This window comes from Monodelphis domestica, chromosome 4, assembly GCF_027887165.1.
Source record: "Monodelphis domestica isolate mMonDom1 chromosome 4, mMonDom1.pri, whole genome shotgun sequence".
Taxonomy (NCBI): domain Eukaryota; kingdom Metazoa; phylum Chordata; class Mammalia; order Didelphimorphia; family Didelphidae; genus Monodelphis; species Monodelphis domestica.
In genome coordinates, this window is record NC_077230.1 from 112,248,055 (window position 1) to 112,392,233 (window position 144,179).

General features: G+C 38.2%; 1 protein-coding gene and 1 long non-coding RNA gene across 3 annotated transcripts; one reads left to right on the forward strand and one right to left on the reverse strand.

The window, feature by feature from the left end:
- The first annotated feature begins 10,779 nt into the window (after positions 1–10,779).
- Positions 10,780–79,164, forward strand: LOC130453676 (uncharacterized). The gene is made up of 3 exons (XR_008911159.1): positions 10,780–10,920; positions 11,716–11,756; positions 77,196–79,164. It is a non-coding gene; the product is annotated as an uncharacterized LOC130453676 (long non-coding RNA).
- GYPC (glycophorin C (Gerbich blood group)) lies at positions 13,540–106,863 on the reverse strand. Of its 2 annotated transcripts, none has more exons than XM_007494037.2 (3): positions 105,958–106,863; positions 15,110–15,157; positions 13,540–14,294 (listed from the first exon to the last, which is right to left on the reverse strand). In XM_007494037.2, the coding sequence occupies exons 1-3, from the start codon at positions 106,172–106,174 to the stop codon at positions 14,098–14,100; spliced, it is 462 nt and encodes a 153-aa protein (XP_007494099.2). In that variant the 5' UTR covers positions 106,175–106,863; the 3' UTR covers positions 13,540–14,097. The 2 variants fall into 2 exon arrangements, with proteins under 2 accessions (XP_007494099.2, XP_016289060.1); XM_016433574.2 differs by having other exon boundaries at positions 15,110–15,182; positions 105,958–106,291.
- Between the last annotated feature and the right edge of the window lie 37,316 nt (positions 106,864–144,179).

Genomic DNA, 144,179 nt, shown 5'->3' on the forward strand with positions numbered 1-144,179 from the left:
GAGTCTTCCTGACTCCAGGCCTGATGTTCTATCCACTGTGCAAACTGCCCAGACATCATTTATTTTAGCTACATCTTAAGGGTGGGCTGCAAGTACCAAGTGAGACATTAGATAATAAGGTAATGGAAAAACTGCTGGATTTGTAGTCATCAAAACTGGATTCAAATCCAGGATCTGACATTTTCTAACCATGTTTATAAACTAAGGAGTGTGATTTTTACATTATTTACTCCTGCAGGGGTTATTGTTGGCAGGTGTTTGAAGTGCTATTTAAATGTATTTTTCTTAAAACTACTATGTGACCATAAAACACAACCTAAATGTACACTATGACTATTATTCCTTGTACAGATAGGAAGACTGAGGCAGAGACATAAAGTATCTCCCACCTTTATACTCATGATCCTGTGATTTGATGAGACTGACTTGCCTGAAAATTAGATCCAGCTTTCTTTGTTCCTATTCCCAGTCTAAGCACTAAGTGGCAGAAAGCATCCAGGTACCATAGTAAATAAAATTTGAAGTCAATGGACTTGGATTCAAGTCCTTTGGGAGTTGCCATTTACTAATCATGTGATCCTGAGTAAATAATTTAACATCTCTGAACCTTCACTTCCTCATCTGTAAAATAAGAGTTGATTTAGTGACTTTCCCCCACACCAATCCTTAAAAGTTTTTTATTTGACTTCACATTCTACTTTATATTAGCAACATATGGACACTATTTTTTACTAAAAAAAATTTCTTACCTTCTGTCTTAGAAGTGATACTATGAGAAACAGCTGGGTGGCTCAGTACATTGAGAGCTCAGACCTAGAGATGGGAGGTCCTAGGTTCAAATCTGGCCTCACACACTTCCCAGCTGTGTGACCCTGGGCAAGTCACTTAACCCCCATTGCCTAGCCCTTACCACTCTTCTGCCATGGAACCAACACACAGTATTAATTCTAAGATGGAAGGTGAGGGTTTAAAAAAAAGAAAGAAAGAATTGATAGGATGTATGGGTCCTAAGGCAGAAAAGCAATAAGGGCTAGGCAATAGGGATTAAGTCATACAGCTAGGAAATATCTGAGGCCACATTTGAACCCAGAACTTCCCATCTCTAGGCGTGGCTGTCTATCCACTGAGCACCTAGCTGCCTCCCATATGGACACTTATAATCGCTTCTTCAGTTAATTAATAATAATAATAATAATTATTATTATTATTATTTACATTAAAAACACCAGTATCCTTTCTGGTTCTAGTGCGTGACATTTAGAGTCTTTCGCAACTTGGCCCTTTCTAGTCTTTCCAGTTTTTTTTTAACTGTAGTGATTTCCACACACTTCATAAATCAGCTACACTGGTGTACTTGTTAGCCCCAACTCCGTGCCTTTGCATTACTGGTCTTCTATGTAGGGAGAACAGCTTTCCTAGCTTTTTTCGAGTCTCAGCCAAAATCTTATCTTCCGATAGGAGACCTCTACTACTTCCTTAAAATCCCCTTGTTCTGGGCCTTTACCCTTAGGTGATTTTTACTCTGTATATAAAGTGTGTGTATGTTTCTACTTATTTACATGTCGTCTCTCCCAGGAGAAGGGGAGCTCCTCAAGACCAAGAATTGTTTTTGCCTCTCCCTGAATCCCCAGCACTCAGCACAGTGCCTGGCACAGAGTAATCACTTGATTAATAAATATTTGTCGACTGACTAGGAATCTTCCTAAATCTGGCTGGACCCCCTACATTCCTTCAGAGCCTGAGAGTTCTTGCCACCGACCCAAAAGTCTCTTCTCATGCCAAATCTCCACCCCTGTCAGGCAAACCAAGAGGTTAGGGCCCCTCGCCTTGGCACCAGGAACAGAGCTGTCAGGGAAACCCAAATTTTGTGAGTGCCAGAGGACGCTTGCTATCATAACAGACACCCTTTATTTCAGATCAGTCAAAATGAATGAGTTAGTCTATGTCTCTAGCATTCTCCAGGAGAGGAAGGCCTTGTAGAGAGTGTCTCCAGCCTACAAAGGCAGTGCTCTTTCCAGTGAACCGTGGCCATCTCCTGAAGAGTTTGAGCGAATTGTTTAATATCATTGAACAAATTAAGCGGTATACCTGGGTCTAGAACTCGGGTCTCCTCATTCCTAGGCCAGGGTTGTTCTCTAGCCTCCTAATCTATTCTTTCTCCTCCCAGGAAAACCCAACCACTGCATTCTGCCTTCTAAGGTAACACTTCCTTTTAGATAGCATACTCTTTCGGATCAGGGATTAGGATGCTCTTTTTTTCCATCTCTGCCTCCATGGCACTGAGCACTGTACTGTGTACATAGTAGATGCTTAAAATGGCTTTAATTGAATTGCCCATGAAATATGCATTTTGCATGTGAGGAGATCATTGCAACAACAATAGGCATTTTGCAAAAATCTGAGAACATTTTAAAACAAACCAATACTTGTCCTATGTAACTAACTTCTAGACAGCCTATTTCTTTTAGTGAGAAATAGTACAAAAGACCTTCTCAGTTTTATGACCTGGGCCAACCAGCCAAAGTCTCGGGACTTCCTTTCCCTTCCCTGTCAAAGGAGGAGGATAGACCAGACCATCCCGAAGGTCCCCTCCAGCTGAAACACTGATTTGAATTTTAAAATGGGTACCACAGAGACTCAGGATGTGCTTAGACTTCAGTGATCCTGTCAGAGATCTCTTCCTCCTCCTCCTTATTGCCATTGCTGTCCTTCTTCTCTTGAAATTAGACCTTCAGAATATTTTCCTTTGTGGGTAGTTCTTCAATAAATGAGAGAAGGGATTTAGGCCAAAGAAATCCCCTGGGACAATTATGAATTTGGTGATTTGTCTTTGCTTCCCATCCCCTTTGCATATTCCTTCCTTCACTCCGCTTTCCTACCCCCAGGTTCATACAGATTTCCTCCTCTTAAACCCTGCTTCATGCTTCAGCCCTCCATGGCATTCAGTGCTCACCACTCTCTCTTTGACACAGGAAAGCAATGGAATCTGACCAATCCGTTCCATACTGGGACATTGGAGTTTGACTGATTTCCCTTCCCTGGGGCATGGGGCAAACTTAGTCCATACCTTCAAGACATGACTTTCCTGGTAAAATGGTGCTATTTCAGCCATCTGGAGAGCAGAGGGACCTGCCCAATACCTGTGGCATCCTGGAATGAAGCTGTTTCTCTACCCTGCCATCTTTTTCATTTTTTTGGTTTTAATAGGTTTTAATAGGTTTTAATAGGTTTTAATAGGACAATCGTGTATGTGTTAGGGAAGGGGGAGCCTGGGGCTATTGCTGTGTGATGCGGATGAAATCAGTCCATCTCACACTAAACTGAAGTATTAAAAAAGCCTTGTGAATGTGTCCCTTCACTATACTCATGGGCCATACACTCACTGGGTAGGTAGCAGAGATTGTTTACTCTCGGGCAAGTGGCAGGGCAATTCCACATTCCCCTGGTAAACTGGTGGCCCAGGAAGTGAACTGCCTTTTTTTTTTAATTATTGAGAGAAAAGAGGATTCATTCCCACCCCAGTTTGTGTTTTCAGGATGAAAATTCAACGTCGCCCCCCCATGTTGGAGAGCTAGACCCAAGCACCGTATTTGCTCAGAAATCTCTGTTTCTAACATCTCCTCTAGTCAACACAAACAAAATACATTTTTAATGAGAGTCAACAAAACATCTTCCTGAGAGATCCTGGCTTGGGGAGTAGCAGTCTCCATGGGGGCGGTTAAGGAGACATGCTCTTGAGAGATATGAATATGGGTTATTTTTTCTAAGCACTTACTGACTTAAAAAAAAATCATTTTATCTGCTTTGAAAACAAACAACGGACTATAGGTTCAGCCAGAAGTTAAAGACCTCGAGGCCCACTATGGGCTCTGGCTTCCAAGTTCTGTTAAGGCTGCAAGAATGATTGTTGATTAGAAGATGACCTCAGATTTGGAGCTCGTCTAATTCCCTTCTGCACCATTATTGTTGCAAGGAGTTTGCCAGGAAGGGTCCAGGATAAGAAATGCTGGCAGCTGTGGGACTCTTTCTTTCCCCATAACAATAAACCACTAAAAACAGACAACCAAGGCTGCCATGTGGCCCAAGACAGTCTCTTTCTTGCAAACCAACAATGAAAGATGGTGGGAAGCTGTTTTGCTTTATCCCCTTAACCTAGCTCATCAAGCACAAGGCCAGCCTTGATTTCATGATGAGAGAGTGGGCCTGTAGTGAAGGGAAAGTCATTGACCCATCCTGGTGCTTGCCTTTTGGCTCGCAGAGTTCATATCCCACTGGCCTAAAACTGTACATGGTACTAAGATGAGAAGTATCATTAAATAAAGGGATGAAGAACAATCTGCTATCCTCTCCCGTGGAGAAGCATAAACAAGAAAAATCAACAGAAGATCTATCTGCATTAGGAAAAAGTAAAGCCACAACCATTTACATAGTCATTGGCAAGAATTCTGCAACCCTGTGCCAGCCATGCTGCTGAATGGATGAGACCCATTTCTTCCTCTTTAGGGTGGGTTCAACTATTTAAAATCTAGACTCAACAGCAGGGGTCGCTGGAGCAATGGGAGCACAGAACATGGTTTGGAATTTCTTGAAGTTCTCAAGCTGGGGATTCAAACATAGGATCATAAAATATCATACCTGCAAGAGTCTTTTGTCCCATTCTAATCACTCATTTTCCAGTTGAGGAAATTTTGAGACCCAAAGAAATGAATTCCCCTATAATTTAGTGGCATGTTACAGAAAGAGAAGACTGCATTTAGGGTTAGAGAATGGGATTCAAATCTCAGCCTTGCTGCTCATTTGCTCATGTGACCTTTGGTGAATAATTCTGTCTCTGGGCTTCAGTCTCCTTATTTGTAAAATTAAAGGGTTAGACTATATGACTTCTAAAATCTCTTCTAACTCCAATGCTATAATCTTTTAATCTGGTCTCCTGACTTTCAGACTAGTGCTCCTTTTATAGAAGTTCCAATAGTTTAAACCCATTTCTAGTCATTAGGAATAGTTTTATTCTAAAGTATGAACAAATCAGAATAATATTTATTTCATATTATATCATGCTAAATTAGAATCTTCTACAACTATACAAGACTTTTACTTTCTACTTTGACAACTATTGTTATGTTTATTTTGATTTTTTCCCACTTTGTTAACTAGTTAGAGTAGGTATTAATATTCCCCTTTTATAAGTAAACCAAAGCCTACTGAGATTAAGTGACTTCACCAAGATCACACAGCTAGTTGCAAGGCCAGGAACTAGATTGTAACTTTCTGGCTCAGTCCATGACGGCTTTTTGATCATAGACTCAAGGACTTAAAAAGCCCTGGGTATCTGGTTTCCTTTGCTAATCAGTCTTGAGAGACACACGAGGCCAGGATCATGCTGAGCTCCATTGTGCCCTGAAAGATCTTGCCTTGCTAGTAAGAGATGCACATTTGAGAGTGAGGTTAAGGATACTGGCAATGAGTAGGATAGAGTCAGCTTAAAAGACAGGGAGTCATTTTTACTGAGAGAGTACCTGTGGAGAGCTGGGTAAGAATGCTCTCTTCTGCTAGGCCCTTGTTCCCTAGTAAGATGAAGCAGAATCATCTGGGATTTTAGGAAGTTCCTTTTTAGTTCTCTCATTCACTCAAGGATTCTAGCCAAAATATTCCAGCAAAGGATGTCCTTAACATAGGCAGAATAGGTGAGTGCTTACTTTTCGTGATGTGATTGTCTACCTCCTCCATCCATCCATTCATTCAATGAGCATTTATTATGTCCCTACTATGTGCCAGACATTGTGCCAAGTGCTCTGCATACAAAAAGAGGCAAAAATCCCTAGTTAAGAGGTTATAATCTAACAGGAAAGCCTACATGCAAACAAATATCCAAAGTGAGCTACATAAAAGATAAATAATTAGAAATCATTAACAGAGGGAATTAAGAAAGGTTGAGGAAGGTTTTCTGTAGGAGGTGAGACTTTAGTAGGAAACTAGAGAGGTCAGGAGCCAGAGTGAGGAGGGAGAGAGTCCATAGAGGGGGATAGCCAGAGAGACTGATCAGAGCCAAGAGAAGGAAAGTCTTATTGGTAGACTAGGCAGAAGGCCAGTATCACTGGATGGATGACGTTGGGAAGTAAGGTACAAGAAGACTGGAAAGGTACGAAGCACTTTGAATGTCCAACAGAACATTTTCTATTTGTACCATGAGGCAAAGGAAAGCCACTGGGATTTATTGAGTATGGGGATGACATGATCCTCATGACTTTATCTGCCTGTCAGTGTAGGAAATTCCACCATTAGAAATTCTTTCTCTTGGATAAAGCAGAGCCTTTCAAAAATGAAAACAAACCCCAATAAGGGGATGGATGCCATTGTAAATGACTAAGCTGTTTAGGTGAATTAGTTTATCAGTCCTTTCTTTCCTAATGTGAAGGCTTCTCATAGGAAGCACTTCCTACCTGAAAGAGGAGGAAAGGAACTGCAGAATCAGGGAAATGATGCAGAAAGGTGAGGGGGAAGAGCACTAAAAATAAACTTCACCTGCTTCACAGTGTTGTCAAGGAAGTCTAGCTGGGCCCCAGCTGCCTGATAATACTAAATCCTTAAATTAAAATAATGTTGTAAAATTTCAAAGTGTTACTATATACACATTGAGTCCCACTATTCTCTTCAGAGGCAGCTTAGTATATTTGATAAACAACTGGTCTCAGAGTAAGAAATGCATGGGTTCAGGTTTTGCCACCGACATACACTAACAACAGACAAATTATTTAGCCAATCAGCTCCAGAGAGGGTTTGCTTCATCAAGAAAATCCCAGACCTGAACAAAAAACAAAACTAATCCTGTGGACCATTTTGCAGATTAAGAAACTGAGGCATATATAAGCTAAAGTGACTTGTGCAAGCTCCCCCCGAGATGATAAAAGGCAGGATGAAGACCAGAACACGGGTTTCTTGGCTTTTGGTCCCGTGTCCTTTTCACTAGACTGTACTATCCTCTCCTGGGTTGGGCTGCCCAGGCTCATATTATACAGCTATGAACTGTAGTATTCCCTGGGCTCTTTGGTATTTGCTAAACTTCGAGAAGGCAGACGTAGAGGTATGGTTTCCTGAAAAGCTTAGCGAGACATAGGTTTCCATGACCTTTTACCCAGATTCCCTGAGAGTCGAGATGCCAGATTTCTTGGCAGGTAAGGAACCCAGTATTCCAAATGGATTGTCCAACTCTTTTTGAGTGTTTTTTGTCAATCTGTCAATCAGTTGGAAATGCACATTGCTTACATATGAATTAGTAGATTCCATGTGTCCTCCTATCTATGAAGCAGAAAGGGGATTGGCTGTGACTGCCCCTCATGTCCTTAACATGGTTCAGTGACTATTTACAGTAGACACCTGACCTAGCCAAGGCAGAGAGGCATAAAAATAAATGATCTCAGGGCTGTGTTTGAAAGTACAGCACAGATGAAATAAATGCTAAGTGTCAGCAACCTGTGTGTGTGTGTGGGGGGGGGGTGTATACACATGATGTAATTAGACTCTGGTAACCTTTATATAGGACCAAAGGATCATAAATCTTGAATTAAAAAGAACCTCAGAGGCCATCGAATTCAACCCACATTTAGCATAGTGCCTGGCACATTGTAGGCACTTGACAAATGTTTATTGATTTGGGTGATTTTGTAGTTGAGGAAATTGAGGTCTAGGCAGTAACTTGACTAGGGTAAGATGGTATCTTAGTGGGATGAGTCAGTGCTTTTTGGATTGTTGGCATTTTGGGAGATAAGCTGAAAATATATGGGCTACAAGTGGAAAGCCTTCACAGTTCTATAACATGATGGTATTCTCCAGCTGTGCCCTCTCTAGAAATTGAACTCATTCCTACTTGGCACCTCCTCCAAAGTACTGATCACCATTAATCTTTGCTCTGAAACTAACTCATTCTTATCATGCCCACTGCCATATAAACACAAGAAATATATTGCATTGTAGAGTAGTTCATATTTTTTATGAACCCTTTCATTTGTAAGGGCAATTTTCTCATTGGGCAGGGATTTTTATCTCTATAGAGCTTCCAAGAAAAAATCGAGGTACAGAGAGTGGTTGAGTGTATCAACAGAAGGGAACGCTTGGCCCAAATGGAAAGAGTTCATATGACCCACAGAATTCCTAAGTAGTTTTGCAAACAGTTAACTTCTGGTCATTTCCTGAAAAAAAGAATTCCTGTTCAGATATATTTCTTGAGATGGAGCTAAACACTGCTTCTGTTAGAAAAGAGGCTCTTGGGGCAGCTAAGTGGTTCAGACGATAGAAACTTAGGCCAGGAGAGCAGAGGTCCTGGATTCAAAACTGGCCTCAGACACTTCCTAGTGGGCAAGTCACTTAATCCCACTTGTCTAGCCTTTACCACTCTTCTGACTTAGAACCAATACACAGTATTGATTCTAAGACAGAAGGTCAGGGTTTTGGAAAAAGAAAAAAAGAAAAAGAAAAAGAAAAGAGGTTACTTGAGAGGAGAGATTTTTTCATTCTTTGTATTCATAGCCCTAACATATAGCACAGTGGTTGTGACATAGTAAGGACTTTGGACATGCTAGTGAATGTTAGATTCTCTTTAAGTTATCCACCCTGTACTCATATGACTTTCTAGTGAAGTCTTTAAATAAAATTTTCATAAATATCTACATCATCACAAGGAATATTGATGGTGTCCATTTTCCTACAGAGAAAGGGTTGACTTTGAGGTCTTGATTTTGTGATTTTGTGAGGTTTAGTTTGTGATTTCCAAGTCATTACAGAGAAGGACAAGGAAAGATTGGAGGACAAACCACTTCTATACAGTGCCCACATGGTTACAGGACTTTTAATCTTCACTGTAACATTGGCTGCCTCCATTTCCTCCAAACCCTTTTGCTCTATGAACTTCAGCCAAGGATGTGCCACAGAGTAGCTAAGTAGCCTGCTCTATCTTGGTGAGACCATCTACTGCAGCAGTTCTCAACCTCTCAATTTGTAGCAATGAGAATACATGGTGCATATCAGGTATTTACAGTCCGAATCATAACAGTAGCAAAATGACAGTTTTGAAGTAGCCACCAAAATCATTTTTTGGTTTGGGGTCACCGCAACATGAGGAACTGTATTGAGGGGTCACGGCATTAGAAAGGTTGAGAACCACTGCTCTACTGGCTTAGAGTGAGTTGGAATTTGGGGAAGGTTAACTATTACAAACGGTAAAATATGTCAGGACTACAGATTCCAAGGGATGTGGGTGCTGGTAAGGCATTCTGGTACTTCTCAGTAAAATGATCAACATGAAACTCATTAAATTGTATGGATCTGACCACAATTTCTATGCACAGTAGCAAACACCCTGAGGAGTAGCCAGCCGTTTCTTAATTAAGGAAACCTGGTTCATATTCTTATCAACAAACACAAATTTCTTGGTGTTGTGGGCTTCTACAAAGTGTGTATGCAATTAGGGGTGTGTGCATGTATGTATATGTGTGTATTCATTTGTCTGATTGCCAATCTGTAGCTCCATGTATGCCACTAGATGCAAACCTATGTATGTAGGTATGCGTGAGTATGTGTGGTATTAATCTTATTTGTTATAATTTTAAGTCTTTCATGCACCTGCTAACCTTATCTCCCTAAGTAAGGAGGAGCCCCAAGAGTAGGGGAAAAGTGTGTATATATTTAGATAAATAGAAAAAACAGATAGACAGACAGATAGATAGACAGACAGATAGATAGATAGATAGATAGACGGATAGAATTTTTGTTCTGCATCTTGCATTACTGATAAGTATATGTACATATATATATATTTTAATCAATTCAATCTAGTATAATCCAAGTCTTTATTGAGCACTTACTGTATACCCAGCCCTGTATGTGAGTAGTTATCGGCAATGTAAGATGCAAAATAAAAATTGTATCTATTATTTATCTAAATATACACACACATTTTTCCCTACTCTTGGGGTTCCTCCTTACTTAGAGAGGTTAAGATTAGCAGGTGCATGAAAGACTTAAAATTATAACAAAATATTATATATAAAATGTAAAAGTATGCTTTTCTTTTTCTTTCCTTCGTGGTATGGGACAAAAGTCCAGCTGGCCTGTTATTTCCAGTTGAGCCTATAACCAATGGCTTCCTTTGGAAATTGTTAGAAATGTTCCTCCCGACTAGGAAGGCCCCATCTGCAAGACTTCCTGCTGATTTGGATGGCTGCATCTGGTCTCAGTTGGGTGTTCAGAACTCACTAGGAATGTACTGGATTTCCCCACAACACTCCTTGACCACACCAGGAGGAAGCATAGGGAGAAGAGCTCTGGAGGTCAGAGCTTTAGAAGTGCCAGGCTCTCCCATTTCATTAGGATTGGAAGCAGCAAAAGAGCTCGTGTCTACTACATAATAGCGGGAGGCCAGTTTTAGGAATTACACTGGCTCTGGAGTCCGGGGACCAGGGACTCAGATGTCAGCCTGCATGCTTTCTGCCTGTTGTTAATTTGGGTGAGTTATTTACTCTTCCCAGGTCTCCATTAAGGTGGGGGAGTCAAGAAGACCTCAATTCCAATCTGGCCTCAGATTGCTCACTAGCTATATAACCCTGGGCAAATCACTTGATCTCAGTCTGCTTCAGTTTCCTCTCTCAGGGTGATATTTGTAAAGCACTTAGCACAGTGCTTGGCACATAGGAAGTGCTATATAAATGTCAGACGATGAATGATGATGATAATTATGCATTCTCTTATCTATAAATAAGGGGGTTGGATTAGACGGTCTCTGGTTTCTCTTGTGTGTGCCAGGTCAATGAGCCTAGCATTTATATAGCCTAACCTTACGGTTCCAGTTTCCAAGATGTCCACATCACACTCTGTGGTTTAGAAAATGAAAATACTAAGAAGCAACAAACCAGAGATCTAAGCAAAACCGTAAGTTCTGAATGGACTGGGAAGATTCTAGGCTAGATTTTTAAAAAATCATAAATGGGGGATGGGGTGGGGAGAGAAAATTTTCAAGAAACTCACCAGGACTCCTTCTTTCCAATGAGATTTCTTACACCTTCGAGGTGAATACATATTTTTTAAATGGATATAAGGGCATTCCCCTTCATTGTCCTAAAAGGCAATCCCAAGCACCCACTTAGAGAATGGTAGAACTTGTAGAGAGGGGGATTTGAGCTCATTTAGCCTCTAAGCACTTCATCTACAGTTGAGAAAAGGGAAGCTTAAGAGGAAGTGGCTTGCTTAAACTGACAGTGTCTTGGTGTTCTGACCATTATACAATGATGTGGACAACTTGTCCTTATCACTCATTCAATATAGCTTACTTGTTTTTATCCTTGGGTGAGTTTATCCATTACTGACTGGGTATAAGCAAATAAGAAGACCGCACTACTTCCGGTCTCTTACAGGGCAGAAGACTGACAGAATTATGAAACCTCAAGAACTCAGAGCCTTGGTTGGCTTCAGGCCACTAAATGGTACAGTGGATACAACATTAGGTCTAGAGTCAGGAAGACTCGAGTTCAAATCCAGTCACAGACCAGACTTACTAGCTGTGTAACACTGAACAAGTCATTTAACCTTTATTTACCTGTTTCTTCAGCTATAAAATGGAGACAATACTTTGGGTTGTCATGAGGATGATATAATATTGGTAAAGCACTTAGCACAGTGTCTGGCACATAATCATCATTTAATAAATGCTTATTTCCTTCCTTTCAGCACCACTGGCCTTTGAATGACCAATTGAAAGACTGAGCAAGGTTGTGAGTCACTGATAGATTAATTTCTTAACTTTGTTATCTCTAAAACTATAAATAGTTTTCTTACTAAAAAAAGTGTTGCTATTTGTAATTGCTATATTCCTTTCTCATTTTTTCTTTGCTAATGGACAGCTCACTAGATAGGGGGAAATGAAATATATTCAGAAAAGAAGATGATATAAAACCTAAAGATATTACAATTAAAAATATATTGTAACAGATAAAGGTAATTGATTTGCATAAATTTCTGTTGTATACATGTGTATATAGTCAGGCATGGCCATACCTATATACATGTGGAAGGGGAGAGAGAGAGAGAGAGGGAGGGAGACAGAGAGAGAGAGAGGGAGGGAGGGAGGGAGAATTTACTAATATAAATAACTGAAGTTTGGCCTTGAGTGATGAATTGTTTGGGTCAGAACAATTTACAAAACCTAGCTCTTCTGAAGCATGGAGAGCCTATGATTTGACACCAATGAAATCAGACCTTAAAGGTATTAGCATTGTACTTTTGTGACAACATATGAAAGGTTGTGTGGCCTATGATATGACGGTCCAACCTTGGAGACAGGAAGTTCTGCCTGAGATATAGTAGTTGTGTTACCAAAGGCAAATCATTCAACCTCTCCTTGTTCCAGAAAACTCTTTAAGACAAAATTAAAAGGTTGGTGATCTCTATTAGTGAAGAGATTTTGCACACTATAAGGGTTCCACATATTGATGAAATCACAGGTCTGGACAAAAAAAATGTGTTTATCTGTTCTGCTCCTATGGATAGTCTTTGTACATGCCATGGATCTCATGAAAGGTCAAGTTTAACAGTTGCATTAAGGGACTACTTCAGGATCAGAAAGATGAAAGAAGCTGAGTCTATGTGGTATCAACACAACTACCATGGGATTAAAGATCTGTAGCTGGAATGGACTTCAGTGACCATCTCTGGCTTAACCCTTCTTATTTTACAGATTAAGAAACTGAGGCATAGGTCATTTAAGTGACATTGAAGTAAAAGGTACAATCTAGCCATTTACTGTTTCACAGGTACAAGGCTCCAAGAATGGTTGAGTCAACTCAATCAACTTCATTATATTGTGTCATTGATTTCAGTTATTTTTTGTCATGCGTGACTCTGTGACCCCATTTGGGATTTTCTTGGTAAAAATACTGGAGTGGTTTGCCACTTATTTCTCCAGCTCATTTTATAGGTGAGGAAACTGAGGCAACCAGGATTAAATAATTTTCCCCAGGTCACATAGCTAGTGTCTGTAGCTGGATATAAATTTGGGTTTTCCTGACTCCAGACCCAGTGCTCTCTCCACTGTGTCACCTAGTTGCTCTTGTGTGATAGATATCTAAAGCTCATGTTAAAGGAAGAAGTTTAAAGGGTCCTTTCTGGGAACCCTGGTAGTAGTGACCATGGTAAGAAAGACTCAAAGCAGAGAGTTTTCACTTGATTTGCATCCCAGGAGGATGAGAGGCATCAGATCTCAGACCCTGAGAACGTCACCCCTTTTGTGTCCTCACTGAATACTCAGCCAGGATTCACATATATTCACTCTCATGTTTGTAACTCTTGCACGTCTCTGTAACTTCCTTCTCTTTAGAGGTCACATGAGTTTAGACAATCCCCCAACTCTCTTTTTTATGGAGGGATTGGCTTCTCTTATCGTTCTCTTCCATGTTATTGGCAGGGTTTATTAGGCTTTGTAAATATCTAAAATGGAAATAGACCCACCCAATATTAGTTAATGTTGAAAATAAGAAGGAAAGAACACAAGAGAAATGAGAAGTCTCTGGCAGGACACTGAGCCATGTTTTCTGGTTTTCCATATAATCACAATGTTATCTGGTTCAGAATGTTCTATTACCATATAAAATTTATTTCCAATAGCTCTGCTATATATCAGTGGGACATGCGCATCTCTGCTGCTAAGGCATCCTTTTTTGCATTGGCACCTGTTGTTTTCCTTAGATGTCAAGGACTGACATTTGATATCATTATGCCCTGTCAGTATATTAATGATTAAATTTCCTGTTCCACTCCCTCCCCTACCCCATGCCCCTGCTTCCATCTGACATTGAATTTAACGGTGACCATCTGTATTGCAAATGAAATCAATAACCCCCAATCTGGCATTCAGTTCTCCCTGAAAAAAGAAAATGGCCTTGAAATGGGGGTGGTGGTAGCTGCAGCTTCCCCTCAAAAGAGCCATAGCATGGGGCTCTCCTCTCTCGCAGATATAGGGTTGGAAGGTGTATCCTCTGGGATGAGGAGCACTATGAAAAAAATCTCTGTATGGTGACTTTTCTTTAGGTAGGGAGAAATCATTCTTTTTTTTTCTCATATGAAATATTCTTTTTTGCTCTCATCTCCAGGTTCTTGAAGGTTCGGGTCATTTTTCAGGGCTTCTTCAGCACTCTCTGCAAACTCTGTCCCCTTGTCTTCATTTGTGTAGTAGGTGCCCTTGTGCCGGAACATGTAATGCAGAATTACAAGCAGGAGGCAGATGAGGACAAAGGCCACAGCAGCAATCACACCTGCAGGAAACCAAGAACCACAAATGAATGAGCTAATATATATCATGTACTTGGCAAGTCTTAAAGTGCTATGGAAATGTCAGATATTATTTTATTTGTTTGAGTCTTTTTGAATTCTATTTCTAAAAGTTCTATATTTAATAAAGACCAAGTAAAATGAACATTTCCATATACAGAGGTGAGCAGAAAAAAGGATTGTACTTGAAACCACAGAGAGAGACACACACACACACACACACAAAGACATACACACATACACATAGAAACAGGTACGCACAGAGGCAGAGACAGAGAGACACACAGAAGAGACATAGAGAGATATGGAAACAAAACGAAGGTGTCTGGGTGAGAGGGAAAGAGGGTCACAGAAAGACAGATAGATGGAGAGACAAAGAGGGATAGAGGCAAAGGCAGAAACAAAGTCAGAGTCCCAAGACTAGAGCTTTGTGATCTCCAGGGCTATGTGGCCAATGACTGTCAAGACCAGTACAAGAAACCTAAAGGGAGATTTTTTTGTTGGCCAGGAATGGAGGGAGATAAGCATCAAAGATAATGCTACTCTGGAAGGCTGGAGAGTCTAGGGGCTAGAGGGTGACATAAGGGATTGGAGTTCTGGAAGTCTAGAAGCCTTGGAGTTAGATTCATCTCGAGGGTCCTCAGAAAAGGTAACACGAACAATTTCAAAAGTAGGATGGGTGGAAGAGACAGGATGATACCAAAGGCACAGCCAGAATGTTGTCCTGACCAGGAGACAGATATGGGGAAGGGATGCTGAAAGCAGGAAGAAAGGTTCTATTTTCAGAGGTCTTACTCACCGGTAATAATGGCAATTTCAGTCACCGAAGTGAGTCTCACGTCTCCGTCTGAGAAGAGAGCACATGTGTCAAGCTGGATTAGATAAATATGGTCGAATGGAGAGAAATCACCAATTCATTGGTTCTTCCCAACTTCCTTTTGCCACCACCAACCTCACCTTAAACTAAGTTTAAACTAAGTATGGAGCTTCTCTTAAGATTACGGAGCAATCCATCCTCGATTGCTCTGCCTTTCTCTCCCCTGTTCTAGGGTCTGTTGTGTTCCATAAGGAGGTGAGAGCAGTAAAAATAACACTAGGGATAGGTGAAGTATCATCTACAGTGGAAAGGACACTGGACTAGAAGTCATGAAATCTGGGTTCAAGTCTCAGTGTTGCCAATGATTAATTATCCATATTCTGTGTTTCTAAAATGTGATTAATAATAATTTACATTAAAAAACTCTCATTTGAGCTTCCCAACAGCCCTCTGAGATAGGTACTACAATTATCATTATCCTCCTTTTATAGATGAGGGAATGAACGTTTGAGGAATTTAAATGACTTATCTAGGATCACACTGCCAGAGAGTGTTAAAGCAGGATTGAAATGCAGATTTTCCTGAGTCCAAATCTAGTGCTCTTTCTACTAAACTATATTGACTATTAATTATATCATTGCTGATTCTCAAGCTCTTCCCTCTCCTAAAATTAACTATATTTTCAGTTAAGAAACTGATATTGTTGCTATGCTGATATAAGTAACTAATAAAATGTAATCTCCTGTTCCTTCCAAAGATAGCTGTATTTAAAGTAGAAGTCTAAATATTAAGTCAAGTTGTCAGTCAGTAATCAATCAATTTATAAACATACATTTGATTCAGTGTCTCCTATATGCTGGACACTATGCTAAGTGCTTGAAATCAGAGAAGAAAAAGACAGTCCCTGCTCTCAAAAAGGTCACAGTCAATGCAAGAAGACAACATGCAAACAGATATATACTAAGCAAGTTAATTCAGGATAAACAAGAAATAACAAAAGGAAGGCACTAGAATTAAGAGGGTTTGAGAAAGGGATGGGATTTTGAATTGGAATTTAAAATAAACCAGGAAAGTCAATGAAGTGGAGTAGGAAGAGGATTCTAGGCACAAGCCTCAACCAAAGAAAATGCTTGAAGGTCTGAGATGGAGTCTTTTGTAGAATATCTAAGAGGCTTGTGTCCTGGATGAAAATATACATGGTGGGGAGTAAGGAATAAGAAGACTAGAGGTGTCATATGAGACTAAGTTATTTAAGACTCAGAATGCCAAGCAGAGATTTTATATTTGATCTTGGAAGTGATAGGGAGCCACTGAGGTTTATTGAGTGGGAGAGTGACGTGGTCAGTGCTTTAGGAACATCACTTTGGTGGAAGATGGATTGGAATGAGCAGGTTGAAGTACCCATAGTCTGCTGGGATAGTCCAGGCACGAGTTGATGAGAGTCTACACTATAGTGGTGGCAGTGTTGGAGGAAAGAAGGAGGTAAATTGAGAGATGTTTCAAAAATTAGATGAATGGGCGTTGACAACAGATTGGATATGGGGGTGGCATGGGGATGGTGAGGAATCTAGGATGATTCCTAGGTTGATAATAGTAATAACGGTGATATTTCAGTTATAAGCAAACACAGGAAAAAGGGTGTTTGTGGACTAGGGTCTTGTCTGATACTTCTGAAATAAGGGGAAAATAGAAAAGGATGAGCATTTATATAGCACCTAGTATGTGCCAAGTACTTTGCTAAATGCTTTACAAATATAATCTTATTTGATCCTCATAATCACCCTGGGAGGTAAGTAGTATTATAATGCCCCTATCCCAGTTGAGGAGATGGAGGTAGACAGAGGCTGTGACTTGTCCAGGGACACACATCTAGTGTTTGAGGCTGGGTTTGAACTCATATATTCCTAACTCTGGGACCAGTGCAACCAAAATATATCATAAAAGTTGACCCCTATTGTGCTTAGTTCTAGTAGTCTTGCCCAAGGTTAGAGTAATTGCCACAAAATCTCCAAAGAATATTTAGAGATGCTTCTAATTATTATTTCTTCTAACAATTTATCTCTTTGCTTCCTTTGAATGAAACAACAACTTCTCCATCCTCAAAAGCTGATGTTTAAGATTTTTCTTTTTTTGGGGGGGTTTGGGGGGTATGGACCTTAGACTTCATTAAAGTCTATCCCAGGCAGCAGGTCTTCCTTGAAATCCTTTGGGCTTCATCAGTCCTATGGAGTTTTCCTAAAGCTTCTACGAGCTCTTGGAGTTCACCTTCCTAACAAGAGCTCCACAGTCCTAAGAACTAATGGAGTTGTGTACGCTTATTCTCAGTTATTAAGCAGAGTTACAGCCTCTCCTCTGGGAAATTGGAGAGAAGAATGATTTATTAGACTCTAGAAGAAGCGTCAGTGTTAACATGCAATTCCCATGTTTCCATTACAAGGACTACAATATTAAAACAGAGAAGACTGCTTTATAATAGACATTTCCGCTCAAATAATCACTTTAATTATAGTGATATGAGGTCATTCTCCCTTGGGGTAATTGCCAGATGCTTCTTTCTGCTAAGAAGCAAGTTGCCAGCACTGGGACCATGGGTACTTAGCAGCAGAGAAATCTACAGAGAGGCCAGCAAGTCAGGACTAAGAGAAAAGGGCAGTCCACCGAGGGCAGGGGGTGGTAGAGTTGGAGTGCCCATCTGTGTCTAGGTAAGGCTCACAGAAAAGGTCAAGTTCAAACGATGGAGTAGCCATCTACTGGGATACCAAAGACTGGCCAACCTAGGCATCTTGCCATCTGTCGCTGTCTGACTCTATCAGTGATGGCCACCCTTGGATCCAGTCTCCTGAGAACCTCTCAACACTTAATACACTCAGTTTTTGGAGGGCTCTGGGGCAGAGCTGCTCTGGAAAGGATGATGGGCTAGTCTTCATATCAGTTCTCTATAGCTAGCTGGCCCCAGACCAAATCACGCTCCTTTACATCTAGTGATCCACCAGGACGGCAAGCCCTAATCATCAGGGGCATCTTGCCATCCGTCGCCTGGGTGTTCCCTTCTCCTCCACCCTACTCCAGAAGGTTTCTCTTTCTGCACAGGGACAGGTGTGCATATAGCATATGTTGGGTGTGCCCACCATATACTAATATTTCCAAGAATTCGTGTTTTTGTTTCTCATTTTAAGTTTGTATTTTAAAATGTAATTTATAATTTAAAAAGTAAGTTTACTTGATCTTAGTCTCTTTTTTGGATGAATAAAAATAATGTCCTTTATGATTGGATATTCGATACATTTTTGCCTTAAAAGAAATTCCTTGGGTATACCCTCTAAAGAAACATTCATGCCTCTGGGATCAGGAATTAGGGTTAGAAATAGATTTAGAAATCACATCAATAATAGTGATAGTGACTATGGATTCCAGAGGACTGAAAGGACAGGATATTTTTGTTAGGTGTAGAAATTATTATAATGAGAGAACATTTCCATGAAGGTCAAGACACCTGGTTTCTAGTCCTGACCTTGTCACTGACTAGCTGTGTGGCTTTGAAGAAGTTACCTGACCTCTCTAGTATCCAGTTTCCTAATTTATAAAGTGAGCTTGTTGAGTTAGGCAATCTCTAAGGTACATTTCTTGCTTTAACCTTCTCTGGCAAAATGAGAAAGCTGAGGTGAGGCAATAGCACCAAGTTGACCTAATTTTGCAGCAAACTTCTGTACTAAGCATAAGCTAATTTGTGCCCAGTGTAGAATTTTTGCAAAGCAGGTAAGTGGTAGTACTTGACTGGTGTGAGCAGTTTAATAGTGTGTGGTTTAATAAATTGGAGAATGTCCAGAGGAAGGTATCCAGGATGAGGAAGGACCTTGAATTCGTGTCATATTATAATCAGCTAAAGGAACTGGGAATTTTTAGCCTGGAAAATCTCAAGGAAGTCATGACAGTTGCCTTCAAGTATTTGAAAGGCTACAAGTAGAACAGAGATTTTCTTTTTTCTTGCTGGTTCAGGAGCCATGGTGATATTTTGCAGAGGAAAATTTAGGCTTGATATTAGGAAAGACATCCTGATCAATAAGAACTTAAGGACGCTAGGTGGTAAGATGTGTAGAGTAGTGAGCCTGAAATCAGAAAGTACTGAGGACAAATATAGCCTGAGACACTTTGTTCTGTGTCTCATGGGCATGTGGCTTAATCTCTGTTTCATGTTCCTTATCCATAAAGTGGGGTTAATAACAGCATCTATCTCCTAGGTTTTATGAGGATATAATGAGTTAAAATTGTAAAAGGCTTTGCAAACCTCAAAAAGCTATAAACATGGTCATTATTATTATTATTGGATGTCCAAAAGTGAAATGGACTGCCTCAAAAGGATCCTACCATTCCACCTTGGATGTCCTTCAGGCAGCACTTGACCACTTCTCAGTCTTGTTATTGTAGGGATTCCTTTCATTAATGGTTTGAACTAATTGTTGGCTAAGGTCCCTTATAAGTCTCAGATTTGCTGGTTTTGTGCATAAGAGTAGATCAGGAACTAGAACTTTGCTTACAATACATATGTAAACACTTTCTGAATATGGAACTGAAATGACAAATATGTTCTTCCTTCCTTCCTTTCTTTTTGCAAACAGTTTTTAGGGACTAAGTTATTTTACTTCTTGGCTATGACTCAATAACTAGAGCTCTCCAGATCCTTCAAATCTTCCACATGACTCCTTTATTCTGATCTTGAAGCCTTTTCTTATAAATTTCTTCTCCCTGTATCTGTATTGAGATGCATGGATTCCAGGAATCCGAGTCCTATTCTGAAAAAATGAATTCTTCTTTTAAATTTATGGGGGGAGGGTGGGGTTTGAGTGCATATTGGAAAAAAAATGTTACAAATAGGCAAAAAGGAAGGTTCAGTAATGGATAGAGAGCTGGCCCTGGTGCCATGAGGATCTGGGTACAAGACCCATCACTAACATGAGGCTGGTTGACCCTGGGCAAATCTTTTAAACTTTCAGTGCCCTAGGAAACTCTCTAAGAATATAAGTTGCAGAGAAAGTGACAGTCTTTATCAGTAGAGTGAGTTTGTTCACTTGGGAATTCCTGTGGTAATAAAATCATAGCTTTATTTCCCCTATCCTTATTTCTATATAAGCAAGTTTTGTTGTTTTGTACTGAATGACCACTCAGATCACAGGGGTGAACTAATTTTTCAGTTGAATGAAATAATCAATGAGTTCATCAAAATGTACTTATTATTATTTAGCCTGTGTGCTAAATACAAAGTAGATCATCATCAAGCAAGTGATTATTCCAATTAAAAGAATCCAATCAATTTGTGCTGAATTGCTGGTATCAGCCATCTTTCCTCTCTTGTGACACACATCCTCCATGGATGCTTTCTTCTGCATGATATGGAGGTAGCCCTGGTTTTTTATGGACTTTGACAGTCTGGAACCCATTTTGGCCTGTCCTCCCAAACTGGAGAGGTTTTGTGTCCAGGCCCAGAAATGGACTAGCCCAATTAAGTTTGGAAGGACTCATAACTAGAGTGATGATCATTGTGAGTGTGTGTGTGTGTGTGTGTGTGACAACGGTAATTCAAAAAAACTACTTACAAAGTGTAGGATGGATTTTGTTGTATCCATAGGAGGAACCTTCCAGGAAAATTATGAATACTAGAAAAAGTGCTGGAGTATGTACCTTTCACATTTGAATATGCGATGGTGTTGATTAGGGCTACTCTTAAGCAGGGCCCAAAGTTAGAACTCTTGGGGGTCTCCTGGCTCACAGACCAGTTTTCTTTCCAGTAGATCCCATTTTCTCCTAAAATAAAACCATGCTACCTAGAGAGTTTCAGGTCTTTTGAAAATAATATTTTTATTTATGTATTCATATATTTATCCATTTTCTCTCTTTGCCTCTTCTTTCTTCCTTTCATTTATTTTTTCTCTCACTTCATATTTTCATTTACTATTCATTTATTTTTAAATTTATTTTTTAAAACCTTTACCTTCTGTCTTAGAATTGATACTGAGAATCTAAGGGTTAGGCAATTGGAGTTAAGTGACTTGTTCAAGGTTACATAATTAGGAAGCATCAGAGGCCAGATTAAATTATATACTCCCATCTCTAGGCCTGTATTTCTATCCACTGAGCCACCTAGCTGTCCTTCTTTCATTTAGTTTTAAGCATTTTGATGGTAGAGGCAACATCAGTTATATTTAGTCTATCAGGGTCCTTTAAAGAGGTGGGAAATTGTTTGGCTTCCTTGTCATCTGAGGCTTAAAAGGTTCAGCCAAGGGGAATTGGTACTAGGAATTTTACCAAAAATTCCTTGCTGCCCTGTGAAGTAATGACTTCCTGATTTAATCTGGTTGCCATGGTGACTGTGGAGGAGGAAGAAAGTAGAGTTTTATCTAGTCACTATCTTTTTTTAACTTTAGAAATTGTATCTTAAATATCTTATTATCAGCAAAGTTGTTTTTTACTGCATTTTATGTTCCATGAGTGCTTTATTGCATTCTAACCCCAACCCTGAATCACTGGATTGGCCTAGGCTAGGTCTGGCCCAGAATAATCAACTTCCAGTATCTCTTCTTTACTAACCTTTCTGACTGCCTCTGTAAGTCATTGCCTAGCCTACAGATCAACAATTATCAATCAGATATTTTAAGTGGCCACACAACCCCTTTACTGATTTGACTCCTTCTAGCTCATACAGGTGTCCCCAAAATCTGAGTGCAGTATAATGCTTAAAATTACATTAGGAATTTTGGAAAACTCTATATTTCCAACAAGTGTTTAACAAATTGAATTCAAGAAAAATGTATGAAATAGCGACTGTGTTCATGGCTCTGTGCATTGAGCATCGCATGTTCAAGGAGTTTTGACAATTTCAGTATTGATTTGCAATTCTGGATTACCTGGACATTCTGTTAACCATTCAACAAGTTGTTCAACCCTGAATTTAGTATCATGGGAGATAATGGAAATAGAAGACACAATTTTTTCCCTCACTGAACGAACATAAAAATCTAGCCAGGACTCTGGATTTGAAATAAAAAGAACTGGCTTGAAACTTGGCTGCCACTTAGTACTGGTGTGATTTTGGGAAAGTCATTGATCCTCACTGGGATTCAATAACCTCATCTATGAAATAAAAGGGTTGAACTAAATGACTTTTAATGACATTTCAAGTTTTCTAATTCTAAGATCCAGTCACTAACACATGCCATAATTAGGGAATAATTCAAGACAGGATTATGTGTGGTACAGACACAGTGGGGGTATTAAGAGATTTGAGAAAGGGGAAATCATTGTGAGATACAGTATTTGGGGGAGATTGCATGGAACAAGTGGGATTTGGGCTCAAATCTAAACCATAGGTTAATCTTTTTTTTTTCCTTTTAAGAAGCCTGGAAATATTTAGTTTGTGCATATCTACACAAATTAATTAGCTACACCTAGAAAGAGAGAGAAGGGGAAGAGAAAGAAGGGTGTGTGTGTGTGTGTGTGTGTGTGTGTGTGAGAGAGAGAGAGAGAGAGAGAGAGAGAGAGAGAGAGAGAGAGAGAGAGGAGTATCAGTATATTTAATTTCATATGCAGATTAGAGTTTTTGAACCAAAATGGTTTAGGAATATCTTTTCTTTTATGTCATTTATTAATTGGATTTATGATATACTCTGGCTAATATAATATACTCTGGTTATATCTAATGAGCATAGCTAATACTCAGAAAATGTCGATATTCAGACAAATGTGACAAGCAAAGGGGGATGCAGAGGACCTTCATTTAATATTAAAAATTCTTTTTTTCTTTTATACTTGAGCTAAGAGATTCCATGACACTAATGATGTCATAGGTTTTTATTGTGGCTGTGTTATTGATTAGATTGGTAGCAACAATCAATAAATCAATTGACAAGTATTTTATTAAGTAAAATCAAACCAACAAGCATTTATTTAATTCCTAAGATGCACCAAGCACTTTGCTGAGTTCTGGGGACACAATGAAAGGCAAAGAAATTATTCATGTTCTCACAAAGTTCAGAGTCTAATTATTAAGGACCTACAATGTGTCAGGCACCAAGCATACAAATAAAAAGAATGTAGCAATCCCTATTGATAAAGAACTTAAATTCTGAAGAGGAAGTCTCTCCCATACTTCAGAACAAACAAATGTTTTCAAACACCTTCCTATTGGTTTTATGGATTGATTTGATTGGCCGATGAGCTAGAACACTGCAAGTATACTAGGGGAATTTCTCCCACCTCTCAGGCTTCTTACTGTTAGCCTTGAAGCATTAAGGACAACTCTATGAGTCATGGCCAACAGGAATCTGTGTCTGCTCTGAAATTGGAGGGGAAAGAGGAAGGGGCCCTCCATCACATCCCCAAGGGGGACACAATTCATAAAGAGAATAAATGTCATACTTTAGAACTATGTGGGGAGCCAAACAGCACCTCCTCATCAAAAGATAAAGGGCTTTCTGTAGAGGGAATTCCCATCCCCTAATACTTAAAGTAGCTGGTGTTTTAAAAAGTAGAATTTTATCTGACTCTTTATCCAACTCTTCCCCTGCCCATAACATCTAATGACTTTTCCAGATGTTCTAATGATTGCTGAAGAAATTCCCAACATTCTGTTCCCCTGCCTTTTGCTTGTTCCTTTACCCCATTCATTCTGAAATTTCTTTTAGCTCAGCTTTGTCTATGAAAGAGGCATGCAGAGGTAGGATGGCCATGTCTCTGTTAAGATCCTTTGTCATTGTCATAGAAGCTAGGACAAACCTCAGGATCTGGACATTCTGGAAAGATACAAGGTGAGAAAGAATGTGATTAAAAATCTCTCAAATTATGTGTGTGTGTGTGTGTGTGTGTGTGTGTGTGTGTGTATGTGTGTGTTTTGAAGGGGAGGGGATTAGGACTTGATTGCCATATCCTGAGAGAGGGACAAGGAATTTATTTCTCATTTATTCTCAATTTAATAAAATTTTATTAAGCAATACATGCTTATGATCAAGCCACTGTTCTAAAAATTCCCTTGGATTGGATTGTGGGTATTCTGAATTAGAGAGTTTATTTGAGGTCTAATAGCACTTGAAACAAATTAGAAATCTAGAAAGTTCAAGAGATCACCCCAAAGTCATACATGTTATGAGCCACAGAAGTTAGATTTGAGCTGAGACCTGACTCCAGAGACACAGCACTGTCTACTATCCTATAATTAATTCCTGGTTGGGAATGGGCCACAACCAAACGGAGGTACCCTTCTCCCTTGTGATCACTTTGCCCACTCCTGCTGAAACCCAAGTCTGCCCAGAACCCATCCAGTCTCTGGACTCTTTGTACCACTTTGATAAGATAACATTCCTTCCAGTGATATGGAAGACCATTGGACCTTATTATTTGCCTTGTCACTACATCCAAAATCATGCCAGAAGATTTGGGTTTTAGTCTAAAATATCTTTCAATAATTTGCCTCAATATCTTGGGTAAATCACTTCAAGTTTTTGAGTCTTCCTTATTTTCTCTTCCTTCCTCCCTCCCTCTGTTTCCTCCTCCCTCCCTCCCTTCCTTCCTTCCTTCTATCTCCTTCCATCTCCTTCCTTCCTTCCCTCCTTCCTTCCTTCCTTCCTTCCCTCCTTCCCTCCTTCCTTCCTTCCTTCCTTCCTTCCTTCCTTCCTTCCTTCCTTCCTTCCTTCCTTCCTTCCTTCCTTCCTTCCTTCCTTCCTTCCTTCCTTCCTTCCTTCCTTCCTTCCTTCCTTCCTTCCTTCCTCCTATTTCACTCAAGCTGGAAGTACAATAGCCACTCATAAACATAATTTCATTACTGAACATCATGGAAGCCTTGATTTTGTTCCATTTCCCACTTGGACAGATTCACCTCTTCTTAGGCAACCTACTCCCCATTCCCAAGGACTCACCATATTGTTTTCAAATTTCATGTGGACAAATGATTGTTTTTAGCCCTTTTTTTACCCTATTGCAGCTCGGAACTCTTAAGTGATCTATTAGCCTCAGTTTGTCTAATTGCAGGGATTATAGGTATATATTGCCATGCAATATATACTTAGTATACTTATATATACATTTATATACTTAATTTCCTAAAAATGAAGCACTTGGTTTAGATAGCATTTAAATTCCCCCACAATTTCAACATCCAATGATAAATGATCCTTAATTATGCATTTAGTTATTATTAGAATCAAATGCTATTTGAGTAGGAAAGGAGCCATAAATATTATTTACTCCAACCAAAAACACTATTACTCATAAGAGACCTGCTAATTAACCTTAGCTAACCTTAACTAAGACTTTAGTTTGGTCTTAGTCAAATAAAAGGAGAGACAGGACCTATCCTTTGCCTTTTTTTTTTGCTTTTGTGTTATAAGTCCTAGGTCTCAAAGTAAAAGTTTCCATTTGTGAGTCAAGGTTTTGTTTTGTCTGGCCCCAAAATAAATATAGGTCATTAGACATAATTAGGATTCAACTACATTAAACAAATTTAGAGAGTTTTGCCTTCAAGGTAGCAAAAGGTAGTTTTTAGATGAACAAAAGGTAAGAAGGGCCCCACAGAAATTGTGATACTTGACATATGTATGGCTTCAAAAAAGATTTTGGTAGATTCTTAGATGAATTATTAATACCAGCAATGAGTTACTAGAGAGATTGTGTGGCCTAGAACATAGAAAGGTATCTTCAGCGTCAGAAAGGCTTGAATTCACTTTTACCCTATGACACATGCTAGCTGTGTGATCTTGGGTTACTACCCTCTCAGTCATTCCACTCCTTCCTTCAGTAACTCTAAGCCTAGGAGCAGAGCAGTCTAGAATCTAGAGTGGTGGAGAGAGTTTCCTCACCAAGGAGTTCTCTATATTGTATGACTCTCAAGTGAGTTCCCTTAGGCCAATTGTTAAGCACACATTTTTTGGACAACATCTGTGCTTTTAACTGTGTATCAGTTGCTAGAGGAGAATCAAAGAAGATTCAAAACAATCCGTGATCACAAGTAAAGTAAGTTATCATCTTGCTGGGAATTAAGACCAACCCACAGAAAAACGGTAAATAACAATGTAAGGAAGTATATGCTAAACTGTTAGTATTCCCTTGCCACAATTGCCTAATCCAAAACCTGGCAAAGAAGTGCTATAGGAGTTGGGGGGTGGGGGAGGAGAGAGAGAGAGAGAGAGAGAGAGAGAGAGAGAGAGAGAGAGAGAGAGAGAGAGAGAGAGAGAGAGAGAGAGAGAGAGAGAGAGAAACTTTAGGGTCACAGAAAATTCTTTGAAGTCATTTGAAAGCCTGGAGTAGTGAAAAGCACTAACATTCTAGTGTCAAACTTGTAATTATGGAAATTGAGTTAAATTTTTGTTTCTGCCACTTATGACCCATGCAACCTTAGATAAATCATTTAATCTCTTTGGACCTCAATTTCCTTATTTGCAAAATGAGGAGGTTGAATATCTTAGATAATTGCCTCTGAGATTCCTTCTAGCACCAGGTCTATGATTCTCTGATTTAATCTGAATATGTATATATATATATATATTTTTTTTTTCCCTCTCTGTACTTGAGCCTAAGACTTAAAGTTCTTCTATAGACAACTGATATCAGTTAGCAAATGGATTCGATTAACTGAATTGTTTTGGTTAGAACAACTTCATATTAATTTTTTTTTCTTTTCCTGAGCCCTTTAGACATTTCCTGAAATAATGAAGTGCATGTACTTTGTATGGCTGGGTAGAAGTTATCAGAGTTAGTATCATATCATTCATTCATCCATCTACCCTTCAACCCTTCCATTCAATTGGAATTTCCCATTTCATGGGAATTTATATATACAACCCTGAATTAAGTTCTGAGATAAAGGAAAAGAAATATTTTTTACTAATTATTCAATTTGAGGAGAAAGAATCTATACCTCAGACAATCAAATAGGCCAAGAAGTATATATTATGCACATACTATGATGTGCTGGAATTTTCAATGACAAAAGGGAATTAATCCTTGCCTCAAACACTTTATATTTTATAAGATTAGATACCCTGTCTATATATAAGTATATACAATGCTCATATATAGATATATACAAAATACACATGAATTAGCTACATGGTAACTGGAGAGAAGAAGGCACTGGCAGCTGCAGGAGAGGAGAATTCAAGTAGAATCAGGAAAAGCCTCCTGCAGAAACTTTTTAGGTGAAATTTTTAAAGAAACCAGGAATTTAAAGAGGCAGAGGTGAGAAGGGGGAGCATCCCAGGCTAGGGAGACAGTCTACACTTAGCACAGTGTCTGGATATAGTGGCTGGTGTCTAAAGGTCTATAAACTGCTAGTTGGTTAGCTATCCAATATCAAAAGTAGTACCATCTTCCTCCCTTGAAGTGGGATACCACTTCCTCATCTTAAATAACTTCCTCTCCCTAATAGCTACTGTATTAAGTCTAAATGTTCCCAGTTCACTTTCTTTTTAATTTATTAAATTCATTGACCCAGTATATTCTCCTCAAAATGGTAAATATATTATAAACAGGAAGGAGAAATATGTCCTTTAAGAGGGTAGTACTAATGCTGATTATTTTACCAGTTTGTTGCCTTGCCAGGTTGATATTACAGTGTTGAAATCATTGACTATTTTGTTCTTTTAGTTCTTTATTACTTCATATCATTTTACATAAGCTTTCTCATATTTCTCTTAATTTTTCCTATTTTTTATTCCTTACAGTCTAGTAATATTCCATTACATTCACATACCACATTTTCCCCCCAGTGATTCCAAATTGTTGGACGTGAATTTTGTTTCCAGTGTTTGGGCTGCTACAAATCATAACAATGAGAATATTTTTGTATATTATCCAAGTAGTGGAATCTCTGAGTCAAAATATATGAACAATTTAACTGTGATATGAACTTTTTTATGTAACTTCAAGTTGTTTTCCAGAAGTCAGAAGATCTCAGTTTGAGTTCTAGAACCTACACTTCACAGTGAATTATTTTAGATTAGTCATTTCATATTTAAAAACTCAGTTTTCTTATCCATAAAACAGAAATGACAATATATGTATATGTAATCTATATCATAGGGCTATAGTGTGGAAAGGACTTTGTAAACCTTGGGTGAATGTGTGTATTCATACATACATACTATTTTAATTATGTTATTTGTTGTTATTTTACATGTGTATATCTTGTTTGTAATCCAATCTAATCCAAACCAATTCAACAAACATTTATTAGCTAGCTGCTCTCTGAAAGACACTGTGCTAGATGCCAGGGATACTAAGAAAAAATAAAACCATTTCCTGGTCACAAGGACCAAATTCCCCAAATAGATTGGAAGTTGCTTGAAGACTAGTTTTATATTTCATCGGTATTGCTTATAGAATTTAGCAGAGGGCAGGCACATTGGAGCTCCATGAATATTTGCTGGGAAATGAATGAATTAACTACCCTGTTGTACAAAGCAGTGCACTATAAGGAATGGAGACAGGGAAGAGGTTACAAAAGATAAGAAGCCTATATGAGCTTTGTGATATATGGTGTCAGTATAAAGGACTAAGAACTCCACATTCAACACAAACTCATCAGAGACTTTGCCTCGACCTTTAATTTTAATTGTTCTTATTTTTCTTCAGGAAACAAATGATGCAGATGGAAGATGAATATAGTTTTAAAAAACAGCTAATGTTATTTGACCTCCCCTCCTTCCCTACCCTTTGTACCCCCTCCAAAACACTCCAGATAAATTACATTGCAGCTCCAGAGCCGTGATGAAGTTGGTCATTGTTCGGAACGTATCAATCTGACATGCCGAACACAAAAACACTACCAGCCTAGAACAATAACCCATCAGGCTTCAAATTCATCAGTCTTGCTTTTTGAAAATTAAGCAATGGTTTCTCAGCTGTCAATCTGGACAGCAGACAGAATAATTTGGCTTCCATTTATATGCTAAATTATTTCAGTGAAACTAATGGGAGGAAAAACAACCACTGCTGATTCATTTAGGTGAATAACTGAACTCCATTTAAAATGCAACGGCAAAAGGTTTATAATTGCCTGGGCTATTTCCAAATGAAGACACCTAAAAGCTTCACATGTAAATAGTTCATCACAAAATTGACACGGGAAGGAGTTTACTATTTGCAGGTTTTTGTTTTTTGAGAACAGGACATTTAGAAACAGCGAATTGATACTTAGCTTGATTTGAAGCCTGTTTCAACTTTTCTTATCCTAGGCTTTGCTGACATTTTTTTTTTAACATCAAATTTAGATATAGCATGCAAGCTCCTTGAGGATAGCAGCTGTTTCATTTTTTGTACTGCAGACTCAATCCTCAGCTTCATTCCTAGTATAAGGTAGACATTTAATAAATACCTGTTGAATGAGAGCATCTAGGTGACACAGTAGATATAGTGCCAGGTCCAGAGTTAGGAGGACCTAGGTCCAACTCTGACTTCATACACTTCTGAGTTGTATGACCTTGGGCAAGTCACTTAACCCCATCTGCCTAGTCCTTGCCTTTCTGTCTTAGAGTTGACATAAGGTAAACATGAAAAAAATTTCTTGTTGAATGAGATTTGTTGAGAATCTTGGTCTTGGACCAGTGAAGTCCCTAAAAAAAATAATAACATTTAACATAAACTCTTTCCAAAATCTCAGCCTCCCTAAGGAAGAATGCCAGCGGAGGCTTCCTGTTTTTTAGACAACAAATCAGAAAGATAATCTCAGTTCCAGAAAGTCAACAAGTGGTTTGTAATAGAAGGACAGACAGGAGGCAGGAAGGAAGGGCATAGGAAATCATAGCCTTTTAGAACCAGAGAGAACCTTTGAGACCATCTAAACAACTCATTTTACAGTTGAGAGCCCTAGCCCAAGGCCACAAAGGTAGTTAGCTGCAAGATGGAAACAAAATACAAGTCTATAGGGCTTTTTTCTCATACATTATTGCCTAGCCAGCACTTCCAATTTAAATATACCTCATCTTGTTTGGTCTCTGGACTATATGGGCAGGCCTCACTTGAAGAAATCCTAGTCCTTTTAAGTGGGCTTACAAAATAGTTTAGAGGCAATATTTTAAATATAGATCTATAGCTATACATGTCTAAACCAAAGAAAATATTTAAATGGACACTTTTTCAATGAACAGTTCATAAATACTAAAGCAGTGAAGCATGGCACTAAATATTAAATGCTACTAATAAAGTGGAAATTCTGGATATTTTTTCATTTGGGGATATACATATGTATACATATATTCTATAATTGTTATATGTGTGTGTGTTTATAAACACATATGGATGTATATCTGTCTATCTACCTATCCATCTCTATCCATTCATCCATCTATCTATTCATGTATCTGTCTCATCTATCTAGGCATCTAGGTGGTACAGAGGAGAGAACACCAGGTCTGAGTTCAAATCTAGCCTCAGATGCTAGCTGTGTGACCCTGGGCAAGTCACTTAACTCTCTTTTCTTGGTTTCCTCATCTTCAAAATGAGTTGGAGAAGGAAATGGCAAACCATTTCAGTATTTGTGCCAAGAAAACCTGAGAGTGAGACATGACTAAAATGACTGAGCAACAATATCTATCTGTTCTCTGTATGTATGTATAATAAACAGAAACTATACAAATGATTTTACTGGAACAGAGGAATAGCAATGGTAAAATTCCCTTTCCCAAACCAATGCAGGTTGACATCCTTTTTGGCAACTTATTTTCTTAAGTGACCAGAACACTTGAAAGTAAAGTGACTTGCTTGGGGGTCTCATAGGTAGGATTTGTCTAAATCCTAAATCCTAAATATAATTTGAAAGCAGATTTTCTTGGCTTGCTTACTTTCTACTATGCCACATTCCTCATCTATTTGTCCGTCTATCTATCTGTCTATCTACCTATATTAATGCATTTTGTTTATCCAAATTAAAAAAAAAAAGATTCCAAGTAGTCACATCCTGAGTGCATTTTTCTATTTTTGCCCTGGTTCAGTACTTCTGTACGGTCCCTGTCTAACGTAGTGCCCCCTCTTCATTTCTCCTAGAGGTTTCTCTTTCTATCAGAAGTTTGTGACATGTTGCTAATATATTTTTTTCTTTTGAACATATGTCAGGAAATAAATTTCCATCTCAATTTTAAAAACATTAGTAAAATCGTGCTTACTTAACCTATTGAGCAAGTCATGGAAAATAATCAATTCTAAATATAGTTCTTATCTAGAGGCCAATTTTGGAACAAAGAAGCCCAAGAATTTGCAGACTGCTCTGGACCTACTACTCACATCAATGGGATTTAAACCCAGGTCCTCTGACTCCCCAAGCAATGGGCTCTTCACTATAGCCTGATGCTTCCAAGATTAAAGGGATGCCAAGATGAAAAGGACGGGTACATAAAAGGGAGGTTGGGGGCACCAACACCACGTTTCACTGACTAGCCCTCATTCTCCATGTTGTCTGGAAGCTTTGGGAAGGCTTTATTTATTAAAAAAAACTAAGAAAACAGTATTTGAGTTATAATTCAAAGCGCCTTTCATATGTTCCTCCAGATCTAGTTTGGAGGGAAAGAGAGGGTTAGGTAGGAAGATTCTGTTGGAGGGAGCTTCTGTCCTTTCTTTGTTTGATCAACCCATTCCTTTGAATTGTCCTTCTCTTAGTCTTCCTGAATATCTTGGGCAGAACAGAAGTAAATGTAGGCCTTTAATGATGGCTTCGTCCTAAGGATGACCCTGGACATCTGGCTGGCTTTAATACATCATTGAAGGAGAAATGCCATCACCCCCTCACCCCCATGAAAGAGGGCTGTGGAGAAGGCCAGAGATTGTGCAAGGCCCCTTCCCCCGGCCCATGGCAGCCCAGTCTGAGAGCCTCCTTTGTTCCCCCCTCCCACTCCCTGGTCTATTTGGACAGGCTGCCCCCTTAGGTCTGGGGAGGCTGCTCCTTTTTATCCTTCTCATCCTCATCTTAATTCAGAGCAACTGAACTCTTTTTTCTCTTTTTACTCCTATCCTCAAGTTTCTGGTTGGAGGTGATCTCTAAGAACAGTTCTTGCTCTACAATCTTTGCTTGATTGTTTTTGCTTTTTCCCAGCACAGGACTGTCATGAAGCTGTCCAGTCAGTGGTAAAGGCAGTCCTGAAGCCTGGATTTCAGAGACCTCGTTATTAGTGACTCTTTCCTTTCTTCCTAGCTATTCTTTCATTCCTCCCACTTGCTCTGTACCTCCTCTCCCATCCCTCCTCACTCACTTGGAAAATAGTATATGAGCTAAATTTAGGCTTTGTTCAGTTATTCATTCTTTTGGGGCCTTGCATTTAGTCATAACTGTAATAGGCTGTGGATGTAGCGTCTGAAGGAGAGGCAGAGTTTGGAGGGTCAAGAACCGTCATCCCCCTGCCTCTAGGACAGGTAGCCTCTAAACTCATCTTGTCTAGATATCCATTCAGTTTTTAAACAGGAGTCCAAACACCATTTAGTACCAATGACTCTTGGAGCCTCTGTTTCCTCATCTGTAAAACAAAATCCCTTCCAACTCTAAATCTGCAATGGTGTTGCTGTTCAATTGTTTCAGCAATGTCTGACTCTAGGACCCCATTTGGGATTTCTTGGGAAAGAGACTAGTTTGCCATTTCCTTCTCTAGCTCTTTTTACAGATAAGGAAACCAAGGCAAACAGGATTACAGGACTCACCCAGGGTCACACCCAGCTAGTAATGTCTGAGGCTGGATTTTAACTCAGATTTTCCTGACTCCAAGCCCAGTGCTCTATCTACTGTGTCATCTAGCTGCCTTATGATGATGACCCAAATATTTTTTTCTCACTACCCTTCAAAAGTGTCTTTTTTCCTTGTCTTTATTCCCATTTAAGCCTACAATGCAACCTCCCTTCCCTTCTCTGCCTGTTTAGACTGTAGCCTAATCATACTTCAAGTTGCCAGCTCCTTGCTTCTTCCACAATGCCTGTTTTGAGAATTCTAGTGAACAGTTGTATCTCTTCATCTGTATGCTTCTAGCTTTCCTGTTTTTCTTCTTTATGAGGCAGCAGGCTGTTGTAAGTATAAAGAATGCTGTATTTTAATTCAGAATGACTTGAGTTCAGATTTGGATTCCAACAGTTATTAGCTGTGTGACTGTGGGCAAGTCATATACCCTCTCTATCCCTGCTTCCTTATCTGTGATTGAGTATAAAATTAGTACTCACTTGGGTTGTTGTGAGGATAAAATAAGATGACAAAGTTTTAGGATTTTGTAAACCTCTAAGTGCTAGGTAAATGCTAGCTATAATCATTGCCACAATCTCCCTCTCCTCTTCTTCATCATCTTCTTCTTCTCCTCCTCCTCTTCTTCATCTTCTTCTTTCTTCTGCTTCTCCTCCTCCTCCTCCCTCCCCCTTTCTTCTCCTCCTCCAAGGCACTTAACATACATTTACTTGTGTGTTACAGAATATATGTATTGTTGTTTTAACCTTTTACATTGCTTAGCTTTGGAATATATTTTGCTCATTTTCCTAAATAACTTTTCAACTTTATATAGGGAAGAAATCTTGGGTATAGGACTCTTCCATTAAGGAATTTACAAAATTTTTGTAATATATTTCTGTATCTATTTCTACTTCCCTCATCTTTTCTCTCTTTTCTCCTTTGTCTCTTTCTCTGTTTCACTGTTTCTCCACACACACACAGTACTGGGTGCACAGAAATAATTTTCTCCATGTTTGTAATGAACACATTTCTAAAGGAAGAGATTCTTTGATAGGCCATTGAAAAAGAGTTCCCTCTTCAATCTGTTATCCTCTAAGATAATTTTATTAATTTCTTATCAACAAAAATTTAGGAGCTGATTATATGCCAGGGGAGAGGTAGCATCGGCTGTACTGGCCTCTGGATTAGGAAGATGGGGTTAATTTCTGACATGTACTGGATGTATAAATCTGGACAGTCACTCAGTATCTCAGTTGCTTCAGAAAGTCTCTAAGACATCAATTTGCAAAGCAGCGGCCTGCCTGTAAAAGATTCCACCCTGGAAATTCCCCCCAATGATGAAATCACAGGTCTGGTTTAAAAAAAATGATAAACTGCAAGACACTGAGCTATACCAAAGTGAGATGAAGATAATAAACAAACAAAACCCAGAGTCCACATATTCCTAGGGGAAGAGGATGCAATATCTAAACAGAAAACTCAATGCTAAATAATGCTAAACACTAATAATTAGAGAGATAAGAAGAGGTGGAGGAGGTAGACAGTCAGTCACCTGTATCAAGTCTGAAAGGGAGATAAGGATTCTGGGATGTAGAGGTGAGGAAGTGGAAAGACATAGACATGGGCAAAATTTTTAGAATGTCCATTTTTGGGGAACATAAAGTAGGCCATTTGGGGCTGGCATAAAGAATTTGGGGAGGAGAATAATGGGAAATATGTCTAGTGGAATAGTGTGTAGCTGAACTTTATGTTTTCTATACTCAACGTTCTCTCTCCCAACTCCAGGCATTAGGGAAGGCTGTCTCAGATGTTTAAAATACACCACCTTTTGGCAATGTTCTCTTCCTCTGAGGTTCAACTCATTAATCCACTATACTACTGACGTTTACATGATCCTCTAGGCTAGAGTGTTCTCTTACCTCTTAAAATTTTCTGGGGTAATTTGAGTGAATTTACCACCCCCCGTATTTTACATTTTCATGTTCATGCTGTGGTTGCATCCCTTCACTATACATACACACAGAAACACACAGAGACACATATACATAAATGTAATCTCCATAAGAGTGGGGTGTTTTTCCTGTTTCAACTTTGCATCCCCAGTGCCTGAAATAGTGCTTAACAGGTGTTTAGAAAGCTTCCCCTTTGAGGTTTTCTCCAATTTGCTATTTATAGCTTGTTTTTTAGATAGTTGTTTGTATGTTATCCCCTCCCCGCCCCCCTATTAGACTGTGAGCAACTTGAGAAGGGGACAGTGTTTTGTTTTCTGTTTTCCTAGCACTTAGCTCAGTTCTGGGCACATAGTATATGCTTAATAAATGCTTATATTGACTTGATTTACAAAAGACTTAAATAGATATCCAAAGGCAAAACTTATTCATTCAATACTTCCACCATACCCCAATCTTTTCCCTTACCAACCCTCAAAGCTTAGGAATTAGGTAGGTGTTAATTTTAGGGTCCTCAAATAAGGATGATGCAAGTTAACATAACATAGTTAATAATGCAATTATCATCATGATGTAAGACCCCCTCCTCCTTCCACATCGCCAAAACAGTAGCAACCAATTCCTTTACTCATTCTGTACCTGAAATCAAAAGCAAATGACTGAACTTGGGAGTCATAGATTTCAAATTGGAAGAGACCTTAGAGACCTTTTAGTAGAACCTCCTCATTTTACAAATAAGAAAATGAGACCTGAGGGGTTCTTACCTCCCCAAGGTAACACAGGTGAGTACGTGGCAGCATCAATCCAGAGGCAACCCAAATCTCAAGTACATAAAAGTCTTAGTATATGTGGGTAGAGAATCCTTTACATAGCTATTTACTTTCCTTACTGTTGCCTGATGGAGATGGCCCTGGACATTGGTATTGGCAACAAATTAAAAAGGCATTTAATCATCTCATCTGTTAAAGAACCTTCTAAAGTGGAAAAACCTCAGTGTTCCTTCCAGCTCCTAACTTTGATGAATAGATCTGAGGCCATTTTGAAAAATGAATTCAGATTTTGAAACATGATGCCCATGACTTAGTTCTGATTGCCAATAACTAGCTCTGTGTGACTTGAGACCTCAGTCATCTTGCCTCACTCTCCTTGACTAAAAAAGGAAAGTATTGGACTAGCTTGAAGAAGTGACTGGGAGCCACGGAATCCAACCCCTTCTCTCTTGCTCCCCATAACAGATTGAGATTCGGGGGATTTAGTGACTTGTCTAAGAGATGCTGTGGCCCATTCTTCTTTTCAAAGAGGGCTGACGACATCACAGGGGGATGTCTTGAACTTGAAATGAATTGGGTTTAAGTGAGGCAGAGTTGCACAGTTATTGGTCGCACTCTTCTGGAGTCACTTAAGGTCTGAGATGCAGGGGATGATGTTAGCATCTTCAATGTCGGAGCAAGCTCTAAATGCTCCACAGTCCCTGCCTCACCCTTTTTGATGGCCATCGGAACACATTGTTCCCATCTATCCATTCCGAAGGGGCAAGTCTTTGGGTAGACATTCTCCTTAACTAACAGATGTGTCAGTTATCTTCAACCTGGTTTAGCAGTCTGTAGAGATGGTACTGCTGTTCCTGGCCTGTGGTCCTTATGAATGCTACAGCTTCTTGGAGCCACAGATGAGAGCCTAAGAGATAGTAGGGGAGAAAGCTGGGATTTGAACCTATATTTTCTGACTCCAAGTCAGCATTCTGTCCACTGTATTCTATGATCCAAGGATTTTATATATTTAGAGATTCTATTTTAGCAGAGCACCATGTGCAATATTACACATGCTAGGCAGGGTGAATGCATGTTTCTGGAAAGTGCTAAAGAGAACTGAGATCTGGGGGCAAGAAAGCTGCAGGCACAGAAATGAAACATTTAAGGCATTTCCAAAAAAGGAGGTGCCTACCAGGGAACCGAAGGGACTATTTGTAATGAAATTATCTATGCAGGAGGGAACTCTAGTTTCATAGATAGTCCAACTCCAGTCTTTGTGAGTCTTTTACTTCTCTCTACAGAGCTAGGTGGCACAGTGGATAGAATGCTGGACCCAGAGGCAGGAAGACTCATCTTCTTGTGATCCTTGGAAAGTCACTTAACCCTTTTTGCCTCAGTTTCCTCATCTATAAAAATGAGCCGGAGAAGGAAATGGCAAATCATTCCAGTTTCTTTGCCAAGAAAACCTCAGATAGGACAGAAAACATGAATAAAAGAATTCAACAAAAACTACAAATCCTGGTCCCACTGTCTTTCCCTAGACTCCAGAGCTAAAAAAAAAAATTACTGCCTAAGAACCAATAAATTACAAAACAAAGAATGGTTACAAAGTATAGATTTCGAATTGATCTGGATGCTAGCTAGAAATATTTTCTATTTACAATTCTTTTTGATACCACTTCCAGGTTTGTATAAGAGTATCAGAGCCAAGAAGTAGCATTTCTAAAGGGGATAATGTGCTATCTTCATGATCTCTAGGAACCTTCCTTTCCTTATCTGTGAACAGAGAGCACTGAATGGAATGATCTTTTTGGTGTATTTCAATGCAAAATCCAGAAACACATAAAGTCAATGGGGTTGGGGATGGAGAGGGAAGAGCACATGTAATTAATAGGACTATTTAAGGGAAAGAAAATTGCATGTCAGAGGGGATGGTGAACCAGCCTCCAACAGAGGACAGCTGGGGTTTAAGTCATTTCCCTGATACAATCTGGCAGCGTGACCCTGGGCAGGTTACTTAACTTCTTGGTGTCCCAATAAGAATACATTATAGCTTCTAATATGATCAGCTCCATGACAGTTGAGAGTCAATATTGAAAAACAGAGTTTTCCCCTGGTGAGCTCCCCTATACTGATGGTATAAAAGCATGAGTAGAAACAAAATTAACATGAAGTGAAGTGATTATGCTTCACTGGGGTTTGTTTATACATTTGCCCAATCTTGGGGAAGGTAGCATATTATACCGGAAAGCAAGAGATTCAAGTCATTTGACCTAGCTTTTAATCTTCACTCTGCTATTTACTTATTTTTCATCTGTTTAGACAAAGCCATCAGATGACTCAATTCTCTTCCAACTTTAAAATCCTAGGTTGCTTTTCTGTGGATGCAGGATGAATAGTTGAATGGGAATGAGGAAAAGTGATAATAGAGTAAGCCAGGATAGGCAGGATGGCCCGAGATTCCTTTGCATATTCAGCTATTCTTCCAGGTCCTAACTATGGGCAATGGGACACCTAGGACGTAGTTTCTCATCTGCTCTCTACATAAAGTCTTTTCGGTCCTCACCTGCTTTGGCAAAAGGCTTTGGAGAGCAGACGTGTGAAGACTATTGAGGATCTGGTCCATAGTGAGCTGGTTTCCCATTGCCACAGCTGTGTGCTATCTGTCTGACATCTTTTTAAACAGGCCAATTCTCTTTCCCTAAGAGCACACCTGCTACAGAGATCATCCCCTCTAACAGCCTAGTGGGGATCCTTGTTCAAACCTTTCTGGCTCTTGGTGACCTCGTTTGGGGTTTTCTTGGCAAAGATATCGAAGTGGTTTACTATTTCCTTCTCTAGCTCATTTGTCACAGATGAGGAAACTCAGAGAAATAGGATTAAGTGACTCACCCAGGGTCACATAATTAGTAAGTATTTGAGGCTGGATTTGAACTCCTTCTGACTCCAGACCCACAGTGGGTCATTGCTTTCAGAACCCATTTCCTGGTTCCATTTTTGAGTTAGGACTCCGTTGTTGTCTCTTCCGTCCCCAAGTTGTGGCACATTTCCTCTCTGGAAGTCCCTGGTCTCCTTGTCACATTCAGTTGAAGAATGAGCTGTGTAACTAGACTTTTGTACCCCTGGACTTTATCTCCCAGAATCCCTTTCCTTTCATCCCCACGTTATATCCTTACTTTGTATAGATAAAACTTTCCATAACTCTGCCCTCTCTCTCTCTCTTTTTTCTGGCTTTTCACCATCTGGGTAAACTCTTCTTTACTGAGTTTTACTTTCCTCTACTTCAAGTGATTATTAATAAATCTCATAAAAATTATACTTGGAGTATTGGATATTAATTTTTAATCTTACAGAGCCAAGTAAATATTCTGGGCATTTGAAGTGTGCAGGAGTGAAGATGACAAGATGTTTTAAGAAAACAACAGAGGGGAGAAGGCCACAGACAGGGTAACAAGCCAAAAGATAAAGAGCAGAAACCTTGTTCTAGGAGCAAGACCTGGAACACTGTGAGAACAAATCTGCTGAACAGAGAAGAATGAAAATAAGAACTGAAGCCAAACCAAGGAGGAGTCAGGAGGGGCCAAAGGGTCAAAGAAGCTGAAATGAGCCAAAGAAACCAGAAGCAGACTGACAGCTGAATGACAGTCTGACACATTCAGTAGACACTCTGGGCACGTTGGCCTTGGGTGTATTGGTTCCAAGTCCTTTTGTTCCTTAAAGGAGAAATACTGTCAAATGCTGGGACTCATCTACCTCTTGCTTTCTATACTGGTTCCTGGCCCATGGATGAAGAACATTCTTTCAAATCTGTATCCCAAACCTTTTTTATCTGGGTTTCTGGCACCCTTAGGCAGTCAGTCAACAAGCATTTATTAAGTTCTCACTATATGCCAAGTGATGCCTTAAACTCAACTCCTTCACCCTCTGAGGGAGTCAATGATTTTTGGTGCCTTTAAATTTTGCTTTCATACTCAGCCCATTCAAGTGGTTCAAAATATGTGTCTTAGTTAATTGTTAAATCTGACTCTTCCTTATCTGAGATTTTGCTTATTTACTTCAAGCCTAAGCTTCTCTAATTTTATGGGTCTGCTTTCCATGCCCTTGATATGTTTATTTGCATTTTCTGAGACCTTTTTATACACCAGGGACCCTGAGCCCATCAGGTTGAAGTACCCTCTGCCAGGCTTGCTCTCCAGCAAGATAACAACACTCCAATCTTTAGCACTTCTCAGGAGGACCTAATTCTGTTTTTTAAAAAAATCATATAATTGCATTTTCAGCATAATTAGGCACCTAATTATGTGCCCAAACTGCCTCAATCCAGCTGCATGTGTAAATAATGATGATTTAGTTAGCGATGTTTTGTTCCCTGTTTCCTAGAAGCCACTTCAATTGTCAAATGGAATGTTGGAAGTACTTTTCTCTTTTTCTCACCCTGCTTCTCTACCCCTCCTGATTTCATTTCCCAATGCTTTAGAAAGAACATAAAAAGAGAGACAACAGGAACGAAGCACTCCATGTCAGGAGTACATATTAAAGACAAATAATGGGCGAGAATCTGACAATATGCAGCAGAACTTTAAAACTTCACAGTAACCCACCCTGAGATTACATGCAAAAGATTGTTATTTGTTTATTTTTTCAAGCAAGAGTCACCCTAAGAATTCAAATTATATTTCACAGAACATGTAATTATCATAGGAAAAGGAAACAGAGAGAGATGCCCATAATCTCCTGTAGTTGTCCTAAGTGCTGAAAATGAATAGAAAATATAAATGCAGGCTGTGAAGATGGAATGTGGTTTATATATATATATATATATATATACATAGAAAGAAAGAAGGAAGGAAGGAAGCAGAAAGAAATTTAAATGGGGGAGGGGAATAAAGAATCATGAACATAGAATCCTAGAGCTGGAAGATACTTTGTGCATTAATGTCTTCTCTAATAGCCCTAAAAAAATAGTCAGATAGCTTCCAATTGTATCTAATGTTGGGGAGCTCACTATCCCATTAAGAGACCTTTCTGCTTTAGCAAACATTTAATCATTGAGAAATTTCTTCCTGATATTGGGGTAAAGTATGTCTCTTATTACTTCCACCTACTGTTGTAATTATTATAAGCTTATTTAAGGTTCTAGGATTCACAAAGAATTTAACTTATAATTAATGTTTGAAAGAAGTCATACAAATATTATTATTTAATTTTATAGATGAAGAAACTGAGGCAAAGGGATTACATGGCTTGTTAAAGATCAAAGAGTAATTATCAAAACCAGGACAAATTCATGTCTTCTTACTCCCAAACAAGTACTATGACCCCTGCGCTCTAATGTTTTTTATATAATTCTCATTGATCCTAATTGTAACAGACCTTTGAATAGTTGACTACTGCAATCATGTGTTCCTTAGGTAGCACCAACAAATGTAAGCATAAAGGAATGAGTATGCTGTGTTCAAGAGATGGTAGGTGCCTAACCTAGGTCAAATTGCTTGCCATCTCAGGAAGGTGAAAGGGAAAAAAAGGATGGAGATAATTTGGATCTTATAATTTCAGTGGCCATGTTAAAACTGTTGTTACATGTAACTGGGAAAATAAAATATATTTTTTAAAAATTATAATGGATTGCTAACTGAATGATGGAAGACTAGATATTCTGGGGTTAAATTCTGTCATAAGTCCCTTGTTAAATCTCCACTGTGAATATTACCTCAGAAATTGACAATCTACAAACAAGAACTTTATTTTCTTTTGTTGATTGTCTAATTTAAGAATGTGTTAATAATGCAGATTAAAAATAAAAGTGTGTGCATAAAGAGAGAGAGAGAGAGAGAGAGAGAGAGAGAGAGAGAGAGAGAGAGAGAGAGAGAGAGAGAGAGAGAGATGGTAGGTGATTAGCCTAGTTGGCAGCAATTGGAAATGTAGGGTGAGATCTGATGGTGGAGGCGTAAAATACCAAACCGTGGAGTTAAGACTTCATCCAGCAAGACTCTGCTCTTCTATTCCAGGAAGTCACTTCAGTTGGGAGGATTGGATGTTAAAAGTAGCCTTTATTAAATCTGTTGAATTACCTCCCTATTATGCACTGCCATCCCTAACATAGCTGCCTCCCATTCACAAGGGAACATAGTCAGAGAATCATAGGTTTTAGATCTGGAAGGGGCATGAGAACTCATCAAATCCAATGTATTCTTTCTTTCTATAGAAGGGGAAACCGAGGAACAGGAGAGGCTTGCCACAATGACAAAGGTTTTGAAGTGGCAAAGCGGGGATTTGGATTTAGGTTTTGTCTTCTGACCCCAAATTCAATACTAATACTCTTTCCACTACTCCACGATGGAACCCATGAGGCTTTAGGACTTGTAAGGAAAGACTGTGGGCTGCCCCACACTTTGCTTCTGTGTCTGCCCAAAGAGTCCTATATGCCTAGGACACACTCCTTTCTCATCTCTACTTTGAAGTAGCTCTGGAATTCTTCAAAAAGCAGCTTAGATAGTACTTCCTACATGAGACTTTTTCCTGATTTCCTTATTAATTAGCATTTGTTCCCTCTTGAAATTGCTTTGTAGTTATTTACCTGTTTTAACAATAATAAAAATTACAACTAGCATTTCTATAATGTTTTAAAGTTTGAAAAGAACTTTACAAATAGGATCTCACTGGAGCAGCTGGGTGGCTCAGTGGATTGAGAGCCAGCCCTAGAGATATGAAGTCCTGGGTTCAGATCTGGTCTCAGACACTTTCTAGCTCTGTGACCCTGGGCAAGTCACTTAGCCCCATTGCCTAGCCTTTACCACTTTTCTGCCTTAAAATCAATATACTGTATTGATTCTAAGATGGAAGGTGAGGTTTAAAAACAACAACAACAACAAAAGAGGATCTCATTTTCATTCTACCAACAGCCCTAGAAGGTAGATGCTGTTATTTTCCTCATTTTACAGATGAGGAAATGAGCTAAGAGAAAGAAGTTAAGTGACTTGCCAAGGGTCACATAGCTAACAAGTATCTGCTATGGGCATGTTGTATTCCCTCAGAAGAAAGTAAGTTTCCTGAGCAAAGGGACTGTTTCATCTTTGCCTCTGTATTTCCCAGTAGTTTACACAGTATCAGGCACATAAGGAGGCTCCAAATAAATGTTTGTTTAATTAGCTTCCACCCCCTGAATGTAGTCTGAGCCAACAGGAAATCTATTCCACTTTTTAAAGTAAGAATTCAAGTAAACAAGCATTTATTTAGTGTCTACTATTTGCCAGATCCTCTGTTAAGGGTTTAGTATACAAAGAAGGGCAAACAGGCTCCACCTTCAAGGTATTCAGAATCTAAGAGACAATATTCAAACTGAGTACAAATAAGATATAGAGAAGATAAAATGGAGATAATCTCAGAATGAAAGCATTAGCATTAAGGATGCTGGGAAAAGCTATGTATAAAGTAAGCAGGATTTTGGTTAGGATTTGAAAAAGGATAGAAGCAGCAAATAGGAAGAGGAGAATTCCATGCATGGGTGACAGTAAGTGAAAATGCATGGATTTGAAAGATGGAATCTTTTGTTTGAAGAGGCCAGGGTCACTGGATAGGAGAGTATATCAAGGAGTATGGTATAAAAAGACTAGACATGTAGGAAGAGACTAGGCTATCAAGGATTTCAGAAGACAAACTGGAGATTTTCCTTCTGATTCTGGAGGGCAACAGGTGGGCACTGGAGTTTATTGAATATGGAGATGGCATAGTCAGACCTGCACATGAGAAAGATCAATTTGCCAGCTGGGTGGAAGATGGACTGGAGTAAAAAGACATGAGGCAGGAAGATCAACCAAAAAGCTATTCTAGTAGTACAATCAAAGGATGATTAAAAACACTATGGTGGTTATTACACATATCCCTTTACCCATTAAGGAGGTCAGCTGTAGTATCATATCTGCTGAATGTGTGTGTGTGTGTGGGAAGGATGCTGGGAACTCTGTGCATGGCAGTTATGAAGAAAGAAGAAGGGACCCAGATCTCACTGCATAAAATACTATGGACACTGTGTCTCCTTGCCTTAGACTTTTGTAATTGTAGTATTCCTGCTTTATTTCCTAAGCTGTAACACAAGGAGAATTCTCCGCATTCCTTCTTCCAGAATGCTCAGAGATGAATGATTCTTAACTTTGGCTCTTGGATAGTACAGGCTGTGCATATATTTTAGGGCTTGTGAACTTGGATGGGGAAAAATTTTACAACCTTATTTTCAATAAGTTCTAACTCAAATTTAGCATTTTCTTCAATTATGAATTAAAACAAAGAAGCAAATATGGTTCTGAGATTTCACTAGACTGTCAAAGGGATCTGTGTTAAAAAAAAAGTTTCAGAACTCTTGTCATCAATAATATTGGCACAGCATAAAATGAGCTATAGGACATCTGTTTTTACTGAGGGAGGGGGCAGGGGGCAGGTAGCTTATATTTCCCTCAAAGAAACTTAGAAGTTAACAAGAGAGTAAACAAAACAAAACAAAACAAAAAAACACTAGATGAAGTTGTAAGAGATCTGGATTTTGTTGCTAATAATCTTTGTTCTTGGTCAAGTTCCTTTTCTTCTCTGGGTCTCTGTTTTCCCATTTTAAAATAAGAATGTCAAAGTATGTAATTTTAAGTTTCTTCCAACTTTATGAAAGGTTGGGAAAAATTTATGAAGAAAATTATTAGGGTGCTTTAGAAAGCAGGGTAAATTTAAATGTGGAATAAATTAGGAAGGAATAGGGAAGAGAAAAGAAAGAAAAGAAAGAGATGGATTTAGAGAAGGAAGATGAGAAGAATATGTGGAGGAAGAAGAGAAGAGAGAGAAGAAAAGAACTGTTGAGAACAGAGGTTTCAAATATGTTACCATAATACTCCTGAGTGCCCAAACCAAATTAAAATGTATTGGGAAAATAGTTAACAACAGAAATAAAATAGAACATAGATACTATTCATTGTGTAGTAATCCAAGTCAAATTTAGTTCTCGTGGATCCTTATGTAAAGTTTAGTAGTCCTGTTCCTATTTGATACTACTGGCCTAGAGCTCTGAGAAGTTGAATTACTTGTGCAGTCAATATGACTTAGACATGGGACTTGAACTCAGATCTTCCTCTTTGCCTCTTAGGAATTTGATGAAGCTCAGAGATACCATAAATGTTTCCTTTACCCAACTCTCCCTAATGGAAAGCACATCTCACCACACTCCACACTTTAGAAAGTTCCAATTGTGACCTACATCCTGTAACATCCTTTGACAAGTTATACAGGGCTCCCAGAAAGTTTTGCAATGCATGATGACACCTGGAAGGTGGGTATTTGGGGCACAGCTTTAAATGTTAGTCAAAAGCTAAGAGATGACTTCACTCTCTAACCTCACTGAGGTTACAGCCAAATATCCTGGGCTGTGAATATTGATGGAGAGAAGTATCCATCTCTCCCATCCATACTCCCCTACTCAATAAACTCCAGTGATTCCCTAGTACCTCCAGAATAAATACAAAATTTTGGCTTAGATCTTCAGTCTGTTATAATGTAGCCTTCTCTTACCTTTCCAGTCTTTTTACATCTTACACTCTGCCATATACTGTTCAATCCAGTAACTCTGGCCCTCCTGGCTACTTTACAAATATGACACTACATCTCTCAGCTCTAGGTATTTTCTGTCTGTTCCCCAAACCTGGAATATTTTCCTTTATCATTTCCACCTCCTGACTTCTTTGAAGTTTCTATTAAAATTCCATCTCTGGGAAACATTCTCAACTCCTTTTGATTATATTGCCTTCTTTCTCTTAATTATTTGCTACTTTTCTAAAAATATCTAATTTGTGCATATTTCTTGGCTTGCTGCCCCCCCCCCCCATTAAATTATGAGCTCTGTGAAGATGAGGAATGTCTTGTGCTTTCTTGTATCCATTTAGCACAGTACCTGGCACATAGTAGGTACTTAATAAATGCTGAGTGATTGGTTGACTAATTATCCAAAGTTGGATTGTTTCCCTAACTCCTTCCCTGCAAGCTTGGGAAAATCTGGATGCTTTACAACTCCAACAGATGCACTATCCAAGAAACTTAAATCTATAGGATGTTGCTGCCCTAGGCTCCTGTTTGGAAAGGTTCCAGGAAAGACAGGGCAAGGGTCTGCTTTAAATTGATACATTATCAAGGGAGAGACGGGGAGAGAGTGAGGACAATAAATCTGTCTAGCTTATAAAATCAACTTGCTAAATGGAACAGTTTTTAGACTCTCTTAGACTGAAGATAAATCATCTTGCTAAACTTGCAAAGGAAAATAATTCCCATTGGATTGCAACACTCTAAGGTAAGCAAAGAGGCTTTGAGTAAACTAACTGTAGGCAGTGTTTTAAGAATTTAAGAATAATTCTCTACATTTGCATACCTAATCATACTTTTTCAAATCATTTTCAGATCCATTGTCTTATCTGATTCTTACAACAGCTTTATGATAGAGATAGAGACTCGTATTTCCCCCATTTTATAGATGAGGAAACTGAGACTACTGACATGTCAAAAAAACATTTTTTAGCAACTACTTTATGCCATGTACTGTGTTACACAATGGGTATCTGAAAGGCCTTCTATGGTTTTAGCTGGATCTTAAAGGAAGCCAGGAAAAAGCCAAAAGGCAGAGAATATTTCAGGCATGAGGGCAGCTAGTAAAAATGCCCACAGTTGGGAGCCCGAGTATCTTGTTCTAGGAAGAGCAAGGAAGCTAGGGTCAGTGTATCACAGAGGATGCTTGTGGGATCTAGAGGGGTAGGGTAAGATGGAAGAAGACTGGAAAGGCAAGGGGGGCAGTTGTTGGTCTTTCATTTTCGAGGAAGACTAATGACATCATGGAGTTATATCTTGACTTGTGTGTGAACTGGATTTAAGTGAGGCAGCGTTTGAAGCCATCAGCCTTACTGTCTCTTCCAGAGTCATCAAAGGCCAGTTGCAAGATATAACTCAGAACAACTGGTGACAGCCCATGATGAAGTGGATGGATGAATTCAGTTTCTTCCATGTTGGACCAAGCTCTACGCTCTCCATGGCTTATGCTCCATTGCCTTCTTAAGCTGTTGGGACAAATTATTCTCGTCTGACCCTTCTGCCAGGGGAAATCTTTACATGCCCTGGGTAGACACCCCCCACCCATTTTTGAGTTTTGAGACCTGTGGGCCACTTTCAACCTTTCTATCTGATTTAGTCTGTCTGTCAAGATCATCAGATGTGGCTGCTAAGCATGCTACAGCTTCTTGGAGCCCCAGGTGAGAGAGCTGGTGGCAGACAGACAGACACTAAAGGAGCAAAGCAGCCATGAAAAGTGTTTGGCAAGCCTTCAACACAGAAGTGCTGGTCTTCCCTGAACACCCTGTACACCCCTCAGTTATGAAGGACTCTGAATACCAAATGGAGGATTTCTTATTTTATCCTGGAGGTAACGGAATTATTAGAAGTTACTGAATAAAGAGGTGACCTTCCCTTTAGCAAGATCATCTTGATAGCTGTGTGGAGTGTGGAGGATGGGATGGAATAGGAAGAGACTTGTGGCTGGGAGAGCAATCAGTCATCATTAGGTAGTGAGAGTCTGCATCAGGGTGCTGGCAGTGCTGGAGGAGATAAGGGGATGTATTTGAGAAATGTCATTAAAGGAAAATCAACAGCCTGTGGAATATTGGCTATAGGAAATGAGAGAGAGTGAGGAATTGAGAAGAATGTCTAGGCTATGAGCCTGGGACCTGCAAGGAGGATGGTATCCTCTCCACTAACAGGAAAGCTAGGAAGAGGAGAAGGCTTTTAGGGAAAGATTATGAATTCAATTTTGGATGTCATATTTAAGATATCTAAGTCATCCATTTTAAAATGACCAGAAATCAGTTAGAGAGGGTACACTGGATGTCAGTAGAAAGGGTAAAGCAACAGGGTTTCATATTTAGAAGATGGACAAATCTAATCATTATATCTGAGATTAAGTATTGGGTGTAGTGGAAAGGGCACTAATTTGTAATTGAGGAACCTGAGTTAGAATGTCAGCTCTGCTAATTATGACCCTGGCCTTGGCCAAATTATTTAATCTCTGTTGGCCTGGATTTTTTCATCTACAAAATGAGGGGTTTGAACTCCTATTTTTTTTCAGCTCTTTATATATTTCTATTTACTGATGGCAGGGAAGAGTAGTGGAGGAGATGACCACTTCTAAGCCCAGTACCTCGAAGTTAGGGGTCTGTTCTCTCAGACAAGCACTGAGCTCACCTTCCAGGGCTACAGAAATCCATCCCACCTAAAGAAATATAGATAAAAGTAGACTAATTAGGCTTTTGTTGGGGAGTCATTCTGAGGATTCCATTGTCTTTACAGCAAAGGGTGGAAGAAAACACTCTTCTTTCAACTTGAAAAGACTTAGGAAACTTAAACGTGCCTATCTTAAGGGTTTGGTACCAGGAAGATCCCTAGGAAAGTTCCCCTACCTAAAAAACTCTTCCCTCCAACTATCTCCCAAACCACCATCAGAGATTTACTCTTTTTGTTGAAAAATTGTTAATGGTATAAAACTGTCTTCTTTTAAAAAATATCCCTCTTTAGTCTCAGTACTAATCTGTAAAATGAAGGGGTTGGACTAAAAGGTTTCCAACTCTAAATCCTATTAATGGCAGAGCTGGGATTAAAGGTCTCTCTCCTGGCTTAGTCCATTGCTGTTTCCTTTGCTGCTTCATTTCTCTCAAAAGGTAAGTCACAGAGTAGAGGATAGGGAAACCATTAAATTTTGACCATCCCTTCTCTCCACCCCCTTATCATTTTCTCAGCAGATTGAGATGCAACCTAATAGATCTCAATCCATCAAGCTGACAGGTTCCCTCTTTTCCCCCTCCCCCCAAGTCCTGGTCCTGTGATTTATGTTTCTCTGGCATAAATCTTTAAAAGCAAAGAAGTCATAAACATACACATAACTTTGGTTCCTGTCACTTGAAATCCCCTGACACAAATCAACTGCCATCTAAATTAAATGTTTCTTTCTCAGAAAGTGAAATATACTAACTGCAGTAATCAAAAGAAACTAACTCAGACTTTGTCCTACTTGGCATGTTTTGCTTAAGTTCATTAACAGGCTAATGCCACTCCATGCTCTGATCTGATCTGTCAGCTGTGATCAGTCAATGAGTAGATTGTCATGGTATTGACACTTTGGTGACCAGCTTATTTATTTGCCCTGCCCCTTAGGAAAATAAGATTGAGAAAGAACAGCTCAATAAGTAAGGGAGGAATCATTACAATCTAGCACACCAGAAACCAAGAGAAGAGATTCAAGAAATTGGGCACTGTCAACTGTGTCAAATATTTTATAACCACTGCTCATAGCAGCATAGTAGATCCCATTGAAGAAAATCAGACCAAAAATCTAGGAATATCCAGAAAGTAAATCATTGGCTTGACTTCTTTAAGCCTGAGGCTACAGACAAACCAGTTTGAGAAAACAAACACAAATAAAAGAGAAGAATCTCTTCAGCAGCACTTCAAAATTATAAGATGCTTTTTTTCTTCACGTATGTTTCCATTTATCATCTCATTTGATTTTCACAACAACTTAGATAGGAAGGGCTAGAATCATCAGTCACCAAAACCATTATTTGAAACCTAAGCATTTGGTAACCATGAAATGGTGAAATGTATTCACCGAGATCTTTATTATGTTCCCAGTATTTTATATTAGGAACTAATAAAATACTTTGTATTTGTGGATATGGTATATATATATATATATATATATATATATATATATATAAAAAACCCTTACCTTCTGTCTTGGAATTAATACTAAGTGTCAGTCCCAAAGCAGAAGAGAGGTAAGGGTGAGGCAATTGGGGTTAACTGTTTGCCCAGGGTCAGATAGCTAGGTAGTATCTGAGACCACATCTGAACCCAGGATCTCCAGTCTCTAGGCTTGATTTTCTGTCCACTAAGCTACCTGGTTGCTTCTGTGGAAATGCTTTTTGCAAATAACTTCTGTAACATCCTCACTCAACATGTCTAAGAGTTTACAATCTGATGTTTCCAAAATAAAACCAAAAGTCTTATAAATCATAAAATCAGAATCTTTTGGCTTGATGAAACAATTTTTCTCAATTCAGTTAAATAAATATGAAGTGCCTATGCTATATGAGGTATTGTGTTAGGCATTTGAAATACAAAGAACATTATAATAGATCTTTTTCTTAATAGAGAGGGAAAGATTTATATACGAGCAGCTATGATACAAGGTAGGGTGTGATAAGTGAAAAAAGTATGGGAAGATAAATTAGGGAAGACTTCATGGAGGAGATGAATCCAGTGTAAGAAGAGATGGGTTTCAATGGAAGGAGATAATAGAAGAATGGTTTCCTCTTTTTTGAAAAGCCCTCACTTTCATCTTAGAATCAATACTGTATATTGATTCCAAGACAGAAGTTCAGCACAGTCTAGGCTAGTGATGGCAAACTTTTAGAGCCCATGTGCCATGCCCCTCTCCCCCCAGAGACTGAATCTGCCCCTCTTGCATTTGGGGGTGGGAGCCAGGCTCCCAGCCAGCTCACCCCGGGGGGAAAGCTACCTCCTGCTGCCATGTGGAGCCCACTGTTGTATCCAGCTTAACCATGGGCTGAGTGAGGGGGCTGTTGTCAGACTTCGCTCTACTAGAGAAGACTAGGTAGGGTCAGGAAGGTGGGGGAAGGCTGGGGGAAGGCAGCTTCTTATTACAATGCATGCTGCATGTCCTTGTTGAGTCAGATTGAAATGTAGTCCCAAGTGGCCTCTGCTTGGCTCTGTTGCAGAGATGTAACCTTGGTGCCTTTTAGGCTGCTTATATTTACATAAAAATGGTGCACCCATTATGCTACTGCAGCGCTGGGAGTGGGGCTGCATATCAGGCTGTGACCCATGTGGGGGTGGGAGCAGGAGGCAGAAGGAGCATAGTTAGTCTTTGGGGGGTTGGGGTCACCCCCAAGACTGGCAGCTGGCAGGGAAGGAAGAAAGTAGAGCTCTTTTAGGAGGTGGGGCCAGGCATGGTGGTGGGAGAGGAGACTCTTCTCTCTTGCCCATCTGCAGTCCCTAGTTCTAGACAGAGGAGGGAGAAAGAGAAGCACTCAGCTCAGGGGAGGGAATAAGGTCAGAAGGTCAGGGAGGCATGGTGGAGGTGGGGAAATGAGAAGCTCTGCTGGAGTCCCTCTGTCTTTCTAGTAACCAACTCTGTTGGGGATGGTGCACATGCCCATAGAGATGTCTTTGTGTGCCATCCTTGGCACATGTACCATATGTTCACCATAATGGGTCTAGGAAATGGGGTTAAGTGACTTGCCCAGAGTCACATAGCCAGGAAGTATCTGAAGCCAGATTTGAACACTCAAGTCCTACCACCTCTGGGCCTGGCTTTCAATCCATAGAACACCTAGCTGCTCCTGAGAAGAGTGTTTTTTGGCATGTAGGATAGTATGTCATGGAAAAGTCATGGAAATTAGAGAGGATAGGATGAGAAAAGTAAAAGAATAATAATCATCTTTAGTGAGAATTTAGAACAATTCAAAGGCTACAATAGAGATAAGGTGGGAATGATAAATTGGAGCTAAACTGCCTGGATCTTCAGAGTCAGGATCAATAGTTTCTACTCTGGTAGGAAATAGGAAGTCATTGAGGGTCATTGAGTAGAATAATTAGAGTGGCATATTAGAGAGTTCTATAAAAGATTATTTTAATATGAGATAGACTGGAATCAGAAAGAACATTTAGAAAACAGTTATTATCATCTATATAAGAAGGAAATAACAAGCTACATTAAGTTATATATGAAAAAGATATAGTTAGCAGAGTAAGGGCATAGAAGGGATGAGAGGAATGGAGGTTTAGATGTGGCAAGAAGAGGGCAACCTATTCTGAGATTGGAGGAAAGAAGGTAGGTGATGAGATAGAAGTTTCAAGGAATGGAAGAAAGGGGTTGAAGGATTTTCTATGATATAGTCTCATTTTGATAGAATTATAGTAAAATAGCACTTCTTTGGCCATTTCCCCAACTCCCAGGAGTGTTGGGTTGAATTTCCAGAGAGCCACTGACTTCTTAAGGTGCAGGGGTAATTCTAAAGGACTGGATTTTCTAACACTTTTGCTCATGAGACCCCACTTTGTGCATCTTCCCACTAACCCGAGTGATTACCACACTAGAATTAATTAGCATTTAGAAAGAGATATTGATTGACTTAGCAGTGTGTTAAAAACTTTGCCCCCAAAAACCTGGAGTACATTCTTTCACAAGCACTCCTTAGTACATGGGGAAAGTGGGCTTAAGTTTAGAAAATAATGCACATATATAAAGGACATACATGACTAAAGAGTAAACTAATAAATCCTGGTTACTGGAAATCCTTTCTTGAGTTCATAGCCAGCATTTCTTTTTTCTGATTCAAGTGGTCAAATCCCTTGAATCTTCTTTCTCCCTCAGGTATCTATCTTTCAACATCTATTGGTTTTGGTTTCCTCCAAGGGGCTTGGTTTTGTACAGGGGTGCTTCAATTCAGAATTAAAAATTTCTCCCTCTGGACTGAACCCTGCTATACTTAGTTTACTGATTGACTGGTTTCTATGTGTATAAGGGTGTTCTAAAAATCTTTTGTGTTTGTTTATGTATGTATATGTGTACCTTCCTTCTTTCGTTTGTTCCTTCCTTCCTTCTCTAATACTTAAAATACACACTTAAAATATCATCACATTGACTAACCCATAGGTATAAACGAAGAACTTCCTCACCCTTACAATAGTTTCAAAGGACTCATAGTGGGACTGGCCCTTGAAGAGCATGTAGTCCTCTCCCTTCATGTTATAAATAAGGACCCAGAAGTACAGGGAGGTGAGGTCTCTTGCTTTTTAATGAAATAGAAGGAAAGGTTTTCTTTTGAAGGAGAAACTGTAGAAAAGTTAAGGACTTGAGGGGGCAAGGGAAAGGCCTGGATCAGTTTTGGGGGGGGAATATGTCAGACAATAAGAGCTGAAAGACTACTGTGAAGAAGTTATGGTTAGAGGACATAAATTTGTAGAAGACCAAGTTATCAGTGCCTATGATTCCCATAACATTGTGCTCTGCTTCCTCCTTGTCCCTATCTCCTGTCTCTTCTGCTCTTTTTTTTCTCTTGCTTATTTAATTCTATGGCCAAAAGCATATTTTCAGACATAGAACAGGATCACTTTCAGAGCTTCATTTCTGAGGTTGGGGAATCAGGAGTTTGTTTCCTGTGGCAACACTTTTCTTTCATTTTAGAGAGACTTTGATGTATGCTTCATTTACATTCAGGAATCTACTTTTGCTAGATAAGGGGAGTTGCTATTCTTTGCTTCATCTAAGATATAGATTGTTAACAAGGATTTTGAGGAGTGAAAAAATGGATCTGCAGAAAAGCAAGAGGCTTGGAACTTGGAAAAACGCCAATCAACTGAGATGGAGACAGAGTTTCAATGGAATCTTGAAGGGAGCAGTTAGGGAAACCCAGCTGCCAGAACTTCACTTTCTCCTCTGACTGTTGGAAAGAGAAGGTGGAAGAAAATCTCTCTTTGGTCATTGATTATCTATATGAATGAGTACTTAGAAGATTTTTGGGTTTAGCTCAGAAGAAACCCATCAGCCTTTGCTGTCACCATTTCCCCTTAGGGAAAGATAATGTTAGTTTCCTGAATTTGAATACAACTTGAACTCTTCAATCAACAGATATAACTTAGAAAATATAGGGAGACCCATTTTCTTCTCACCCCTACCCTCTCCCTACCTCCTCTATTCAAGAGAATAAAAGACCTCTTAGTTAAAAGATTTGATTGTGGGAGTTAATTATTAGAGGAAACCTTCAAACTTACCATTTCTGAGAAGAATTTCAAGACAGTTGAAAGGAAACAGGAAGTAGGGTAGGAGGAGGAGCACAAGATCCAGTCTTTCCCCTAGTTGGCTTCCTGGAATTATGGCTCTAACATTTCCTATTACCATAATTCTCCTAATAGTGGTATCTACTATAAGATGTATCTTATTTAACAATAAACAACAACAAACCACTTGGGAGCTGCAATATAGCTTTCTTTGTGCCCACAAAGTACTCTGAGTTACCTCCATCATAAAAGTCAGATGGCAGTGAGGCATTTGGAAAAGATCTTTATCTAAAATCAAGCTCCTTTCCCACACCCATATAACTCTACCTTTTCCCTCCCTAAAAAAGGAAGAGGCAAAGGAAGGGGAATAAGTATTTGAGAGCTTAAGCTGTGTCAGGTACTATATTAAACATTTTACATTTGATTCTCATAACAAACAACCCTGTGAACTAGGTACAATTGTTATTATGTCCATTTTATAGATGAAGAACTTGAGATTCATAGATTGATTTTTGGGGGGCCTAGGCATATAATAATTAAAAGATTCTAGAGTCAAACCTGGAGCTAAGTCTTCTGTCTCTGATTCCAATATGATTTCTTCTCTACCAAATAACATTCTAAGAAAAAAATTTCAGGAGGGACTAAGTGAGAATTGGATTCTATCCTAAGAGAAATGGGGCTATCTCTGAGCTCTTATTTCTGTTCCATAAATGTAGCAGAAATGCCTCTCTAGATCAGCACCATGATACTTCCAGGTCAGTATTCTATCTCTAATGGAAACCCTGAGGAATAGTGTATGGGGGAATATGTGGTTGTGCAGGGGCGGGAAAAGAGAAGTAGCTACTTAGGATCTTGGACAATGATTCTATCTGTCCATATTTAAGTTTCCTCATCTATAAAACAAGCTATAGGATCTCAAAGGTCCTTTCCATCTTTAAGTCCTATGATCCTATGGGTTGGACTCCAGGACCTTTATTCCTCCAATGTCTTTGTTTAAATAGTATAAAGAAACTGGGAGAGCAAAACTTTTAAGTATATTGATTTTAATAAGAGATGCATAGCTTGGCACATAGCACTGTATAAAACTGTTAGCTATTATTATCATTGTTATTTTTATTATTATTACTACTGGAGGTCATTGTTGGTTTCAGGAATGCCAAACTTATTCTTCTCTGTCAGAATTTTAATGTGACTGGTTACCAATGACTCCTTAACTCTCCCCTTTATGTGTTGGGTTTGCCTTCTGACCAGGAATATATTGGCATGCCTACTAACCAAATCCTCGGTAGCTTTAATTCCTGCCTAATAGTTATTCTTTTGGTCCTCATATTGCCTCTTTGAATCTTCTTATAAGGCTGTTCATTTGATAAAGCATTTAATCAAGAGCCCTATGCATGGCAACAGCAAGAACTTTACCTGCTTTTTCGTAGACCAAGCATCCTTCATCTTAGCCTTAGAGTGATAGAGCAAGACACTGCCAACTCAATTCTCAGATGCTATTTGCCAAGGGAGGAACATAAAGTTTTGTATCTATGAACTGGATGGTTATTCAGACTGTGCTGTTAAATGCAGGAACCATGGGGTGGCTGGTATCTGGCTGAATATTACCTACTCTAATGGTAGCCATGAGGCAGCCAGAATCAATTTCATTTTCTTTGGTCTGATCAGTATTTCCATTTTCTTCCAGCTCCACAGCTACAGACTTCTCTAAGACAAAATCACCTCCAACTTTCTTTCACTGTCAGTTTTCTGGGGAAAATTGTTTATATCTGAGGTGACAAAATATAAACAGATAGAGTGCCAGTTTGTAATCAGGAAGAACTGGGTTTAAATTCTGACAAATACTAGCTATGTGGCAACTGGGAAATCACAAATTCTCGATCTCTTTTCTAATCTGTAAAATGGGAATAATAATACCTTTATTTCCTACTTCAGAGTATTATTGTGAGGCTCAGATTAAATAATGCAGGTAAGTTACTTTTGAAAATGTTTTAAATGGTATATAAATGCCAGTTGTGATCATTACCCAAACTGATCCATCTATTCAGTAAAATCTACATCTGACATTCACTATGTGCCGACTCTAGGTTAGGTGACTGATAGAATCACAGATTTGAGCTGGAAGCGTCTCCCTTCCCTAACCAGACCAGACCATAGTGAGCTTTGCCTGTTCTAAACCTCTATAGGAGTCTTGTTTCAGATCTAGATCTAGATCAAGTCTAGATCCTTCAGGACACACTTTGTACTGTGCCACACTGCTTCCTCTGCCATGGAGTTACAAAGAAATATAGAATCCACTCTAAGCCCACAGTGAGCTCAGTCTAACTGGAGATGATAAGATAACATATAGAAAAATATAAAACATAGATAAATATTAATGAAGAATCCTTCCCCTTTGAATGGTACAGAGACTGTGTGGGGGAGAGAAAAGAGGTTGAATTTGCCCAGGATTTGGGTTCAGCATCTTGACTGCTGTTTACTATCTATGTGTCCCTGAAAAAATTACTTAACTCCATGGGATTTAGTTTCCTCATCTATAAAACAAAGAGCATGGACTAGATGAACTTTACAATCCCTTCTAAATTATAAGGCAATGACTGTAATTCTAGGAAGGTTCAGGGGAGGCAGAGATGACTAAGCTCTGGGGTGGTCAGGGAAGGTTTTATGGAAAGGAAAGGGAAGAAGCATTTCTATAGGACTGACTATTTGCCAGGCTCTGTGCTAAGTATTTTTTAGAAATATTATCTCATTTAATCCTCACAGCAACCCTGTGAAGTATGTGCTATTAATAGCCCATTTTACAGTTTGAGAAGCAAAGGCAGACAGAGATTAAGTTAATTTTCTGGCTTTTTTCTGCTAGTGTCGGAGACTGGATTTGAACTCTGGTCTTCCTGGCTCTAGGCCCAGTGCTCTCTCAAGTGCACCATCAGGTATAGCATATAAAAAGAGAGAAGAATTTAGAAAGATAGAGGAAGCCTGAGAAGAAGAGAGACTAGGCAGGAGGAGGGGCACAAAAGTGATAAAATTTTAGAGCTGGATGTGACCTTAGGTAACAATAAGGTTGAAATTAGCTTGTTCAGGAGATCTTTGAGTGGCAAAGTGGGAGTCTGAACATAATGGGGAGCTTTTGAAAGAGAGTGAGATGGGTTCCTGGGCTCACCAGTTCCCTCAAGGTTTCACACCAGGATGTGGGCTGAAGATAGAACAAAAACAATACTTAAAAATTTTATTTTTCTAGAGCATCACTTGGCTTTGGTCATAAGAAAAAGATTTGTTCTTTACTTTGAATTACTATTATGCTTGGGGTGTATGGGGTGCTCAGGGAGGAGTAGTATCTCTGGTATGGAGGGCTTGTCATGCCCTTCTAGGGTAGCTCTCCAGCCTCTGACCCCCACCTGACACCCAGCTCCCACTTGTGGCTCCCAGTAGCTGCTAGCATGCAGCAGCAGCCCCACCCCGGGCAACAGCTTCAACAGGCCGGCTAAACCTTGTGAGGGCAGCCATCAGGTCATTGACCCCTGGTGAACCAGGGCTTTGCTCACCCAGCATGTGAAGACTGCTTCGGCCGAACAGATGGAAGAAACCAATAAGAAGGTTCAACGGCTGAGATGGCGATGCAGCAAAGCACTGTGGAGTGCTTAGGGCGTGTTGGAGCACAAAGGACAACAGGGCTGTCCAATGCAGCTCAGGAAGTCTCCAGGTGTAACGACTTTTCGTGCCACTGGACCCAGGCTTCCAACACCGAGAGAGTGGGACTGTCTCTGTGCATCGCCTTTTCCACTTAAATCTCCTTCACGCACAAGTGTCTTTGTGCACAAAAACGCACAAAGACAATCGTCATCCTCGGTTACCGAGAGACTACTACTATACTATACTATACTATACTATACTATACTATACTATACTATACTATACTATACTATACTGTACTGTACTGTACTGTACTGTACTGTACTGTACTGTATTGTACTGTACTATACTATTATACTTAGGGTTATAAGATCATAGATTTAAAGCTGAAAGGAATTTCAGAGCTTATCTAGTCTAAACCTCTTATTTTACAAAAAAGACAATTGAGACCCAAGGTGACTTGCACAACATCAGAAACAAGTGGTGGTTTTTGATCCTAACTTCTGCCACCTATTTACTTGCACATAACTAACGACACTTCAATTCAATATATTTATTTTATTTAATTAATTAATTTAGAATATTTTTTCCATGATTACATGATTCATGTTCTTTTGTTCCCCTCCTCCCTCTTAGAGCCAACAAGCAATTCTACTGCGTTTTACATGTATCATTGTTCAAAACCTATTTCCGTATTATTCATATTTGCAATAGAACGATCATTTAATGTCAAAATCCCCAATCATATCCCCATTGAACCATGTGATCAAATCATATGTTTTTCTTCTGAATTTCTGCTCCCACAGTTCTTTCTCTGAATGTGGATAGCGTTCTTTCTCATAAGTTCCTCAGAATTGTCCTGGATCACTGCATTGCTGCTAGCAGAGAAGTCCATTACATTCGATTATACCACAGTGTATTAGTCTCTGTGTACAATGTTCTCCTGGTTCTGCTCCTCTCGCTCTGCATCACTTCCTGGAGGTTGTTCCAGTCCCCATGGAATTCCTCCAGTTCATTATTTCATTGAGTACAATAGTATTCCATCACCAACATATACCACAATTTGCTCAGCCATTCCCCAATTGAAGGGCATCCCCTCATTTTCCAATTTTTTGCCACCACAAAGAGCGCAGCTATGAATATTTTTGTACACTTTTTTCTCTATTATCTCTTTGAGGGAGTACAATCTCAGCAGTGGTGTGGCTGGATCAATGGGTAGGCAGTCTTTTAAAGCCCTTTGGGCATAATTCAATATGTTTATTCAGAGCTTCCTATGTGCTATCACTAGGCAGATTAGTTGCACTCAACACTGCTCTCAAAATGTTTACTTTTCACAGTCACACAGGCTTTTGAAATGTATGCAGGCCCAACTTCTCTGACAACTCCAAATGCCTTCTTTTTTCCCAAATTCTTGACAAAATAGGTTGGAAAACGTAGCTGGCTCTGCCAAAAACTGTAATATTTATTGGGAAAGGAAATGGAGGTTTGGAAAGGAAGGAGACTGCAGGCAAATAGAACTTAAGGGTGCAAAAGCACAAAATAAAACTAAAGACCAGATAGAAGAAGAAATCCAATTAGATAATGATGGAAAAGAGATTAAAGAGAAAATTTTTGGAACAGTGGAACAAGCTACAAAGAAAGAGGAAGAAACAGAACTGGCAACAGTCTGTAATACACAAACTGCAAATGAATTAATTGAAACACATGAGCAAACAACAGAAGGGTCCAATGGGGAGGAAAATGCAATAACTGAAAACATTCAAATCATCAGACCTCCTGGAGACAATGACACGGAAAGCAGGGATGATATTACAAAAGAAAACACCAATGACATAATAGAAAAATTAACCTTAAATCCTTATGCAGAAGAATTCCAACCAATAGTAACTACACAAGAAAAAGCAAACACAAACATTATTATGCCATTCTTAAGTCTCCATAATAATGCAATTCCCTTGCAAACTGATGATGGATTGCAAAATGAATATTCAAAGCAACAAGAAAAGTCTGTAGAAGAAGAACAAAACTGGGATTTGAACAAAATGGAAATAGAGGCACCTATGGTCCAAGTGTGCCAACAAAATGAGAATACAGAACCAAGGGTCATGATAAAAGTGGGTAATGAGATCTAACCAGCTGTTATCGATACAGGAGCAACTAAATTTGTTTTAAAAACATCTTCTGAAGACAGCCAAATCACAAGTTACATACAAGTTAAAGAGTTTGCAAAAGACTTGGGGAATATAGAAATCACCAAGCAAGAGTCAATGCAAGACACGAATCACATAGAATCACTATATTCAATAATGTTTGATTCAGAAAATGAAGACCAAAAACCTTATGAATATATCAAACCTGGGACTTCCAGGTAAACATGGCTGCAATCTAGACGCCACACTCTTCCTCTCCCTGGCACCAAACGAAATAGACTACATCAAAGGAGCATAAAAATCACATTTGGAGGAACAGAAGGACTCCCCAGTACCACAGAGGTGAAGGTATGTGGGGTTTGAACATTTTCACACTATAATAAGGAGGAAAAGCTTGCACAGAAACGTGAACTGAGCCGCCTTTCCCCCTCCCCCACCTCCCCCACCAAAACAGAGTGAGCTACCGGAGCACTCACTGGGACAGCGAGTGAGTGGGGAATGTCTCTGTCTGGGGGGGCACTCCAGGATCCTAGGGATCTGGGGACTGCCAGGAAACAACGTCTCAGGGTGGTTTCATGGGAGAATCCTGTGCTGAGCACAGGGGGCCTGCAGAGCTGTACTGGGGCGGTTGCGCTGAGCATCTGGGCTGAGCTAAACACCAGGAGCAGACCACGTGCTGATTATCTGGGCAGAGCTGATCACCTGGGCAGTTGGGCTGTGATCAGGAGAGTCTAAGAAACCTTGAAGGCTGGGAAGAACTAGTCTGAGGCAACCTAAATTCACAGAAAACCTGCCCATATCACCCAGACCCCAGACCAAAAAGGAAAGGGGAATAAAACCACCAAAGGGATGGCTCACATGGCCCAAAATCAAGCCTCCAGGAAGAAAGAGAAAAAGGTGACTATTGAAAACTTTTATGGTGGGAGTACCCAAGGAAAAGAAGAGAATGAGGATGAAATCCAAAAAAAAATCAGAACATGTCTCCCAAAATGGAAACTATTAACAAGCTCTGGAAGATCTCAAACTGGAGCTTACCCAAAAGATGGAAACCTTCTGGAAAGAAAAATGGGAGAAAGAGATCAGCAGTCTGATAGATAAGACTGCTCAATTGGAGAAAGAGCTGGAAGCATCCAATAGAAGGGCAGACAAAGTGTCGGCTTTGGGAGAGGGAAAGGTGGTGGGGGGGGGTGGAGGAAAAGAAAATGATCTTTGTTTCCAGTGAATAATGTTTGGAAATGACCAAATAAAATAATGTTAAAAAAAAAGAATATACAAACCTTACAATCAAGATCACAAAGCTTTACAAGAGGGGGTAACAGATGATTTCATTAACAACTCAAATCAAGAACAAATGATCCAGTCAGAAGAGTTAGTTAAGGAAACAAACTACACAATCTCATGAGAAGAAATGCTGGCAGCATTGGGAGTCAAGAATTACCAAGAACTTTGTGAAAAGTATGAGGAAGCGGATAAAGACACTAAATTTTCAGTACAACAAAATCATATACCTGATCCAAAACAAAGAGAAGAAGCAAACAACATAATGATCCTATCACATCTTCCTTTTTCTGATGTAGAACTTCTCGCAAACTAGACTGTAAATTAACAAAATATATACAAGCTTTAAAAACAAGAATAGCAGAGTTGCATGAAATGGGTTTAATACAACAAACAGTACCCCTGGATTACAATTTGCACAACATCAAACCAGGAGACATAGTATACTTAAAAATTTTTCAATAGAAAATTGGCTACAGACATAAAATGGACTGGACCATAGGAAGTACTGCTTACTATCCCAAAAGCTATAAAAATTGCAGGAAAAGACTCATGGTTTTATTGTTCCCATGTAAAACCAGAAAAAAATTCTACACCACTGTAACAGACATAGAAGATAATTAGACAAAAGATAGGGCTGAGAAATGAAAACAAAAACTGATTAACATAAAAAGTACAATACAAAGAAATAATAGTGACACATGATGTTTGAGACAACTTTCCAGCCCAGAGGAAAAGCAACCCAGAGGAAAAGCAGCCCAGAGGAAAATATTTTAAACCAGCCCAGAGAAAAAGCATCAAGAAAAGATGCTAGAGACAAGAAACAAAGTGGAAAAGCTGAAATGGACAGCTAAGACTTTGAACTTTGTAAATTTGTTTATATAAGAAGAGGACAGATAAAAAACGAGACACATATAAGACTGAGTATGTTGAAATAATAAAACAAAAGTAATTTCACATATTAGGGAAATAGCATGCATCACTACATAACATGGAAGAAAGAAGAGATCCATCAGTCAACATGAGAAGTGGAAATCTGAAGAAACTTGATAAGTATTAATTCAACACAACAGTATTAGACACAAAACAAAATCACAAACTGACATATTGAGAGATCTTGTTTATATAAACAAGTGTCTGAAATTGTATTTATACATAATGTAAATATGTATATAGTTAGTTCCATAAGGTCTTAGGCAAATAGAAAGATCAATAGATATTTCTATTTGACTGACATCATGATGTGGAACAATGTATATTTTTGTATTATATGTAAATAATTTCTGTAAATAATGTATCAGTTTTCATTAACATAGAATAAGTAGTATTAGCACTAAGATTCAAATTTCTTGTAATAGTTTTGTTCAACATTTATTGTACAAAATTTATTTTAAAACCCCAAACTACCCTTACCCAAACTTCCCTGCAAAGAATCCTTAGAGTAAATTTAGTAAACTGGTAATTATAATATAAATAAGTGACCTTAGGAAGGTCACAACAAAAAAAAGGGGACGATTGTGGAAAGGAAACAAGACTGACAGTTTGTGGGGGAAGGGGCAACTGGGAGTGGCAGTTGGGTCTTGTGACTAGCACTTCCTTCCTGCCAGATTTTGGACTTCCTTCCTGGTGTTGGAGGAGAGAGGAGCTTGTTTAGCCCAGTCTGGAGTGGTATGGTCTTCTTGGTTCAGCCCGAAGACACAGGCTTCTGAAGATTAGAACTGTTCTTGTTTGCTTTCTATCAACTGCTAAGATTCTGAATTAGACAAAGCAGGACTGATATAGAGTAGATGAGAGTGGGAGAACCCTCCACCAGCCTCTGGGCCTGGCCTGAACTCTGAAGTTAAGGGAAAAAACTCCAATCCCAACTGGCTATTAAACTTTATATTATTTGAATTCGCAGTCAGATAAGTGGACTATCTTTTCTGGTCATAGAGGGAGCTGAACTTCAGTTCAGTCATTCCAGGACAAACAGTCCTTATCGGACCCCTGCTGCTTCCACTCAAAAGGGGGGCATCTCTCTCCTTTGCCTCACCAAGCAATATTCCCTCTCTCCCCACAACTCCTCCATACCCCATACAAACCTCCCATTATCCCCCATTTTTCCAATCCTCCATTTCCTTTCCCAATAAATATTACACTAGGTGCCATGATAGGTGCTGGATTACTTACAGATCTCATTCTAGGTCCCACTGACTTCTGCACTGGATGGGTACCTCACTATCCTTCCAACTCTTCTTTTAGTAATTATTTGTCATCTGTTCATTGTTTTCTTTCATACTATTCTTCCCAAAGGTAAACCTAAGAAGTCTGTACTTCTTGCCTCTATTCTTTTTTTTTTTTAAACCCTTACCTTCCATCTTAAAGTCAATATTGTGTATTGGTTCCAAGGCAGAAGAGTGGTAAAGGCTAGGCAATAGGGGTTAAGTGACTTGCCCAGGGTCACACAACTGGAAGTGTCTGAGGCCAGATTTGAACCTAGGACCTCCCATCTCTAGGTCTGACTCTCAATCCACTGAGCTACCCAGCTTCCCCCGTGCCTGCCTATATTCTTGACCTTTCTTCCCTTCTGAGGCTTCCAGGGGTCTTATTGCCCCTTTTCCCTCTTTGAAAAACCTATTTCTTTTTTAAAATAAGGATTTTAACTTTTTTTCATCATGAACTCCTCAGAGTTTCTCATTGATTAATGTTTTTCAGTGCATAAAATAACAGGATTCCTAGAAATCAATTATATTGAATGTGCTATCAAAATATTAAAATTCCAATTTTAGATTCCCTCAAATCAATCCACAGGTCCCAATGTTAAGAATCCCTGCATTAAAGGAGCATAAGATCATGAATCACTGACATCTCCACTACATGAATGACCCCTATTCTGCTTATGCATTGGGCTAGCCCTGGTAATCCTTCAACAGACAGGGCTTATATTGCACAGAATCTCCATCTTTTTTGTCATAAAGTAAGTGAGACCTAGTTTTGAACTAACTCCAATTGTCATTGCCATTCTCTTTAGGCCTGTCAGCTTTTCTAGAGAATGAAAAGGGGCTCATTTTGTCATCTGAAAGCCTAGCTTGAAAACCAGATTTCCATGAACAAAGAACAGCAGCAAAACTCCAAAACCAACCAACCAAACTTGGTCCTTAGCTATAAAGAATCCCTTCTTTATATATGTAAAGATTTTTTGGCATTATTTAATATAAAATCTTTCTAGGTGTATGTGAGATCTACTACAATATTGGCAAAGGGTTGGCAATATAAGCTACATTCAGCTCTGGAGGATACTGTATATCAAAGTCATAAATCAATAGGGCAACACTTAAGACACTTGTCCATGATGCATGCATCACTGAAACATGTAAATACAGGGTATCCCAAAAGTCTTAGGGAAATGTTAATAATAAGCTTGCCTCTCTAATAAGTCAATCCTTCAAGAAACATTTATCAAGTGTCTACTGTGTACCAGGCAATGGCAGGGATACAAAGCTGAGATGAGCTTCCTAGAGCCTACATTTAACATGGGGAGACAATATTATGTACTCAAACAAGTTTTTACTCCCACAAATACTGAACATTCTCAGTCATTTGGTTTACTATCCTTCACTTACAAACACATATTATTCATGGCCATCCAGACACATACATACAGCGTTGAGCAATGGAAAAGGGCTTGTTTTGCCAACTGAAAGCCTAGGTCCAAGGCCAAGCTCTTCTTTGTACTCTCTGTGTGGCCTTTGGACCCCAGGTTGCTTCTTCCTTTGACGAGAAGGAAAACTGAACTATGTGACTTTTAGGGTCCTTTTCTGCTCTAGGTATAATCTTGTTGCACCTTCTGTTACATACAGAGATTTATTCCTCATACATAAACAAATACAAGTTAATGACACCCCTTCTGTATACACATACATGGAGGCTCACTGCTCCATGCATTCATACATATACTCACATATGTACAGGCTCTTTTTTCCACATGTGTACATATACACATCCATTTATACCAGTGTGTGTGTATATATATATGTATATATATACATATATATGTATATATATATTTATTTCTGTCTTTGTATATATTTTTCCATCTGAATATGTGTGTATACATTTCTGTTTTTATATGTGTGTATGCATATTTTTGTCTCTGTATATGTATGAATTTGTAAATCTACTGATATACACACATGTATACACACTTACATTAGGAGAGAGATATAAAGACAGATAAATGAGTGTGTACACATATGTGAGATCTACTACAATATTGGCAAATAATCCTGTGGGAAGGACACTACTCTATTGTCCACTATCAAAATACCTAAAGGAGGTGAATTCAGATCATTTCCTGAGAACAGATTTTGATAGATGGGATGATGGGAAGAATATAAGTGAATTAGGCATCTCTCATAGACCAAATCTATTGCCTTTACATTAAGCCCTACTATAGTTACTGTGGGGATACAAGAGAAGAAATACATGTATCTGTCTTTGTATCTCTGTGTCTGATACTATAGGGGTGTATGTACACACACTTATCTGTCTGTATCTCTGTCTTTGTTACTATAGGGGTGCATGTACACACACTTATCTGTCTGTATCTCTGTCTTTGTTACTATAGGGGTGCACGTACACACATGTGTCTGTATCTCTGTTTCTTTGTTACTATAGGTGTCTGTACACACACTCACATGCACACACACCCCTGCAGTTACCCAGGCTTACTCCTCCTGTCTTCCATAAAATAAATTCACATGCACACACACTCATACAGCCAGGTCCACAATAGAAACACGTGCCCTGAGGACATCTACAGGCTCTTTGCCTGATTGTAGATCAGAGAGGTTCTCTTGAACCAACCTTCCTCCTGTAACTTGCTGCCAAAATACTCTCTATTTAAATTCAGTGACTGTATCAAATCCTATTAGAGGTCAGCTCCATAAGCCTCTATCTTCTTGTTCAAAAGGAAAAGAATGCCTCCATTTATGGACTGAGTCCTGCAGCTCAGGTGCCATGCCCATGGATTACTGCACCCAGATGAAGTGCCCCATGAAATGGGGAGGGCATGCGGGTTGGGAGGGAGGCTTCAGGCCACCATTTATCAGTTGCTGGCGGCTGCCTAGGGCGTATGTACCAGACCACCTTCTGTAGCCTCTCGATAAAAGGCTTAGCTTCAGCTTGTTCTGTTGCCTGGGAGGCTTATCTGAGACTTGAAGAACTGGGATGGAGGAACTGTTTTCCATCTGCTTGAAAGAAAAAAAGAAGTGGGGGAGAGGAAAAAAAAGCAAGAAAGAATAATACCCCTGAAACTCAAATGCTGCCAAGTGAGCTGAGCATCCTGCGAATCTGAACTTTTCTTTCTGCTTCAGAGGGGAAGGGACAATCAGGGGAAATAGGTTGCCAAGGAAAGGGACATTTCAGAGGTTGGACTCTCTCAAATGTCAGGTTAATTAAAAGGAAATCAGTGAATCAGGTGTGGAGACTAGGGAGCTCAGCAAAGGTTTCTACTGAGGTGAATTATGTCTGACATCTTGTATCTAGATTTACTTGCCTTGGCAAATTGAAATGAGATTCTTGTTTTGCTGATTTGTGGATCAATCTTGGGCTGGGGGTGGAGGTGGAGGCTGGAAAAACTGGTTTATTATCTATTGGGAACTGAGTTATTAGCTATAGGTATCTTCAGAGAGTCCCTTTGTCCTAAAGCCTGATGCCAAACAGTATGTCTTCCACATAACAGCCCTTCAAATAATTGAAGACAGTTATCTTGTTCCCCCTGAGTCTTCTCTTCTACAAAATTAATAAACCCAGTTATTCCAATCATATTTCCCATATTTTGTCCTTCACAGCAACTCTGTGATGTAGCTAGGGCAAGATAATTTCCATTCTGCAAATGAGGAACCCCAAACCAAGAAAGGTGATGTGAATTCATAGGCAAAATGGACATTAAGACTAAGGACCCTCCTTACTCTCAGTCTTGCATCAGAATTTCTAAATCCAAACAAATTTTCCCTCTGTAAAATATTCTTTAGCTCTAGCTGGAGCTTTAAACCCTCAAAGGGGCTATTTTCCTTTAACCAGAGAGAGCTTTTGCCCTGATGTACTTGATAAAATGTTTAGGGTTCATGGAGACACAGCAGACCTCAGTTCAAATCCTCTTTTTGTCACTTATTAGCTATCTGACTATCTTCTGAGTCTATTTCTTCATCCATTAAATGGAGATGAGAAATAGCCTGGCATAGTGAAGTACTGGTCTTGGCTTTAGGAAGAACTGAATTGAAATTCCACCTCTGACATAAATTGGTTGTGTGACCCTGGGCAAATACCTTAAATTCTGTACTATTCTCCCCCAACTCTATAAGATTGTAAAGTGATGAACTAGCGATGATCTACACTGGTGCAAAAAGTTCCTCAAGGGAAGCTCCCTATACTAATAAAGTCACAGGTCTGGGAAAAAAATAAAATCATATGAAGATAATATATATATATATATAAATGAAATCACTGGTCTAGACCTATTTCTGTTCCCATCCCTAAGTGTCTTATTGTACTGACCTAGCAGGATTGTTGTGAAGCTAAAATGAGATTATATATGTGAAGTGTATCACAAACATTAGAACCACTACAATTGTCAAATATTATAATTCCTGGGCCCCACAGGCCCTGTGAAAGCCTGCTTTGTTAGTAGTTCTCCCCCAGCTGCCTTGTGAACCCACAGCAGTGTTCTGCATAGAGTAGGAACTTAATAAATGCTTTTCTTAGTATATACACTACCACCAATAACAAGACTCCTTTGTTTTTGGAGAATGCTTTTAAACCCTTTAAAAAAGAGTTAAAGGGTCATGAGTTCATTTAGTTCTTAGAACCACCCAATTTAACAAGCCTGGCAGAACTGTCAGGAAATATCCCTATCTAAGATATGGGGAGAGCAGAGCTCAGAAAAATGACTTTACCAAGGTCACAAAACTTGTTTGTGAAAGATCTGTATAGTGAGGTCTTCTTGCCCCAATCCATCCCATGTGGTAAAATGCATCTCATATAGCTCATGGCTATAGAAGGATGCTCAGTTTACAAAGCATTTTCCTGACAACACTGAGTTACAACAGAAATAGCACTGGGTTTTCAGAGTCAGAAGACCCACGTTTGATTCCTGGCTCTGCTATTTTCTCTTTCTGTGAATGTAAGCAAGTCATCTCGCATCCATGGGGCTCCATTTTCTAAAAGGAAGATTGGATGAAATGTTTTTAAAGTTAGGACTGCTGAAAGAGTCCAAGTATTATCACCGTCTTGCAGATGAGGAAACAGAGCCATTCTGATAAAGCCTTCCTTCTTTATACTGGTGTGGAGGTGATTTTGGATTTCCACAGTATATGGCAGAGAAACAGAACTCTGGTAGGTCCTACTAAACTATAAAGACTTTGAGGGCCAATCTTAGGGGCAGATGGCATGATTGTTGTCAGAGAGGCAGCCTGGCTAAACTTTGTAACTTTCCAACATTTGGAACAGCGCTCTGCACTCAATACTTATTTAAAACAGATTTGTTGAGTTGAATGGATCCACCTTCACTGGATCAAACTCATCTTTCCAGTCTCATTGGACATTATTCCTCTTCTACGCTCTGTGATCCAGTCAAATTGGCCTTTTCTTTGTTCCTCACTCATCTATTTCCATTCTCTGTGCTTTTATATTGACTGTTCCACAAGTCTTTAATGTACCCCTTGCTTATCTAGAACTCACAGGGTTCCTCTGTTCTATTAATAAAAGCCTTTCCTGATTCTCCCCAACTCTCTGCCAAACTACCTTATATTTAATTACTTTATACATTTAACTTTTGCATTGATGTTGTATATATGTTTATGTGTACTTACTGCCCCAAAGGAACATATGTTTCTGGGAATAGGAATTATTATTTCATTCTTTGTACTTATATCCCTAGTGCCTAGCACAAAGTAAGTGCTTAATAAACATTTTTAGACCATTGACAGTCTCTTTCTACCAAAGAATTTTGTGATTAGGTAGTGAGTTCCTCATCACTGGAAGTGTTCATGCAGAGAGGATCTGTGTTGCAGGTAGGAGGGCAGATTAGATCACTCACTGTTAAGGTTCCTTATGACTCTGGGATTCTCCCATCTTCAGGAAATTTGGTTTGGAATCAACAAGGATAGAGGCCTAGGACCTGGCAGAATGAAGAGGTAATTCTCAAAGGTGATATTGACTGGGATGGGACAACATGCCAGAATAGCTGCACTTGGGGGATCTCCTTGACTACCCTGAAATGGCACTCACCTGGAACATGGAAATACATTCCACAGAAGACCCTGAGAAGGAGGGAAGGGAATGGGTGAAGGGAGGGCTTGGCTGGAGGTCTGAAATTGATTCCATTTTGATGCTTCTCTCCCAGTCTTATCTTTTACTACCTCTCAATATGCCTGTCCTAGATAGCCAGAATATTCCCCTTATTATCCTTAGACATGCTATATTAATTCCTAACACTAACCTTTGATTATACCCTGACACACGAGATCTTGCGATTAGTGTTTTGTAAACCATAAAGGATATACAAATATACACGTATGAGTATTGCCTATGTGTATATGTCATTTCATATATATGTTCTGTCATTATTTTATTATGATCCTTTTTCTTATTGTGTATTAAATGGAGTCCAGGTATAGAAACCTTCAGGTATTGAAATAAATGCTTATAATTATTATCCTCTTAGGTTTTTTTAAACCCTTACCTTCCACCTTGTAATCGATATTGAGTATTGGGTTCAAAGGCAGGGCTACACAATGGGGGTTAAGTGATTTGCCTGGGTCACACAGCTAGGAAGTGTCTGAGGCTAGATTTGAACCCAGGATCTCCTTTCCCTGGGCCTGGATCTCAATCCTCTGAGCCACCTAGCTGTCCCCTTCTTTTATGTTTACTACTCAATGAACTGTTTACACAGGTTAATAAAATGATTATTTTGTAAGTGAGAAAGTATTGGGATTTAAGCTTATCTGCATATTGAATAAAAGCATCTAGCAGAAGATAAGACAGGAACAGTATTCACTTTATCCTGTTCCTTCATGGTCTTGATCATAGGTCTCTATGTTTTGAGAACTTTTCATGTGATGTAATTTGAAGGTTATAGGGAATCAGTGTAGCAGCATCAATTAAGACTTTTTTCTTATGAATATGAGTCAAGGTAATTTCTGTGTTATTTGATTGTGATGATGCTCTGGCTCTAGTATATTTTAGTTATTGAATTCTCAAAAATATGGCAGGGCTGGCATTTGTAGTTTGGGAATTTATATCTGTAATTTATGAAGAATAATGAATTGCTAGCATAGAATTCTGGGAAATTGATTATATCTTTCTATGATTTTTGTAGGTGCTAAATTTATATGACTTGGGAGTTTTCACAGTTTCTTTCAAAATTTTCATTGATTGATAAGTTTGGATTCCTTAAGAATAGACTTTCTGGAATTTCTGATGGTAAAAGCCTGGTCTTGTGATATTTGTTTCTTCTTTTCCTTTTTTTTTAAAAACACGATTCAGTGATTTGTCTAAAACTTCTTTACATACAAATCATTGTTGGCTAAGTTCATATGCATATTACCCACAAAAGGTTTATTTATAATTATTATTATTTTAAAATTAAATTGAATTTTAATTAAATTTTATTGTTTTTATTATGAGTGCTTATTGTTATTATTGGTTATTACTACTTCTTCCACCTAGAATAATCTGCCCTCTACTCCTCTGCCCATCTTAATCTTATTCATCATAAAAATTCACTTCGAATCTCACTTTCTTCATGTAGTCTTATTTTAATTAGTCCAGGACACAATAGCCTTTCTCCTCTGAGAGGCTCTGGTGCTACAACTCACATACCATTGGAGAGACAGCATAACATGATGTCATGGACTTGTACTCGGGAAAACCAGAATTCACATTTTACTTCTGAGACTCTGTAATCATAAGTCTCAATTGACTGGAACCTTAGTTTCCTCATTTTAAAAATGGGAATAATTATACTTGTAGTGGACATCATGAAATTTTTGTTAAATTCAAATGAGATATATACATACATATATATATATATAAATATAAAGCACACTGCAAATTTTAAAGTACTATATATACATTATTTGTTATTATTATTTTTTTATTGATGTCTATTTTTTCCCTAATAGTCTCTTATTTCCAATGGAGAAGAAAGATTTCTGGACCAAAATTCAAGTGATTTGTGTTGTTTGTTTTTTTTAACCCTTACCTTCTGTCTTAGAATTAATACTAAATTTCAGTTCCAGTGCAGAAGAGTAGTAAAGACTAGGCAATTGGGGTTAAATGACTTGCCCAAGGTCACACAGCTAGGAAATATCTGAGGACAAATTTGAATGCAGGTCCTCTTGACTCCAGGACTAGTACACTATTCAGTGGTAACCTGTGTTATACTTGGCTCTCTCAATAACTACCTTGGACAAATCATTTCTCCTTTTTGACTTTCAGTTATGGCCTATTTTTGAAATGATTTCTCATCTCTTTCAGCTTTCAATTTTGTTATTCTTTTCATTTTCTAGACCATTAACATAGGACTGGACCCAAAGTAGTTTTTAGTAAAATCTGCTGAAATGAATTGAAACATACAGCAATGGTGATCATAAGATGCTACCTTTCAAGGGAGATCAAAGCAACTACAAAGAGAGTTGTCTTTTGGGGGAAGCCCAGTACTCAGAGATTAACATAAACATGAATCAGTATATAAACAACAGTACAAAGCTTTGTGCTTTGCGCTATAAGTTATTTCACAGAAGGGTGCCTTAAAAACGGAAGGAAATAGTAAAGTAAGCACTTAGTGGAAAAATCTTCATTCTAAGGTAATGCAGGATACCTTGAACAGCAGGTGGCTTCCATATCTGGGGTAATACAGAGTTAGAACTGCAGGAAGTAAGGATTCTGTATGAATCGTATATTTTCCCCTAAAGGTAGACTAATGTTACATTGAGAGGCAGTTTTTGACTTTGTTAAAAAATAATTAAAAATAGACTATTTTCTGGTCTACTTGACCAGAGGCCATAACTAACAATTTTTTGCATGTTGGTTGGATAAGCAGCATGAAACACCTGTGGATCAGTTGAGCTGGGGTGGGGTATCAGATACTCTAAGGCATTATGGAGATGCTGCTGGGGAGTCCATTGGGCAGGGGGAGGAGCAGAGCTGGCCAGGATGGGAGGCACTCACATTAGATGTGGTGGAAGGGAAGAGATAAAAGTGCTATCTGAGAGATTCCAATTTTAGCTAATGATTCTTTCTAAGGGTTAATATAAATTGTTTCTGTACTTTGGAAGGACTGAAAATGCTATATCATCATCCCTTTGAATTTCGGTACCACTCCAACCTAGTTATGTCTTTGCTGTTTCCTGTTCTCTGTTCTTGTCTTGGCCATTCTCCATCTTTGCCCCTTTGCCCATGTCTAGAATGGACATCTTAGCCTGATTTCTACCTTCAATATTAAAATTCAGGACCAGTTTTTCCATGAAACCCTGTCTTACCCTTACTCTTATTTTCCTTTTCCAGCCAGAACTGATCTCTCATCAAATTTCTCCTAGTATTCTCTATCATCCTGTTTGTGATGACCTTACCTTGCCTTGTAGCCTACTGTTTCTATTGTTGCTCCTATGTTAGTAAGCTCCTTGAACACAAATATGTCATTTTTCATCTCTAGAATTTCTTACTCCACCCAACACATACTAGGCCCAGAGTAAACACCCAGTATTTACCGAATTGAATTTAACTTTTGGTTTGTTCAATGCCCATGTTAATTGTTAGTTTATCATTAAAAAAAATGAGAAATAGTTAATGGTTTAATTTTTGCTTTTCACCTCTATTTAAATACCAAGGCATACACCTGACTGTATTACCCAGGCCTCTATTAAGAGAATAATTCAAGAACTTCTAAGGTCATCAGTCCTGAGATTCTTTGCCCTTCTGCCCAGACAATATTAAGTTTTCTCTCTATATTTGTCCTATCTTCCCAAGTTTATTGGGAGCTCCTCAATGTCGGATATCACGTCTCATACTTCATTGCCTTTCCAGCCCTAGTTCTGACATTCTGGACTTCAAAATCTTACTGCTATATTATCCTAGAAATTTCCCCAGTGCCTTGGGCCTTCTCACTCTGTGGAATGTCTATTTGCAGTGCTTGCTTCCCCCATTTCTCCCATGGGTGATTTCTTCTTGAAGCTTCCATTTATGAAGGGACTCAGGACAACCTGCTTTCATTCCCCATATAGCCCTGTTCTTGATTTTCTGGACTTCAGAATGATGTCTCTGTGCCAAGTACCTTCATTCCCTTCACTATCTACAATCATCAGCTCCCTTTTCTATGTTGTCTTTCCCCATTATAGCCCCTTGAGGGCAGGGACTGTCCTTTTTGTCATTGTTTGTATTTATATTTCTGGTGCTTAACACAGTTCTTGGAATGTACTAAATGCTCAATGAATGCTTCTTTCCTTCCTTCCTTCCTTCCTTCCTTCCTTCCTTCCTTCCTTCCTTCCTTCCTTCCTTCCTTCCTTCCTTCCTTCCTTCCTTCCTTCCTTCCTTCCTTCCTTCCTTCTTTCCTTCCTTCCTTCCTTCCTTCCTTCCTTCCTTCCTTCCTTCCTTCCTTCCTTCCTTCCTTCCTTCCTTCCTGTATGCTCACAAATTTGGGCATTTGTGACAGATGTTCAGTAGATTCTGATTAATCGATAATGGACTTCTCCACATGCATTAGATCCCTTAGAGCAGCTTTTGAAGTCCTCTCTGACTTTGCATATATAGGATTTCAAAATCTTACACAGGCGATTCAAATAAATTGTGATGTGTGCCATTGGTTTCTCAACACCTCCTTTTCCCATGCTCTATTAATTTCTTCATTGCATTTTCCTTGGCTAAGAGCACAACTCATATTTTATTCTCATATGTATAGAAGTCATAACCTTTGCTTGGGATTCCTTGCTTTAGCTAGTGGAAACCAGTGCCATAATTAGTGCTGATTCAGCCAAGAAGGGGAAAAGTCCTCCTTTGGACTGTGGGAGGTTCCAGGCTGACTAGTAAAAACATCAATGCCCGTCCCAGCCATCTTCCAAGAAAGATATGGCACTTATCACCTATACTTGGTTGTAGTTTGATTTGACTGAGATCAATGAGATCACCACAAAGTCTAGCCCTTACCTGCATTGGATGAGAGACGACATCTTCTTATAATTCCAAAACTCCTGAAAGGAAGTATGTGTGGTGGGGGAGGTGTCAGGCAGGGAGCATGATTTTGGGAGAAGGCAGAGACTGGGAGAGATGTACACAGTGGGACAGAGAAGGAGGTGGCCTGGGGCTGGGTAAGAGTCACATAGTCATTCTGAGTGCTCAAAACTAGTGGAGGAGTATGGGGTCACAGATATAACGTTGAAAAGGATCTTAAATTAAAATGGACAAATCCTCTCATTTTACAGATGAAGAAACTCAGGCCCAGAAAGGTTAAGTGTTTTGCTAAGGATCACACAGCTAGTGTCCAAGACAGACTCTAAATTCAGATCTTCCTAACTCCAAGTTCAAAGCTTTATAACTACACCAGGCCATTATAGCAAGGAAGTTCTTCCCATATCCTTTCCTGTGACATCCCTAGGCATTATGACTATACAAGTTCTCCAAAGTACTTTGCTTTAGTTATCACTGCTACAATCTAATCTTTATTAAGGTATTAGTTGATAATGACTTAATACTTCCAGCTTGCGGAAAGAGGGATCATAGGATGATAAATTTAGAGCTCCCCTCTAGTCCAACTTCTTCATCTTAACAATGAGAAAACAGAAGCTGAGAAATATTAACTGCCCACAGAGGTAAATGAAAGAGGCATGATTTCTCCAAGGTCTACTGAGTCCAAAGTCGGTTATCTTGTGAAGGCTATTGAACTTTGCTTATCTCTACCATCCCCTCAAATCATCCTTTACTTCTCTTTTTCACATCCAAGCTCCAAGGAAATTTGCCTACTCATTACCTTTACTTCATCATTTCCCATTAATTTTTCAATCTCTTGTAATTGGCTTCCAAAACATACTTTGCTGGAGTTATTCTCTTAAAGGTTACTATTAGTGCATTAATTGATAAATTAAATGGTCCTCTGCTCCCTGCAACTTTTTAGGCTGTGGACAATTTCCTTTCCTGTATATTTTTTCCTCACCCTATTTATGTGGTAATTTTCCTCCCTGTAGTCTCTTCCTATTGACTTTCCTGTTACCTTTTAATATACGTTGTATCATTTACCACATCCCACTTGAAAACTATGAGTATCTCTAAAGACTTTCCTGATTTTTCTTCTTCATATGCATTATTTTTCTCAATGTTCCCATTAGCTTCCAGGAATTCCCTAATGTCTAACACATATAGTATTTAGAACATAGTAGGTGCTTACTAAATATTGAATGAACAATTTAATTGTGAGCTCTATGTACATACATATACATGTATTTGTTTATATTCAGCTTGCTCTCTCTCTATCTTTCTATCTCTGTCTCTCTCCAGTCCTAAACTCCAGACATGCTTGATATCTCTACCTGGATGTTCTATAAACTCTTCAATATGTACAAAACACAGCACTTTAATACTTTACCCATAAACTCATCCTTCCTCCAATGGATATAGTTTTGTTAAGATAACCATAATCTTTAAGGTCAGTCATTTTTATAACCTTAGCATTATTCTTGCCTCTTCTTCCTCAGCTTCCACCCCTAATGAATTGCCAAGTCTTGCAGATTTCACCTCTCATCTCCTCTGCCTCTCCATGAACATGGTCACCATCCTAAATGAGATCCTCATCACCTCTTACCTGTACTTTTTGGATAACTTCCTAAATGGTTTCTCTGTTTCTAGTCTCTCCCTTTCCACTTTGACTTCTAAGCAGCTATCAAAATGATCTTCCTAAAGCACAAGACTGAGGTATTCATTCCTTTGCTTAAAGTCAAGTGAAAAAGTATATTTTAAATAAAAAAAAAACATGTTTACTATGCTCCAAGCACTGAGAAAACAAACGCAAGCCAATCTTTGCTCTCATGGAGCTCTATGTTGCCTCTAAATGTAACAAATAAACACTTCTTAGCCTAGCACTTAAAACCCTTCATGTAGTCAACACTTAATAAATCTCTGTTGGATGGAGTGGAATTCAATTAATTGGGAGTTTTGAGAGACCAGAAAAGCTTTGGAAACCAAAGCAATGGGTCTATAATGGTGTCATTTTAGGCAACATGGCAGGTTGTCAGGAAATTTTGAAGACAGGGCTTTGATCTCAGTATCCATAAAAACCACACTGCATAGGAGTCCTGCTGTCCCTATGTAGACACATATAAGGCCAGTTTTGATTGGGCAATCTTATTTTTAAAATGGCCCGGCCAGATTGGAATTCAGTTTTTACTTTATCTTTGTCCTTTTGCTAAGTCGTTAGCAACAGTGGACACCATACATAGCATGTTTTCTTGAATAGTTATTACAAGGAAAAAACTTGGACTTAATTGGACTTTTTAAGGAGGCTTTATAAAAAGAATGTCTTTTTTCAGACTACAAGTCCCAATTTTGAAACAGAAAAATGTGATGCCTGAAGCAATACTTCATGACTAAAAAGTTGCTGCATTTTAATTCTTTCTCCTAAGACATGCACGATACGGTTGAAGAATTGTGAAAACAAAACAAAGCCCTAGTACCTAAGAGAAGCAACATACTAAAGAGGTGAGAATACTACACTTGATACTGAGAGACCTGGCTTTCAGTTCTAGCTCCCTTGCTTATTTGATTTGTGACTGTGGGCAAGCTGGTTAACATCTCTGCACCTCGATTTCTTCAGTTGTACAAATGGGTTAATGATTCTTGTGTGGAGACTATTTCTCTCCTAGGGATGTTGGGGGGAAAGCACTTTGTAAACTATCAAGTGCTTTGGAAATATGAACTACCTTTTGTTTACAAGAGAATCAAATTTACAGAGATAATGAGAGCAACATGCCAGATGGTGTCAACTTCCATATTAGCAGAAGGACAGGAATCTTCTGGTAATCTCAGGGACCCTTTCTAGATAACTGCTCTGATGGGTAACAGAGGTAAGACATATGAAAGCCTTGCAAGTAGACTTTTTGTAAGGGCAAGTGAGATTTTTTTTTTTTTTGGTCTCAGGCCAAAATGTATAAACAAGAAGGTGTCCACTGTCTGTTTTGATTTAATTGTAGGATTCTTTGGGAGAGATCCTACTTGTGTTTCATCAGAAGCCTAATTTTACAATGCTGGCAGAGATATTTTAAGGGGGGTACAGAAGTCAGGATGATCTTATGGCCCGAAGAAATTCCTGCCTTTGACTCATAGGGCATAGTTTATGGAGTCTCAGATTTTGAAAGAGTTGAGCTCAAATCTTCCTCCTGGAACACAGTTATAGGATCAGTGGCCAGTCACTTAACTTTGCCAGGGCTCAGTTTTTTATCTGTGAATTGGGGATAATAAGTATTCACTCCACAGATTTATGTGGTTGAAATAAGGTAATTCATTTATATTCTCTCTCTGTCTATACACATATACACGTACTTTGACATATAGATATGTATGTGAATATATATATATATATATATAAATATTTAATAACATCATACTTTTATATAAGTTAAAGCCCTCTCTCCAATAAGATTCAGCCAAAAAGTGACTTCCTTTGAACTCCCATAAAATTCATGATCTCTGCCTTCCATATAATATATAGTAATTATTACCTCATTTTTTATTGTTTATGAATAGGTGGTGTTCTTGGAGTCCAAGTGAACTGGGATTTCATCAGTGAGGATTCTCTGTACTTTGGCAGCATGTCTCTGAACTCTTACTCTGCAAACTCTGGATCATGTCTTCCCGTGCAAATCCAATGAGTCAACAGAGCAAAATGCCACTGAAATGGTTGTCTTCAAAGGAACTGCCTGCCATGCATCATGGTGTGATAGGCTACATCTTTCTGACCCAGCTTAGTAAAGAGGTAAGGCAACAAACATTCTTGGAGGCCTTATCAGACACTGTTATCTCTGTGCTAAGAGTAACAAAACTAATTCAGGAAGAAACTTCAGTTCAATAGTTAGGCTTTCTTGGGGTCTAGAGAAGCCCAACCTTCAAAGAAAATGACCATTCAGTAATGCTTTCTCTAGGAAAGTAGAGGACTATGGGAGAAAATGTTTTATATGCTATCAGACAGGGCAACTCTTGGTTCATTTTGTCTGCCTGGTTTTCTTTATTATAAGAGAAAACCTTAAAAAGGATGAAGGGGAAAGTAAATCTAGAAATGATAATGATATTTTAAAAATACACATTGATACAATTTATTAAAAACAAACAAAAGATCATTAGGTCACTAAAATAAAGTCTTTGGGGGCAGTAATAATGGGCTGACTTAGGATGGGGTGGTTCAAGAGAGAAATCAGGACAGGGCAAAGAGTTTGAGAAGTCTCTAGAGGGAACACTGAAGTCCATGAATGGACATTGTGTTAACAAAGGAGGGAAAATGCGCCACCACCCCCACCCCCTGCTCCTTGTACTACCAGCAGTGCCCCATTGGAGCATGGGGAGCACAGGGGAAAATCAAAGGGGGGTTCTGAGAGGCAGGGGAGCAAGACAGACAGAGACAGGCCCTTTATCTAGGCAGACAGTCAGGCTTCTGTTCCCATGGCTTTTTGACAAAGAAAGGGAGACTTTTTCAGGAAACCAGATAATTGGGTGGGGGCCCCTCCAGGATGATCCATAATCAGAAATCGCTTCAGGGAAAAGAGAGAGGAGGAAAAAATCCAGGAAACAGGAAAAAAAAGAAAAAAGTAACAGTTTCAGAAATCAAATGCTTTGAAAGAACAAAAGGGACAGAAAAATAGTCAAATGGGGAATGGCAGCAAACATTGGCAAGCTGTTAGGGCAACTGAACTTTACCAATACAAACACTGATTTCAGCTGCATTTTGACTGTTGTGTCCTAGAAGTATGGGGCCACAGCTCTTGGCCACTGCCAGAACACTATGAGTATTCAATGAACATTAAGCAGAATTTCACTGTGGATTATCGCTTAAAAATAGCTTACTCCCAAAGAGACTTTTCAAAAAAATCCTGTATTGCTAAGATTAGAATTGACCTTAGGATAATTGGCAAGTAATGACCAAAGACTTAGAAAAATTCATAGCATATAGTTAGTTCATGCGAACAATGTACAGCCCTGGTCTCAAGGTCTCCTTCAGGAACCCTCTCCCTTTCTCCCTACCCGCCATCATTATTAGCCTGTTTCTTTCTTTCCTTTCTTCTGAAAGCCCGTTGCACAAATGCTGTTTGTTCCCACTTCCATGCCTTTGCAGAGATCATTCCCCACCATTTGTTTATTCCTACCTCCATGCCTTAATATGGATTATTCCCCACATTATAATGTCTTCATCCTCTCTGGCAATCTGCGGCCATGAGCCTTTTCCAACACTAGCTTTTGGACAAAGCCAGTTTGACTAAGCTATGATTGATAGCAGCTGAAGATTAGTGAAAACGTGACAAATCAAAGCATTTTTAATCATTTAAATCTTATTCTAAACTGTGTATTTCAACATAATGAATTCTAGTAAATGTTATACTTGGCTGTTTTACTGTTATTTTATTTTGAGTGGAAAAATAGCATTCGCTTTTGCTTGGGATAATCCTGCTTATGTGAAGCCTAGTCCTTCATATTAAGAAGCCAATAGCTCAAGCAACACTGTTTACCTGGCAATTTCCCTGGATCTTATAAAGGAAATAATAGCATTAAGAGTACTAGCTTTATAAACCAAACTCAGAGTTCGAGATTACTGGATCTTTTCACTCATTTCTACTTGACTCTCACTAGTAGTTCCCATCTCAGTTTTTTTTCAAAACTGTTCCTCTCTCCTCAGACCCTATGATGCCATCCCACCCAATCTCTCTCTCTCTCTCTCATCAGAAGACCTTACCATATGCTTTACCGAGAATTTTGAATTGATCTGTTTGCTGCCTCATTTTTTCTTTCATAGCTTTAAAACCCTCTACACCTTTATCCATACTCTCACTTGCCTCCTCTGGGAGACTGTCTCTGTCTGTCTCTCTGTCTCTGTCTCTGTCTCTGTCTCTCTCTCTCTGTCTCTCTCTCTCTGTCTCTCTCTCTGTCTCTGTCTCTGTCTCTCTTTTTCTCTCCCTCCCTTTCTCATCCCCTCAAGCCATTTCCCTGTATCTCTTCTCTCTCTTCTTGTTAACTGCAGCATTCCTAGAATCTTCTATGCCCATTTCCTCTCTTTCTCATCTTCTGTTCCCTTTCTATTCTTTTGAAATCTTACTTCCAAGTCTATAAATCTACAAAAATTTCTCCTTCAGAAGTTACCAATGATACTATAGTGGAAAGGATATTGGATTTGGAGCCAGAGGGCTGAGCATCATATTCTCTCCCTGGCACTATCAGTGTGACCTGAGGTAGGGTCACTGATTCTTGCTCAACTTCAGTTTTTAATCTATAAAATTAAGAAACTGGATTAAATGACATCTAAGTTCCCTTTTAACTCTAATTGTATCATCCTCCAATCTTGTGTCATGGACACGGCTCTAACTCATGTCTGCATGACTTTGATATGCCATCTGTCCTCTGTCTCCCTCAGACTCAATTATTTCAATTGATTGATTGATATAATAAAACATAAAAAAATTCTCACACTTTTTTTTAACTCATCACAATGCTCTAGAATGAAATCAGAAGCACTGATTCCCTAATTTTGAGGAAAAATACACTTCTCAAAAAAGCAAGAGAAAGGTTCAGATAGCCTTGGGATGAATTACATCATGGTAGTGGACAAACATTTGACTTGAAAGAAGGCATTTTTTTTTCCGCTCACACTCTTTTTCTCCTATCAAGCAACCTGGTATTTCTAAATTAAAAGTATTTGCTGGATTCAAGGCTCCAAAGTATTAACTTTTATTGCAAGTAGCAACAGAGCAGGATTCATTTGAGACATAATTTTAAATGCCTGTGAAGTATGGGAGCAACACAGATGTTACACTAATTTTTATTTCATCTGTTTGATTGGGATAGGTTCTGGATGGGAGTCCAACTGATAAAATAGCAGGAAATAGACCCTTGCCCCAGGCAAACAGCATTGCTCTGCATACTCATTCAGAGTATGGAGGATGATTTTAGTGGGTGGTAACCACCTAACAATGCATGACTTTCTCCCTCAGTTGGGGCATTCAGTTATATAGTAGCTAATGTTACTAGTTATAGTACATGTTTTTTCTTCTTCCCCAGGTAGAGTTAAAGATCTTTGGAGTCATGGACTATGTCCTAGACTTTCCTGTGTCTTCTCTAGTGACTACACTAGAACTAATCACATAAAAGGCAGTCAGCACAGTTTCCTAAAAATAATATTCAACTTTGTATCAGAAAGTAAGTTTTCAAGCCCAACTTTGTATCTCTAGTATCAGATAAACCTTAGCCCTCTCATTTACTCTCCATGTGGTTTTGGATAAGCATTTAACTCTGATCCCCCTCATATGGAAACTGGGAAAAATACTACCTATTTCATGTGGTTGGTGTGAAGCCCAAAATAGATCATTTCAGTCAGTCACCAAGCATTTATTAATTAAGCACTTACTATATGCAAGGCACTGTGTGAAGCATTTTATAAATGATAAGTGTACAATTGCAAGAATTGTCTTATTGGGGCTCAACAAAGAGGCATGTATTGATTGAATATCTTTCCTTTCTGATGGAATTTTTGTGGAGCTAAAATTACCCAAGAGATTTGGAAGTAAAAACAGTTCAAAAGCAAATTCCTGTAGCATAGAGTTTGTGCCCAATCCTTCTTCTTTATCTCCTTTTATCTTCCTACAATGCCAAAAAAAGGGCTTTCCATACAGAAATAATATTTATCAAATGACTTATGAATGTCCACCTTTAGAGAAAGAATTGATGAATAGAAACACAGAAAAGACATAGTTTATATGTATATCTTTTTTGTCATTTGAAGTCCTCTCTGATGGGGAGAGGGAAAGAAGAGGCTGAGACACATGGGAAATAAAAATTAAAAAAAAAAAGAAGACAAAAAGGACCAGCCACACAGGACCATAGAGTTAGAGGAACCTTAGAGGTCATCTAGGCCTAGTCACTCCTTTCACAGTTGAGGAAACTGAGGTCTAAAGAAGTTAAATGACTTGCCTAAAACCACATAAGTAGTAAATAAAAAAGGCTGGATGTGAACCTAGGTCCTTTGATTCCAATAATGCTCTTTCCTAATGTGTCCATTAATTATCAAATTAAACTAAATTGAAATAGAAACTAGATTGGTATGAAATGAATGTAGAGAAGGAAAACAGAATTGAATTGAATAGAAGCAAAATGAACAAACTGGTCTTTCAGAGAGTTAGGACTTAGGGGTGGGTACTTGCTATTCATGCCAGGGCTTAAGGCTCACAAAACAAGGGAGTCCCCCTGGGTTTAGGGTGAGTTTTTTAGGGGTAAAGCATAAAGAAGGTAATGGGGTTAAAAAGAAATTGCTTTGGAAAATTAAGCTTGAGTATTAAATGTTTAAATAAATTAATCAACAATAATTTTTTAAAAGCTTAATGTGTACCACTGAGTCACTATAATCTGGTGTACCACTGGTAAATATGTATTACATAGTAGAATTAGAATTATGGGCTCTAGGCAAGTTTCCAAAACTTTGTTATTTCTAATTTAAATTTTTACATGTCAATACAATTCATATTTTTCTGACATTTTGCAATCCATGTTCTCTCCCTCCCTTTTCTACCTCCTCCTTTCCCAGATGGCATTTATATGATATAGATTATATATGTGCTATTATACAATGCATATTTCCATGTTTTTCATGTTGTGAAAGAACACACACATTACATAAGAAAACAACTCATGAAGGAAATAAAGTAAAAAGTGGTATGCTTCATTATGCATTCAGACAGTTCTTTCTATGGTGAATGATATTTTTTTATCAGGAGTCTTTTGGAGTTGGACCCTTGAATTGCTGATAAAAAAGTTATTCTATTATTATTATTTTTAAGACTGGGTCTCCCCATCTTGCCAAGGCTGGAAGTGTAGAGGCTCAGTCTCACCATGGATTGGCATGGGAACTTTGACTTACTCTGTTTCTAGTCTGGGTCAATTTTTCCCTTCTTAGGTAAAATCAACACTATTGACATCAACATCAAAATCAACAACTAACCATAATTATTCTGAACTTAGTATAGATTTCTGATGGGTATTTCCCAAAGCAGCTCAGAATTCCTGAGTTAAGAGACCTGCCAGCCTCAGCCTAGCTAGGATCTGGGTTGACAGATGTGCACCATCATGCCAAGCTTTAAGATTTTACATTGTGGAGAAGGTGCCAACTTGTAGCAATAGAAGCTTCTTCACCTGGGTTTTCCCTAAACCAATGAAATCACAGGTTCATTCAATATTCCTATTTTTGTAGGAATTAGGGATGGAGATAACTAAGCTACTTTGAGCAGTGATTAAAATTTCATTAGCTGCTGACATGTATATAATATGGGAAGTTAAGAGGTAGAAGGTAAATTAATGACCAAAAAAACCCCCCAAAACAGAGCACCAACCATTAGAGTGGTGGTAGGGACTGGAAACTGCCACATCTGAAGCCACTGAATGTATTTATTCTTAAAAAAAAACAACAACAATGGTTTTAAGGCATGAAAGCTGACTTCAAATATTTGACTTTGACTTGACTTTGGCTTGACTACTGAGGACAAAATGAGGAGCAATGAATAAAAACGAAAAGCAGATTCAGGATTGAGATAAAGAAAAATTCTTAATAGTTAAGGCTCTTCCAAAATAGAACAATTTTACTTAGGAGATAAGGCGATCCCCATAATCAGAGGTCTTCAAGTGAATGAATACTTGTTGGAGATGTAGAAACTACTACTGTCCAAGAATGGGTTGGAATAAATATCCTAGACTCTTCCAGCCCTGGAATCCTGTGATTCTGTGAGGATCAAACTTAAGTTTTGAAATAATAGATGGAAAATCATGTATTCCGAGTTCCTCCCATCCATATTTGAAGAAGTGGGAAACTATATGGGCATGGAATATTGCATAAACATTTGACTATATGTATATGATATAAAAGTTAGGAGAAGTTAGAGGGAAGAGAAACCTATGCTTGATAATTAAAAAAATTAAAAATTATATTACCACATATATCAATAAATGAAGATATGTAGAATAAATACTAGGTAATTGAGATGTAGGGAAGCACTAGTAGTTAGAAGGGGAAGGAAGGGCCTCCCAAAGGTGACATTTATTCAAAGCTTGGAAAAAAAGTCAGAAAATGTTGGATTCCATGGCCTTTGGAATAGCCAAAGTAGAACCATTCTAGCTCTAAATCAATAATCCTATGATGCTATATGGTATACAAATGTGAGATTATTTTTTATTTTGTAGTTTCTACTGTTGTTTACAAAGAAATGAATTATCAGTATAAAAGTAAAAGAAAAAGGGATATGAGGCCTACGAATCACAAGATGTTACAGATCCCTAAATATCATATAAATAACATCTCCCTCAATCCAGCATTTCCCATTCATTTTTAGAAATCATTTGGACCTAGAGACATAGGGTCCTGTCTTCTGCTGGTGAAGCACAGAGCCCAAAAAACTTTCAACTCTCTAGGAATAGAGTTTCTCTCTCCAGACCATCTGGGCACTGGAGAGAAGCAAAGACAGTGGCAATCCCTGACAATTTTACACCGGTTGAGTCATTTTAAACCTCATGACAATCTCTTGAGTCAGGGCCGGCTTTAGAAAATCCATAGCAATTATCAAAACTTCTCTATATTAATACCTGGGGCTTGAAAGGATGATGCAAACCTTAAAGCTCTCTATGAGGAACTGTAATCTATCTAAATAATCTATTTCATTTGTATGCATATTTATATGTCTCTCTGTCTTTGACTGTCTCTGCCCCTCTCTGCTTTTGTGAGTTTTTATTTCTCAATTTCTCTGTCTCTGCTTCTGTTTCTCTCTCACTCTAGTCTATTTAATACTCTCATCTACCTTATATTCTCTATATGTGTCCTGGTCCCAGGGCAGCTAAGTAGCCCAGAGGATGGAGTGTTGGGCCTGAAATCTGGAAGACTCATCTTCCTGACTTAAAATATGGCCTCAGATATCTATGATGTTGGTGACCATTTAACTCTGTTACCCTCAGTTTCCTCATCCATAAGATGAACTGGAGAAGAAATGGCAAACCATTCTAGTATCTTTGCCAAGAAAATCCCAAATGGGATCACCAAGAGTCAGATATGCCTGAAATGACTCAACACCAACACCATGATACCAACATATATGTGTTTTTGTTTGAGTAAAGCAGACTTGGGGCCTGGGGGTGGGTAGGGCTGATCTTGGACAGAATGTGAAGCTTATCTCTTTTGTTTTCCCATTTCTACCCCCTCCCTTACCCTAGAATTTGAGTCTCTTTGCCCCCCTCCAAGAATCACCAAGCTCCCTATTTCTCCAACTAACCCTTCCATGAAAGGATCATTAGCTCACATATTTATATATCATTTCAAAGTTTGCAAAATACTGTTTTCCCAACAACCCCATAAAGCATGTTAGCTCAATTATTATCATTCCCATTTTAGTGTTGAGGAAATGAAGTCTGAGATAAATGACCCCCCAAAGCTGTCCAGCTAAGCTTTGTGACAAATGGCACTAAAAGGCACTAAAGTGACAATTATGGCACTAAGACCTTGATCATCTGCCTCGTAACTCTTATACTCTTTCCACTATCTCATGCTCTGTCCTTATAGACTAATCACTTTAATAGGGGCTCAGGAGGGTTGCGCTTAGAGCCAGGGGACCTACATTTTTGCTCATAAGTCTTGCTTCTAGTAAACTAGATCAAGATTTTCTTAATGGGGTCTGTGATCTTAAAAAACAACATTTCTTTAAAACTGCTTTGTTTTTAAGCCTGTGTATTTTAATTTTTGCACTTTTTAAACATTGTTCTGATAAGTGGTCAATCATTGCTGGATGGCCTAGATGGCTCTATGAAACCAAAAAGATTAAGAATCCTTTTTCTGCGTTCATGATCTTACCTTTCCAAGCTTTATTAGACTCGGCTACAATGGGAAACTTCAATCAAACCATTGTTAAAAGGACCAAATGAGACAATGTGTGAAAGTACTTTGCAAAGTATAAAGCCTTATAGAAATGCCATCATCATTATTATTTATTTGGCATGTTATTTACATTTTGACAAAGGACAAAGCTTTAAACCAAAAGAATGATCCTATAGCTGTGCAATTTCAAGAATGAATAAGACAGTGGGAGAGATATTCTTTCAATAGGGCCCCAGAAATCACACCACGTAGGTAGCTGCCTACTCCTCCTACGGCCAAGGTCTGCCCTATGTGTATACTTAAACGCTGAGGCTGGGGGGGAGGAAATTACTGAAGTCTTTAAAACACGGGTCCCAGTTTACAACTGGTCATTGTGAGAAGCTATTAATATTTCATCAGCCACTGACTGCTATGTAAATGGAACTGAGAGAAAGGGTAGCAAGGGGGAGAAAGGGATGAAGGTCCCTTCAGGACAAGAGTGTGTGCTCATGGGATATAAAGTTCTCTTTGGGGATGGAAGGATGGAATGAGGAACAAATAACAAAGAAGTCTTCACTAATTCTTATCCTCTTCTCCCCAGCTCTGTGGCCTTCTAACTTTGCCCTAAGATCCTGGTTCTCTGTGTTCTAATTCTAGATTATAACTCTAATCCTTATATCCTAGATAATAAGCCCACCATAAGCACGGGCTTTGACTCCCACCAGCCTCCAGTCACACCAGTCTTCTCTCTATGTTCCCCACACAGAAACACAATTGGGGTTGGGCACCTGGGGCTTTAGATCTGCTGATAGCATGTGTGTACATTCTGTAACACACAAATACCTAAGTTCTGCACCCAATTTGCAAAAATTAAAATAAATTAGTGATCCACTTATTTCCTGAAGTTCAAACTTCCCTCCTCCTATACGTATCCTCTCTTCTCCCCACTGAGTAGCCTCAGGATTAAAAATGTCTAGTTACTGATTTGTGTGCCCGCTCCACGCTCTGTTCCTCTGCCTGTCATCTCACCCTCTCCTATCTGTTTCCCCAAATCCCATTCTTCAAGGTGTAGCAAGTCTCACTTCCTCCATGAAACCTTCCCTGATGACTCCTTTTCAGATTGATGTCTTTTCCTCTAACTCCTACAGCAATATTTGTATACAAACAGGGGCACTGACTACAGACTAGCTTCTAATATCTTCTAATTGCTTCCTGGTTCTATGTTCTGATTCCCAAGGACAATACAACAAGAGGGACCAAAATTTATCAAGCATCTGCTTGGTGCACACAGGACAGAGTTAGGTGAGAGGGGAGACAGAGAGGGTTAGAAAAGATAGGGCTACTCCATACCTCATAGTGGGAACATATGCTACTAACATAGCTATAGCATATTACCTGATTACTGCTTTGGGAAGTTAGGAGACTTTGTGATCTTTGTGAAGCCAGCTTGTGTCTCTGATCCTGCACTCCAGCTCCCACTCTGGGACTCCAGGTTTTAGGATTTATTTACCATGTATAAAGGAGACCCAGATCCAACATTACGTCCCTGGCATACCATTTCCATGACCTGCTGCCCTGCCCTGCTTTCAACTCTAGTTTTGAGAATGATAATCCAGTCAATACTCCCTAAGCATTGTCTCTAACTCCATCCCACCGCATGTTTTACATATTTTTTCTTCTTCCCATACATGGGGAAAGTAGGGAAGAAATGAAAAAGGAAACATGATCTGATAACCTGGTCTTGTCCAAATTAACAAAAATAGTTTTCCAAAATGCTTTTGGCTTAGGGCAAAGGAAAAAAAAATGGATGCATTTTTAGTCCTGCTTTTTGGGAGATTTATCAGAATTATTCATCATAATCATAAAATATTTCCCCAGCCAGCACTTTTTGATGAGGGCTTAAATCTAGTCACTTTTCTGTATCTTTCTATATTGTTGTTGTTCAGTTGTTTCAGTTGTGTCTGTCTCTTTTTGATCCCATCTGAGATTCTCTTGGCAAAAATACTCGAGTGGTTTGCCAGTTCCTTCTCCAGCTCATTTTATCAATGAGGAACTGAGGCAAACAGGGTTATGTGATTTGCCCAGAGGCACAGAGCTAGTAAGAATGTGCAGCCAAATCCAAACTCAAGAAAGATGAGTCTTCCTGACATCAGCCCCAGCACTCTATTCACTGTGCCAGTATTTCTTTATACCAATACCAAAACACTGCTGTAAACCCTTTTGTTGACCAATAGCAAAACACAGAACTGGAAGCAATTCAGACTGATCCTTTATGTCAAATGGATCTACTTTGATTTTACTTAAAACTACCAGGAAACACCTTTAAGGAACAAAAAACTCTCAGATGAAATCTATCCTCTTGGATGAAAATGAAGAGCAAAGGGAGAAAAATTCTCCAAATATTAGTTGCTTCCTGTGCTCTGGTCACATCTTTCCCAGAAGATGAAGGCATTAGGTACTCTGGTAACTCAGCAGACACAACACTGATTCATGTCCAGCAGCTCTTGCAGCTCCTCTGTGCCCTCCCAAAGAGGCTGCTGGTGCTCCTGAAATTCTTAGGTCAAAATATCCACCCTGTTCCTGAACATTGTTCCTGAACAACAACAATATAGAAAGATACAGAAAAGTGACCAAATTTAAGCTCTAATCCAGAAGTGTTGGCTGGAGGAAATATTTTATGATTATGATGAATAATTCTGATAAATCTCCCCCAAAACAAAACTAAAATGCATCCATTTTTATTTTGCCCTAAGCCAAAAGCATGTTGGAAAACTATTTTTGCTTATTTGGAAAGAGTACCTGATCCTCTTTCTAAGTAGGAAGAAACAATGCTTGATCTCACGGAAACTACATCTTCCAGAAATCCATTCAGTCAGACTCTAAATGCTTCTTCACAGATATGGAACTCCATATCAAAGCCTTATTATCTAGCTATAAATTTTGTTTAAAAAGGGAAAAGTTGAAGTTTGTGGTTTCTGCTTTCCCTGCCCCCCTCCCAATTCCATGTGGTAAGTGATAGAAGAAAAGTTTTTAAGGATGCGTAATCCTTTTTGTATACACTAAGAAGGGTGATATTTGGGGGTTATTTTGACTATGTCAGAAAATTCTGATAGGCCAGAAGAAACCAAAAAGTGACCTAGAAAGCCAAATATTTGAAATAAGTCTGCAAAAATATATGATTATTTAGATATATATGCTGCTAGTCTGGAATATATTTACAAAAACAGAAACAAAAACGGGGAGTGGGTCTTTAAAGTTGACAAAATTTATGTACACAAATGAATAGAAGTTGTGACCTAGGTATTTGACTAGGCTCTAGTAACAGCTGGAATTAATTTCCCCAAACCCAAGAAAGTTGGCAGAAGCATACAAAGGATGAGCAAATTCCTATTAGAGAAGGAAGAAATTAAACATATGATAAGAGGGATGATCAAAGTGGTGGTGGTCCTCCTTTCCTTTCAAGATGTTGGAGAGTTGTGAGACTTGTTAAAGATGAGTCAAAGAAAGCTCTCAGGGGAGAGAGTAAAGCCAAAAATTTTAAAAAGAAAAATTGATGTTTTCTGCTGGATAAAAATTTAATAGAGAATAAAGATTTTTTTAAAAGGTGAAGAGATTAATTAGAATACAAATAAGAAAATTCTGTGTAGATTATCAAAGAAAACTGGTCAAATAAAGAAAAAGGCACTACTTAGAGCTATCTCATGTAAAAGAAGAAGGGGAAAGAGGTTGGTGATGTGTTTATTTAACAGACAAAAGTAGACAGATTAAGATGGTATCAAAGGAGAAATTATACATAATGGAATTCTTTGTGGGACTATTTTGAGATCAAGAAGAGGTACAAAGAGAGTGTTGAAGATGATCTAAGTGCTAAGGCAACAGCAGAAGGATAAAGAAAGTGATTTGGCATCCCAGCTCAAAAATTAAGCAGCATGATCAGGTCGAAGAAATGAAGTATTGAAGTAATGGCCTCGTTTGGGCTTTAAAAGCCTTTTGAGGAATGATTGCCTATAAAAGCTTTTGGCTATTGTTTTCAAAGTAAAGTGACCATCACAAAATAAAGAGGGTGATATTGAGAGGCATCCTGGTTTAGTGGAGAGGGAGTAGGACTTAGATTAGAAAGACCTGGATACAAATCCTGTCTCTAATATCCATGAAGTGGGTAAATACAGAGATTGGACATTTAAACTTGGTGCCCATTAGCCATGCTTTGCTATGATTGGGTCCTATTGGCAACTGATCTGAAGGAACTCAAAATTCTTCCACCAGAGGAAGGCTGGTGAGGCATGATCAGTGGAGAATTATGCTACAGTTTGCTGTTTCTGGGTACCATCCATAAGAAGATAAAATGAGCTAACAGTTGAGGAGCAGGCAATAAATAAAAACTAGAGAATCAATTTCAAATTCCACTTCCTTGTGCTCCAACTTGTGGGAAGGAAATCTTCCTGGTAAGAAAAGAGACAAAAAACACAGAAAAAGGTAATTTCTGAAGATGGCCTGTTGAAGAATATAGTAGAGTCGAGGATAAGGAGGAAAGAATTACTCAAAGGGACACCAAAAGATCTTAGGATCACAGAATATTTCAGTTGGAATGGACTTTAGACTTCATCTAATGCAACCTTCCCTCCAACTCATTTAACAGAAGAGAAAACTGAGGCCCGAAAGAAGCTGTGACAGATTCAAGGATAAACAGTTACAAATACCAGGTTTAGGACTCAAACTCACATCTGCCAACTATTAAGACAATCATGGAATTGATGATGATTTTCACTAAAGTGAGCAGTAAAGTAAAACAAAGTAGTAGGGGCTGCTAACATTACTAAACACTGGCTACTTTTCTCAGGTCTTTGGAGAATGTAAAAATAGAAGTAAAAGTAAGTCATTTGTTAGATAACAAATTAGAGCTTCTGGGTATGGAAAAAAAGTACTGGCCCAAGAGACTGGACATGGATTCAGAAAATTGCACAGCAAAATTTTTGTAACCATGATAATAAGGGAAAGGTCACATAAACTGCCATTACGAAGACAAAGTTTATTGGTTTATATTAAAAAAAGGAGGAAAGCAGAAGAACAAAGAAGTGTGATTTTATAGATAAATACATGCTGATATAGCAGAAAAGTGAATACATATAATTGTGTAAAAGTCAGGAGGAGAACTGGCCAGAAAAGGTAAAACACATTATAGGAAAGATAAAATTGGGTTTATTGAGTTTACAAAAAATTGTCATTTATGGTCTCAGATATTTTGATGACTTTGGAGGTGAGAGAAGAAATTGAAATATGTAAATGTGTATGATATTTTATAATATAAAACTTGTGAGAACTAAATGAAATAATAGATATGAAACTGCTTTGGAAAGAATAAATTGGTATAAAAATATGAGACAGTAGTATTTTTATATTATCCCCATTATATAACATTTTCCTTTTCAAATTTTTTCTTTTCCTTTCTCTCCCTCATCTTTTCTTTGTTTTCCTTTCTTCCTACCCCTTCCCAATTATTTCCAGATGCTCCAAGGATCCCCTTGGGCATTGCTTTATGTGATTTAGGGAACTCTGTGATAACCAAGTGTTGCTGACTAGCAGTTGTTGTCATGTCCAAAGAAAGGGGTTCTATCTTGTTTATATCTATTCTTAACACTATAATTTGCAAGCTCCAACAGTGTCCTTCCTTTAACAATCAGGCAAAAAAAAAATCAGCCTATATAAAAGAACCATGATCTCTTTCTGGTTTAACTTCTCTTGTTTCTGATGGGATTGAGGGGAGGTTTTGAGGCAGGAAGGCCAGAGCTCTACCCTCTTGATTAAGTAATCCAAAGAGCCCTGGAAAAAATGGGGAGGATTTCTGAGAAAAGGCAAGGTTATCTCTAGGGTTCACTCAGTCTGGGGCCAGGCAAATTGGGTATTCCTCCTACCCTAAGCTTTCATTCTCACCCCAATATCTGTATAGTTGAAGTCAGATCAAAATGATTAAAGTGGCCATAAAGGATAAAATTGGTCACAAAAGGGCAGGTTAAAGGAAGACTTGGGAAAGAGGAAGGAGGACTTTTGGCCTTGGAAATGACAAGGAAGGTTTCTAATGTAGGATGATGAACCTAAAGTCTTTTTTTTTCTTTCTTAAAAAAGTATCAGACAGCAGGACTCGCATTATTTGCCTCTTGGACCTCTGTCTTTTTCATTGGAGTAACAGGAAAGAACAGAAATGCCACTCTGCTCAGAGAAAGGAGACTGTTTCAGAACCCATCTGATAAAGAAGCAAACTGGATAACCTAGGATATACTTTAACTCTTAATATTCCATTAATAGGTAAGAGTTTAGGGAGCATTTACAATGCATCCATCTTCATGCTAGAAGCTGGGGAGAAAATCTCCTTGCTTCCAAATTTTCTTAAACTGGTTGAGAGCACCATCTCTTTCTGGGTTCCCAAGTTTATATCCTTAATGACTCAAGTCTTCATTCACATTTATCCACATGTCTTATTAGATGCTAGATCTAGCTTTTATTTTCATATCTCTCATATACATCCCCTTCTTTCTATTACTTACCCTTGTGTACATCATCAGCCTTATCAACTGTCATATAGCCTAATTATTTTACTTACTTCAATAGTCATTTTATTAATGTTTACTTTCTGTCTTAGTATCGGCTCTAAGACAGAAGGACAAGGACTAGGAAAATGGGGTTTTTAGTGACTTTCTCTAGGTCACACTGTTAGGAAGTATGTCTGAGGCCAGATTTGAACCTGTGTCCTCCTGACCCCAGGCTTGACACTCTATCCATTGTGATAATTGGCTGCCTCTCAAATAGCTTTTTAATTGATCTTCTTGCTTCGTTTCCTCTTTACCATAATCCATCCTCCCCTGAGTTGCCAAAGCCAGGTCTGACCATGTTACTTTTTACTCAGTAAACTCCAATGGCTCCCTGTTACTTCCAGGATTAAATATATGAAATCTTCCATTTAGTATTCAAAGTTCTTCCTGACCCGGTCCATTCCCACCCTTCTAGTCTTCTGCTTTACTCTTTGTCCATGAATGCCATGATCTATTTTCACTGGCTTACTTGCTGCCTCTTAGGTGGAACCCTTTTTTTTTTTATCTTTGCACTCTTCCATGCCCAGGACGCTTCCCCTCTCCCTTCTGCCTTCCTGGGTTTTCTGGCTTTCTTCAGGAAAAAGCTCCTGCTCCCCACCCCCCTTTGGCAGGCAGCCTTTCTCTGGTTCCTCTCTCCCCATCCCTCCTTTGCTTTCTAAGATTACTTTCCATCTACTCTTTCTATATCTTACATGCACCCTTACTTAAATGTTTTCTTCCATTATAATGGGATCTCCTTGAGAGCAGGGACCAGGTCTCTTTTTTATATCCTCATTGCATAACAAGGTGTCTGGCACATAGTAAGTACTTAAATATTTATTTTCTGATTGACTAAATGAATTCATGAAAGAAGGTAGAGTGATCTTTGCCCTCAGAGAACTTACTGCTGAGACTAGACCCAGAACCCCCAGGGGACTCTTCAGAGATGAGTGGAACTGAGCGAAAGGGCACAAGGCAAACCTACCACAGATGAAAAGAAAGAAGTCAGAAAAAGAGAACAGCAGACACTGAAAGATAGAACTAAAACATAAAGGAGGGAAGAGGAGAGAGACAGAAAGAAGGAAGGGAGAGAGGCTATGATTATAATAATATCAAAAAGAAAGATCAGTCAGGATAGATGATTATGGTAACTGTCCTTTTAGAATTTTTCTCAGTTCAATTTAATTCAATTAGTATTTACTGACTCCCTACCAGTCTCCTAACATCATGACAGGTACTCTGGGAATGATAATTAGAAAACACCAGCCCTGCCTCAGAGTCAATAATCTTTCTCACTGCAAGACAAACATAGGTTCAGAAAGCATATGATAGGGGATAACAAAACCCCACCTTAAACATATAATAAATCAAGCTATCTAAAGTTGGAAGGCGGCTGACCATTTGTTGAAGATGACAGTGTCAATTTGTGCCACTCCCTATCACCAACTATTTCTAACTTATGATCAAAATTACATCCAAGTAATCCTTCTCTCTTCCTGATTTACACGATAAATACTAGAGTAGTGTCCCAAACAGTAAATACGGTAAGGGTCAGAAGAACTCTGGGGAAATTCTCAGGTCTACCTTTGCACAACCATTTCCCACTCTATGCATTTCCTTTCCTTTTTTCCTCATCAAGGATATTTTCACCTTTTTGATCCAATGCTCAAAGCCTCCCATAAGAACTTGGATAAACATGATATTTCCTCCTTGATTAGCCACAATTGACTCTAATCACTACCCTGTTTTCTGCTGGAATGAGATCCTAGACTAAGGGTCAGAAGATCGGAATTTTAGGGCTGGCTCTGCCATCGACTAACAATGAGACTTTGGAAAAAAACATTTAACCTCTATGAACCTCAATTTCCTCACCTATAAAATGGGAATAGTGATTTTGACTCTGGCTGGCTCACAGAATTAAATGAAACAATGGAGGAAAAGGTGCTTTGAGATGTACAAAAAGAACTATGTATGTCAAAAAGATTTAAAGGATTCAAACTAACTGGTACCCAACTGTGTTCTCAAGTCATTTCATATGTGTTATATATTCTATCTCCTTGTTTCACCTTAGGTCCCTGCCTCCAGACAGAATCCAAATTCCTTGAGGTTAATGATACTTTCTTTTGCATGCTTTTGCTATTTAAAGGCACTCCAGACACTCTACCTTCACTGAATGACATCTGTGAAACTTTGTGAGACAGCGATGGTCTGGACACCATGATGTTGTTTCCTACCATTTTTTACCTTTATGCATCTTCTTTTATAGTCTTCCACTTTTCAACTCTCTTAAGGGCTGTGTGTGTGCTTTGGACTTAATTTCTTCCTTCATTTCTACTTCTACAACTTCTTTCACTTTCTTTCCTCAACAGTCAAGAATAAGTTACTCTCTAGCTCTGAATTTGAAATTATGGGACCCTCAATTGGGTTCCAATCCAAGATTTTGCTCATTATAATCTATGTGACTTAGGGCAAGTCAAAATGTTTTTAGTTTCCTCATCTTGTGAGGGATTTGCCCTAAATGATTGCTATGGTCCCTGACATTTTAATATCTTCTTCTTCTCTCCCTCTGCATCCTCTATATGTGTTAGAGACTAATCATGAACCAACTCAGCTAAAGGAAGAAAGGGCTGGCCAAATACAGCCACTTTAGGAAGTGGTTCACCCTGTATGCTTAGATCTTAAGCATCATTTAATAGTATTAAGAGTTCAATGTTGGCAAGCCTTCAGGGTTTATCTAGCTCAATATAAGCAATTAGTTGGCAGTGGAGAGAGTGCTGGGCCTGACGTCAAGAAGACTTATCTTCTTGAGTTCAAATCTGGCCTCAGCCTCAGACACTTCCTAGCTGTGTGACACTGGGCAAGTCACTCAACTTTGTCTCAGTTTCCTAATCTGTAAGATGACCTAGAGAAGGAAATGGCAAACCACTCCAGAACCTTTGCCAAGAAAATCCCAAATGAGGTCAAGAAGAGTTGGACACGACTGAAGAATAAATGAATAATAACAACATCAAAAAACCTCCCAAGATCACAATTGGTTCCTTTCCAACAGAAAACAGAAAATGAATCAATGTTTTAGTTTTGACTTAACCCTTTCCTTGTCGTCCACATTTTTTTTTTAGTCTAAGATGTACTGGAATGAAAGTCAGAAAAATTCTTTCATATCTATCATCTCCCAACCCAAGGAACCGGAAAGAGCACATATTATTATAATTCCAACTTTGCAGATGAGGAAAGTGAATACCATCAAAATTTAATGATTGGTTAAATCACTTGGGTAATTAATCACAAATGTAGTATTGGAATCCAGCTCAGAGGTTTCACTCTGGTCAAGTGAACTTGTCTTCCCCTGCCTATCTCTGATATTTTTCATCCATTCTTACTTGTGAGCCTCACATAGTTCCTTCCTCATTTTTCTTCATAAGATCTTGTCATTTTCTGGTTTCCTGTTTTTTTCTATGTACCCCCTTCACTGTTACCCCATCCCTTGAGCCTCCCCTACAGAGCCATTTTATAGATTAAATTTCCATATGATTCTAATCAACCTATTTCCTTTAGCTTTATTTCTTAGTATTAAAGTGGGAGTTGGGGAGGAGACTGTGTCAGACCACAGTTTATATCCTTCCTCCCAAGTTGCTAGCATTATGACTCCCCAGATTAGATCAGGCGATTCCCCAGGGTCAGAGCTGTGTCCATCTCCTCAGACTGGTAGTCCCCAAGAGCAAAGGCAATGTTTCTGCCATTTAATACGAAGCCAAGGCTGAATCTGAGGAAATGAAGGCATAGAGGCTAGGTGAGAAAGATCCTTCTTGGATATTTCTGCATTGATTTCTTCCAGCCTTCCATGTTGCTGCTACTTCACAAAAGGTAGGATAGATTCCCTTAGGAGTCAGGGGAAGGGCAGAGAGTCAGATATTTCCCATGTTTCCAAAACCAATTCCAAAGCAGTACCTTTTTACTCCAGCCATATCATCCTTAGTTATATCACAACCATTCCCATAGCCTGGGATGTTCATGTGCATAATGCTATGAAAGAGAGATCTAATGGTAATAGGGAACATGGTGCCCACTAGGCAGGAGCAAAGGTTGTGGGAGTGGGAGAAAGGAAAAGGGTCTAGCTTCCAGTGACTGAATATAAATGCAAGGGAGTTCGCTCTGAGCGATTACTCTATAACTGTGGGAAAAGAGCTAAATTTATAAGTTTTGATTGTGAATATTTATAGAAATTGATGTACATTGTATCTATGAGAGTAGAGCTACTCAACAGTAGCATCTCCCTTGAGAATGGGGGAGAGACAGAGAGATGGAGATGGAGAAAGAGATAACAGTGACACAGACTGAGAAAGAAACAAATAGAAAATGATGGAGAAATAGCTAGAGACCAAAAAGCAAAGAAAGGCAGAAAGAGAGACAGAGAAAGCCAGTCTGCTTCTTGCTGTTCAGCCAAATCTAGGATACATATTATAAGAGACCAACAGTGGGATTTAGACTTCTTTTGGGGACATGATCTCTACCCTACATGCCCCTAATGCATAATACTTAATTTTTATAGGACTTTACAAGTTTTAAAAGCATTTCCCTCACAACAACTCTGTGGACTATGTATTAGTAGTATTACTTTTTAGTATAATTTATTATTACAATTTTAGTATTTTGTAATATGATTATCTCCATTTTACAGCTGTGAAAATGGGGGCTAAGGGAAGCCACATAACTTATAAGTGGCAGAGGTATTTGAATATGTTTTTTTTAAATTCTAAATATGTAGAGAATAGATTATAAAGACAATATCTAAAAATAAATACAAGGTAGTTAAATAGCAGATAGTGGGTAGGATACTAGAATTTAGAGAAATCAGGTAAGCCTTCAAGTTGAGGGAGTGCTCATCTTAAAGCAAAAGAGTGAGTCAAAGTTGATGAGTGAGAACATTTTAGACATGGAATATGGTCAGGAAAAAGTCATATGTATGACTTTGTATGCTGTCTTTGAGAAACAGAAAAGCCAAGTTGGCTGGAACATATTTCAGGATCAAAATATAACCTTTCTTTCAAGAGCCACAAGAGAGGGTGTTTTGGGAATAGGGTGGGGACATGCATGCATGTCAGGGAGAAAAAGTATGACATATAAGATTAGTCAAAGAAGAACCAAAGAAGTGAATCTAGGCCTTAACCTTAAATCTTTGTCACCAGTTTATGTTGGGGCCAGAAAATGATGCTTGGCCACCACATGCACCAGAAGGTCTCTCCCCTACTCAATAACTTTAGTGGCTCCCTATTACCTCTAAGATCATATATAAATACTCTCTTTGGCTTTTAAAACCTTTAACAACTAGATTACATCCTACTTTTCAAATTTTTTTATCCTTTACTCATCTCTGCATATAATCCAGTGACAATGGCCTTCCTGTTGTTCTTCTCACATATGACTCCAAATCCCACCTCAGTGACCTGTCACTCATTGTCCCCTCTGCCTGGAAAGCTCTTCTTCCTCACTTCAACCTCCTTATTTCCCTGACTTTTTTCATGACTCTTCCAAAAATTCCTGTTTCTCCAACAGACCTTCTTCCTCCCCCTCCACCTCTACTGCTATGACCTTCCATCTTATGTACATAGTTGTTCTGAAGCTGCCTCCTCCATTAGGTTGTTTGCTCCTCAATGGTACGGATCATATTTTTGCCTTTCTTTGTATGCCTGGCTGTTTTTATGATGTTTGAAATTTAAGTACTAATTATGAGGAAGGACCTGAACTATCACATTGGGGGCAGCCACTTAGCCGAAGTTTTCTAACATTCACCTCCAAACAACTTTAAAATAATGCCTCAAATCAAATTTTAGAACCAGTAAAAAATTCAGGGTGAGACGTTTTTCCAGCTGAAGAAAACTTAAGAGATTGTCAGAAGAAGACAGCAATTTGAAAACAGCTGCCAAAAAAAGTCTCAAAGAAAAATGCTCATTGGATCCAAGCCCATTAGGAATTCCTGGCTGAATTAAAAGAAAGAGCTAAGAGTGGCAGAGAAGTGAGCCAAATTTATAAAAATACAAGTCATTCCTCAATTGATAAAAGGTCAAAAGATATGACCAGGCAGTTTTCAGATGAAGAAATTAAGGATATTTTTAGAGGGCATCTCATCTAGGTGACTCAGTGGATAATGAGACAGGCCTGGAGATGGAAGTTTCTGGGTTCAAATATGGCCTCAGTCACTTTCTAGCAATGTGATCCTGGGAAAGTCACTTAATTCCTCTGAAGAAGTATAATGCAACATTATTGTGCCTTACAGGATAATCATGAAAACACCTGTAGAGACTTATATGAAATGATGCAAAGTGAAGTGAGCACAACCAAGAAAACACTGTACTTGGTAACAGTATTTGCTTGATGTATACATCAGTATACAAACAGTATAATGTTTGATGATCAGCTGTGAATGACTTAATGATTATCAGCAATACCAGAATACATAGTAATAATTCTAAGACTGAAATAAGGATTAAAAAAAAAACTTTAGTCATCTGAAAAAATACTCTAAGTCACTATTAATTAGAAAAATACAAATTCAAATAACTGATTTAAACAAATGAGTCTATACTATTGAATATTTTTTAGAGATTAAACCTGTCTCATTCCCTCTTCCTGCCACAACAGAGGGGCAAGCTCTGAAACCCTGAGTATTCTTAGAGAGCACTGAACATATTATAATAAGTAAGTATATACTCATTTAAGTAAAATTTAAGATAGGACAGTTTTTTAACAACCATAGGACATGAATATAAATAAAGCTTCTATACAGACATGCAGAAAAGTTAATAAGATGAGCACAAATTTCTTACATTCATTTGAGGGAAAACAATTTAGAAATTTTTCGGTTACATGAACATATAAGCAGCTTGTTTACAAATTATGAAAATGACTGAAATTCAATTATTATTGATAATGTGTGAAAAATTTTTGTCATTTAGGGGAACCATAACTGCTGCATATTTGAATGGAAGATCTCTTTTCTTTACATTTCTTCTATGACAAAAATCTTTTCAATTGACACCAAATGCAAATTGTGCAGTGAGCATTTCCAATTTTTAAACAAGCAAAGCATATACATAAACTATTTCAACAGTGACTATTAGCATAAGTATATATAATTACTTTAAAAAGAAATAAAATCTAAATTTTAGATTAAAGGTTTAGATTTTTTACTAGATTGTTATATATTGAGTGTTTTACCAAAACATGTACTTTGTGCAATCATGATTCTACAAAAACTAAAAATGTGTTAAATATAAGCATATGTTTAGAAGCAATGTTAGAATTTGATCATGTTTACTTGTAATAATATATGATTTGTACTGTAAACTAAAAGTTTAAGGTAAATTGGTAATGACAAGGTACAAAAGATATCATTACATAAAAGGATAAGGTTGGTTCTCTTCCAAGCCACTAACAAAGGCAGAAAAATGATTCTTGTTTAAGTGGACACTTAGAAACTAGGCAAATTGATTTGTAGTAAGGTAGAAATTAAACAATAGATATTTTGTTTACAAATTTGTAAGGTAGTAAGAAACCCTCAATGTGATATCAAGACAAACTTCAAATTTTAAGAATGAAAGTTTTAACTTTTATTTCCCAAACAAAGTAAATTAGTAATTAAAGGACATCATCACCACCCCCAGCTCCTGTCTTACCAGCCAGGAGTGAAAAGTTGAGATACGTGACTAACTTCAGCTGGTCTATGGCCTTAGTTTATCTGAGGGTCTGCACTTTCCATGTCCCCAAGACTTTGCTCAGTGGGGTTTTCAGCCTTTGCCTTTTACAAGGAAGGTGAGGAAAGGAGAGAACTTGGATCACAAAATGTTTGAAAACAAGTATTAGAATTGTAACTACATGTAACCTGGAAAAGAAAAATATGCAATTTTTTTAAAGAGTAAGGGGGAAAATTGTGAAAATAAATTAGAATGATGAAAGAAAATTATGAATAGAGAATTAACAACTTGGTAAAGAAGGTACAAAAAATGAAGAAAATAACTCCTTAAAAAAAAGAATTGGCCTAATAGTTAAGGAGGTATGAAATCTCACTGAAGAAAGTAATTTCTAAAAATTAGAATTGGGTAGGTGGAACCTACTAATTCCATAAGACATCAAGAAATAATAAAGTAATATCAAACATTTTTGTAGCGAGTTTCTCTGATAAAGGCTTCATTTCTCAAATGTATGTTGTGTACAGAAATGCATCAAATTTATATGAATAAATCATTCTGAAACTGATAAATTGTCAGTATATAAACAGGCAATATTCAGAAAAAATAAAAGCTATCTACAGTCTTATGAAAAAAATTACTCTGTCACTACTGATTAGAGAAAGACAAATTAAGACAACTCTGAGGTACCATCTCACACTTATCAGAAATAAGGAATGCTAGAGGGGAAAAGGAAAAAGAGGTACACTAATGAATAGTTGGTAAAACTGGCCCGACCATTCTGGAAAACAATCCAAAACTATGCTAAAAAGGCTACAAAATTGCATATCCTTTGACTTAGCAATACCATTATTACCTCCATATCCTAAAGAGGTCAATGAAAAAGGAAAAGGACATATATATATATATATATATATATATATATATATATATGTATATATATATATGTACATATATATAATATTCATATCAATTCTTTTTTTTTGGTGGCAAAAATTGGAAATTGAAGAAACACTCATCAATTTGGAAATAGCTCAAATGGTTATTGCATATGATTGTGATGGAGTACTATTGTGCTATAAGAAATGATGAGGAGGGGTGGTTTTAGAAAAAAACAAAGTAAAGCATGTTAAGACCTATATGGACCAATACAGAGTGAAGTAAGAACACCTGGGAGATCACTGTACAAAGTAACAGTTGTAAGGATGATCAACTGTGACAGGCTTGCATATGTTGATCTTACAGTGACCTAAGACAATTCTCAAGCACTTATGATGAAAAAAATGCTACCCAATTCCAGAAAGTGAACTGATCAACTCTAAGTGCAACCTGAAGTATAATGTTCTTATTTTTAAAAAAATACAGCAAATATGGAAATATATTTTACATAATTTTGCATGTCATTATATTGCTTCCCTTCTCTAAAGGTAGAGGAAGGAATAGGGGAGAATTTGGAACTCAAAATTTAAAAAGAAAAGAATGTAAAAAATAAACGAGTAATATATTAAAAAAAATAATTGTTGACTAACTAGCCATTATCCCCAAAAGTGTTCATGCCTGTCTTCTCATCGAGTCATATATCTGAAATATAGTTTAATTTTACCTAAATTTGGAGTCTGGTCTGTGTCCCAAACACCGATTAAGCTATTTGCTACTGGTACAACCCTGGGTAAGTCACTTAAATTTTCTAAGCCTCAATTTTTTCATCTATTAAAACAAGACATTGAAACATGACTTCTGAGATTCCTTCTAGATTTACATTCTACAGTCCTCTGCCAGTGAGCTTTAATTACAACTCAATGGCAGTGACTCCATTGCTTTAACTGATTTGTCAAAGGATCTGCCATCAGCCTGAAAGCAAATCTCAAGAGTGGAATTAGTTGGAATTTACAATTAGAACCATTCAGAAAGGTCCATTAACTATATATACCTGTAGTTTGAACTAGTCAGGAAGACTTGAGTAGTGATGGGATTTAATCCTCTTGTTAAGAGTTATGTAGGGCTTGGTTAGTGGAAAGGTGAATTATTATAGCAAAGAGTATCAAGAACTAAGACATATACTTGGAAATTGATACCTAAATTGGGCTATCTACCCATTTGAGGCAGATGGGAGCACTGGCAGTACAATGATAGATAATATTGGATAGTGTAGGAAGGACAATTTAGGACATTGATTAAAATAAGATATTAGTAAAGAGATCTCTGAGTGTACTAACAAGGTAGAGAGCTGAGCCCGTGACCAGAATTTAGAAGGAGGAACACAGAAAAGTTCTGGTCAGTTGGTGAGGTCCACTCACTGGAATAGAAGGACTAGAGACTGACTTGGTGCTCTCACTGACTGGGCTTCTCGGTTGAAGACAGACCTTTGTGACTTTACTCTTGGCTGGTGAAAGGGGAGAGAGACCTCTGAATCCCATCTGAAGAGGTTTCCTGCTTTTCTAAATGAGAGAAGTCACATCTAAGTAGAAGCTAATAGATCTGTTCTGCTGGATAACAGTTTTGGAGAAGGAGAAGGATTGAAGCTGTTTGTCTAGTCTCTGGAAAATAATACCAGGGTGACTGGATTGTCAGTCAGCAGTTGCCATCATGGCTGACAGAATCTATATATAGTTGGAGAAACTCTTTATCAAATTAAGGTTAATTGAATAAAGATTTAGGTAGGTATATAGTCAGATAGTGGTTTTTTTGTCCTTGTTGTTTTGTTTTATACCAAGCATCAGTGAAAGTTTAGTGTAGCAGGAAGAAAGGAAGGTTCTGTCATGAGGCAGACATAGAAAGGGGTTGAAAAGTTATTTCCCTGTTAGTTTAAGGTTTTCCTGGTTATTAATCCTTATGCTCATATTATTAAACATAAATAAATAGATTTTTATATATTTATAGTGTGTCTCCAAGAACTTTCAAAACTAGCCTAAGGAAGTGAAGCCATTCCTGGCTTCCTTCAGAGAGGACAGTTTTGGTATACACCAAAGTATCTTAGCACATCCTCCTCCTTCTACTCCAATTTCTCAACATTATTTCTTCAATACTTAGCATGGAACTAGTGTGGAGGGTTGTGAATGCCCAGAAGAATGAGGATTCTATATGGTAATTGGAGCCCATTATAATTTTTTGAGAATTTGCTTAAACCAAAATAAAATGATATGCAAATAGTTACTAAGCACTTTTGAAAAGGCTTGGGTGCTTTTTGCAATAGTGCCATAGGAATCATCTATATTCAATTCAGCATGGTTCAACAAATATTTAAGTAACTTCAATGTGAAAATCTGAGTCTTGTGAAGCACAAGTCTAAGTACTAAGAACTCTAAAAGGCTAGCTAGTGAACACATGCAGTCAATGAAAAACAAAGTATTATTGATGTCCTTTGTTTTTACAAAAGACTAATTTTCAGAAACCTCTCCTCAAAATGATCACTTTCTTGTAAAAAATAAAAGCAGTTAAGAATAAACAACTAACAAAAGCACTATTTTTGACAATGTATGTAGCATTTCTCTTCCATAGTCCTTAACCTTTCTAGTGAGAGGCCTGAAGTATTTTAAAATTATTTCTTCTCTAGGCCTGAAACTGGACATTACAATAAGAGTTCAGTCCCTAGGTCATTTTCCCAGTTAGTTGTAAGATACAGAAGTGAACACTCTTTGAAATTCCTTTGACAATCACAATAGATAGCAATTTACAGCTTTATGGGAGGCTGTTGAGTCAGCAGAATCAGGTTCAAGTTGACCTCAAAGTTCCCTTTCTCATCTAAAATTCTTTGATCTCTGATACTTAAACTCTTCCTTCTTTGCTCCCCCCCCCCCAATAAATCGAGAATATATTTAGAGTTCTTCCAAAGGGAAAAAAAAAAGTTCTACATAAGCTAACACTTTCACTGCAGCTATTCCCCACCCTCCATCCCCAAAACACATATAAACTACTTGGTGACAGTTTCCTGGAGACAGACAACTCCCTTGTTCTGGCTGAAACTTACTGTCAGCAACAATCTAGCTATCTTGGCCAAATTACTGTGGGCTCCCCTCTCCAAAAAGCGTTGAAGCAATCCCCCCTCCCATTCCAAAGGAGTTGCCCAATGCTAGAAAGCCATGGAACACTGGCTTCTCAACATCATAAATTGACTCCAACATCTAGCATATTTCTGGGGAATTAAGCAATGACAAAAGTCTATTCTTTGTTGTATTTGACATCATGTTCTTTGCTCCTGTCACAGACAGGAATATATAAAAATGACAAACCGGGCCTCTTGCTGGCTTAAGCCTCCCTACTTCTTTGATTCAGCTGCTGAGGACTCAAGGTTAACTGAACATGAGTCACTTGAAAAAAAAAAAAACAACTTCTGGAATCTGGGCCCAGTCCTAGCTTTGCACACACAGCTGGATGGAGAAAGTTCTGGAAGTCCTCACTGGTTCTATAGATTTGAAACTGGGTGCTTCCCATCACTCTGACCTCCCCCACATGCAGTAAAGCAAATCAAGACAGGATATAGAAACATCCTGCCTGAATTAGCAGGGGGAATGACAGGCAGGAAGTTTTCCTACAAGATCCATCCCAACATCATATAAATCAAATGCGAAGTTAATGGGATGCAAGGCTGACAATTAAATGTGTGTGATCTACTTTATTTTCAGAATCAGAGCTCCTGCCTCGTTTTAAAGAACTACTTCTAAAGACAAGAAAAATAATCACAAACTTAAAAAAAAAAAAGTGCCTACTAGTTCTGGCCAAGGAGATATCTTCCTGTCTTGGCTTGACATAAGGAATGAACGTTTCCCATACAAGTATGTCCTCTGTATTCCATCAACAAATACTTGGATTTGAATAAAAGTATGGTGCATTTTTTTTTGTTCCCCCCTCCCTTGAAAATTGCCCACACATCAGAGGGCCAGACCTCATGGAAAACTCAGAATTCTCACAACACAAATGTTCTTGAGTTATAAAAAGCAGTTCTTCCGGGCACCCACACATTAAAGAATATTAGTCCTAAATCCTCATCCTTGGGTGTCTGGCCTTCCTCCTCTCTTTAACGACTGGCGTCATTTGAATTGTGGGAAACTGAGAGGCTATATCGATGGAACCAAGTCCAAAATTGAGAAGGCCCAACCAAAAAAAAAATGTGGGGGCAAAGAGGATTAAAAAAAAGTTAGTTTGTAGTTTCAAAAGATGGGTGGCGGCGTGGGTGGGGAAGAGCTCACAGAAGCTTCTACACATCCTCACAATGAATCTTTTCACATACGGCTTCCTGTTAGCAAACCATGTGCTAGCTCAAAACTAAAAAGAGAAAGAAAACAGACACCCGCCAGGGCTCACAGAAAGCCCCAAGGAGTCGCGGGTATCCCCCTCCGCCCTTGTTTCTTTTGCTCATTCATAATACCTTGTTGGGCTAGAGGAGTTGCTTTTGAATGCGGCTCACCGGTCCCGCTTTCAGCAGAGCTCTCTTGGCAGCTCCGCAGAAAAAGGTCTCAGAAAGTTCACTTCAGTTACTAAATACTTGGACTCCCTCTGCAACTGTCTGCATTTTTATTATTTTATGAAAAGAAAAACTCTTGCCCCAGTTTTCTCGCTGGAGCTCTCCCTCCCCGCCTTTTTGTTCTTCCTTTTTAAACTTCAGGGGCAGCGGTGGGGAGGCGGGGGCAGATAACAGTATCACGCTTTTAAATATGGACAGTTTTCAGCTTCAGTATCAAGTTACACATAGCCAGCTTGTGGCTCCTGCCCAGCTCGAGCCAGGCAGCTTCTAGGAAAAGCTCCCCTGGTGCCTCAAGACTTCAACTAGTCCACGAATCCCCCCGGGTCGTGTTTTAATTCTCCCAGATGAGGAGCAAATGTCCCAGCAAATGAACAAACGACAAAAAACGAGAAATGGGTCTTCCCTTTCTGTTCCAGTGATTAGTTCAGTTCCTAGGTTGAAGAGGGGAAAAGTTGTGATGAAAGGTATTCCTCTTTAATAAGTTTGCTCCAAACTCACTGGCGGGACCCCTCTCCCTCCTAGGCTCTCCTTTCTCCCCACAGAGAAAAGAGGGGAAGACACTGGCTTTATATCCAATTTTCTTTCCTTCTCTTTCTTTCAGGTCAAGTTCCTCAAGGAAATGGGGAGCCTAAGAACACCCCTACCCCTCCCCCCACTCAGTTCTGTCTCCTTCCAGGCAGTGTGGGACAAACAGGCAGCACAAACAGGTACTCACTGTCATTGACGGCTGAGCTGTTTGGGTTACTCATAACTGACAGACTCCAGAGCGCCCTGGGCCACTGATCTCCTTTGGTGTAGGGAAGGCTGGAGAGATTGAGCAGAACAGCTGGAAGTATCAGTAAAAGGCAAGAGTCTCCTGGAGAAGTCTCCTCTTGTTCTTGTCTGGTTCCTGACCCTTCGACAACTGGGAAAGGAAACAGCACATGTGTCATTCTCTTTTTCAGCTCACATGCTGAGGGGAGGGGCTCAAATTTGGAGATAGGCAGAGTTGTTAGTTTTGTTTTGTTTTTTCCTTTTTGTTTTTCCTTTTCAATATTAGCTAACTGGGCTTTTTTTTTTTAAACGAATACATGCCCCAGAACATGCTCACTTGCATACACCTCTCTCCCTCTCCCCCCTCTCTTCCTCTCTCTCTTCTTCCTTCCCTCTCCTTTCCCTCTCTTTTCTCTCCTCTCTTTCTCTTTTCTCTCTTTTCTCTCTCTCTCCCTCTCCTCTCTATCTCCCTTTCTCCTCTCTTTTCTCTTCTCTCCCCTTTCACTCTTTTCTCCTTCTCTCTCTTTACTTTCCTCTCTCCTTTCTCTCTCTTTTCTCTGCTCTCTTCTTTCCCTCTCTCCTCTCTCTTTTCTCTCTCCTTTCACTCTTTTTTCCTTCTCTCTCTTTTCTCTCCTCTCTTTTCTTTCTTCTCTTCTTTCTCTCTTCTCTCTCCTTTCACTCTTTATCTCTCCTCTCCTTTCTCTCTTTTCTCTTTTCTTTCCTCTCTTTTCTCTTCCCTCTGCCTCTTTCTCCCTCTCACTCTCCCTTTCTCTCTCACTCTCTTTTCTCTCCTCTCTCCTTTCTCTTCTCTCTCTCTCCTTTCTTTTCTCTCCTCTCTCTCTCTCTCTCTCTCTCTCTCTCTCTCTCTCTCTCTCACACACACACACACTTGTTACTTCTACTTGCTCAAGAAAGAGATAATTCTTTCCTAACTTTATTTTTATATGGCCCACATGAAGTTTCAGACTAGGAATTATTTTCCTGATTAAGTGATCACAAAATCTCCTTAGTACTTTGGTATGGTGTGCTGTTAAAGAGAGGGGTTTGAACTTTTATGAGGAAAAAGCTTTTTAGGGAATCAAGACATCTTGTCCCTGGTACCAGGTTTTTGGGACCTAGGTAAATCACTTAACTTTTCATGTCCTTAGCTTTTCATGTCCTTAGCTGACTGATCTGTGTATATGTATATATAAATATACAGTAAAACCTTACTTATCTGGAAGTGGCTTATCTATCAAGCAGACCTGTAAAAAAAAAAACAGTAAAGAACTAGAAAGGAAGTTATAAATGTTTTTGACCAACCTAAAACAGATTTCACAAGATCTGTATCATAAAATTTATTTGTTTCATCCCTCAGGTCTAGTTACTCTTACTTCAGCCCAGGAGTTTGCTAGTAAATTGAGCAACCAATTTTCAAATACACACACACACACACACACACACACACACACACACACACCATACTTTTAAGTTTAATCTGCATTGTTAAAACATTTTCTCCATTACTTAAGTCTAGATAATCAAACCAATAAATCAACTAATATGTAGCATTACCCAAACTTTATTGGAATTAACTCTATCACATCCCGGCTTGACAAAGGTGACAACCATCTCTAATAGACTTGATTTTTTTGTTTCATAGCTTGGTGATCTCTAAACTTTTTAAATAGTGCAGCACTTTCAGGAGAAAAACAAACAAAGAAAGACTAGTAACCCTTCTTTTATGTATCTTTTTTCCATCTCTGTCTTTTACATACATGTATGGCTATACTAAAACTTATGTACATTGTAGGACTGACACAAAATAGAAATGAAAGAATAATGAAATAAAGATAAAATAGCTTGAACTTAGAAGCAATAGGTAGTCATTGAAGTTTATTGAATACAGGAGCAATATAGTCAGATCTGTTTTAAGAAAATCTTTTTGACTGTTGTAGGGAAGATCAATTGGATAGGGGAGAGACCTGTTTGAGGCAGGAAGACTATTATAATAATAAATGCATGAAGTAATAAGGTTTTGAATTAGGATGATGGTTGTTGAAGTAGAGAAAAGAAAACAAATGAGAATAATATAGAAGTCGAAACAAAATTTAGCAACTGATTGGTTGTGTGGTATAGGGGATAATTGAAAATAATAGGGAAGTTTGGGAGAGGAGTATCTTTTGGGGGGGAAGATAATATAATGTTATGTGTAATGCAGATTACAATCCATTTTTGTTTCTTTTTGGATGATCATGTGCTGTTAATTCTGTTCTAGTTACTGCCCCAGAATGCAGACTGCATCCTGGGATGTCCCTGTTATAACAGTCAGTTGATCTAGGGGTCTGGGGGAAATATTAGGCATATTTGAGTTAGAATGAGGGACAGATTTCCCCATGGCACCTATGCAGATGCAGTAGTGCCGGAGTGAAAATTAAGTTATAATTGTCCCAAGATGCCAACAATGACTCAGAAGGTGGTGGTGGTAATATTGAGAGCTTTTACAGGAGAAAGAAGGGACAGAAGGGGCGGGTACTGGAAGATAAGGGTAGGTGTAATAGTCTTAAAGACAAGCCCCTTACCTGGTTATTGTGGGAAAAGTGGGATTCAAAGAATCTTCTTGCCCTCCAGTTTAGGTGATAACACATTCCTTGGAGAACACAACTTCAATTTTGGAAAATATTCTTCTAGACAACAATATGGAAGAAACAGCAATTTGGAAGCAGGTACTAGAGGATGACCTACTGACAATAATAAGAAAAGACAGCTGATAGATTTTTTAAAAAGGGATGAGCAAAATACTATAAAAAGCAGATACAAATTTCAAAAAGTACCATAGTCTGGTTATTTAGTGTAGGAGCAGAAATTATTGATTGCATTTTTCTCAAATCATCATTTTTTTTAGATTTCCTATATTCATATGTATTTCTGAATTCTCTGGTAGAATGTAAGCTTCTTGAGGTCAGGGAGTGTGTGTGTGTGTGTGTGTGTGTGTTTAAACCTTTATATATTCCAACAACACTGAGATTTGCAAATAGTGGTGTTAATAAATAATGAAATGAATTGAAGTAATGAATCAATTCAACAAATACAAGAGTATCCATTATGTGAAAACACTGAGTTAGGTACAGCACAGGCTAGCAAGATGAACAAGACAGTTCTTGCTTCATGGAACTTGCATTCTATTAGGTGAGAAAAGGATTCTGAATATTCAACTAGATAATACAAGGACTAATAGAAAAGTGCAGTAAGGGAAATATGAACCTCTTGTCTGGAGTTTTAAAGTGAGGGTACAGGCAGCAAAGTTCTAAGAGTCAGATCATATAGGACCATGATGTAAACCTATGACATGTGTGTCAGCACTGACATGCATAGCCATTTTCGATGACATGCGGCTGCATGTGGGCTCAGCGTGCCTTGCGGCCCGGGAGCCACCCTGGGAGCCATGTGCCATGGCCATGCCCCAGCCCAGGCTGCTCCACATGTTGGCCAAGGGGGCAGGAGGTGGGCGGTGTATGCCAGGTGGCTGGGACTCCTGGGGCTCCTGCAGACATGGGGAGAAGGAATGTGTCTCCAGACCAGCTAGCTGGGGAGGGATGGGGCACAGCCTGTGAAAGACTGGGCCCAGCTCCAGCCCACATGCAAGGGAGGAGTGCCTGAAACCAATTACCAGACACTTTTAACACCCTGAAAAATGTAGCAATGGCTTTACTCACAATTTTTCCCTCAGTACTTTTGTGAGACCTTACTCTCAGCTTTAAGTGATATCAAAACCAACAAAAGAAACATTGACAGATGAAATTAGTAGCGCTTGCTTGGGCTTGAAGTGTACAAAATATCAACCTTCAATTGAAGATTTAGCTAATGAAATTCAGCAACAAAAATCACTAATAGGCAGGTTAGTTAAAGAATTCCCCCTCCTCCTCACTTATCTTAGTTCAGGGCACCCCACACAAGTTAAATAATATCAAGTCCAACAAAAGAAACCAACTGACAGATGAACAGAGAAGTCACTAAGCAGGTAAGTTAAATAATTAGTTTTTGGTTTACTAAGTACAGTTATATATTATAATAATACATTTTTGTTATTTAAACTATAAATATCATGAAATTATGGTTTTTTTCTCAAAGTGACACACCACCCAAGTTATGCTGTTTTTTTTTTGGCAAATTTTGACACACCAAGCTCAAAAGGTTGCCCAGCACTGATTTATTAGGAGAAAGCTACAGATATTCCCAAATAGCATAAGGGCATCATTTTGCCATAAAGATGATTCAGCTTTATAATGAAGGAGGAAAAATCTGTTCATCTCAGTGTACCCTGAAGGCAATCACTGTCAAGTTTAAATTACATAGGATATCTATTATCTATCTATATTTTGTATGTTTCATTTTGTCTCCTAGATTTGCTCTTCAAAGTTTCTATTTAGCTTTGGTTTTTATATCAGGAATGCCTGGAAATTCTTTATTTTATTTAAGGTACTTTTTTTTCCCCAAAGGATTATACTCAGTTTTGCTGAGTGTTATTTTTGATTGTATAGTCTATACAGTTTGCTTTCTGGAATATTATATTCTCCATTCTATACTTTTTTTATAGTGATGGCTACTAAACCTTCCGGGATCCTGGTTGTGTCTCTTTAATAATTGAATTCATTCTTTCTGGATGCTTATAGTATATTTTTCTTTGACTAGGAAGCTCTGTTTTGTTTTGTTTTGTTTTTTATATTGTTGGGAGTTTTCATTCTACAGTTTCTTTCAAGAAGTAGATTCTGTTTTCACTTTGCCCTCTGTTTTTGAGATACCTGGGCAGTTTTCTTTTATGATTCCTTGAAATATGATGTTTAGGATTATTTTTTGGGGGGGTCATGGATTTGAGTTAGTCTTATGATTTTTAAACCATTTTTACCTGAACTATTTTCTAGGCCAATTAATTTTGCTTTAATATACTTTATACCTTCTTCTATTTTTCCAGTATTTTAATATTTATTTTTGTCTCATGGAGTCATTGACTTTTATTTGGTTAATTCTATTTATCAAGAAGTTCCTTGTTTGGGTAAGAATTTGTACCTCCTTTTTTCTGAGCCGTCATTCATTTTTCCATTTTTGTCTTCTATAGCTTTAATTTCTTTCCCAAACTTTCTCCTAGCTCTTTTATTTCCTTTCCAGTTGTTTCCTCTACTGACCTTTCAATCATCAACTCATTCTTTAGTCATTTTTCAAAAATGCTATCTCTCTTCTAGAATTTTTGGATGAACCCATGACCAAAATATTTTTTTACTATTAAACATTATTTGTAGATATTTAGGAGTTATTTTTTAATAATATTTTATTTTCTCCTATAACACGTATAAATGCTTTTTTAACATTCATTTTTTAGAGTTTTGAGTTCCAAATTCACTCTTCTTCAGGTCTTCATCCCTCATTGTTCTTCCCCTTCCCTGAGATGGTAAGTAATCTGATACATTTACATGTGTAATCATGTAAAACATTTCCCCTTATTAATCTTTTTTAAGGACCTCAAATGAAAAAGAAAAGAAAGAAAATGAAATGTTTCGGTCTACATTCATACTCCATCAGTACTTTCTCAGAAAGTAGATGGCATTTTTCATTCACGATTGTCTTAGATTACTGCATTGCTGAGAATAATTAGGTCATTCAATATTGTTCAAGACATATTCCTGTCACAGTCCTGTACAATGTCCTTCTGGTTCTGCTCACTTCACTTTGCATCATATATCATATATCATATATCATATATCATAGATCATATATGTCTTTCTAGATTTTTCTGAAATCATCCTGTTTGTCATTTCTTACAGCAAAACAGTATTCCATCACTATCATGTACCACAACTTGTTTAGTCATTCTCTAATTGATGAATAACACTTCAATTTACAATTCTTTGCTATCACAAAAAGAACTGCGATAAATATTTTTTGTATGAATAGGTTGCTCCCCACCTCCCCCTTTTTAATTTCTTTGGCATATAGACCTATTAAGGGTATTGCTGGAACAAAGGGTATGCATAATTTTAGTATACCTTTGAGCATAGTTTCAAATTGCTCTCTAGAATGGTTGTATCAGATCACAATTCTACCAATAGTATATTTGTGTATGGATTTTCCCACATTCATCATTTCCCTTTTTTGGTCATATTAGCCAATCTGATAGGTATGAGGTGGTACCTTAGAGTATCAAATTTGTGTTTGTTTAATCAAGAATGATTTAGAGCATTTTTTCACATGACTATAGATGACTTTAATTTCTTCATCTGAGAACTGCCTGTTCATATCCTTTGATTATCAATTGGAAAATGACTTGTTTTTATAAATTTGACTTAGATCTTTATATATATGAGAAATTAGTTCCCTATCAGAGATACTTGCTATAAACATTCCTTCCCCCCAGCTTTCTGTTTCCCTTCTAATCATGGCTGTATTTGTTTTCTTTCTACAAAACCTTTCTAATTTAATATAACAAAAATATCCATTTTATATTTTATAATGCTTTCTATCTCATTTGGTCCTAAATTCTATCCTTATCTATAGAGCTGACAAGTAGACTATTCTATGCTCCTATAGTTTGTTTATGGTATCACCCTTTATATTTAGATCACTACCCACCCATATTGGCCTTATATTGTCCTTATATAGGGTGAGGTGTTGGTCTAGTCCCAGTCTCTGCCATACTATTTTCCAATTTTCCAAACAGATTTTGTCTAACAGTGAATTCTTATACCAAAAGATTGAATCTTTTAATTTATTAAATGCTTAATTACTATGGTCATTTATTACTAGGTTTTGTGTGTCAAATCTATATTCCACTGATCTCCTATTACATTTCTTAGGCAGTACCAGGCTATTTGGATGATTACTGCTTTGTAATATAGTTTGATATCTGATACTCCTAGGCCACCATCTTTCACATTTTTTTTCATTGATTCCCTTGATATTCTTGACCTTTTGTTCTTATAGATGAATTTTATTATTTTTTTTTAGCTCTTTGGGGGCATTTTGATTTGTTTGGCACTGAGTAAGTAGATTAGTGTAGGTCAAATTGTCATTTTTATTATATTTGCTTGACCTACCCATGAGAAATTAATATTTTCCCAGTTGTTTAGATCTGAATTTATTTGTGTAAATAGTATTTTTTAATTAAGTTCATACAGTTCCTGGGTTTGTCTTAGCAAACTTGGTAGACTCCCAAGTATTTTATATTATCTACTGTTAAATTTAAATGGATTTTTTTCTATCTCTTGCTGCTGGATTTTGTCTGTAATATATAAAAATGCTAATGACATGTGGGGGTTAATCTATATCCTGCAACTTTGCTAAAGTTGTTAATTATTTCAGCTAACTTTTTAGTTGACTCTCTAGGATTCTCTACATATACAATCATATCCTCTACCAAGAGTGATAATTTTGTTTCTTCATTGCCTATTCTAATTCCTTCAATTTCTCTTTTCTTAATCATAGCTAGGATTTTTAGTACAATGTTGAATACAGGTAGTTATAATGAGCATATTTCCATCACCCCTGATCTTACTGGGAAGACTAGGAGATTGTCTCCATTACAGATAATACTTGCTGATGGTTTTAGTTACATACTACTTATTTTAAGGAAAGTTCCATTTATTCCTATACTTTGTAGTGTTTTTAATAGGAATGTGTGTGTATTTTGTCAAAAACTTTTTCTGCACCTTCTGAGATAATCGTATGATTTCTGTTGATTTTGTGATTGATATGGTCAATTATGCTGATAGTTTCCCTAATATAAAGCCAGCCCTGATTTCTAGTATAAATCCCACCTGGTCATATAGTGAATGAACCATGTGATATATTGCTGTAGGCGTCATGCTAATATTAACCTGTTAAATTTTTGATAGAAATTTAATTTTCTTCTTTACCTTTTAAAATCAAATGAACTAATAGTTTATCTATTATATTGTTTTTCTTTCATAAACCCAGCTTTTAGCTCTATTTATTAGTTCAATAGTTTTCTTTCTTTCAAATGAATTAATCTCACCAGGAGTTATTCTCTTATTTTAGGTTTGTGTCTTGAGTATCTTTGGCACTACAATAGCTCTTTATGGTGTGGAAGAGAGAAATTGGGAAAGCATGCAAAAGGACAGAAGCAGTGGAGGCTGATGACCTGTCAGTCTAATGAATGTTCTTTTTGGAATGTTACAGGGAGAAACAGTTGGAAGTTAGACCAACTGCTTGGTGGACCTGGTTGTCTTGAAAGAAGGAAGAAGGAGGTTTCCTCTCTCTGAATTGGGAGGACTGAAGAAAGAAGGACAAAAGTCCAAATATCTCTCTGACTTGCTTTGTTGATGATAGACTAAACTTCCAGACCTATCAGCCATTTCTTTCAGTTGAACTATATTCCAACATCCTCTAACCTAAGACTCATTGTAGTATTAGGGAAATCCCCAACCCTCTTACTTATTCCTTATCCCTTCCTGTCTTCCCCAAATAAACCCCTTACTTAAGATATAAAGCAGAGAAGAGTATTTAATTTGAAACATCATCAACTCACCCTGAGTTGATTTAGAAAGAAGAAGAAGGTAGGGGGAGGGGAGGCTGAAGGGAGGCTGAAAGAGAGAGGAAGGGAGGTATAGAGGGAGGAGGGAAAGACGGAAGAAAGAAGATAACTGCCTGATCTGTTAGTTATCAATTACCAATCAATATGGTCCCTTTTTTCTATTTATTACAATTTGGCACCCAGACTGACTGAACTTCACAATTCCTAAAAGTGAAGATGTTCAAACAAGTGATCTATGGGGTAGTTGTACTGGCAGCTATTATTATTATTATATTGGATTTATAATATCTTATATAGCAAAATGACTAATATGAGTGTGGAGTCAGTGGAATGCATAAGCAATACCACTATGTTCATACTCCAGATGCCATTTCAAAAAGAAACCATTCTCAATGGTGGTATTTTTGTTTGTTTGTTTGTTTTTCTTATATTTCCAGCCTTATTTCCTGACTTTGGACTTTAGAATCTGTTCACTTCTGAAAAGAATGACTGAATATAACAATTTTCAAAGGTTTGGTGTAGCACTTTTACCTTTCCATAAATTTCTATTTTAATTCAGAAATTACACAAAGAACCAAATCAATTCCTTTCATGTTCATAATCTAGCTCATCCTCTTTCTCAGAGGCTTTTCTGATTTAACCCTAAGTGAAAGATAGAGAACGATTCCAGATAACAGCCTCATGTTCCCATCACCTTGCTTTGGCTCATGACTCTGAATGATCTTTCAGTAATCATATGCTTTATTTCCTAATAATATCCCCAACTGTCTAAGTAGTTTGTTCATCTTTATTCCACAGAATTTCTCCTTTGCAATTTAGCACAAAATTTTGTACTACCTTGATTAATTGTAATACCATTATCCTTTTGGATTCTTAAGAGCTTACAAATGCATAGCTTCTAATTTAACTAAATAATTAATTTTGTTATATAAAACTTTGAAAGATTCACTTTAGCCTCCCAAAAGTCATTCTTAGTTCCTGCTCACTTCCATTTCCCATCATTGTGAATATCTATCTTTGCTATCTACAATAGGGTCTGGGTCCCAGTGATGATTTGGGGTGGGTGGTCCCTCTTCATGGACCCATGTATTCAAATCATCACTTTCCTTTCCTTAATTAAATTGTACTCATTTTTAAGTTGCTCACTGATTGAAACAAGCTTTTCTCTTTTCATAGTTAAGAGAAGATTAAATAAATAGAGCAGCTATTAAATTCCAGATAAATTTCAAATATAAACCACTTCACCCTTTTTTCCCCACTCTGAGATTACTTTCAAACTATTAATTACACTAAAACAATAGGTCCATTACTTTTTAGGGGAAAAGTGATCTAAGTGCTGTTTATCTCTGAAACTGTCAGATTATTTAATTTTTTTCCCTTTAAGACAAATTCTATTGCTAATATTTTGGGGATAGTGAGTGTAGTATCATTCCAAGTTCTCAGGAACAGTTCAGCCTAGGGACCTTCAAACTCTCCGTGCATCATAGTGATCTATTCTAGGAAAAGTGAACAGTGCTTTCCTAGTGTGAGCTACACAAGTTTCTGATCTCAGTTTGGGTCTGATTAAAACAACTATCATCTTATCCCAAACTGCTGTTTTAGTCTACTTGACTCCAGTTCAGTCTTTCAACTTGAAAGCTCTGCAGATTCATAGTTACAGAACTATAGGTTACTGTTTATTTGGGGTTGGGATGGCTTAAAATTATTCCTTCCCTACTTCTGGCTCCTTTTAGGGATTACCTTAGCTCTTGGGGATTCCTGAAATTGCCCTGGAGTTACCTATCATCCTTGTAGCCTATTCACTCTGGAATATTCTTCCACAAGGCCCATTTTTCCCTGCTTCTCTCATTGGCGAGATATTTCTGGAACTACCATTTTGTGGAAGGGCAACTCCAACCTGTTTTCATTCTCCTCCCATGATTCTACATTTCTATATGTCAGAACCATACCATTGAGCCAACCACCTTCCTCTTTCTAACTTCCTTTTGTATGTTATCTTCTATTAAAATGTAAGCTTCTTAAGAGAGATGACTGTATTTGCATACCTAATGCATGTTAAAGAGCCTGAACTAGAGTAAGGATTGAATAAATTCTTATTTCCTTCCTTCCTCCCTCTCTTCCTTCTCTGGGCTGGAATGCTCAAAGCAGCTATTCCCAGCTCCACATCCTGTCCTCTCCCTAACCCCAAAGCATCTTCAAAATCTGTGGGTCTCTTTATCTATTTCCCTATATTGACCTGGGCTAGGAAAAAAAAAAAATTGATCCTTGGTGATTTTTTTTCTTGAATTTCTCAATCAAGATTGGGGTTTGTGCATTCTCTAGATGAGCGTCCAGCTATACTACTTCCTTCTATTATATCATCTTGGATGGTTTTTCTTAATTATTTGTTGTATGTTTAATACGTGAAAGGTTTATGATGTAGTAGAAAGAACTCTAGTGTTTGGGGGGAAGCAAAATGAGTATTTATGTGCCAAGCACTTGTGCTGAGTGCTTTACAAAAATTATTTCATTTGATCCATATAATATAATATAATATAATATAATATAATATAATATAATATAATATAATATAATATAATATAATATAATATAATATAATATAATATAATATAATATAATATAATAAAATCCCAATAATAATAACTTTGAGAAAACTTTACAAGGTTGGTGTTTTCTTCATTTTACAGTTGAGGAAACTTAGGCAAATAGAAGTTTAATGACTAGTAAGCTTCTGGGACCAAATTTGAACTTTGTCTTTCTGACTCCAGACTCAAAACTCTACCCACTACACCACCCACCTGCCTCTAAGCAAATTCCTAGCTCCAACCCTAGCAGTATGACTCTGGACAAGTCACTTAACCTCTCTAGGCCTCTGTTTCTCTCTCATAAAAATGAACATAAGAATATGTAAAATTTTAATTTCAAAGAGTAATTGTGGGGAAAACATTTTATAGGGAATAGTATAGGGATGGAGAAAGGAAAACTCTAGATCTTTTCTGGTGACTGCATATAGCTGAGTTTAATAGTGCATAGGTGGCAAGTCCTGAAAAACAAAGCTAAAGAAGTCAATAGGCTGTGTTAAACAGTTAAAGTTTATCTGGGAAACTCACTTATGTGAGACAGACAATATTGGCTTTACCCAGCCCCAGCTGTAATCTCTGACTCATTGTAAAACTAAGTAGCTCTTTATGGTTTCTCTCTTCTCCTTTCTCTGGCTTAAATGAGGCAAGCAAACTTGACTTTGTGACATCAGGAACCCAAATACAAGAAGCGAAAAGCCCTTCTGTTGTAGGTCATTGGAAGGAACCAGCCTGGCCCCTACTTAGAGGCTGAGTGATTGGCTAATACAAGTAAGGGAAAAGGAAAGAGGATTGCCAAAGCCAAGATTAAGCCCTTCTTTGAGGAAACTCTTATCCTCCCACTTAGCCAGGCCCTCACTCTCCCTTGGTGCCATCCTATAGTCCTCTACTGCACTCACCTCACCTTCTTTACTCTGGACTCAGGATTCTCTCACCATCTTGATTATTCTCTTTGGGATATATGCTAGTCCTTTTGTCTTTCCTATACTATCAAAAATTGAACTAAATATATAAATATATAAATATGAGGCCTGTGTTCTTTCTTTGTTTTGGACACTATTGCACTTTATACATCCTAACTTTTTAAAAAAGACTTTCTCTTCGCCCCTACCGTGTCCCAAGAGTAACTCATGTGGATGGGGAAAGTCCAGTAACTCTCCCCCATTGTTTCTCCCTACCACCCCCACCTCTATCATTTTCACTGAAACTGTCATCAAAACCACTCCTCTTTCACTCTGTATTTTGAAGTTAATTTTTGAATCCATGAAGAAATTTACTTTTATCACTGTTAAATTCATCTGGTTTGATTCTGTCCATCACTCTAATTTATTTAAAGTCTGATCCTGTCATTCAGTGTGTTAACAATTCCTCTAAACTACAGGTCATCTAGAAATTTGATAAGAATGGCATCTGTGCTTTCATTCAAGTAACTGATGAAAATATTGAATGGCAGAGGCCTTTCTAATGATCGCAGAATATCATTAGGAACCTACCTCCAAATGAACATTAATCCATAAGTGATGCTTCACTGGCTTCTATTAATTCTTTCATCTAGGGCATATCTTCCATCTTTTACCCATTTAAAAAAAAATGAGAGGGTCATGTAGAAGGTTCAATGGATAGAGTACCAGGCCTAGATATGGGAGATCCTGGGTTCAAATCTGCTCTTAGGTCCTTCCTGGCTTTGTAACCCTGGGTATACCATTTAACCTCACTTATCAAGCCCTTACCTCTCTTCTGCCTTGGAACCAGTACTTAGTATTGATTATAATATGGAATGTGAGATTTGTTTTTTTTTAAAGTTAGAGTTGTGAATTCACATTAGTTCCTTTAGGTACCTTCTTTTCTCCCTCATTTATCCTCATCAGTATGATTTCTGCTTGTGTTGACACCATTTTTATTTTTAGAAGGTTTCTATTGCTCTCATCTTAATTTTGCCTCACAACATTAGATAATTGGATCCCACTTCTTTAGGAATATCATGAGAGCCAAATGAGACAATGGATATAAAATGTTTTGCAAACTTTAAAGTGTTATTATAAATTCTAGTTATTATTATTATTAGTTATTATTAGCCTCTAGTCACTGTACCTCTAGTTTGATGATTTTATTCTCTGAGCCTTCTATTGTACCTGTATTGTGCTCAAGAGATGTTTATAGAGTAATACAGGGGTGTGCTGGTAAATATTTGACAACAGAATTCTCAAGGGAAAAATGTGTACATATACTTTTAAGGACACTCTGTGTTGTTAATACTATTGTCTAGGTAATCAATAAAAGGATGAATCAAGCCATGATTTGTAACAATTTCCAGTTTCAGAGGTATAAATTCTCACACTAAAACTTAACAAATGTCTCAAACAGCTGGCTATAGCTTACTTCAACATATCTCCCATACCTTCCCCTTTATCTGAAATTCTTAAAAATCTGTTTGTCCCAAAATCTATGGTAGAAATCAGAATATAGCCTGCTTTATCTTTATGTATCACAAAATCCATGATGGATTCATAATTTGACTATAAGGATCCTGTCATTTCTATGCTAACTCTCATTTTTTTTTATTAACCAGAATTTGGTTCATCTTTCCTTGTCATTTCTTTCACTTTTTGAAGGATGAATTATTATGAAATGAAGACACAAATTTGTCAGCTACTCTACTTGTTGCAGAGAATGTCATCCTGATGTCCTGATAACCAATCAACAAGCATTTTAAAAGCATCTACTATGTGTTGGGCACCGTGTTAGGTAATGGAAATAAAAGTACTAGGAAGGAAATCATCTCTACTTACATCTACTATAGTTATATCATCTACTGTAGTTAGATGATCCATGCAATGTTGTTAAACTTGGTTTGTGATCTATTTTTCAATATCCTCACCTAATCCCTTCTTGTGTCTGTGTGGCCTAGTATAGCCCCCAACAGTTAGTCAGTCAGTTTATAAGCTTTGATTATGTATTTACTATGTTGCAGACACTACTAACTCTGGAGGGTGGGGAAGAAAGAAAGAAAGAAAGAAAGAAAGAAAGAAAGAAAGAAAGAAAGAAAGAAAGAAAGAAAGAAAGAAAGAAAGAAAGAAAGAAAGAAAGAAAGAAAGAAAGAAAGAAAGAAAGAAAGAAAGAAAGAAAGAAAGAAAGAAAGAAAGAAAGAGAAAGAAGGAAAGAGAGAAAGAGAGAGAGAAAGAAAGAGAGAAAGAGAGAAAGAAAGAAAGGAAGGAAGGAAGGAAGGAAGGAAGGAAGGAAGAGAGAAAGAGAGAAAGAGAGAAAGAGAGAAAGAAAGAAAGAGAGATAGAGATAGAGAAAGAAAGAGAGAAAGAAGAGAAGGAAGAAAGAAAGAAAGGAAAGAAAGAAGGAAGGAAGGAAGGAAGGAAGGAAGGAAGGAAGGAAGGAAGGAAGGAAGGAAGGAAGGAAGGAAGGAAGGAAGGAAGGAAGGAAGGAAGGAGAAGAAAGGAAGCAAGTCAGGGAAGCCAGGAGGTGAGATGAATGCTATCCAACATCTCCTTTTTTTTTCTTTTTAAATTAGGCCTATCTTGAAAGTAATGTTTTAGACATGATTCCCACCCTACCAAGGATAAGTGATACTTTTGAGGTCAGATTACTTGGTCACACACATTCTTTGTGAATGTCTCTCTTGTATGCCTTGGTGACACAAAGTCCCTGGAATGGGGGAGCAAATTTTCCCCTCTGGTGCTACCTATATTTGTGGGACAATGTTCTTCATGTCTATAGGAGAAATGTTTTGTTGCTATTTTTTCTAATCATGCCATTTCATCATCTCTGTTTTGAGTAAATTTTGTCATCTCTCTATCCACAAAAGATAAATGTGTAAGTGGACACTTATCTCTGAGTTTAGAGGATAAGAAACTCTCCAAGCACCTTCAATTTTGTGTGGTCAATTTTTATAGGACCCATTCTGTAACTTTGGGGGAGTGAAGGTATCACCAGACATTCCTTACACTTTCTTTTCTGAGTAACCTATTTTTAATTAGTAATTATTATAAAAATAATCAGTAATTATAATGAAAGTAATTATTATAAAATTTGTTTCTCAAAGGTCTTTTTTTCTTGTTTTTTTTTTCTTGTTGTTGTTTGCCTAAGTCTTCAGCTCCTCTGAGCAGAGTTTTTCATTTGTTGTATTTGTATCCCCAGAATCTAATATAGTGCCTAGCACATTGTAGGTATTTAATGGCTTTTGATTGATTGATTAAATGAATGACTTTTAGGTTACTTGTGGCATTGTCATTTGTCTTCACATATATCAGTAGAAGTAGGGAGTAGCCCCAGATTGGGTAACTGTCAGGAAGATATTGTATCCCAGATATAGACATTTTATCGAACTTTTGTTTTATTGTTCTTCACAGGTTTTTAAAAAATTATTATTTTGTTTTTTACAAATTGTAGGTTTGTGGCAACTCTGTGTTAAGCAAGTCTACTGGTTCCATTTTTCCAACAGCATGTGCTCACATCATGTCTTTATGTCACATTTTGGCAATTCTGATAGTATTTCAAACTTTTTCAATATCATTATTTTTATTCATCATATCTGTTGTTATGATCTGTGATGCTACTGTTGTAAGTACTTCTGGGTACCACAAACCATGCTCTTATAAGACTTCAAACTTAATTGGTAAGTGTATATATTATGGCTGCTCCACCTAGAAGCTTTGCATCTCTGTCTATCTCTGTCCCTCTTTCTCCTAGCATCTCCTTATTCCCTAAGACACAACAATACAGAAGATTATTGATCAATATTAATTGATAAAGCAGTGGTAGGGTTTTAGAGGATTGATACCAATTTTGAAAGTTCTACTGTAGGTAAAATGCTATAAACATCATTGCATGCTACAGAGACATCTTTTGTGAAAGGAAGAGGCAGCCAATGTGACAAACTTCATTGTTGTCTTATTTTAAGAAACAGCTCTATCCACTTCTGCTTTCAGCAACTACCACCCTGATCAGTCAGCAGCCAAAAACATCATCTAGGCAAGACCCTCCATGAACAAAAAGATTGTCTCAATGAAAGCTCAGATGAAAGTATTTTTATAGCAATAATGTATTTTTAATTAAAGTATGCATATTTTAAGGCATAATACTATTCTACACTTAACTGGTATAAACATAATTTTTATATATAACAAGAAACTAAAAAATTCATGTGACTTGCTTTATTGATATTTGCTTTATTACAGTGGTCTGGAACTGAACCTGAAATATCTCTGAACATGCTCTGGGAAGATAGTTAGCCACTTTGTTGTTTTTTATACCCATACTCTTTTAAGAAGGATTTAAAGACCCACTGCTATTGTTTCCTTCTGAAAATTTCAAGAACTATAGCACCAATGGGCCTACATCATCAATCCTAGGAGCATGAGACACTTCTTCCTTTACAGATGGTCCAGCTTCCCTCACTCCAGGAAGGGCTTAATATAGCTTCAAAATTTCAGTGGTCCTTTTTTTTTTTCCTTTTCTATCATACTATAATTTCCGTACTCAGCTAAGAATTCTCCACCCCCCCCCATTTATATCCTTTTTCTTCTCGAATTCATCCCAGAAGACTGAATTCAATTTTTTTAAAAGAATAATTTATTCTCCCTAATAATCTAGAGATAAAAAATCATTTTACTCTATTATTTTATTTCTTGAGAGCTTCTTAAAGTTTGTGAGATATAATGGAAAGAATAGTAAACCGGGCACCAAAAAAATCTAGTTTCCAGCCCCAATGTGACATAAGTAAAATCATTCTGCCACTCTAACACTCAGTTTCTTCCTTTTAAATGTATATTATTACAGACTACATGTTATAGTGGAGAGAAAACTATTCTCAGAATTATGAAGACCAGAGTTCTAGTCTTACTCTTGAAGCATGCTGGTTATATATCACCTGGGGCAGGTTTCTTAACTTCTCTGTGTTTCCAGGCAAATCTAAGACAAAAGTATATTTCCTTTAGTAGAGGAAGATTCCTTAACTAGAGGTCCTCATACCAATGAAATCACAGGTTCCTGCACTCCACCCACACCTAGAAATAGATATAATAATATTTGTACTGCTTACCTCATAGGCTCATTTGTAAAAATCAAAGGAAATAATGTTTGTGAAAATGCTTTGTAAATTCTTGAGTGCCCTATGAGTACAAAGAATAATTATAATTATATCTCCTCTGTCTCCTTATAATAACAGAGATGTGCATTTAGTAGGTGGCTAGTGAATAGTAGTTGATTGATTGATTGTTGATTAGGCCTTAAGTGAATAATAAGTAATCAAGAGATGGCTATGATTTTGAAGTCTGGATTCCCCTGTTTTAGGAGTATTGATATCTTTGGCATATTGCAAAGAAATTCATCATATCCCATTGGGGGGAAAAGTAAAAAACACTATTAATGTCATTACCATGGAGACCAGGCCTTCAGTACCTCACAGGGTTAATCCTTAATAATGGTACTGATCATGACAATGGAGATGGAAGAATGGCTTCTTTCCTAATCAGGATATTGGGCCATTTTGGTGCATCACAGAAATATCACTGGTGCATATATTGCCACATTCTAGGCTTTTTTTTCCCACATTTTCCAATTTGAGAAGGGAGGGACAATGGTTATTATGGCTGTGGTAGATGGCAGAGGGGGGAGTAATTTCAATTATAAAAACATAAGTAAATGTAGAGTGGAATGTGAATCAATTTGGACAAATTTTATATGATTTCAATTTGTCACAGCAATGGTCATTTCTTTTTAAATATATTTATTATAATTTTAATTAAATTAAAATTTAATTTTAATATTTTATTTCCCCCCATTACATGTAAAATAATTTTTCATATTTGCTTTTAAAAAATAAGTTCCTAATTCTCTCCATCTTTCCTACTCTCCATTCCCTTCCCCATTTCTGAGACAGTAACCAATCTGATACAAATTTTACATGTATAGTTATGTAAATTTTTTTCTGTATTAGTCATTTTGTGGGAGATATCTCAAATAATAACAAAAGAAGAAAGAAAATTAAATATAGTATGTTTTGGTCTGGATTCATTCTGACTCCCATCAGTTCTTTCTTTGAAGGATAATAGTATTTTTCATCATAAATCGTTGGGATTGTCTTGGATCACTGTATTGCTAAGAACAGCTAAATCATTTGCAGGTCATGATACAATATTACTGTTATTGTGTGCAGTGCTCTTTGGGTTCTGTTCACGTCACTGTGTCCCTTCATGTAAATCTTTCCAGGTTTTTCTAAAATCCTCCTGCTCGACATTTCTTATGGTATAATAGTATGCCATTATGATCATATATTATAACTTGTTCAGCCATTCCCAGTTAGATGGACATCCCCTCAGTTTCCATTTTTTGGCTACCAAAAAAGAGCCGTGATAAATACTTTTGTACAAATAGGTCCTTCTCCCACCCTTTTTTGATTTGTTTGGGATATAGACCTAGTAGTAAGTATTGCTGGATCAAAGGGTATGTATAGTTTTAAAGCTCTTTAGGAATAGTTCTAACTTATTGTTAGAGTTGTTTTAATTTGAAATTCTTTAGTCAAGAGTGATCTAAAACATTTTTATATGACTATAGATGGCTTTGATTTCTTCTGAAAACTGCCTGTTCATGTATTTAAACCATTTATCAATTGGAGAATGTCTTATATTTTAAAAAATTTGACTCAGTTCTCTATATATTTGAGAAAGGAGACTTTTATCAGATACTTGCTATAAAAATTTCCTCCAGCTTTTGGTTTTCTTTCTAATCTTGGTTACATTGATTTTATTTGTACAAACCCTTTCTAATATAATAAAATCATAATTATCCACTTTGCATAATGCTTTCTATTACTTAAATGTCATAAATTTTTCCCTTATTAACAAATCTCACAGGCAAACTATTACATACCCCCCTAATTTGCTTATCATATCTCAGTCTTTGTATTTAAATCATGTACTCATGTTGACCTTATCTTGGTATATGGTATGAGATGTTGATCTATCTCCAGTCTCTGCCATACCATTTTCCAGTTTTCCCAACAATTTTTCTTGAAGAGTGAGTTCTTATTCCAAAAACTTGCATCTTTTGATTATCAAACACTAAATCCTTATGATCATTTATTACTAGATATTGTGTATTCCATTGGTTCACTACTCTCTTTCTCAGCCAATACAAGATAATATATGTTTTTCTGATCTATCTTGGGGGTTGTTTATAGGAAAACACATTGCAAACCCTAATATCTGGCAATTGAGTGCTGTATTTGATACTAAGCATATGTATCTAATTTCTCTCTCTCATCATTCTTTTAATTCTATGATTTTAAGAATTGATCTTGCAAGAAGGAAATGTGCAAAACTTGTAAATCTTTTACAATTTTTATTATAATAAATTTTTATTTTTCCAGGTTATATGTTAATAGAATTTTTCAGTATTTGTCTTCTGATATTTTACAATCCAAGATCTCTCTCTCCCTCACACCCCTGACCCTCCTCAAGAGGGTAGGCAATATGATATAGGTTGTACATTTATCATATACATATTTTCATGTTTGTCTTGTGAAAGAAGACACGTATTGCTTAGAGTTAGACCAGAATGCATGGAGGATATAAAGTAAAGAATAGTTTGTTTCAGTTTGCATTCAGACTGTTGCTTTTATGGAAGTGTATCCTTTTTTCTTTGTCATAAATCTCTTGGAGTTGTCCTAGATTCTTGCCTTTCTGATAATAGTTAAATCATTCACAATTGATCATCATACATTATTGTTATTACTGTGTACAATGTTCTCCTGGTTCTGCCTATTTTTATATTGCATCACTTCATCTAAGTCTTTCCAGGATATTTTGTGATCCTTGTGTTTGTGATTTCTTATGGCACAAAAATATTTAATTACAAGTATATAGCACAACTTGTTCACCCATTCCCCAATTGATGGATATAGCTTTTCAGTTTCTAGTTCTTTACCACCACTAAAAGAGCTAATATAAATATTTTTGTACAATTAGCTTCTTTTCCCCTATCTTTGACCTCTTTGGGATACAGACATAGTCATGGTATCACTGGGTTAGAGGGTATGCACTGTTTGATGATCAGTTAAGCATGATTCTAGATTGTTCTCTAAAATGGTTGTATCAGTTTACAGTTTCACTGCAATGTATTAGTGTCCTGATTTTTCTACATCCTCTCCAACATTTGTAATTTTTCCTTTTTTGTTGTTAGTCAGTCTGATGAATGTGAGGTGGTACCTCAGAGTTGTTTTTAATTTGCATTTCTATAATTAATGGTGACTTAGAGTATTTTTTGTATGACTAAAGATAGTTTTAATTTTTTCATATGAAAATTGCCTGGTTATATCCTTTGACCTTTTGTCAATTGGGAAATGCTTTGTATTCTTATAAATTTGCCTCAGTTCTCTATATATTTGAGAAACTAAGCCTTTGTCAGAGAACCTATAAATTATGCTATAAAGATATTTTTCCAGTTTAAAACTTGAAAACATATAAATCTTTAAGAGCCTACATCAATGACTGTTAGAGGTACTAAGTGACCTTTGGTACAGGGGAAAACAAAGATTTAAAGGATCATTCAAGCCTATAGGGAAATACAGTATCGGTTGCACCAATATACCTAGTCAAGTGTGGTCCAAAATGAAAATGACGATAAGAACTGACAACCTATTGTTACAAAAACCTAATTAATAAAGAAAGAACCTCAGAAGGAACTGGCAACTAAAAAGTTATTTGATTCCTCTGCAGTGTTACATAAGCTTCTTGGGACAGGGAGAATGGTAAGGAGGCCAGTAAACAAATAGTACTTAACTGGAACTCTAAAGAAAAAAATGTTATGCTCAAGACAATACAAATATTGGAGTGTTGAAGAATAGAAAAAAGTAAATTTTACTGATAAAACTCCCTTTTTCATTCAAAGCTTTATCAAAATACTTTCTGAAGTCCACATGCACCTATAAAATATGGGGGAATTCACTAAACTAAAACATTCATCCAAAAATATTTTGGAGACTTTTCCACTTTCAGTGGGCTTGGAAGCCTTGTCCTCATGTAAAGAATGATGAACTCTAATAGATATAATTATGTTTACATTGTGTATAGGTAGATGCATTGCTATTCTATCTCTGTCCATAGAGAAATAGAAAAAGAATTATAAAAATATACAAATGTACATGGAAAATGTTTACAAAATATGTACCAAAAATATAGTAGTTCTCTTTGTGGTGGCAAAAAACCCCTAGAAATTAATGGGATACTTATCAATAGGGGAATGGCTGAATAAATCATAGTATATAAATGTGATAGAATGATTTCAAAGAGTCTTGGAAAGATTTACATAGACTGATACAGGGTGAAATGAAGAGAACCAGAAGAATTTATGTTGTAATAGAGATTTTTAAGAAAAAAAAAAAGATGTATAACTAGAGGAAGATTGAAATAAGCAGAACAAGGAGAGAAATTTATTAAAAAAAAATAAAATTGTAAAAACTATGACCAATGAAATGGCCATTCATTATTTCAGAGAGCTGATGATGAAGCCTGTTATTCACTTTCTGACAAAGAGGTGATGGATTCAGGGTGTGAATGAGACATTTTTTTTTTTAATGTGATGAATGAAGGAATTTCTTTTATTTAAATGTACATATTGTTATGTAGATTTTTTCTTTTTCCCCAATGGAATATCATATAGGAGGGATAGAAACTAGATCTATATGAATTAAAAATTATAATTTAAATGAAAAGTTAAAAATTAAGTTATCTCACATTAAAAAATATGAAATATTACAATGAAACTTTATTTTGTGCCACATGCCATGAAATGTTAAGATGTATCAAAGAAATGGAGATAAGTATGCTTTAGTGGAATGGGACTTCATGTGGTTTAAACCTCATTGAAAATCTATGGGTTTGGGGTAGTGAGGTGGCACAGTGGAGAGAGCACCCGGTCTAGAGTGTAATATTTATTGGGAAAGGAAATAGGATTGGAAAAATGGGGATTTCTGGGACCCCATACAAACCTCCCAGAAATCCTCATTTTTCCAATCCTATTTCCTTTCCCAATAAATATTACAAGAGGCAGCAGGACCTGGGTTTAAATCTGGCCTCAGAAACTTCCTAGATATATGAACTCCATTTGCCTAACCCTTGCCCTTCTATCTCAGAGTTGTTACTAAGGCTGAAGGTAAGGTTTTTGGTAGTTTGTTTTTTTTTTTAAAGGAAACTTGTGGTTATAATCAAGTGTGGACTTGAAAAAAATTATTTGTCCAAGGTATGCTTAATATCCAATATGATAAAAGTGTGTTTTTGTTATGAAGAATCAAACTTTCTCTCTCTTCCTCCCTCTCCCTCTCCTTTTCTCCATATGTGCCAATATATATTTCAAACTCTTTGGAACTCCATGTCAAATCCTGAATAATAAATGCTTATCATAAAAAAGGATATTACATCCTAAAAGATTCTAAAGATGTCCAAAAATTGTAAGGTTTATTACACATTGATACATTTATGTATTTTAAAATCTTATACCTGCCACCATATGTATATATATATATATATATATATATATATATATATATATATATATATATCTCCAGATCCCCCAAAACTGCACCATTGAACAACTTGAAGTCCCTCCTTCAATAGAGGAAGTCCAAAAAGCCATTAAACAAATGAGTGCAGGCAAGGCACCCAGTAAGGATCCCAACTGAGGTGTTCAAGGCCTTAAATGGAAAGGCTCTCCAGGCATTCCACATAGTGCTGACCAGCATATGGGAAGAGGAAGACATGCCCCCAGAACTCAGAGATGCCTCCATCATAGCCCTATACAAGAACAAAGCCTCACGAGCAGCCTGTGACAACTACAGAAGCATCTCACTACTCTCCACTGCTGGAAAGATCCTCGCCCGTGTTATACTCAACAGACTCCTATCATCTGTTTCAGAGCAGAACCTGCCTGAATCACAGTGTGGCTTCCAACCAGATCGCAGCACCATCGACATGGTCTTCACAGTGAGGCAAATGCAGGAAAAATGCCTTGAGCAGAACCTGAGTCTCTACATTGTCTTCATAGACCTGACAAAGGCGTTCGACACAGTGAACAGGGACGCATTGTGGGTGATCCTCAGCAAGCTCGCTTGCCCAGCAAAATTCGTCAAACTGATCCAGCTCTTTCATGTCGACATGACAGGGTAAGTCCTATCTGGTGGAGAGACTTCCGACCGCTTCAACATCTCCAATGGCGTGAAACAAGGCTGTGTCCTCACTCTGGTGCTATTCAACCTATACTTCACCCAAATATTACGACATGCTGTGATGGATCTAGACCTGGGCGTCTGCATCAAATACCGACTGGATGCCTCACTATTTGACCTTTGCCGCCTGACTGCAAAAACAAAGACAACAGAGAGACTCGTCCTGGAAGCTCTCTTTGCAGATGACTGTGCTCTCATGGCTCACCAAGAAAATCATCTCCAAACCATTGTGGACAGGTTCTCCACCACAACAAAACTGTTTGGCCTGACTATCAGCCTCAGCAAAACAGAGGTGCTGTTCCAACCTGCACCAGGGAGGCCAACGAACCAGCCGTGCATTACAATCAATGGCACGCAGCTTTCTAACGTCAACACTTTCAAGTACCTGGGCAGCACCATCGCCAACGACGGGTCCCTAGACCACGAGATCAATGCCAGGATGCAAAAGGCCAGCCAGGCACTCGGGCGGCTGCCCTGCAAAGTCCTCCAACACAGCGGTGTAAGCACTGCGACGAAGCTCAAAGTGTACAACGCAGTGGTCCTCAGCTCGCTCCTGTACGGTTGTGAGACATGGACACTGTACCGGAAGCACATGAAACAGCTGGAGCAATTCCACCAACGCTCCCTCCGGTCAATCATGAGGATCCGATGGCAGGACCGAATCACCAATCAGGAAGTCCTCGACAGAGCCAACTCCACCAGCATCGAAGTCCTGGTCCTCAAAACCCAGCTAGGATGGTCTGGACACGTCATCCGCATGGACCCACAGCGAATACCAAGACAGGTATTCTATGGTGAACTGTCAGCTGGACTCGGGAAACAAGGCCGACCAAAGAAAAGATTCAAGGATCAGCTAAAGTCACACTTGAAGTGGGCTGGCATCACACCAAAGCAACTAGAACTCGCTGCCTCTGACAGAAGCAGCTGGCGAGCCCACATTCACCAGCCGCCACCACCTTTGAAGATGAACGACGTCGACGTCTTGCTGCTGCACGTGAACGCCGACACCAGGCCACAACCGCACCTCCCGTAACAACTGGTGTCCCAGGCCCCATGTGCCACACACTCTGCGCCTCAGCCTTTGGACTCCAAAGCCACGTGAGGGGACACTGTAGATGAAACTGCACAAAGACAATCGTCATTCTCGGTCATCGAGAGACTACTATATATATATATATATATATTTATGTCTGTGTGTCTGTGTGTCTGTGAGAGAGAGAGACTGGTAGAGGTGGACAGATGGACAAGTCTCTGGTGCCCTTCCTCTTCTCCTGCGTTTCTTCCCTTATGCAATGCATGTCCTGACAAATTGATATGTATGCTGTAGAATGGGACTATGCACGATGCAGCTGGTGGTTCAGTGGGTAGAATGCTGGGCCTGGGGTCAGGAAGTCCTGAGTTCAAATTTAGTCTCAGACAATAGACATGTCTTAACTTCTGCTTTCCTCATTTTCCTCCACTGTAGAATAGGGATGATAATATACTTTCTGTAGCCAGAGACTGAAGGTCCCTCAATCATTCCTTGGATTTTCAGATAGCCTTATTGGTCTGGCTTAGTGTGAGGACTGGGTACAGCAATTGTCCATAACTTTTGTTGATCAGAACTTTGCACACTGTTGGAGCATAGAGGGTCCCTTCCATAGGCTTCATTCATTAGCCTTTTTCTAGTTCTTAATGTGGGAGGAACACTCCTTAGAGGATGTCTCAGTGAGGGGAAGACTGGGTTTTATTATAGATCGTATTTAAATGATCTGTGACCTTCAATACACACATGTGGAACCGAGGAACAACAATAAAAGCATTGCCATGTTGCTGACATTAATCCCAGGCAGCACTGGCTCAGAGAGTGTGTTTAAGCACAATTGTATGGGTGGAGAGAGCAGAGGGGAAGGGAACATATTTAAAAATAGCTCAATGAAGAGCTCTCATTTATGTCCCAATCAATGTACACTGATTCATATCCAAAAAGTTTATTTTTAGTTGCCTTAGGTTCCAAGGCCCTGGAACTCTACCTCAGCTTTTTATCAAGGAGCCCTGCTTTTATTCTCCCCTTCCAAGAAACCAATATAATCTGAATCCATTTCATTTTAGGATTATATTTTAATATACAACTTACAAAAGAAGGGCTGGACTGATTTGGGGGCGGAAGAGGAAGCTGATTCTTACAGATTTGAAGTAGCACTAGGAAAGTCTTTTTCTAGCAATCCCTTCCCAATCAACAACATTTGGGTTAAAGCATTAAAATACTTCATCAACTTAAAATGAGAGTTCTTAATGATGAAAACTCTGTACCTCTTCTCAGAAAAATATTTTAAATGAATAAAATAAACTATTAGGGTTACAAATGAAACTAATTATATTTAAATTCAGATAAAAGTTTTCCCCCATTCACAGTGAGAGATCCCATGAAATCTGTCCATTTGCTCTGTTGGGGATCCCAGGTAAAGAAATCCTGCTTTAAAAGATTCATGATTTTAGTGATAGAATGAATAAAAGCCCACTTGAGATTAGGGACTGTTTCTAATTTTACCTTTATGCCCCCAAAACTAGAATTGTATTTGGCATATATTAAGAGCTTAAAAATACTCATTGATTAATTGATTGGCTGTTTGACATCTGTGTGGATAATCCCTTCATCACTGGCACAGATTATACGCTCTGTAAAAACCTTAGTAGACAGTCCCCAGGAGTTGCTTTTGGGAAAAGAGGCCAATTTGATGTAAAAAGGTCTTTCTGCAATTAGCTATCTAGAATAGGTCTCTGAAAAGAGAAATAAATTAGTCTATTGCTGGACCTATACTTTCTTGCTTGGTAAAATCTACTAGAGTTTGTGCCTTTCAAGCATAATTTCTGAGTACCCAGGATCATCTCTTTACAAAGATGATTATTTGAATAAGAAGTTAGTGAAGGAGGGCATTAGTTCTCTGCTTCCTCACCTCACTACATCACAAAACAGAGATGCAAACATTATGTGGAAGCAATAACACATCAGGATTACTTTTAATATTAGCTCAGATAAGTCAGATAAATTTATATATATATATAAACTTATTTCTCTTGTGTTCTGTCCCCCAAAGAGGGATATATATATATATATATATATATATATATATATATATATATATATATATATATATATATATATATATATATGAAGGGGAATAATGGTGGTGGTAGTTGTCCTCTAAACTTTAAGGGACCAAAATGACATCATTGTGATGTCTTTTGCCTCAAGCATAAATTGGATTTAAGTGAGCAAGAACTTCACAAAATCATCAGCCTCACTTTCTCTTCTAGAGTGCCTGGAGTCCCAGGCAAGACTACTGGTGATGGCTCAGGATGCAGGAGATGACCTTGACTTTGTCAACATCCAACCAAGTTTTGTTTTTAAATATTTTAATTTATTTGTATTTGGTCAATTTCAAACATTATTCCTTGGTTACAAAAATCATATTCTCTTCCTCCTTCCCTCCCCCCACCCTTCTCATAGTCGACACGTAATTCCACTGGGTATCACTTGTGTCCTTGATCAGAACCTATTTCCATGTTGTTGATGTTTGCACTAGGATGTCTAACCAAGTTTTAAGTGCTCCATAATGCCCACTTCTACTACCTTTATGATCTTTGGAACCAATTGTTCTCCTCCTCCCCTTCTGCTGGGGGAAGTCTTCGCACGCCTGGGGTGTCTGCCCCTCTACTTCATCATCAGATTTGAAGCCTATTGCCTATCCTCAACCTGGTTTAACCCACCTGCCATGGCAGTTTCCTGGGTTGGCTGCTGAGCATGCTCCAGCTTCTTGGAGTCGCAGGTGAGAGCTGAGTGGCAGGTGGACTCTGAAGGAAGAAAGCATCCTTGGAAAGGGGTCAGCAAGCCCTCACAACAGAGGCACTCGGTGTCCTCGAACACCTGTACACTCTCCTGGAAGGATGGTAGGTGGTAGAAAGAAATACCTGAGGCTTTGGTCTCATCCCAGAGAGCACACTTTGGTCGGGTGCTAAAGTAAGTGGCTTTGGGAAATTGGAGGGTAGCACTGGATTTCAGGCTGGAGAAGAGCAGAGGAAGGGAGAATGGAAGACGTAGAAAATAACCCTTGTCTTCACTGGTAGACAAACCTTCTCGTGATAAAGGCACATTTGAGAAAAGAGGGCAGGGGAGGAATGCCATTTTCACTGACACTGGTGCCATAGCCATCATTGTTAAAGCTTCAAGTGTTCTCTGGGTCTAAGACTTGGGCTGCCTCAGGCAGCTCAGAGCACAGTCCAGAGCACAATACTTTGCTGGGGATGTGCACAAAGCTGGGAGCACAAACCTAGGCCTATTTGGGACCCATCAGAGTCCTTCCCTGCTCTACTAAGAAGCAGGCTGGCTGGTAGGACTGTTCCCCTTGAGCACCAAGAACTCTGAAATTGCAGGATAGTGAGCTAAGGTAAATACCAGCCCTGAGGCATGCTGCTATTTGCATACAAGCAGCCTCAGACCCCAGACCGCCTCAGAATGAGAGATACACTCATGCCCTCATTAGAACTTTGGAAAAAAGCTGCTTGTTTTACTGTCCCACATTTGGAATGCTCTGCCTACTCATTTGTGGTAACGTACTGGATGAAGCAGCTCTGCTCTCTCTCTCTGACAGGCATGTTTGCAACTCTGGAAAGATCTGGGGCGATGATATTAGGAGTTTCCCCAAAATCCATTTACCATTTAATATGTATAAGAATACTTAATGTGTCCAATAATTAGGACTGAGGAAGGGAGATGGAATGGGTATTTGTTTTTGTTTTGACTTTATCTATGATTTCATTGGCATAGGAAACTCCTGGTGAGAAATGTCTCCAAACATTGAAAATCAGGATCTGTTTTGCAACTTATAGTCTTAGAGAATTGCCTGGACCCTTATTCCACAGATGGGGAAACTGAGGCTCAGGGAAATTAAGTGATTTGCCCAAAATAAGCCAGCTGGGATATGACAGAAGTGGAACCTGAACCCAGTTATTCCCATATCCAGGGTCAGCTATGCCACACTATATCCATCTCTGGATGAATATTGGACTGAAATGAGACAGGTAAGATTTAGGTAAATGAATCAAAGGGGAAAGGTCTTTCCAGACAAGGAGAGTGATGTCAGCAAAGACGCTATGGTAGAAATGCCTCTGGTATGATATAAGGGATATATACAGGTAGGAAAAAAAAATAACAATATAAGGCAAACTCAAACTAGTGATACAGACCTGAGCTGGATGGATAAGATAGAGAAAAGTCTATTGCGTAACACAAAAGGGTGTATAAAGATATACTTTTAAATTCTTTCTTTAAAAAATAAAAGCATATTATTTTAATGTCAGAAAATCACATTATCCGTGACATGTAGACATAGTCTGAAAGCCACTGATGCACAGTAATTGGGAGTGGGGGAAGAAGGCTGGCTTTCAAACCTTGCTCAGGGTCTACAAGCGCCTACTCTAAGCTCAGGTATGAACACAACTCTCTTTTTTTTTTAAAACCCATACCTTCTGTATTGGAATCAATACTGTGTATTGGTCCTAAGGCAGAAGAGCAGTAAGGGCTAGGCAATGGGGTCACACAGCTGGGAAGTGTCTGAGGTCAGATTTGAATCCAGGACCTCCCATCTCTGGGCCTGGCTTTCAATCCACTGAGCCACCCAACTGCGCCCTGAACAAAACTCTTAAGCACTACCAAAAAACAAAAAACAAAAAACAGAGGAGTACTACTCAGAAACTGAGGGCTGGGGGAAAGGTGAGTAATGGGAGTGGGCTGGGGGCTGAGCCTTTAAAAGCACGTAGGGTATAGGTGAGCAAAGAACAGGAGGTGGTGTTTTCATCACAGGACACAATGTGAGCAAAGGTACCATGATGGAAATAGCTTGAGTAGACCAGAATGGCTAAAGCACATAGTAGCATTGGTGGAAGTCAGATATGTCAAAGCTGGTAGGTGCAGGTTGTGAAGGCCATTGTATGCCAGTCTAAGGAGTTTTGCCTGGAGACACCAGGGAGCCATTGAAGGCTTTAAAGCAAGGGAATAGTCAAAATAGTCAAAATTATATTTTAAAAGACAAATTTGCCAGAGGATGTTAACATATAAGATGAAGGTGAGTGAAGAGACCCATGATCAGTAGTTTCTGTGTGGGAAGGAGAAAGGTGGCTAAGGTGCTGTATTTACCTTTGATCTTATCCTCTTTCCTGTCTGTCTACCTTATGCAGCTGGTTCTGACTCTCTAACCAGAAGGGCTGTCAAAGAAGAAAAACCATCCATATGACATTGTATTTCATTTGCTCCCTGAATCTGTCTGGGAGGCAGATCTATCTAAACTTTGCACAATCCTGACAAACTGTCTCATAATACTTCTGACTCCTCAGAATTCTTTCAGGACCCATAAATATAGGATTCAAAGTAAGAAGAGAACTGAGAGATCACTCCTGAAACAGAGGGAAGCTGAAACCTATGGAGGGCAAATAATTATCCAAGGCCATGGAGCCAGTGGCAGAGCCCAAATCTCCCCCCCGCCCCAAAAAAAAACCAAACACTTTCTTTTTAAGTACACCGTTTTTGTTACTATTGTTGTTCAGTTGTGTCTGACTCTTTCTGACCCCATCTGGAGTTTTCTTGGTGAAGATCCTGGAGTGGCTTGCCATTTCTTTCCCTGGCTCATTTTATAGAGGAAGAATTGAAACAAATAGGGTTAAATGACTTGCCCAGGATCACACAGTTAGGAAGTATCTGAGGCCTGATTTGAACTCATGAAGATGAGTCTTCCTGATTCTAGGCTTGGCATTCTATCCACTGAGCCACCTAGTAGCCCTCCTTGTCACTATTCATCATCTGAATCCTGGGAGGCTGTATCCCTTTGAGTGATTATTTGTATTCATGAACAACTTAAGTGCTGTGGAAGGGATCTGCCAGTCACAGATAGCATCTATTGTGGTCTACAAGATGTATTTGACCAAGGTTAAAGCAGCTACACTACACCAAGGACAGCAGCCAGGACATTACCCGATTTATTTCAATGCAAATCCAATGATCAGAAAATAGAGAAATGGACAGAGGGAGAAGCAATATGGTGACCTATGAAGGAATATTAATTAGAGCACTAAATTTTGGGTCAGAGATCTGAACCAACCATTTACTACTTTGGTCAAATCACAACCTCTTCAGGCCATATTTAGTCCCCTAGGCTTGAAGGATATTGCTCGAGATAGTCTCTAAGGTCTCTTCTAGGTATAAATCTATAAAGATATATTTTTATATAACAATTGCTTTTTAATTATTATATTTATTTTGCATTTATATTATATTTTAGTGTGGGTGTACATATGTGTTCCACCTCAACTCCTGTGAATTTTAGATTTACTCCACCCTGCTTAGTCTAACAAAACAGGAATGTCTACACCCCTACTTAAGTATTAAGTATTGAGAAGGATGGCCTATGACAGACATGTGCTAGCAAATGACAAATTAGAAACAACTGACAGATCCCTGGGCTGTCCTAAGTCAAGCTTAAGCTACCATTGGTACATATGAGACACAGGAAGTGATGTAAAAAACGGTCTATATATTTCACATCATTTCCTCTCTCGGGCTCTTTTGGTGGAGAGGTGGCTCTGGCGGCAGCGTGCTGAGCATCTTGGCATCTTGGCGTGGCTGCAGCTATTGTCCGGGTTTGGCGGTGAGCATCCTTGATACAATACTGGAAGAAACTTAGTAGCCTAGTTCAGGTGAGGCATTTTCACTGAGTTCTCTCAGAATTTAGGCTGATTTTTTTTTCCTTTACCTTCCAAAACACTATCCTCTTAGGTAGCCTCTAATCTTCTGAGGAGACCTCCTGGCAGAGGTCTTTGAACTCCCCCTAGCACAGATTATGCTGGAGAAATCCTATATCCTTTTTCCCTCTCTCTTCTTAATTCCTTCCCTCTATATTAATTAAACCACCATACAAATTCCAACTGACTTGAGTATTTTATTTGGGATTTTCCCTGGTGACCAATTAAATTTATATTCAGTCACAACCCTAAATTTACCTTTATACTCCTACTGCAGTAGAATATAAGCTCCCTGAAGTTAGGGATTGTTTTCTTTTTGTCTTTATATTTCCAATACCTATATAATGCCTGGCATGTAGTAATCACTTAACAAAGGAGTTTAGTGAATTCAGTTGAATTACCTTCATTGCAATTGTTTAATCTCTGAAGGTCTCAGTTCTTTATCTGTAAATGTTGGCACTGTATAATAGAAATAATAATATCTTAATAGCACTTTATTTGGCTTGTGTGCAAATTACTTAACATGAAGGTACCTTACATGAAAGAAGACAGAGTCACTCTGCTTTTCTCACTGTGGGGTTGGATGGAGGTGGCCTCTTTTCATTCATTGCTTAGTTGGAACAGTCTGCGTCTTGTGTGAGCCTGTGATAGTTTTACCCTCTTTCTAACTATGTCTAGTAAGGGTAAAGCTTCTATTCACCCATAGGATGAACACAATGAATTGAACCAAGAGGAAGGATTATCTTTCTCACCTGGCATTTTTTAGACCCGTTAGCCCACAGAGAAGCAGTTTAGAGTTTTGATTAGTTTTGTTTGGGCACTCAAGTGGCATAGTGGATAGGGCACCAGGCTTGGAGTCAAGAAGACCTGAGATCAAATCTGATCTCGTTCATTTACTGACTATATGCCCTTGTGCAAGTCACTTAACCTCTATTTGCTTCAGTTTATGCCTTGGATAAATTGGAATTAATAATAAATAATAATAATAATATATTATATATAACATATAATAAAATAAATGATAAATGAATTTATTATTAATAAAATTAATAATAAATAAACTGGAATTAATTTTTACTTCCCAGGGTAAAGATCAAATGAGTAAATAATCATAAAGCATTTAGCACAGAGTCTGGCACAATAGTAAACGCAAAATAAATGTTAGCTAGTTGCAAAAGATGGAATCCCATCTAGGCCTAGATATATACCATAAAGACCTTGGAGGAAGAGTTCTGGTATGGACATTTCTTCCAAGCCAGCAAGGAAGCCTTGAGAAGCCAGAGTGCCTGGGACTTGAATAGCCCAAGATGGGCTTTGGATTTGGAAACTGGGGGGAATGTGTTATATAGGAACTGAACTAAGCTATGAATCTACCCTCCTTCTTCTTTCCAGAGACGGGAAGGTGGGATTATAAGCCCCAAGTGCTGGAGTATGTTAGTTCTTGTTATACCTTTGAAGTGAATATTCCTTTGGAAAAGCCAATTTAATTGTTAAGTAGTTAAATGGAACTGGGGCCCAAAGGATCTCTAAAACTGGGGGAACATCAATAGTGGGAGGGGCTATTGCCAATGGCATAACTCCGCCAATTAGCCTTAACATCATCTCCAAACCCTCTTCTGAAGGACCCTGGAAAAGAAATATAGTGGATCTGATTGCAGGCAGTGTTGGCCAAGGTAATCCTTGTTACACTATGAATAGTGAAAAGTTCATCCTACTGGATGGAAACTGACCTGGATTCTAAATTGGCTCTGCCACTGGCTTTGGGGCCAGTCACTGTAGTTCTTTGGGAAGAAATGTCCCATTTTGTTAAATAACAAGGCTAAATTCAATATCTCAGTCTTCTAACTCAAGCATTCTACTTTACAAGGTTTCCAGGGTTCAGACTAACTAGGTAATCCAGAATCCTAGAGCCAAGAGACCTTTGACATGACCTAACCCAATTCTCTCATCTTACAAACCAGAAAACCAGGACCCAGAGAAGTCAATTAACTTGCCACCCCTCCTGCTGTCTATGGAATTAACATCAGAGCAGGTACTAAAACACCTCATATTTTGTCCCCTAAAGGAGGACCGTTCACTTTATTCCCTACTTCCTCATCTCCAGAAAAATGAGAATTGTCTTCTTTGGTTGTTTTGGCTTCTTCCCGAGCATGATGGGTAATTCGGATCCAGTTCTCCTAAGTTTCTGTGGCTCCTGGCCTCCGCCCGCACCGCATGGTGGAGGTCATTCCGCCTGCTTTCCAGAGGTCGTTTGGAGGGTTTGTTTGATAGTGTATGATTGCTGGTCAGAACTGCAGGCAATGATGAGAGTCTGAGGCATATCAGGTGGGTTGGGCTGATTTACTGTACATTGCTAAAATGAAAAACAATAAAACATGAAATAGATTTTGTTCTCCAGACAAGAACAAATAGGACAGTGGGCAGATACTCTGATATTCAGCCCTGGAGCTGTAGGTATCTGTCCTCCTGGAAACATTAAACAATAGGAACAAAAGGCTTTTCAGCTCCAGAAACTAGTTTAAGGAAACTGCAGCCTTCTGAGGAGAAAGAGATCCCATCTGCATTGATGAAATGCAAAATGCAAAAACAAAACTGTTACCCAAAGGGATGGAAAGAAGTTAAATCACAGTTGCAGCCGCCAGCAGAAACAAGAGGGCAAAGTAAATGGGGCTGCTGTATGTACATGGGGGAAGAGCAGAGAATGCCCACTGGGTGGCATGTTTTCCACAATGAACTAGATTTTAGGGGCTTCAGGGCTGGGGCTGCATCTGGTTTATGCCCCCGAGTACATAGCACAGTATTTCCTTGGTTCATTTTTTTTCAGTCATCTTCGACTCTTCATGACCCCATTTGGGGTCTTGGCAAAGATACTGGAGTAGTTTGTCATTTATTTCTCCAGCTCACTTAACCGGTGAGGAAACTGAGGCAAATAGGGCTAAGTGATTTTCCCAGGGTCACACATTTAGTAAATGTCTGAGGTCAGATTTGAACTCAGGAAGATGAGTCTTCTCGACTCCAGGCCCAGTACTCTATCCACTTCACCACCTAGGTGCCCAAATATTTCCTAGTACATTCTGCTATGTACTAGCTGTGTGACCTTGAGAGAGTCACCTAACCTCTGGGAGCATCAATTTCTTATGAAGTAGTCAAAATAGTCATCATATCTATCATCTCAAAGTTGTTAAGACAGTACTTTTCTAATCTCAAAACACAATAGCTGGCTTCTTTAGGTTTCATGTACGGATCTATACATAGTCTGTGGATAGATTTTAGGGGATCTTTGACTTTGGATGGGAAAAAAAATGACCACTTTATTTCCACCAACCTTTGGTTTCCCCTGTAATCCTGTGTACTTTATTTTATATGTTTATATGTAATCCTATGTACTTTATTTTATATGTTTATATGTAATCCTATGTACTTTATTTTATATGTTTATATGTAATCCTATGTACTTTATTTTATATGTTTATATGTAATCCTATGTACTTTATTTTATGTTTATATGTAATCCTATGTACTTTTATGTGTTTATATGTAATCCGATGTGCATTTTATATGTTTATATGTAATCCTATGTACTTTATTATATATGTAATCCTATGTACTCTGTTTTATATGCTTATGTGTAATCCTATGTACTTTTTATGTTTATATGTAATCCTATGTACTTTTATATGTTTATATGTAATCCTATGTACTTTATTTTATATATGTAATCCTATGTACTCTGTTTTATATGCTTATGTGTAATCCTATGTACTTTTATATGTTTATATGTAATCCTATGTACTTTATTTTATATGTTTAAAGAAATTAGTCTGAAAAGGGTTTCCAAGCTTCAACAGACTGCCAAAGGGGTCCATGACACGCAGAAGTTTAAAGAAGTTTAAACCCTTGTCTGAGAGCCATGTGGATGGTGATAATGATGATAAATGCTTATTGAGTATATGTTGATTAGTCAGTAAATTGAAGAGAGTGCGGGTCACGGAGACGTGGATTTACATCCCAGCTTTGGCACTTACAAGCAGTCTGACCATGGACAAATCACTTAATCTTTTTTTAATGTTTTCTCATCTGCAAAGTGAGGATAATGGTACTTGTCCAACCTTAACAGGGCTGATTCTAGTAGAATACTTTGCAAATCTTAAAATACTTTGAAAATGTGAGTTATTATTCTTATTACATAGCTGGATTTTCCCAATTTATTGTAATCAATTTCTGGAAACCAGCAAGATGAACAATTTATGAAATAAGTAAAACTTAGAATCAAAGATTTAGTCCTGCCAGTGACTTTGTAGATCCGTTGGTTCAACTCTCTCATTTTATAGATAAGAATACAGAAGAGAGCTGAAGCTGCTTGACCACAGGTTGTAAATGACAGAGCTAACTAACATTCAATAGGTTCTCTCCTTCTAGAGTCAACACTTGTTCTACCCTATTGTGCTATTACCTTGTTTTAATTTCTCCCACATCTCATTTTCAGTGGGGCCTTCTTAGCCTCAGTGTTTCTTACCCTCCTCAACCCCTAGGGCTTCAGTGTCCTTCTGTTCTCTTTTTCTCACCTGTCAAAACCTGCCTGCATCTAGGAAGTTTGGGAATGAAGAGGTGGGGAAGTTTAAAGTCACAAAGAACTGAGTTCGAATCTAGCCGTAGACACTTACTATTTTTGTGGCCCTGGGCAAGTTCTCAAATCTCTCTTAGCTTCTGTTTTCTCATTTGGAAAATGAAAATAATACTGACACCTCCCTTGGAGCTATTGTGGGACACAAGCGAAATAATATCTATAAAGTACGCTGCAAACCTTAAACTGCTCTATAAATGCTGGCGATAATGATGCTAATGATGCTGATTCATACTGTGGTGCTCATGGTGGATGAAATTTTAATGTATTCTCTCTTTACTAGCCTAATAAGATACTTCTGGCAAGACAGCAGTGAGCTGTGAGAGCCCACTTATTGAGCATCTCTGTCAAGGAGAGAGACAGAGAAACAGAGATATAGTCATAGAGAACAAAGAGAGAAAGCTTCAGAAGGATAGGTAGGATCTCAAAGTCTTAAAATATCATAGGGGAAATCAGCTGAGGAACAATGAAAAAGCCTCAAGAATGAATCTCTGAAGACACAAAGAGAACCATTTTGATGAGGAAGAAAAACAAGATGTCTAAAGAAACTGATAAAGCTTCAGGGAGAACTCACCAATAAACTTAAGTGTAAAATAGATATATACAGGGGCAGCTAGGTAGCATGGTGGATGGAGAGCCCAACCTGGAGTTGGGAGGACCTGGGTTCAAATTTGGCCACAAATGCTTCCTGGCTGTGTGACCCTGGACATGTCACTTAATCCCAATTGTTTAACCCTTGCCCTTCTGTCTTAGATTTAGTACTAGGACAGGGTTTAAAATTTTTTCTAAAAAATCAGATATATACAAAGATAGGGAGCAGACAAATACAAAAGGGTGTCATTATACTGTAACAATAGTATCATGGTTGCTAAATCTCAGAAAAAGGCTAGTGAGGAAAGCTAAAGACAACAGGATTTTTTTCCTTCCTTTTATTGGAACAGAGGCAGGATCAATCAAGTTGCTTGTAGGTCAGGGTGGCTAGGACATAATAACTGACAAATCAGAGTTGATAGAGCTTCTCAATTCTCTTTTTTACTTCTGTCTTAGATGCCAAGTGACATGATAGATAGAGACCCTGAGAGGCAGAAAGACTAGGGTTCAAGTTTTACTTCTGTTACATGCTGACTAGGTGACCCTGGGCAAGTCACTTAAATTCTGAAAGTTCCCAGGAAACTTTCTGAGATGAGAAGCTGCAGAGAAGGTACCTACCTGCTTTGGCAATAAGTCTCCTCTTCTAGGAGATTTTTATACTAGTTAAACCACAGGTGCCTTCCCTATTCATTCTCTGCTGAGTACAATGACTTTTGATCTAGAGAAAAAAACAAAATAGGGGCTAATAATGTTGTACAAACTAGTTATTAATACACTTATTATTTTTACAGAAAGCTAACTTCCCTATCCAGGACAAGAAAGGAGATAGCAAGGGTGCATTGTTACTTTTTCTGAATTGAAGTTACCTGCCCCAGATGGATTCTATCCTCTGGTACTGAAAAACCTTTTGGCTGTGCTTACTCTGTAACAAATACATAATAAATAATAAATAAAACAGTTTATAGATCATGGTAAACAGGAGAGATCTACCAACCTGGAGAAGGATAAAGGTCATAATGAGAGAGAGAGAGTGTGTGTGTGTGTGTGTGTGTGTGTGTGTGTGTGTGTGTGTGTGTGAGAGAGAGAGAGAGAGAGAGAGAGAGAGAGAGAATAGACTGAGCAAATCATAGGCTGATGAATTTGACTTAAAATTCTGGAATGTATTATTTTTAAAAAATGATTGCTGAGCATTCAGAAAAAAAGAACATGATTACAAAGAACCATATCTTTTAAACATTTTTTTCAGTTCCTATTTCTTTCCTTCTTACCTCCCTCTCCCTGATCCATTGAGAAGACAAGAAAAACAAAACTTGTTATAAATATATTTTCAGTCAAAATTAATTCCTGCATTGGCCATGTATAAAGAAAAATGTCTCAGACTGTACTCTGAGTCCATCATTTCTCTGACTGTAGGTGAGCAGCATGTTTTATTATATTTCTCTGGAATAGTGGTTGGCCATCTAGAATGGCTTCATTGAGAACAAGTCATACCAGATTACATTTAGTTCCTTTTTTTGATGGGGTTGCTAAATAGGCAAATTACAGGAATGCCATCCAAAGGGTGTTCTTTGATTTTAGCAAGGCCCTTGATTAGTATCTTGTGGAACTCTTATAAAAAAGATGGAAAGATATAGGCCAAAGGTTAGGACAATTAGATTCAGAACTAATTGAATGGCTGGGCTCCAAAAGTCATAATTAATAGTTTGATGTGAACTCTAGTAGACTGCTTCAGGCTTCTGTGCTGTGCCTTAGGCTGTATAATATTTACAAAAATAACTTGGATAAAGGCATGGATGGCATGCTTATTTGATTTGCAGATAAAACAAAGATGGAGAAGGGATGAAAATGGCTAACATATATGGTG

Excerpts from the sequence above, each read along its gene's own strand:
- GYPC (XM_007494037.2), bottom strand. The coding sequence starts at position 106,174 with ATGACACATGTGCTGTTTCCTTTCCCAGTTGTCGAAGGGTCAGGAACC. Across the intron at positions 15,158-105,957 it reads CAGCTCAGCCGTCAATGACA|ACGGAGACGTGAGACTCACT; the intron begins GTGAGTACCTGT and ends CTCTCTTCTCAG. Across the intron at positions 14,295-15,109 it reads TGAAATTGCCATTATTACCG|GTGTGATTGCTGCTGTGGCC; the intron begins GTGAGTAAGACC and ends GGTTTCCTGCAG.